Genomic DNA, 144179 nt, shown 5'->3' with positions numbered 1-144179 from the left:
ATTCGTTTCCAGACTCATTCGGATGTGGAACTGCAACGGCAAAAAATATGATTAGCTCATTAAATTCCGACCTACACAGCATTGTACAATGGGGACTAAAAAATCGTGTGGAATTTAATGCTTCGAAAACGCAATGCTGTCTTGCATCGTTAAAGCGAGATAAATCGTCTTTGCCACTATCTATGAGTGGCATTTGCATCAACGAAACGGAAAATCTTGACATCCTCGGAATGTGCATCAGCAACCACCTTTTGTGGAGCGATGTTGCCAAAAATGCCGCAAGATGTCTAGGTTTTTTCAGACGTTGCCAGAAATTTTTCTCTCCGTCTGATCTGGCTACAATCTACAAAACCTATATACGTCCGAAACTTAAATATAACTCTCATCTCTGGGCTGGTGCTCCAGTAACTTATTTAAGCCTCTTGGACAGTATTCAAAAAAGAGCTTTTAAAATGATTGGTGACATTAACATCATCAACTCGTTTACATCACTCGAACATCGACGCAAGGTTTCTTGCCTCACCCTTTTTTACAGTTATTTTAACGGACTATGCTCTAGTGAAATAGCCAGTTGCATTCCTCCCCTTAAACAATTTAACCCCGCGCTTCTAGGAATGCCCATCAGTTAACCCTTGAGCCCAACTTCGGCCGTACTATGAAGTACAGAGATTCTTTTTTTAGCCGTACTACGCGAATGTGGAACGCCTTGCCACGCTCTATCTTTCCCTGTCATTGCAATGTTCAGAAATTTAAAACCAATGTACACCGACACCTCCTATCCAACCCTTCCCTCTTTTCCTAATGCTCACACTGTGTCTTTGGCATATTAAAGGTATAAAAAAAAAACCATCCGCACGCGTTTTCAATAATTTTCAGACCTGGATAATATGTAGGAGAATATGAATATGTATGGCCATGGTAATAGGTTCACATTTTCCCTCTGATTCCAGGCTTTTGTTGTCCTGCGGAAAAGCTCGTTCTAGAATCAACACTATGCTGTGCCGTTTTTCAAGATAGATTTCTTCCTTTCCTTAATCTTGTAAAAGCAGCTACAGTGATGGAAAAAAAAATATTATTATTTTTATTTTTTAACAGGTAATTTAAATAACATGGTAATACTTAGAGTAACGAGCCTAGCTGCGGAGACTATTGGCTCTTACTTTAGTTGTAATTTAAATTAAAATGTTTGCTTTTAAAAGAAAAACTGATATTTTGTCGATATTTGCGCACTAGGGTTTTGGAAAATTTCATAAATACATTTATTTTTAAATAAATTTTTGATTATGGGTTGAAATGCGGGGCAGTGTTCTAGGATGTAATTCAGGTCCAACCTGGTATTGCAATTTGTATAAGGTTAGGTTAGGTTATAGTGGCTGTCCAAGATGGAAACGGACACACTTAGGCCAGTTTAATGGCCCATTGTGATACCACATGAATCTTGAGGCTTCCTCCTAAGCTCAATGGAACCAGCTTGAGTGAGTCTCTTACGAAACGTGATCGTTAAAGAAGAATTCTCTTAGGTAATTCTTGCGTTTTCGAGCTAGAGCAGGGCATATGCAGAGAAGATGAAGAACCGATTCTTCCTCTTCCTCGTCCATGCAGCTTCTGCAAAAGTCATTTGAGAATACGCCTAGTCTCATGGCGTGCTTTCCTTTTAGACAGTGTCCGGTTATGACACCTATTATCGAGCTTATATGCGATCTGCTAAGAGTGAGCAAGCACCTTCAACGTTTTAAATCCAGTGTTGGCCAGATGCTTTTTGTGACTTGACACGTGGTGATGTTGTTCCACCTGGTGCCTGCCCTCCTCACAGCGTCTTGCATTAGCATCAATTTACAAGTAGCGATTGGAAGGCCAGTACTTGCCAAACGTGGTAGAATGGGCTATATTGTACCGTTCCTGGCGAGTTCATCTGCCTTACAGTTACCTGGAATATCTCTATGGCCCGGAACCCAGCAAAGGTGAATATTAAACTGTTGTGCCATCTCCATTAGAGATGATCGATAGTTATGGACTGTTATAGAGTTTGTAGAGACAGAGTCCAGAGATTTGATAGCGGTGTGGCTGTCAGAGAAAATACGGATATCAGATGTTGATATCACGTTTTCTTTGAGCCAAGACAAGACTTCTTTAATCGGGAAGTCGGAATGAGAGACTTAATTTCAGTCGTTCAGAGTACACACCTCCACCAACCCCTTCTTTTGTTTTTGACCCATCTGTGTAAAAATGGATTGACTCATCCTCCAAGAATGTCCTATTCTCCCAAAAAGATCTGGTAGACATAGAAATCTGGAAGTTTCTGACGAATTGTAGTTGGGGGATGGTGTAGTCTGTGTGCTTTGGAATTGATTCTAAGTACCTTAGAATTACGGAGTGGCTAATGTTGTTGTTAGTCCACTGCGACGAAGCATAGAGGCAAATAGCAGAGCTTGCACCTATTTGTTTGCTAAATATGTCAAGAGGTGTAAGGTAGAGCAAGGTGTCCAGTTCCGCAGACGAGGCAAGACGTAGGCAAGCTGAAAGTTGGACTTTATTTAGCTTATCCCTGTGTATACTTTTCTCTAAAGCAGTCCACCATACTACCACACCGTACATTAAAATCGGTCCGATTACCGATGTGTATAGCCAATGCGTGATTCTGGGTTGTAAACCCCATTTATTACCAAATAGCATTTTTGCAAGAAAAGAGAGCTACAGTAGCTTTTTTGACTCTTTCCTGTATGTTGCGTTTCCAATTAGTTTTTTATCTAAGATCAGCCTAAAGTATTAGTCTGTCCAAGGCATTTTGTAAGAGTTCTTTTAGGATGTTAAGATGCTTTCCTGAAACTGTTATAGCAACGTCGTCCACATAGGCTATCACTCTGAAACCCTCCGCATCCAGACTAGTTAGGATTTCATTCACCACTAGGTTCCAGAGGAGAGGGGATTGCAGATGTGTCCACGTTGTTAAAGGCACCTTCGATGTCAAGAAAAGCAACCATAGTGAACTCTTTATTATGGAAGGGATATTTGACAGTGCGTACTAAAGTGTGTAAGGCTGTTTGCACCGATTTACCTTTACAGTAGGCATGTTGAGACGAAGACAGAAGTGGATATCAATCAATCTTTCCAAGGTCTTAAGATGGAATGATGATAGACTTATAGGTCGTAGATCTTCAGGATTGACTTGCGAGCATTTACCTGCTTTGGGTATAAAAACAACTTTAACTTCTCTTCATGCTGAGGGAACATAGACCAGGTAAAGACAACTGGTAAAAATTGCCTCAAGGATTAGTGCAATTATGTCAGAAGTCTTTTGTAACTCGGCTGGTATTATTCCATCTGGTCCTGCAGATTTAAATGGTTTGAAGCAGTTGAGAGCCCATTGTAGCTTGTCCCTTGTGATCAGACCTTGTGGACATGTTGTATTTGAATTTGAACGTATATAATTGTTGCAAGTTTCGGTAAAAGAACTACTAGGAAAGTGAGCGAATTTGTCCAGGAGCCATCTGCATTTTTCAAGCAGCTTGGCATAGCTGCACTTGTTGAAAGAATTTTCCGTAACCTAGAGGCTTCAGAAGTTTATTCTATCGTGCCATAGAAGAATCGCCAAGAAGATCGCTTGGATTTCCTTAGTGCCTTCTTGTAGATTCTTAGGGATTCTTTGTAAGAGTCCCAGTGGCTAGTCTTGCGGCTTTGGCCCGGTTTAAACGTTTCCTGCATTCTTTCCTGAGCGAGTCAAGCTCAGAGGCCCACCATTGTGGTTTCCTCTTTCCTCTTAAGTATAAGTGGACAAGCAATTGACTTTGTTGTCAAGCTCATTAGCGTTAGAGGAAGGACTAGATAGTCCAGGTTCTAGGAAACTCTGTAATGAGTTCCTGTATGAAGCCCAGTCAGTTTTCCGATAGTTTCGAAAAGTCAATGGACTCGGGTTATCATCCACATTTATATTGAACTGGATATATCTATGATCAGAGAACGAGTGTTCTTTGGATACTTTCCAGTCCAAGATCATATGACGTATGCTATCTGAGACAAAAGTTATGTCTAAGTCTTCTTGTCGAGTTTTAGTTATGAAGGTTGGTTCATTTCTAACATTCCTTACTAAGAGGTTAGTGCCAGGAATATAATCAAAAAGAGACTCACCTCTGTCATTGATATTCGTACGCTTCAGCGACGACTTTCTCCAGGGTTTTTCCAGGTAGAGGACCAATGTGGTCATGGCCAAGATACGCCGACACTAGCCAGAAACTTCCTTTGGTTGTTTCCAGCCTAACTACGGTGGCATCTTTGTCACTGAAATGATGGAGTAAAAATACGTTAATGCTACGTTTCACTAGTATGCAAGATCTAGGTTCACCTTTATCTGTCACACACAGTGTGTAGTACCCAGGAGTCCTGAGTCCTCGAACAACGGATCCCACAATCCATGGCTCCTGGATCAGGACAATGTCTTCCCCGTTTCTTGCCAGACGGAGAAGAAGTTAGGCCGAGGCCTTTTTGGAGTGTTGGAGACTAATCTGTACTAACTGCAGCATTTTGACTACAATTAGTGCAGCATTTTGACTACAATTAGGCAGATAAACCTCCACCACGGGTTTGTTCTGATCCTCTGAGTCTGAGGATGAACCCAAGAGTTCGTCCTCGCTCAGAAGGATCATGTTAAGGTCGTCCTCAGTCTCCATTAAGGATGGACGGTCTACGACTTTTGAAGAGGATGGAGTCGCGATTGGAGAGGGCATGGGTGCATCGTCACCCTCTGTTCGGAAGACGACTTCCCAGGCCTAAAAACTACTAATTCACCTTCGCGTTAACCTCATCTTTTTTATAGATTCGAATTTGAATGGATTCGAAGCTATAGTTTATGGAACCCTCGTTTAGGGCTAGAGGAGCCAAGGATTCTTTATTGAGTACCACAATGGCGCTCCTATAAAGACCCTTCACCTCCTCTAGCTTGGCTATTTTCCAGTTATGCGTCGGAAGGGACGGGTTACACACTTTGACCATCTCGAGAATGTCCTCGATACCAGCAGGTTCAATCGGTATCCAGATGCGGGCTCTAGGTCTGCTGGGAATGTCTTCCACAGCGACAACCTCGAAATTCGCACCTAACCAAACTTCACCTAACCGGCTGACAGCGAGCTTGTATTGGTCACAAGACCTCTGGTCGCCACAAACTATGAGTTTGACATGGGCTTGATGCCAACCCCCATCGCTTATGGAAGGAAGTGGTCCTGGAAGCTCCCTCAAAATGCTCAAAAAGCCACCCGAGAGCTTAACCTTGACCAACTGCCAACGATCAGCCGATATTGTGCCATCATCATCGCTCCTGTCACTGACCGCAACCACGACTTTGCCCTTCGCGACTTCACTGAAACTGGATTGTTTCTTGATTGGATTTAGGGGAGTGCTGGTGTTGTGCACCCGAGGCCGTTTTGGTATCCGTACGGCCCCCTCAAGAGACCTTTCGTTTTTGTACGTAGAGTCCTTATTGGTCTTTGTTGTAGCAAGTATCCTTTTAGCCCATTCGACGCTAGCGGTTTGCTGCGGTGTCCTTTCAGTCCCCGATGATGCATCAGAGGCATTTAAGATTTTCGCCGCTTGCTAGGAAAGGGAATAACGGTACTTTATTTTCTACTCTAAAAAAAATAGTAAGGAGTCACTCCTATTGTAAGTTTTCTATAAAACGCATTTTTTTCAGGTGCAGTTATACTTAAGCAAGGCACTTTTTTGTTAGCAAGTTACCTTTTATTGTATTTACCTCTATTGCGAGTGTAGACTTTCATTTATTATGTTATCTTTATAAATATTGAAATTATTTTCGTTTTTATTCACAAAATCCTCAATTATCAAAACTCTTATAAATGTTGAACTATCAATTACGAATTGACACACTCGCACTATACTTTCGGCTAAATTTGCACTCGCTGGAAATTAATCTCTTATAACTAAAATATAAATATTTACTTTTTATTGTTTATGTAATAATCTATTTCGTTTCTTATTTTATTTCAGCGACAAAGATTCGGACAATGAAGATGAGAAGGAAAAATCCACAGTTAAAAGAAAAGCTGAAGGCAAAAATAAGAAAAATAAAAAGAAGAAAAAGGATGTTTGAGTAGAAAATTATTACTTGTGCTTTAGAAATAATTACATATTAAAGTTGATTTTTTTTTCAAAACTATGTTGTTCTTTTTTTAGTTTTTCATTAGAACTCCATGAAGCTTAAAGTTTTTATAGAAAACATAAGTAAAAAAATAAATAAATTCCACAAGCGAAATAATGCTAAGGCCAAGGCAAAGATTAAAGACACCGCCTAAATCAGCTGCAAAGATAAAAAATTTATGGTACAAGTATATTTAAAAGGCTTTAAGAAGGAATGATTTAAGTTTACATAGCAGACTTATCCATGACATCACAGTAACCTTACGAACAGATGGTACAGCTTGTTTAGCCATATAGACCCGCCCGATAAAACTTCCTTCACTTACTTCATCATTACGGCTAAAAACAATAAATTATATTATTTTTATTGTTACAGTTACTTAGAGGATCTCACTAGAGACTGCTAATAGAAAAATTGTGCTGCCTAAGGTCGGTGTTGTAAGAGAGCGTCTTATAAGTGACATCAAAACAATTTGGAAGGCAATGCTCGCATTTGAGGCTCTTAAAATTATCTAGAGTAAATCAAAAATTAAATGAACATTTTTTTAAAAAGTAAACTTCTTAAGCATTACAAATTTTAAAAATTATTTAGAACAAACAAATAAAGATAGGAAGATCAAAATGACCTTGAAACAAGAATTATATTTTAAATTCTATTTCCAACTTTAAAACAATTGACTTTACGAACCAAAATTGGCTGAAAAGCAGGCAGCATCTTTAAGCTTGCATTCATTATTAACTTCATTATTGACAGTTGGTAAATGATATGGATGACATCCGCATGTTCTGAAAATCTCTTCAACCTGACACGCGACTAAACATGCAGCTTGCCGATAGGTTTTAAGCGATACATCAGACGATGTGAGACAATCTCGTTTTGTTTTGGCCAATTCCAATACTTCAAGCGAAGAACTTTGATATGTTGGCATGATTTCAACAAACGACTCAAACTTCGAAGTTATGGTAACTGAAGCTGCAGTTTCTGTAGTATAGTCCATGGGATGATGAACAAGAACAATTAATCCAGTTGAAAGATTTGTTTCGGAGCCTTCTTTTCCGATAAAACTCAATCCACCATCCATACCGAAAATGTTCGCTGCAAAAGGGACATAGGACTCATTTCTTGGATTGTAGTTAAATGAACAACATGGTCCAAGGTAAGAAGTTGACGGGACAAAAGAGAGATAGTCATGTTCTTGTTTGCATGGAAACTCTTTTCCTCCCCAAAAGCAATGTTGAAAGAAATCTTCACATCCGGCACTCACTTCCAAGGCAGCTTCATAAATGGTTATATTGTTGAAAGCAATGACGCTGTCTGTTGCTTCAAAGCTAGCATTGTTAGATACCCAATTTTGATCGGTAAATGCGTTAATAAAATCGAATCCTTCCAATACATCATGGTATTCAAAACCGTCAGGAATTATTCTTAAATGGTACAAATTGAAAATTTTAAGAATTTAATTATGTTTTGGATTTTAAATGTATACAATTTTCTAACGTATTGTTGAACTTTTTCGAAGTTTACAACCTTAGGGCTGCATACAGTTATGCCTGGAAACGCAACATCGGTGATTGAAAGATCTGTTCCAATTGTATTCAAAATAGGATATGAATAGAATTTCAGCCACAATTGAAAAGACAAGTAAGCCCCAAGGAAAAGAAGTCCCAACAGCAAGTTAGTCCACATAAATCTTAATAAAAAGCCATTCAATAATATTAAAAGGTTAGGAACTAGAATTTTACCTACCTCATAAAACCCTTAGTGCGATTTTCTCTTAGCATCCATATACCATTCACTCTGGTCACTTTGGTGTACTCAAAGAAAGTATCATGAAGTGCTCGACGCAATTTTTGTGTCCAGGAGCATTGCTTTACATTTTTTACTTTCTTTAAAGTTGCTCTGTGATTTAGTTTGCGGGAAGTTGTCATATTTTCTTACTAAACGCTGAATGTCTACAATCGATCACATGGAAATCCTTATTTGAATGATTCGAAATAACTACTTGGCCCTTTTATAGGTACCTAAGTACAAGGAGAATGGGGTGTAATTATAATTTGGTTAAGTATTGTTAATGGAAATCATAAAATATACAATTAGTGCAACGTTGAATGTGATTCTCATTAAGACATAATTAAATCGTGCATAATTAATTCATGTACAGGTATGCATGAGCTTTTTTTCAACATGAATATGTGAATAAAAAGGTATATTATATAAAAGATATATGCACTATATAAACAAATTGTTGGTACAGGTGATTCTTCAAAAAAAATAGGTAAGGTATTTAAAGAAAAACAGATTTGCAACCATTCTTTTTTCAATGTTGGTATTGTTTATTATATGAGGATTAAAAACAAAACAAAATAAATTAGTACAAACTTCCTGAAGAAAAAAAATGCAACAAATTAGGCAAAGTAGGAAATCAAAGGTTAAAAAATTTAACGTACAGTGATTAAAAGCTTAATTATGTTTATATATGTAAGTTTTAGTAGCGAGGGTGATAACCTTTCGCTTTTATCATATCCTGAAGGCGATTGTTCATAGAGAGAACTAGTTCTAAAGTGACTTCCGACGAAATTCTTCCAATAAAACGGCTTTTAGCTGGCTTTTATTACTCATTTTTGATTCTCGGACCTTTCTTCCTAAATAATCCCAAAGATGGTCAATGGGATTAGGGTCTAGGGATTGGGGAGGATGAGGCAATTGCGATTTAACATTATAGAGAAGCCACTCCTTTATTATCCTTGATGAATGTTTAAGATCGTTGTCTTAAAATAAATTAGGTAGCGCAACAGTCCATAAAGAACCAGGGCCTAGAGACTTACAACTTTATGGACCTTTAGGTAGCAAGGCAGGGGTTGAACCCAAGACCTCTCGCATGACAGTCTGTACTACTTGCACAAGTAAAAAGTCGTCTTTAAGGCCAATTTTTAAAGCGCTGACTTTCAAATTTTCTTTTAAAATTTGCAAATATTTGTTTTTACCCATTGTTGTTTCTATTAAAACTAAATTTCCACGCCATTGGACCCCAAAGCTCCCCAGACCATAACATTTCCGACTCCATATTTCACCATTGATTGCAAATTCTTCACATCTAATGCTGTGTTTGGTTTCCTCCACGCAAATCTGCGACCGTCCGACCCAAATACATTAAACTTGCTCTCGTCAAGGAATTACACATTCTTCCCAAAATCATGTGGTTTCGAAACGTATGTATTCGGATAGTTCAAGCGTTTTGAAACGTTTGCTTTTCAAATATAAGTTTTTTTTCTACCGTGCGACCATTATATCCCTTTGAATGCAGAAAGTTCCGAACAGTTTGAGTGTTAAGCGATATTCCATCATTTGCTTAAATGGCAACAGCTATGTCAGGAGCACTTAACTTGGGATCAGCCTTTACCATTCTTTCAATTTTTCGTTCCATATGAGCGTCTAGTATTTTTTTTCCTGGATCCACTTCAAAGCTTTTATTTTTCACATATTTTTTTAATTCATATTGAACTGTAGACCGTGGTCTACTAATAGTTGACGATATCTCAGCATAACTTTTTCCGTCGTTTCTTAGTTTAAAGATCAGTTTTCTTACTTCAAGAGGTACTTTTTTATGAGAAGCCTCCATTTCTGGATCTCTCAATATTATTACAGTAAACAATTTACATTTCAAAAAGAACCGTTATTTCCATTGTGTTAGGCGCAGTTATAGCTATCATTGGTTTTCATCATTGAAAACAAACATTGGAATTTTGTTGGCAGGTCAGGTCGTTTATAGCTATCCTTAAAAATGTCTGTCATTGAAAAAAATGTTTTCATTGAAATCCACCGAAAAGTTTTTACTGACAAAAATGTGTCATTGGAATTGTGTGAAATTCAGTAAAACGATTCGTTTCACTTTTGAACATAAAAGTATCAGCTGTTCAGGAAAATGAATTTCCGTCCGGAAAATAGAAAAAAATACAATTCTATAGAAACATATGTAAATGCGCTACACTTTTTTTTCTCTAAAAAATTCTTTTCAAAGGGAAACACGGTCAAATATCGATTCGAAAATTTTTCCGGATTGTAGGCATTTTATTTTAAAAGAACACCCTGTGTTTGTCCTGAGGCAAACTCGTTACTTTTTAGTACTAACAACATGCAAAACAATTGTTAAATACTCTAATCGTATGATCTTCCCGTAAGCTATGTATGTTATACATAAATTATTTGAAGCTATAAATACAACCTTCGCTTAATATTTGTCCTCTTTTTATCGAATAAAACTATACATGAACAAGCTCGAATAAAGTGTTTCAATCGTTTGCCGAAGATTATTCCCTACAAAATTCAGAAGTGAGATCTGATACTCAAAACGTTTATTTAAAAATAATAAAAAGTTTTAACTTATAAAGTGTTTCGCATAAATATGTCGGAAGAATTTGATAATTTTCTAAATAAAGCAAAAGTTGCTATTCTTAAAGACATTTTACGATCAATTAACGAAAAAACCGATGGCACAAAAGCGATGCTTAAAATGAGAGTTCAAGACGCAGTTAGAGGTTATACCAAGGAAGACCTGCAAAAGCTTGCAAAAGATTTCATGCCTGAGCGTAACCGCAACGAGTCAGAATCTTCTGACGATCATGGGTCTGAGCTTGAAGGAGAACCACCTGCAGAACAAAGTGATGACATCGATGAAGAGCTAAATAATCTGCGAGAAGCATGCAAGAAGAAAGAAGAGATTATTCTACTCAGGCGTAAGCTGAAGCAACTGCAGATTGAAGACGCCGCTCATGAAAATCCAAGTCAAAGGCCACATGTTTCTAGTAGTTTCAAAGACATGGAAGACTTAATGTGTCCATACAGTGGGGATGACAACTTTCCAATTGACAGATGGGTCGAACATTTTGAGGAATATTCTGAAACCCTCCATCTGGACGACCGTACCAAGTTCATTTTCGGAAAAAGGCTCCTTATTGGAACTGCAAGAATTTTCATACGATCTTTGAAAACTCGAACGTGGACTGAACTGAGAAATGCTCTAATGGGTGAGTTTAAACGAATCGTAACTAAAGCAGATATTTTCAGTGAGCTTAATGCGAGAAAACGACGTCGTGACGAGACCATACAACAATATGTGCTCTCAATGCAAGAAATTGCTTCACATAATCCGATCGAGGAGGAGGATTTAATCCAATTTATAATCAAGGGCATATCTGATGTGGAGATTAATAAGAGTATTCTCTATAATGCCAATAATATCGAAGAACTCAAAAGCGCACTCAGAAAGTACGAGAAATTTAAGAACAACAGCCGTGAACGTGACAATTTAACATACAAGCCTAGTACGACTCATAATTATCGAAACAAGCACAGAAACATTCCATTAAAAAAGAATGTTGAGAGAGAGGCAGTCGATGCACCTGTTAGCAATTTCTATCAAAAAAAAGAATTCACTTGCTTTAAATGTGGTACACGTGGTCACATTGCTAAAAATTGTTTGAAAGATAAACCAGTTTTGACACTCAAGGCCAACAGCATTGAAGATTACCAACAAATATCCAACCAACAAATTCACCGAGAAGCCAGAGAAATATTTAATCGAGAAAAAAGCAGATTCCAACAACGATGCAGCCTAGAAACCAACAATTTTGAGAAGCAGATTTCTTATCGATTCATTGAGAGCGGCTTTGAATGTTCATCTGTACTCACAACACTCTTGGACTCAGGGAGTCCAATAAGCTTCATCAAGGAAAAATACTTGCCGCCGTCGTTGATATTACCTCTGGATAAAAATAGTCAGTCATATTTTGGAGTCAACAATAGCCCGCTCCAAGTCTTGGGAAGTGTTAATACTTTTATAATTTTTGAAAATTTAAACACAAATTTATCTCTTTTAGTAGTTGAAAACAATTCCATGAGTTATCCAGCTGTTCTTGGACGAAATTTCATCGATAAAATTGGTATGGTGCTTACAAGATGTGAAACTAAAGGTGAAGGTGATATAAACGTAAATTTGTCGGAGTCACCAAACAACGTCGTGGAGTGTAATCGTTCATCAGATGTAACATTGTCGTCGTTAAATCCGTATCCAGAAACGCATGTTTGCATGAATTTGTCGTCCTCAAGTCAATGTCAGTGTCCGCATGTAAGTAAATTAAGTGAAGAGGTTAACTTTATTAAACAAATTTATAACATTAACTTATGTGATGAAGAATCAGAGTTAGATATTAGGGTTAATTCAGATTTGCCATTTAGTGTTCAAGAAAGTGTTAAAAATGTAGTCAGACCAGCTTTTGATACGAGTTTAGATTGTGTTGTGCCTGATGAGAATGAATTTAAAATGAGTATTGTTTTATCAAAAGATATTCCGTTTCATTGTCCTCCTAGAAGGTTACCATACTCTCATAAGATCGAGCTAGAGAAAATTCTTAAGGATCTTTTAAGCAAAGGCATAATTCGCGAGTCAAATTCTCAATACGCGTCTCCAATTGTACTCGTTGAAAAGAAAAATAAAGAGTTTAGGTTATGTATTGATTATAGGGAACTTAATAAAATAACTTTGCGTGATAATTATCCGTTACCCTTAATTGAAGATAACATCGACCGATTGAAAAATAAAAAATACTATACTACACTAGATTTGAAAAATGGGTTTTATCATGTTTCACTTGAAGAGGAATCAAGAAAATACACATCATTTACGACACCTATTGGACAATATGAGTTCACCAAAATGCCGTTTGGGCTTAAGAACGCCCCCTCTGTTTTCGAGCGTTACATGAAGCATTTATTTGGTAAACTCATACAGCAATCAAAAGTGTTGACGTACCTTGATGACATCCTCATCGCGACAGAAACAATTGAGGAACACATTGATATTTTAAAAGAAGTAGTTAATATAGTTGTCACTAAAGGGTTGAAACTCAGATTGGATAAATGTGTCTTCTTAAAAGATGAGATAACCTATTTAGGTTACAAAATTAATGAAAAAGTCCTAATGAAACAAATTTAAAAGCCATAGAAAATTTTCCGCTACCTACTTCGACTAAAGACATTCATAGTTTTCTTGGACTTTGTTCCTACTTTAGGAAGTTCATAAATCAATTTGCCAACAAAGCTAAACCACTTTATGATTTGTTGAGGAAAGATGCAACATTTGTCTTTGGTCCAAAAGAAAAAGCCGTTTTTAACCTTTTAAAAAGTAAACTGATTTCAGCGCCAGTTTTGTCAATTTATAGTCCGAATAGTCCTACGGAACTACACTGCGATGCCAGCACGCATGGATTTGGAGCCGTGTTGTTGCAAAAGCAAAGTGATGGTAAATTCCATCCAGTGTTTTATTTCTCCAAACGTACGACTGAAGCTGAAAGTAGGTTCCATAGCTACGAACTCGAAACCTTGTCCATAGTCTATGCTCTAAGGCGTTTCCGAATTTATTTACTTGGCATTCCATTTAAAATCGTAACGGATTGCCAAGCTCTTGTTTTAACACTAAACAAAAAAACTTTGAATCCTCGCATATCCCGATGGGCTCTTGAGTTGCAAGCATACGACTATTCTGTGGAGCATAGAAAGAGTGATCGAATGTCTCATGTTGATTCTCTCAGTAGATCTTTTAACATTTTGCACATTGATGACGAATCCTTTGAGTTTGTACTTGCCGCTGCCCAAAAACAAGATCCTAAAATAATAGCGATTGCAAGTGAGTTGATTAAGTCTGAAAGTCCTCACTATGATATGGTTGATGGATTGATATATAGGAAATCAAAAGATAATATACTTTTTTACGTTCCATCTCACATGGAAGAGCAAGTAGTCCGGACTCATCACGAAGCCCTTTGTCATCTGGGAGTTGACAAGTGCTTTGAGCACATATCTCGAATTTATTGGTTTCCCCATATGAAGGACAAAATTAGAACCGTTGTCAAAAATTGCCTTAAATGCATCTACTTTTCACCTGAATCTGGGAAAGCAGAAGGTGTTCTCCATCCGATTCCAAAAGGGAACATACCTTTTGATACGCTACATATAGACCACCTTGGTCCATTTTCCAACTCGCGTTCCAATAAAAAACATATTTTCGTGATGATTGATGGCTTTACCAAATTTACTAAGCTTTATCCAAATAAAAGTACCTCAAGTAAAGAAGCTATAGAATGCTTAAAATCATATTTTGCTAATTTTTCGAGGCCGAACAGAATCATATCTGACCGCGGGACATGTTTCACATCCAAAGAATTTTCGGAGTTTTTGAATGACAACAACATACAGCATGTCAAGGTTGCAACGCACACCCCTCAATCTAATGGTCAGGTGGAAAGGCTTAACCGCATAATTACACCAATGCTTGCAAAGGAATGTGAAGCGCATACTACAATTGATTGGGACAAGCATCTTGAAAAGGTTGAGTTCGCCATAAATAACAGCGTAAATAGAAGTACCGGATTTACACCAAGCACTTTACTTTTTGGTAGAGATCAGAAAGGAAAATTTTGCGATAAAGTTAAAGAGTTTTTGGTAAACAATTTAGGTTCTGATAAAATAAATTTAGATGAGATCAGAAAAGAAGCTGAGGAAAAAAATGAAAAAGAGCAATTAAAAAACAAATTATACTACGATAACCGTCATAAAAGTCCAACGGAATATAAGCAAGGAGATTATATCATGATTAAGAACATAGACACTACTCCAGGGACGAACAAAAAACTGTTAGCTAAGTTTCGTGGTCCATATGAAATTAAAAAAGTACTTCCGAATCATAGGTATGCCATAGGTGATATAGAAGGACTACAGTTAACCAGGTTACCGTATAAGGGTATATGTTCTCCTAGTAATATGAAATTATATGTGACTCCGAATATTGACTTGAAAGGTGATGAACTTCATGAATGTGCTTCTAAAAATTAATATTTTTTACATGAGTTATGATATAAATCTAATTACACTTGCTGCACTCATGCTAATTATATCGATGAACTTTTATCCATTAAGCTTTTAAATAATTCTTTTAATTATTCAATTCAATATCTTGAATAATTAATTTAATTAAAAGAAAAATGTATGTTTTAACTATTCAATCAACAAAAAAAAAGAATTTTATGTTTTCGAATATGATATTATATGTAACTCAATATAATTTAATTAATAAGTTTTCTTAACTTTTCATTTTATGAAATATGAACAATTTATTTAAAAAAAAAACATGAAATATTTACTGTACTGTATTGTTTTGTTTTTTTACAAAGGTAGTCGTATACCTCATTTATGAACGAAAATTTTGTATTTATGTATTTATGACTTAATGTAATCGTAATGATGTTTTTATAAAGTTTGTAATCGGGACGATTATACGATCAGAATGGCCGAGCTGTAGGCATTTTATTTTAAAAGAACACCCTGTGTTTGTCCTGATGCAAACTCGTTACTTTTTAGTACTAACAACATGCAAAACAATTGTTAAATACTCTAATCGTATGATCTTCCCGTAAGCTATGTATGTTATACATAAATTATTTGAAGCTATAAATACAACCTTCGCTTAATATTTGTCCTCTTTTTATCGAATAAAACTATACATGAACAAGCTCGAATTAAGTGTTTCAATCGTTTGCCGAAGATTATTCCCTACAGGATCGATTTCAATGATAGCTATAACTTTCGCTTTAGAGAAGATTTGTGGTAGGAAGTTCAAGGTGTAAGGGAAACCCATTTATTTTCAATTGAGGTACGTACAATTTTTTGATGTAGTGTATGTACAGATATGGACATTAAAATAAAAACACCAAACAGAGTTTTAAAAATTCAATTTTTTATTCACTTAAAAAGAATTTTTTTTAAGTTTGGTCTTCATTTTCTTATTTTTTCTCTTTCAAACTAAAATTACCCATTATATACATATGGAAAAATTATAACTTAAAATATTTTAAATTCATAAATGTGAAAAAAGAAACAAATTTCGTGGACATTAAAATAGATTCACAGATTTAAAAAAATTAAATTAAATGCAAAGCTTTTCTGGATTATTTTAATATCTGGTAGCCTGGCCCTTAGCTTTAAATACAGTGTGACATCTGTTGGAAATTGAGTCAAATAATCGGCGCATCTGTCAATTTAAATATTGTAGCACTCCTGTTGAACCATCCTCCACAGTTCGGCTTAATTTTTTGTTAAATGTTTCACAACCGCCCATTTTTAATCTCCCGTAAAATTTTCTATGGGATTCAAGTCAGACAATTGGGATGTCCACTCCAATACACTGATTTTTTGGGCTTTAAAATACTTTTCAGCAGATTTAGATGCGTTGTCCTGCTTTAGACAACTTTGAAAGGCATGTTCTCGTCCGCATAAGGCAGCATTGTACCCTTCATGGTACCTATTCACCTTCATATTTTGATCCATTTTACCCTCAATCAAATGTATTGGTCGAACGCCTTATCAAGAAAATTAACCCCAAAGTATGATACTGCCGCCACCATTCTTGACCGTTTTCTAGAGTATTTGGGATTGTTTAGGAACAATGCTTACCGCGACTTATGTTTTCCTTAGAATTAACTGTAATGTTATTAAAATATTTTAAATTTACTTCCTAAAGTGAACTTATTGTCTTATAAAAGTAAAAAAAAATTATTATGAACTAATGTTTTTGATCCTAGTTAAATATTAATGCCTGTGTTCCAATGTGTTTCTATTTTAATGTCCACCAAAAACACATTCTTACCTAAGGAACGGTTCATCTTCAAACAATCAACAAGCACAAAAAAATCCCATGTTATTTTACTTAAGAGTTTTAATTTGTTTGATAACGGTTAAATTTACTTGTATTGCATGTTGTTGTTGGCGGTGATATGAGCCCTAAAGCTTATACAGTTAAATTGTATAAGTATAGATTTCATATAAAGATTTGTAAGTAATTTAACGATATTCACCAAAAAGAGGTTTTCTGTCAAAAACAACTACAGTCTTTGTGTTCACACAATTTAGAATTTGCAAAAACTTTATCAATGCTTTTAATTATTTTCATAAGATCTTTTATGAGAGAAAGAGTAAACTTTCAGGTTCTTAAGAAGTAACCTTTTATAAGAGATCGCCAATTTGATATTAAGTTTCCTTTAAATTCCAGAAACTCGTCTTCCATTCCACATCCATTTTTTTTCCATTTTATTTTTTTTTACGCACACAAATAGGCTTTTTAAAGTGTTTTTGTCTTTCAAAATTGATTTTCTATTGAATAAAAAAACTATTATTATCTTACTAAATTAAAGAAATCTACTTTTTGAAGTGATTCTGCTTTGGATGCTTTTGAACTCAGTTTAAAACACGAATTTCAAGAATACACTTTTGTTAAACAAACTGATTGAAAACAAATGAATTATTATACAAATAATAACTATTTAATATAAAAGCTTCGAATAATTTAAGAACTGAAGTGGAAAGAGATTTTGCAACGCGTAATTTGTAAGTTTCAGACTAAAGATCCTTCGCAATTTATTTATTTATTGAATATCTGGAAAAAAGGTATATTATATAAAAGTTATAAATGTATATTATTATTTCTAACGACCAATGGCTTCTTTCATAGAAGAGATGTGAATGATAGACCTTGGCATTTGATACAGATATTTAAATTTATTTAATACGAAAAATTAATCGGATGGTATGACCATTTAATAGTGAACCTATTATTGGTGATATGATGATGGAAAGAATTACAAATAGCTACATAATTCGAGCAATTCGATTTTTTTTATTTCACTTTTATTTATAATAGCTACTAAAGCAGCCAATGGGATAACTTGCAATAGCGAATCATGGCCGTCGCGGTCGTAGGTAGAAGTCATAACCCCCTGGGATATAATTTTTTTTTAGTTTTCGTAGGTTTTTGCACTCGTACAAATTTCGAACTTGAAATTTTTATTAAACATGCCGTTACGTATGTCTATTTTTTCCTGGCCACTATAGCCCAAACCATTGCGTCGATTGACTTCATTTTTGAGTTTTAAAATAATATAGCATTTTTTCGAAATTCATCATCTTGAAAATTGGTCACCATTTTGTTACGAAAGTGAAATCTTAAACGTATATTAATAAGTTCTTAGTAAATTTATTTAAAAAAAAAAACGGTCTTATTAAGATTCCCAAAAAAAGAAAATGGCGTTTAAATTTTGAAAACCAACTTTTTTTCAGGTACATTTTTGCATCTTAAAATACAGGAAATATTTTGAACAGACTGGGTGTATCTACATCCAATTCCAGTCGTGCATTTTACTTTTTTGACGGTCATAAACAATGTTAGAGTTTCTCAAAATGTTTTTTTTCTTTCAAAATTAATTTTCTATTAAATACAAACACTTTTAAGATCTTAAAAATTTAAGAAATCTAACTTTTGAAGTAAATTTGCTTTGGATACTCTGAAACTGAGATTTAAACACGAAGTGCAAGAGCATAAAATGTCCCATAAACAGCAAAAGTGACACATATTAAATGTTTCGTATCTATTTATTTCTTATAAAACCTTTGAATCTCTCGAGAACTGAAGTGAAAAGAGTTTCTACAGCGTGTAATTTTTAAGTGCCAAACTAAAGTTTCTTCTTAACTTACTTGCCTACCTTAATTTTTTTAAATTTATTTTTTTTTTAGAAATTTATTTAATTAAATGCTCCTATTTCCTTAAATTCAAAAAACAAACAAATTTCTCTCTAAAATTTCCAAGTTTTGTTGGCTCCTTTTAGATCAAAATATTTTGAAATGTTCACGCAAAACAGTATTTTTTTAGGAATTTGTCTTCTATTTAGTATCAAATCCAATCAACGAATAAGCAGACTGATAACGACATTAAAATATACTCCCGACGATTCAGTTAGAAAAAATACGTTAAAAAAAGCCAGAAAATTATTATTCTTACGAAAAAATACCACATTTTTCTGGCAATCCTTCTCATTTTCTGCGTTTCTGCACTTAAATTTTTGTAGCGTACTTTGCGTTTATAGAATTGGCAACAAGAACAGAGCATATTATTTTTGGAAAAAAAAAATACGTTTCAACACAATTTCTAACATTTCTGAGTGAACTGCACCGTCCCTCGGGATTGGATTCGAAGACCTTCTGGCTGGAGCGTTGATGTCCATCCGCTCTACATGACCTAGCCATCTAAGCCGTTGGACTTTAATTCTGCTAACTAGGTCAGTGTCGCTGTACAGCCCGTACAGTTCGTCGTTATATCTTCCCCTCCATTCTCCATCTATGCGTACGGGACCAAAAATCACCCGAAGAATTTTTCTCTCGAAGCATCCTAAGACGCTCTCATCTTTCTTTGACAGGGTCCAGGCCTCAGCACCATAAATGAGAACCGGGATGATGAGTGTCTTATAGATGGTGATTTTACATGCTCGAGAGAGGACTTTACTTCTCAATTGCCTTCTAAGTCCAAAGAAGCAGCGATTTGCAAGAGTTATTCTTCGTTTGATTTCAGCGCTGGTGTCGTTGTCTGCATTAATAGCGGTGCCTAGGTAGACAAAGTCCTTAACTACCTCAAAGTTATAGCTGTCCATGGTGACGTTTTGTCCAAGACGTCGTCGTTCAGTGTCCTTTTTTGATGACAGCATATACTTGGTCTTGCCCTCATTGACCACTAAACCCATCTTCTTCGCTTCCGTCGCAATGCTCAAAAACGCTCCACTGACATCACGCTTTGATCTTCCAATTATGTCAATATCATCTGCGTATCCGAGTAATTGGATGGATCTTTGGAAGATTGTGCCTCTAGTGTTGACGGTTGAGTTTTGCACAATTCTTTCCAGAACGATGTTGAAGAAGTCGCATGACAGTGCATCGCCTTGTCTAAAACCTTTTTTGACATCAAATGCATCGGTAAGATCTTTTCCGACCTTGATAGAGCAGCGTGCATTCTCCATCGTCATTCTGCACAAACGGATAAGTTTGACAGGGATGCCAAAACTAGACATTGCTCGGTAGAGCTCTTCACTATAGATGATGTCTTACTCGGCTTTGAAATCGATAAAGAGATGGTGGGTATCGATTTGAAGCTCCTGGGTTTTTTCCAAGATCTGCCGTAGTGTGAATATTTGGTAGATAGTGGACTTTCCTGGTCTGAAGCCACACTGATAAGGACCAATCAGGTTGTTGACGAATGGCTTCAGACGTTCACATAATACGGCAGAGAGGATCTTATACGCAATGTTAAGAAGACTGATGCCCCTGTAGTTGGCGCAGTTTAGAGGGTCTCCTTTCTTATGTATCGGGCACACTATGCTGAGATTCCACTCATCGGGCATGCTTTCTTCCGACCATATTTTGCAGATGAGTTGGTGCATGCTCCGTACCAAGTCATCGCCGTTATATAATTTGGAAAAGTGATCTTTCCATATTCTCAGCATCGACTGTGGTTCTACTACGATGTTCCCTTGATCGTCTTTACAGGCTTCGGTTCGTGGCTGGTACCTTTGGGACATCCCTCTATCTCCTCGATCGCGCGCTTCTCATGCTCTCTTTTTTTCCGTCTAAGAAGCCGGTGTTCCTCTCTCCTCTTCTGCTCGTAGAGCTCGCGAGCAGCTCTAGTCCTTTTGTGCAGCGCCGTTTTGTATGTCTCCTGTTTCGCTGCGTGAGCTTGCCGGCATTCGTCGTCAAACCAGGGGTTTCGCTGTGGTGGCCGTGTGAAACCTAGCACTTCAGAGGCGGCATATTTGATGGCTGCAAGGCAATGTTGCCACTGGTTTTCAACGCTTAATGCAGGAAGCATAGGACTCCTTAGGAGGTTATTAGAGACTCGATCGGAAAAGGACATGGCAGTCTCTTGCGATTGTAGCCGTCTAACGTCGAATCTTCTCACAGTACTTCCTTGTTTTGGCTTGGATCGGGATATCCTAAGCCGTACCTTAGCTACAACCCTACAACGAGGTAGTGGTCCGAGTCAATGTTGGCCTCTCGGAATGTTCGGATATCCGGATACTGGAGAAGTGTCGTGCGTCGATCGCAATGTGGTCAATCTGGTTGACGGTTGATTGATCAGGAGATTTCCATGTCCCCTTGTGGATATTGAGATGCGTGAACTGCGTACTAGCTACCAGAACGTCTAGCCCCGCAGCGAAATCGACCAGCCTGAATCCGTTGTCGGAGGTGGTGTCGTGCAGGCTGTATCTCCCGATTATGCCACCAAAGATGTCTTCTCTTCCTAGCTTGGCATTAAAATCTCCTAAGACAATTTTAATGTCATAGCCAGGGCACTGCTCATATGTCTTGTCTAAGAGCTCGAAGAATATGTCTTTGGTGTCTTCATCTTTCTCCTCTGTTGGGGCATGCGCGCATATTAGGCTTATGTTGGCGAATTTAGCCTTGATGCGGATTGTCGTGATGCGCTCGCTCACACTGTTGAAACTCAAAACTTTTTGCCTGAGCCTAGTTCCAACAACAAATTCACACCCAAATAGACGCTGTCTTTGTTCTCGGTAGCAGTCGCCGTAGTAGATATCGCAGTCTTTTAATTTGCGTTTGCCCGGTCCATCCCATCGCACTTCTTGGATGGCTGTAATATCTGCCTTGCAGCAGTTTAGGGCTTCCGCTAATTGTTCGGCTGCACGTGGTCTGTTAAGGGACCTAACATTCCACGTACATATCCGAAGTTCGTTGTCCTTATTTCGTTTGCGTGGGTTGTCAACAGTGAATCCGTCCGTATCCGAGGCTTGTTGTTGCTTCGAAACTATGATGTTTTTACGTGGCCAGGAAGTCACCCCGACGGCACAACCCCCAACCTGGAGGGCCAGATCCTTAGTATAACTCCAAGGAAGGGGAGCCGGATGAACCGCTCCTTATAGGCCTGGGCTCCGAATATGTCGAAGAAGCCCTATAAGGTGTTCACTAAGTAGTTCGACCTTACTGGAACTGTAGACGCCACCGTTGATTCTATCTCAAGAATTCGTCCGCTGCTGCCTGGATAAGGAGAGGTGCCTTAGTGGAAACACCTATCCCCCCTCTCTCGTTTGCTGCCCCCAACAACTTTCCACTGGGGTTGGAACCCAATATCCAGTTGAGGTACTAGGCACCCGATGTTCACCGCGGGGAGGTGAGAGTAGGAGTTGATAGACAGAGGTGGGTTTTGAGAAAAACCTGTGGACGCTTGTGTCCTCTTGAATGCACATGTCTACCATTTGAACATCCTAAAATGAGCCTCGTCACTGAAAATCATTTTTGGGCTAAGGTGCCAGTTGTAGCCATAGACACACCATACATATATGGTGTGTCTATACCATATCCATTTATGGTGTGTCTATGGTTGTATCTATCATTGACTTTCATCATTGTAAAGGAGTATTGGTGTATTTTTTTGACGGGTCGTTTATAGCCATCATTGAAAATTTCTGTCAGCGAATTAAATCAAATGAATTGTATTTGTTTGTTTCTTTCTAGTGTTCGCAATAAATAGATTGCAACAAATATTAGAAAATAAGAAAAGTGTATTTAAAAAATATGAATGTAAAAAAAAGAAGGAAATTATTGTTGCTTTTGGCAATATACAAAAAATATATAGAAAAAGTTACAGTTTCCGAAGACGAATTTACCAATTACATCCTTTATATCGTGCCCGAAAACTTCACGGAGAATATTTTACATTATTTCAGCGTTTAGAAAAATACCCAATGAAATTTTACGAATATTTTCGCATGGCTAAAGAAAAATTTTACTTTATTTTAATTGAAATCCAAGATGATATTGCACCAAAGAATGATCTTTTCCGAAAAACGGTGGACTTTATAAGCTCAATGGAAAAACTTTGCCTCACACTACGGTAAAACAAATTGTACGCATATTTTATTTAAGAGTATTTAATTGCTTAATTTACTAACAGATTCCTCGATACTGGAGCCAGTTTTGCTGATTTGTCAATCCGATTTTTGATGGGAAAATACAACTGTTCGAAATTGCATCATTCCAACAATTTCTGCTATAAAATAATCGTCTCAAGAAAATCTATATGCCTTTGTGTCAGAACCCGAAGAAATGGCAAAATATCGCAGATGGCTTTTTAAAAACCTGGAAGTTTCCAAAATGCTTAGGTGCAGTTGATGGCAAGCATATAAGAATGTTTGCTCCACGAAACTGAGGAAGCTTCAATTTTAACTACAAAAACTGTTTTTCGGCAACCCTCATGGTTTTAGTGGACGCAAATTACAGATTTGTAATGGTTCGCATTGGAGCTCATGGGTCAAATTCGGATTCAACAACATTTTCTTCTTGCTATTTTGGAAATCACTGGATAAATAACCCATCAAACTGAAAGTACCAGCTGATACACCATAACCGGGCACAACTGAACCACAACCATATGTATGTACTTGTTGGTGATGAAGCTTTTGGTTTAAGATATAACATGCTGACACCGTATCCGGGGACTTCTCCGAGCCAAACCAGCTAATTTATAATTATAGGTATTCAGTATTCATCTATTAGAAAAAAAAATTTTACAAATTAATTACGTTGTTGTTTTCAGACATTCCAGGGCTAGAAGAATAGTAGAGAGCACATTTGGAATCCTTGCCCATACTTGGAGAATTCTCTTAAAACCCCTCGAGGTACAACCATCAGTTTCGAAGCCTTTGATATTGTGCTTTTGCATTTTGCACAATTATTTGCAAGCCAAAATTATTTGCACAGCCCACGAGCATTGCGACTTGCCACTTGTTGATCATGAAACAAAGATGCGACAACCATCTTCAAATGCTGTTGACATTAGAAATTAATTTGCCAACTGGATGGTTAATGAGGGAAACGTAAAGTTTCAATACCACAAAATTTTCTAAAAACGAAAATTTCAATCCTTTGGATATACAGTTGTGAGCAGAAATGAGTACATGTTTGTGCTTTTTGTAGTTAGTACTTTATAAGAATAGAAAAAACAAAGCAAATGGAAAAATGTTTGTTGCCATTTATTTTATGTTAAATTCTAAACAAACCGGGTTATAATACAAAACAGACAACAAATTAATTCTAAGCAAAAAACTAATAAAACAAAAACAACTCCAATGTTGTCACTTTTGCACCTGTGAGCTTTTCGGTAATTTGCAGCAAAAACATTAAAATTAACAGTTAGATTTGGTTTGTTTGTGACTTAAAGTTTTTGATGTGTTTAATTGCGTGAGGTAAGAACTCTTTACAAAATATTAAAAATTAAAAAATAAATGAACACAATAATTTTAAAGCTATTTAAAATAATGAGAAAACTATCACGGAAAACTCAGGATAGTATTCTCGTCATGACGGAGAATTGATCTTCAACGAGAAAGATAGCTAAGCAGCTTAATATAAGCCAATCAGCAGTCGTTAGAGTTCAGAAAAGGCGAGCTATTGTTCCAAAAGCACAAGTCAGAGGCCGTAAAAAAATACTAACGGATGCGGACGCACGTCTCATGATTACACAGATGAAAAGAGACAAGTTTTTAACACCCAAAGATGCTTCTATAGCAATTAATAAACCTGTTAGCCGATGGACTGCAAGAAGAGCTCTTAATGACATTGGCTACATCTCAGCGGTAAAAAAACAAAAACCTGCATTGTCTGTAAAAAATGTAAAGGCACGGTTAAAATTTGCCAGACAACATCAACATTGGACAACAGATGACTGGAAGCGTGTTGTGTGGTCAGACGAGTCCAAATTCAACTGGCATCAGTCCGACGGCAAACAATATTGCGTCCTAACGAGACTATCCAAAGGCATCATGTAAAAGAATCAGTAAAGAAGGGTGGGGGAGCGTCATAGTATGGGGTTGCTTCACATGGTCCCACATGGGACCACTACAAAAAATAGATGGAATTATGAAAAAGGAAGATTATTTAAACATTCTGCAGACACATCTTCCCGATTTTGTTAATATCTGTCCTTATACTGAGGAGGAAGTAATATTTCAACAGGACGGAGACCCTAAGCACACGTCCAAAATCGTGAAGGAATGGCTCACCCAACAAAATTTTCAACTAATGCAGTGGCCAGCACAGAGTCCGGACCTCAATCCCATTGAGAATATGTGGTCAATAGTGAAACGACGGTTAGGACAATACAGATCGACTCGAACGAACCTGCACGAGCTTTGGCAGACAGTACATCAAGAATGGCAGAGTATTCCAAAAGAAATATGTGTTAGAAGTGTTCTACGTAATAAAGGCCTATGGACGAAGTACTAAGAAGGACCTTTATTCTTCTTTCCTTTAAAGTGCAAAATTGAGTACATGCGAGTTGTTTGAAGTTTTCGTTTTGTTTTTTAGAACTAATTGTTATCCGTTTTTTATTACAAACCATTTGTTTAAGTATTGAACATGAAATAAAGGACATACAAAAATTTTGAATTTCTTTTGTTATTTCTATTCTTATGCAGCAATAAGGGCACGAAGTTAAACATGTACTTATTTGTGCTCCCCACTGTACATATGGATGAAAATAATATAAAATACCTTTTTAACTTCATTATCATTACTTATTTATTTTATGTTTGTTTTCTTAATATCTTATAGCTAGTGACATAAATAATAGGAACATCATTTTTTTAAGGCCTAACTTACATTTTTTTCATCTTAAAACTAGTAACACAAAATAAGGAACTTCATTTTCTATAAATAATTTACATATACATATACAAATAACACGACTTCTTGAGAAAAACACGAAAATATCATAGGGCTTTCAGCTATTCCTCATCTTCCAGAAGCTCTTTAGCCAACAAGTCCAAAATTTGTCTCTGAAAATTAATTTGTCTTCGTTGGTTGAAATGTTCCACAAAAATATCTTCATCGGCTTCTTCTTTTCGATGTTTTCGATCGCTGTTAGGAACCGCTCAATCGGTTCATCCACGGCAGCATCAAAGTATCGCTTCCTCAGTTTTCTTCTTTTAGAGGCCGAAGCTTCGGAATTCGAAGGACCTGGCATATCCAATGGTGCTTGGGAACATAGGAATTCATCATGGCCGCCAACAAGGTCTATTATTTCTTCGAGTACGTTCACCTCAACCTGACATGTATTCTCGCTGTAGTTCCCACAGTCATTTTAAAACAAACAAAAATTGATATATGAGCCGTTTATTTTGAAAGTGGCATAAGTTACTTTTGTTTTAAGTCGAGATATTTAAGATATTTGTTACACCGTTAATTACCAATACTTCTCTCGAAGAAATCTCAACTTATTGAGTGCAAATTTTTTAAAAATGAAAAGATACCGTTCAATTGTATTTAGTGTTGCCATTAACTCGATTTTTTTGAAATTGACCCATTTCATACTGACCGAGTAGCCTGAACCACTCTGAACATTGCTCTCTAGCTTGAAGTATCTTCGGAACGAATCCCTCAGAGAACTCTATTTTTTTGGCATTCTTCCACTACAAATATATTTTAAATAGGTATAAATATTTATTTATATATTGAGTATTTATATTTAAGTATTAGTCAAATTTACTAACCTGATCTGCCCAGAATACAGGATATGTCCTCCCATGCAGCATGCCTTCGACATTTATTGCATTTGTAGCATAAAGACAATTATGATTCTTCACTTCCATTATAAGTTTTGCCTCGAACTCCTTGTTTTCCTGCTTTCTTATAGTTTTCTCTATTTGGTTAATTTTTCTGATAAATGAGATTTAATATTTTGTTTTTAATAAATTATCTCTAACAGTCAACAAAGAAAAAATAAAATAAACAAGCTCCTGGGTGAGTTGGATCTTGTACGTGTGTAGGCCCAATTCAAAATTAGGCAATTTGAAGTCTGGGAAAGCCCGAGTTCTTGTGCACCGCGAGGAACAGACTGCGGCGATGTTTTAGGCCGATCTTGCGTTCCTTGAACGTGCGGGTGTTCGCTGATGGTTTACTGAACCGGCCGTCTTAAATTTGTCCACCAAACGTTGAAGAATCGAATGTGAAGGGCCACCACGTCTACCGTAAAATTGGTGCAATGCGCGCAACGTTTGCGTTAGCGAACACTTATTTGGATAATAAGGTTTTACCATTTGAACATGCTGTTCAATCGTGTAACTGTCCATGATGATTTGGCATAAACAACAGAATAATTAACAAAAGATTTGACAGATGTCACCAAAACGAAATGGCCACCACGGGGTGCCAAAATCTATCCGCGCTAAAAAACCCTATACTTTAACTTAGAGTGTCCGTATGGGGCCAGTAAGTTGATAGGCTAGTTTTATGAATTTTTGTCTAGCTTTAAGATAGTTTTAAGAATAAATCAATAATAATGAAATCAAAAAAAGCGCGTAGGACTGAAATGAGAGAGGTCTTTAGTTCAATCCCTGCCTGTGCCACCTTAAGTTTTTTTTGTCAAGGGTACTGCAACTTGCGAGGAATTGACGAATTCTCCAAGAATAAATAGCTGCGTTCAATCTCGTGTTGGAGAGGGTAGTGTTGTAAGATAAAACATTTCCCTCTTATGCCCCTCATTGCCTCTAGGCGGGGTAAAGCCTACAAGTGTTTACAGGTAACGGTATGATCTCTTGTTCAAATTGATAAGCTTCACCTATAGTTTTAATATTGTTATATGCATTGCTGTTCGTTGCATAGCTGTAGTGCGTTTCGTTTGGAAGCAAAGTTGGTTTAAAGTGAAAAATACCCTCGCAAGCAGAAAATAAATATTTTTTTGCAAACACGATTTTCAAATATTAAAAAAATAGTAATTTTCGCCAAATAGAATTGGAAAATTAACAGGTAAGTAGATAAGTGTTTTTTATCGATTAGTAAAAAAAGTTTTGTGTTGTGTAGTGTTTTTGAATTAACTTATTGAGTTTTCTTGCACCCGTCTAGAGGTGGGGTCAGGCAGTTCTTGTTAGTTCCTCATTAGTGATTCAATGATTTTGGTAGGTAGTGATGTCAAGAAGATCATTGAGGAACTTGTCAAGGATGACAGATGACGAATTAACTGAATTGATGAATGTAATTTCAAGCCCAGAAGATACAGGAAGAGAAGATGATTTTGACGATGACGACAATGTTGACGATCCAGATTTTATTTGCTCCGAAGATAAACTCTTGATTGATCATTGTTTGATGAATTCAAGTCAAATCTTGATTGATGCAGTAAATGCAAGCCTCGACATCAGCGCTTTAGACGTAAGTCACCAAGAGCCAAGCTTTAGCATCATTTCCATCAACGTCTGTTGCTTTCGAATCAAACGCCAGATCTAATGCCGCAACAAATCCCGCTATCATATCTGAGCCTAATGTTACCCCTTCACGTTATAGAAAACGTAAACGCGACTGGAATGACAACGAATTGCAAGAAGAGGAAGGTGGCCCAGATCATTCCAATACAGGCAAATTCGTTGTTGTCTTGAATGCAATAAAGAATGATAATCAAGAATTCAAACATGCAGCTGCATATAAATGAAGTCTTTTTTCGTGGAGTAAACGAAGTAAAGCTTTGAAAACACCATTTGATTTCTTTCATTTCTTTGTGACAGATGAATTCATGCAATATCTAGTTGATGAAATGAATTTGTATGCATGCCAGCAGAAAAAAAAAACAGATTTGTTACCAATGTACAAGAGGTTCGACAGTTTATTGGAATCATGTTCTTCATGTCTGTATATCGCTATCCAAATGTTCGTTCTTATACTGGGAAAGATATTCGCTGGAAGCAATCCGAACCACAATGTCACGAATAAGATTCGAAAAAATCGCCAGTTCTTGCATTTCAATGACAATTCCACTATGATCCTGAATGGCCAGCCTGGATACGACAAGTTGCATCGAGTTCGACCACTAATAACCCATTTCAACGAACGCTTTGGGTCTGTTCCGATGCTTCATCGTCTATGTGTAGACGAACAGATGTGTGCTACGAAAACGGGTGGCAGCCCCGGCAATATATGCCAGCCAAACCACATAAGTGGGGAACAAGCTGTTTGTTTTATTTGATAATATGGGTTTTTCATATTCTTTTGAAATTCATTCTGGTGCAATGTGGTACCAGAAAATGATCCAGATCTCGGAGCCTCGTCAAATGTCGTTGTTCGTTTGTCTAGCAAAATTCCACACAACGTGAACCATATTATATATTTTGATAATTTTTACACGTCGCGTTGTTGGGTTTGCTGAGGTACCTAAGAAGCCGTGGTATATATAGTTTGGGCACCTTGCGCTCAAATCGAGTGCCAAACATCAAATTGTCGAGCGATGGTGAGATGACGAGGCGAAAAGTAGAGCGAGGGTACTCTGAGGAATATGTCGCTTCAGCCTACGGCATAGATATAATCAGCGTTTTGTGATTGGACAACAAAAGTGTTCGACTACTTTCGACTTATGTTGGTGTAAAACCATTTCTTTCTCGAGAGCTTATTCCACCACCCTCCAAATCTTCGCGATGGTATAGAAAAAATAAGCAACAAATGAAACGAAAAAACCAAGAGGTCTTCCAACATCACCAGTAGCACCACCCCGCAAGCCCAAGAAGTCTTATTTCCCTACCCCAGAGGTTCGTTACGACAACGTGGGTCATTATGTGTATTTCATGACCGCAAGGGCAAAAAGACTTGTAAATTTCCGGAGTGTAAGTCAGAAACGCAGGCATATTGCACCAAATGCAAATTGAATCTCTGTATTTAAACCACAAAGTCGTGTTTTTTTTTTAATTTCATCAACGTTAAGATAATATCCAACTATACACACATTGTTCAGTAACTTTTCTTTTTTTCTTACTTTAATTTTCAGCTTAATTCAGTCAATAAATTATTATTTTCATTACTTCACCTCTGTGTGTTATTTTTTTTAATGAAACAACCTTACAGCGCGTTGAGGCGTTGTTAATATTTTCACCTGTAAAAGGTAGAAACTGTCCTAACACAAACAAAGACTATTATGAAGTGACAATACCTACATAGATATAGTTTGGAAGAACTTCGATCTCATTTTCCGAATGAGCAGAAGTTGCTTTGCGGTAAGATTTTGAGTTGATTTGTTCACAGTACATAAAGTTTAAGCTTAATGGTGGGACTAACGCAAGAACTTTTGTTACATGATATATCCGTTTGGATATACAACGCTTCTTTAGAAACCATTCAAGAGGCCAATAAAGTGTGAACAAACTAGCCTTGTTATCTATAATGAATTGCCTATTAATGATTTCAAATTATTAGCCCTTTACTGCATTCGAAGCCAAATATGGCTTTCTCTGTTTGAATCCTTTTTTCTCTTCTCTGTCACGAAAAAATTAACAAGATACAACACGATCCTCTTCTTTGTATTTCTGAGAACGCATAGAGGTAGTTATTTTGTGTGTGCGACAGCAAAGAAGGGTATATTTCATGATGACAGGTCAGTCGGTCGGTCGTGTGCATTGAAAGTGAAAGTGTAGAATATATTCATATTTTAAGTGTTAATTACAGCGATTGTTTTGTAAGTTAAGTGAAATGAAAAATATATTTTTGATTAAGTGTCTAATTGTGTATGCAATGAACCAATTTTTGTAAAAAAAAATGATTGGCATGGTCTTGTGAGAGCAAAAAGTGCGGAAGCCATATTTGGCTTCGTATGCAGTAAGGGGTTGTAAATCTACACATTTTGTTGATTTTTTTTGTTTGATTCGAAGATTTTGTTTCTTTTTCTATTGTTGTTTTGCTTGGAAGTTTTAGATTGATATGTTGTTTGTTATCTTTTACTTCAGAAATGGAGCCTCTTCGCTTTTATGGACATTCTACACTTGTAAACCCCTTTCCTGGGGATGGATCTAAAACCGACGATGAATTGGCGGCAGATTCTGATATGGAATTGGGCAACTCAAGAAATTCTTCATAACCAAAGCGGTGACCTAACTGTGGATGAAACTGACGAGGAGTCTGAATCAGAGAATGCACCCAATATAGCAACGACATCGTAAGCAAAAATTAAAAAAACGAAGCAAAAAGTTTCTTGGAAAAAGGGTCATCATCCTGCTTACGATGAAGAACAATTTAAATTGACAGGATCTATCGAAATCCCAGAATATGTAAAAAGACTAAAGGCACCATCAGATTTTTTTAGTTTTTTTTTTTACCGATGATTTGATAAATTTAATTGTAGAGGAGTCAAATAAAAAAGCTCTTCAGGACAATATAAACAAGCCGGCGAATATATCAAAAAGCGAGATGGAGCAGTTTATTGGGATGGTGATATACATATCTTGTTGTCAACTACCGGCTGCGAGGCATTATTGGAATAATTCTGTTGGACAATCCTTTATTTTTGAAACCATGACATGCAACAGGTGGGAAACAATCAAAAGATTCCTTCATTTCAATGACAATACCAATTTTAAACAATATGGGACAGAAGGATATGACAAACTCTTCAAAGTAAGACCACTCCTAGAGAAAATAAGGGAGCGAGGAGTTCCTCGCCGTAGATGAGCAAATAATACCCACTAAGTGTCGGCATGAACTAAAACAATATAATTCAGCCAAACCTCACAAATGGGGTTACAAGAACCAAGTGCTAAGTGGAGTGTCTGGTTTCAGTTACGATTTTAACATTTTTGCAGGAGAACAGAGCAACAAAATTCCTGACGGGTCACCTGATTTGGGCGTGAGTGGGAATGTTGTTACAAGACTTACATCGACAGTGGAAAAAAATGTGAACCACAAAATATTTTTTGACAATTGGTACAATAGCCCGAATTTGCAGGTTCATTTGTTCAAAAATGGGCTCTTACCACTGGGTACCGTAAGGCTCAACAGAGTTCCAAATTCAAGAATGCCGACTGAGGAGCTGAAAAAAGGGGGACGTGGAAGCATGGTTGAAAAAGTGGCCACAATTGATAGAGTTGAATTGAGTCTAGTTTCCTGGTTTGATAACAAAGTCATCAGCATGATGTCGCCGTATGTTGGCAGCAACCCAGTAGTAGAAAGACGCCGTTATTTTAGAAAAAATAAGCAGTACCAAAATATTTCTGCTCCTAAATCTGTCGAGGTATATAACAAGTATATGGGCGGCGTCGATTTGCTAGATTCAATGCTTGGATTATACCGCATTTCTTTGCGATCCAAAAAGTGGTACAAAAGAATATTTTTTCATAAGATAGACTTATGTACAGTGAATGCGTGGATTATTTGGCGTCGTGAGAACAACTTCCACTTACCGTTATTTGATTTTAAACTTGCTGTTGCGTTGCACCTCTGCATGGCTTATAAGCTAGCTTTGAAAAGACGCGGCCGACCTAGAAATGTACTTACTCCTGGAACTCCTGAGGCTTCTGGGTCTCCAATATCAATTAGAACTCCAACTACCATCACAGCACCGACAGTCACACCAAGAAGAAGGGCCCCTTCAAGGCATCAAGACTTCCCTCTTCCTTCAGTGCGTTACGATAATCTTGGTCATTTTCCACAAATTAAAAAAAATCGCCAAATGTGCCAAAATAATTGTAATGGCCGTTCATTTACTTTTTGTCCAAAATGTAAAGTTAGTTTATATTATAATGAAAAAAGAAATTGTTTTTCTTGGTTCCACGGCGCATAATGGGCCGTCTTTGAATTAATTCTTAACTCAAAAAAAAAATAATAGTTTTGTTTTTAAATAAAAAATATTTATCTTTTGTTATTTCTTTCTTGTATTCTTTACATAAAGTGAATAAATAAAATGTGTAAGTTTTCTTACACAAAAATTCACGCGAATTTTGAACATTGCCTCAAAAATTCAAACATACATTCTGGATTTTCGAGATTTTTGCATTTCGAGATTTTATTTTCTAGATTTTTGTTTTCGAGATTTTTTCTATTCTAGATTTTTGTTTTCGAGATTTTCATATTCTAGATTTTTACTTTCTAGATAATTAATTTCTAGATATCGTGGTAGACCCGTACAGAACATCCTCAAATACAACTTCGACCAACATTTTGTATCTTTTTGTTTACCAACAAATACAAAAAGCTGAAATCTATTTTCAAGTTTCTTGAAATTCAACAATTTGTTGAATCAGCTGTTGTGTCGGAACTGCATACCTCAGAAATTCTTGGATAACTTTGGACTCATTTTTTGACGTCTCAGCTGTTTTTGATCAGCTGTTATTTTACACGTAATATACTAACAAAAAGGTATCCGGATACCCTTTCTGTCTAAGATTGAACATAGCCATTCTTTACATGAAAACTGCTTTACCAAATTTGAAGTTCGGATTAGGCATAAAACTGTAGGTCCCCTCCATCAGTAATAGTAGTAAGTCACTAGGTCCTGCTTCTCTACAAATTGTGACGTCACCTTGATTTTATAACTGGTGTCTCTAATACTTTAATTACAACTAAGATACCAAACAATTGTATTCCACTGTATTGGTCTCATTAGAGTAATGCATTTTCCCAGAATGTCTGTCTACAACTCGTTCGTTGACTCTTTTGTAAGAAAAATATTGTATTTAGCATAGTTATTTAATAGCAAACAAATATCAAAGATACGAAAAAGTGGATACCTATAATATCTGGTTAAGGCAAACAACACATCAGCCTCTCATTCATTTCCCCCACAAAACATATTAAGCTTTTATATTTCCACAACTTTATTACCTAAATCGGTGTCTCCTGCCTCAATTCAAAACATTAAGCGCCCCAGCAGCAGTTGCTCATAGTACTTCTTTGCGTTCGGAGTCTTATTGGAAACCAAAAAATAAAATAAATTTTCTTCTTCAATAAACACAATGGAGTCTAAACTATTATTCGCGCTTGGATTATTACTTGCATTGGGATTTGTTGCCTGCGTTGAGATTCAAGTGAGTAGGACCATCGATTACTTACGAACTTTAGAAAAAAGCTAGAGTCCTTTATTTATTTATCTGTGTTTTAAATCGTCAAGGAATACGAACTCTTGTCCTTTTTGATTTTAATAAATTTCGTTTGGAACAAGAATTAAATTTAAAAAAAATGTTAAGCGTAAAATTTTGAACTGTTCAAAAATGTGTTTTAAGTCTATACTTGTAAACTTTAAAATTCAATATTTGTTACTGTTGAAACTAGTTTGAAAAAGTAATGATTGCATTTCAAAGGCATACAACAAATGTATAAGGTATATATGCAAGTCCTATAGGTATATCGAATATCCGTTTTTGAGAAACTTAACAATTTTTTTATTAGTACTTGATTTCGAAAAAAATCAACAGTATATGTATTCCAATACATTTTTTTTTTGTTCAATCCGAAAAAAGATAAAATTGGAACTTAAAACCTCTTTACCTGAGATAGACCTATTGAGCATTACACACCTTCAATGATTGTACTGTGCACTTAATTTTAAAATAACTGCTGACATGTCTTATTATTATATCAGATCATGGAACTGATAGATAGACATTCAAACCGAAAATAAAATAAAAAATGTGTAACATAATAATTGCGCCAATCTCTTTTGACCTAAAATTCATACTGCAAAGATTTTAGCCATAGGCTGTAAATCTTTTTTTTACCTTAAGATGCTTGCCACCACCACTGCTAACGCACATAAGTATGTACGTACCTTTAAAAACTGCAAACTCTGGGTGAACTCCTTTTACCATTATGAAGATCTTAAAAGAAACAAAAACCGTTAAATGTACATAATACTCGTAAGTGCAGACACATTTATGGGATTCGGTAGAGTTGTTGCTGGATTGTTATGGTTTTTCTATGATTCACTTTTGTTTTCATTTTCATTTTCATTTGAACCGGTTTATTAAACCTACATTCGTATATTTCTTAGATTATGTAACATTGTTTTATATCAAGTATGGTAAATAATAGAGAGATTATTTTTAATTGAATTATTTTTCATTCATAAGAAAATAGCAAAGGAGAATAGAAAAGTAAACTAAACTTTAGAGGATCAAGTGAACTACAGTGGTGGCCAAAATATTTATTTTATTTATTTATTGAAGTAACTTACAAACTAAATTTATAAATTACTTATTTAAGGCATCAGGGTATCCATACCATACGATGCCGTTTTTAATTTACTAGACATAAGGAAATTATTAACATTTTAAATTATTTACATTTTACATTGTTTATCATTGGAAAGAGAGCAATTATACCAACTAAACTAATTTCATCAAACTTCTGGTGAGCAGATATGGCAGCTTTAATTCGACGGATAGTTTTGACATTTGATGGATCTAAGATTTTTGCCAGAGTGTCAATTACGTCGTCTATTTCAGTATGTGTTTGTCGAGAAACAGGACACTCTACAAAAATATGCCAGATTGTAAGACGTGTTTCATAATTTGAGCATTCTTCTGGAGCTTCACGAATGTAGAAGTGTTTGCTTGTAAACATTGTTTTTCCTATTCTAACTCTTAATACATTCTTCTCTGATAAAGGACTGGTTGTATTGGACACAAGTGTTGCAGGGTTGATGTTTTCATCCCCCAATGTTGAACCAGGGGAATTTAGAATCCTCATCGCATAACGCCGTTGTTTATAGGAGCTCCAAGAAGAAATCTGTAGAGGTTTACTCTTTTGGTAGTGGAAATATCCATATTTACGAACTTTCCACTACCGACCTGAGGAAGCGTTTTCGCCAATGATACATCCTGTACCGCACTAGAAGATGGGTAGTGACTTGGCACAATCCCTTCTCCGATTTTTGGCACAGGTGTAACGACAGCCCGACGTTGCGGCTCACGAGTAGGCGAAGTAAAGGGAGGGTCCATCTGTGCAGAGATTCGCTTACGCTAAGACTAGCTAATCCGGAGGTCGCCTGGTATCCGGATATTCCGTTAACGACTGAGCTATTTTTAGAAATTGGGCTCTCAGCCTGGCTGATCATCGGCACGGTTCATATAACACCTAAGATCCAGCCCAATTGAGAAGTTGGAGGGAGGGATATGTTTTGTAAAAGGAGAGACGAACAGCAATTAAGCCATAAGCGTGCCAGGAAGGAAACAAGGTATTGACAGACAGTGATGCACTATACAGTCAGGAAATAAGGAGCCATCAGCCAGCGTAATAGCACAAAGCTGACGTAGGAGTGGTAAGGAAGGGGAGTGGCGAGCGACCTTTGGTTTCAGGGCTCTTCTGAAGAAATAATTCCGGAGAATCATTGACCTTACTCAGCTTCTACAACTTGACAAGTTCGACGATCAGATAGAAGAAGTTACTTAAATAGAAAGGCAATTTTTCAGCAGCTGACCAATCAGATACTTAAGTATATCGTGTGAACCTGACGGATATAAAACAACTTGTTGAAATTGGAAAAAGTTCAATTGAAAATAAATTGAAAACACAAATTTACCCTATTTTTGGTTTCTATGAGGCAAAATAAATTGAGTTATTTTTGATTTAGGATCAAATCCGCAGATCTAGATTTGTTGACAATTAATACAATTTTTGATAAATGTTTAGTTTAGAATTTGACAGTTCAACTGAACTCGTTAACTCGTACACAAAGTTAAACTGATACAATAACAAAAAGAAAAAACAATTTCGACCGTATTCCATTTACTCACGGAAAACCCTATATTTTTTAAATGTTTGATACACTTTATCAAACTTAGAAAGTTTCGTTTATTAAATTCACTTTTTTGTGTTCCATTGAGCAAAAGAGGTTAATTTGTTTTTTGATTCAAAATCAAGTTTACAGATTGAGAAATCGAAGTGATCATATAAAATAATATACATAATTTCTATATTTTAAGCTCAGGTAAAAAAACAAATCTATTGATTTTTTTCTTTTTGCAGACATTTGGAAGCTTATTCCACCCTGAAAAAGACTATGAAGAACGACGAAAAGAGAAGAAGCAGGACTTGAGCAAGATTCCTGGTGTTCCAGGTGTTGATTATCCACTCTACCATGAAGTACCGCACACAAACTTTGACTGCGGTTCTGTACCAGCTGCTCCTGGAATGTATGCAAATGTTGAAACGGGATGTCAAGTAAGTATAATTACAAAAACGAGGTAAGAAATGTGTGCAAACAGAAACGATCTGCATTGGAGATCTTATTTACTTACCCCTTGAACAGAATGAGATGCAGCTGTATAAGCTGTCAATAAAAACGCTCACTAATGTAGCAAAGGTCGCCCACAATGGTGTAGCACGGTGGGCATGTTCAACGCATATGAAATTTATATTTGAACTGAATTTGTATGGTAGCATACTATACAAAAGTTACAAAACTAGAAAAAATTCTCAAATGCATTGAACGGTCCAAAAAAAAAAAAGTGAAAAGTCAAAGAATGAAATGGGTTTTCCCCATCTGCCATCTCAAATGTAGCTTGAAGTGCCGCCAAAAGTTAAAGTTGAGTCAACTTGCGCTGCAGCTACAGCTTCTCATTGTGTCGATGTATAGTATTTTCGTATCTTTTAACTTTGACACTGCTACAGGCAACAGCTACAGCTACACCATTCTGTTCAGCCAGTTACTTATATTGGGCAGGTTCAGACAAAGTAAGGGACTTAACTTGCAGTCAACTGCATTCTTTGACCGCAAATTTTGAACAAGGCAGCTAGTTACTTTTTCAAGTACCATAAATTTAAAACTAAAAACTTTACTTCACTAACTTCTACATTCAGTTCATCGTACAAAAACTACATAAAATAATATTGTCTACAAAACACTCCTCAGGCAAGCTACATGTCAATCAACATTTGTATTTTATATTGCATAAATATATTACTTATTTCTTTTCCAATCTAACAAGGAAACCTTTTTCACAAAACATTAAATAAAATTGGTCAGGAAATAAAAAAATCATAGAGATATAAAGTTCAACTTTTAGGTGAATAAAAACCGTGGTTTGCTGTCATTTTGACATAAGCTGACTTTAATTGATAGTTAGGCAGATTTTTCTTGAATAACATTCCAGTCAAATTTCCATTAAAGTTGCCTTAATTGGAAGGTAATTTTTTGGCAGCTAGCCAATCAGGCACCAGAAACTTGCCTTACTTTCAAGCCCCTTATGTCGCCTAAACCTGCCCATTAGTGACCTAGATCCTCATCTAGCAAATCGCTCTATTACTTTTATCTCAGTCTCTCTAGATAAAAGTTTATAGTTGCTCACTTTAAGTTGGGTGTTCTCCGGTCACTGTTTTGTCCTGTGCGGATAGATTCAAAGACTTTTCGGGCCGATGTTGTAGCTCAGTATTCCGCACCATAAAGCAGGACAGAGTTGATAATGGTCTTAAATAGCGACTATTTACTGCCAAAAAGAGGGCTTTTCTTCTCCATTGCTTATGATTTCTTACCCTAAAGAAACAGCGGTGAGCCATGAGTAATCCTTACAGTGGCAATCGCTTAAAAAAAAGAAGACCGATGTAAATGATGAAAATCCTACAGTTCAATTCGCAAAAGCCTTTATCAAATTTATTTATTTTTTCAAACAAAAATTTTAAAACAATTTTTCGGATAATTATCACGTTCGAAATATGTAACACTAAAAATATTTATAATATAATATTTACATTAAATTTAATAAAACATAAATTCCCCCAAAAGGCGTATCATGTTTGCCACGATGGAAGAGAAGGTCATCAAGGTGCTTCTTTCCTTTGTACCAACGGAACAATATTCAATCAAAAGGAATTCGCTTGCGATTGGTGGTATAATGTTAACTGTGCTGAAGCAATAAATTATTACCAGTAAGTAGTATTTTATTGTTATAAAAGGTTTATTTTCATATTAATAAATATGACAACTGTATTGTATTTCTTTTTAGTTTGAACGCTGATCCTGCTCATAATCCTTATACTCCAAAGAAGAAGCTCGAGGAACAATTTCTTATCAAAGCCTAACAGGCTCAAATCATTCTCTTCGATCAGTCGATCACCATCCATTTCCATTTCGTCCATTAATTTTTAAATTAAAATGAATACAAAAAATATAACTTATTATTTGTACTTTAGTTTCTGTAATTTTTATTTTAACATAAGACTTCGATATTTAAGTGAATTAAAAAAAAAAAAAAGAGGTTTTGGATGTTGAGGAAAGATGCTCGATCTAGGATATTACTTCCTAGATATTTTCTGTAGTATTCTTTTAAAATGGCACACACCCACGATTTACGGATTGGTAAGCATTTTCTTTGACAACCAGATTACATATGGTGCATAGGACTATAGTATCATTACGAAAAGCTTTATAATGTTTATCATATCTCGAGGATTGTTATTATGAAAATAGTTAGGAACATCCATGTATGAGGTTGCAATATTCATCATGATTCTTTCGAAAAAGAAAGGTCCAATCACACGTCCAGACCAAAGAGCGCACCAAACAGTGACTTTTTATGGATGAAATGGTCTCTCTTCTATTACTTGAAAATTCTCAGAACCCTGATTAGGTTTAGGTTAGGTTATAGTGGCTGTCCAAGATGGAAACGGACACACTTAGGCCAGTTTAATGGCCCACTGTGATACCACATGAATCTTGAGGCTTCCTCCTAAGTTCAATGGAACCAGCTTGAGTCCCTTACGAAACGTGAGAGGCTGATTATACCGATATGATTTAGATCGTTTAGATCGTTAAAGAAGAATTCTCCTAGGTAATTCTTGTGTTTTCGAGGCATGTACAGAGAAGATGAAGAACCGTTTCTTCCTCTTCCTCGTCCATACAGCTTCTGCAAAAGTCGTTTGAGAATACGCCTAGTCTAGTCGCGTGCTTTCCTATTAGATAGTGTCCGGTTATGACACCTATTATCGAGCTTATATGCGATCTGCTTAGAGAGATCAAGCACCTTGAACGTTTTAAATCCAGCGTCGGCCAGATGTTTTTTGTGGCTTGACACGTGGTGATGTTGTTCCACCTGGTGCCTGCCCTCCTCGATTGGTATGCCAGTACTTGCCAAACGTGGTAGGATGGGCTGTACTGTACCGTTCCTGGCGTGTTCATCTGCCTTACAGTTATCTGGAATGTTTCTATGGCCCGGCACCCAGCAAAGGTGCCATCTCCATTAGAGATGATCGACAGTTATGGACTGTTATAGAGTTTGTAGAGACAGAGTCCAGAGATTTGATAGCGGCCTGGCTATCAGAGAAAATACGGATATCAGATGTTGATATCACGTTTTCTTTGAACCAAGACAAGACTTCTTTTATCGCCAAAAGTTCCGCCTGGAACACGCTACAATGATTGGGAAGGCGGAATGAGAGACTTAATTTCAGTCGTTCAGAGTACACACCTCCACCAACCATTTCTTCTGTTTTTGACCCATCTGTGTAAAAATGGATTGACTCATCCTCCAAGAATGTCCTATCCTCCCAAAAAGATCTGGTAGGTATAGAAATCTGAAAGTTTCTGTCGAATTGTAGTTGGGAGATGGTGTACTCTGTGTGCTTTGGAATTGATTCTAAGTACCTTAGAATTACGAAGTGGCCAATGTTGTTGTTAGTCCACTGCGACGAAGCATAGAGGCGAATAGCAGAGCTTGCAGCTATTTGTTTGCTAAATATGTCAAGAGGTGTAAGGTAGAGCAAGGTGTCCAGTGCCGCAGACAGGGTCGTGCGAAGCGATCCGCTTATACATAGGCAGGCTGAACGTTGGACTTTATTTAACTTATCCCTGTTTATACCTTTCTCTAAAGCAGTCCACCATACTGCCACCCCGTACGTTAAAATCGGTCTGATTACCGATATGTATAGCCAATGCGTGATTCTGGGTTGTAAACCCCATTTGTTACCAATAGATTTGAGTTAATTATTCTGCTAGTAAGCATTAAATGAATTAACTTCCGAAGCGAACTCTCTACATTTAGAGATGTCAGTACAGATGTGATTGCAGATGTGTCTACGTTCTCAGAACCCTAAATACGACAATTTTGTTTATTAACGTACCCACCGAGTGAAGAATTTGCTTCGCCGCTGAAGAAATTTTTTTTCCAAAAATCGCCGTCCACCGCCTGTTGTTCAAGCACCAATTCACCGTATCTACGACGATGTAAATGGTCAGCTGACTTTAGTTGTTGTATCAGCTGGACTTTATAAAATGATGTAGGTGTAGATCCAAATACAAAACGTGCTATAATGTACCGTAAGACAGTCCTAATTCCTGAGAACGATGAAGAATCGAACCCGTGTCTTCGGCAACACCTTCACTTACAGCAGCGATATTTTCAGTGGTACGAGCGAAACGGAAACGATGATGCACAGGCCTAACAATGGGTCATATGCTAAAAGATGAGAAAGTTCTCAGAGTCAGAGCTGACGAGCTTGAACAAAAACACTCTATATAAAGATATAAATCCTTCGTTCGTATCACCCTCCAAAACCCATTTGTTTAAATTGTTGTATTTGTAATGTGAAAGAATTCAACGAGAAATATTGACGGTGTTTCACGCATGCATAGAAACACTTACTGAGTTTTTTTAGGGAAATTTAATAAATTAGAGAAGAAATTACACGCACACTATGAAAAAGTTTATGAGACTGATTTCCAAGGATTTATATCGTCAGTGTTTTTGAGCTTGAACTTGCATGTGAGATCGATCGAGCAGACTCAGACCCGGACTTAGGTTCATATACAAAAAAATGAGTTCACTCTCGACAGTTCTGAATCAGTGATATGATAACGATCTCAAAGCTCTTTGTATGCACTTGCACTAGTTAAAACAGTAGTTACTGTGCAACCAGTCGAGTCAGGAAGGAAAAATGTCTCCTTAAAGCGAAGATGAAAGTGTAATTATAAACTGAATAAAGATTTACTGGAAAATCACAGTTACCAATTCTAAAGGCAAGAAAAACAGATGCTATTCTTAAAATCATAGAAGCATTTAAAAACAAATTTGGTGAAATGTCAAATATGTCAAATGTCAAATGGCGTAAGGAAACTCATACGTACTGCTCCATAACCTTTGCGCTTCTTCTATTTCTTCAGAAGTGTGTGGGAATATGATCCAATCAGTTGCACCGCTTGCAATGTTGAGACTTGCTGCACCACCCTAGATATCGTTGATTGATTGACACCAATGTCTTCACCAACACCGCTTTCAAATCCAGGATATCCTACATAACGCAAAGTACCACCGCGTGTTTCCAGGGTTGGGCCCAAAAACTCATCTGTCAATAATTGCACACCTGTTTCACTTGTAGTACCCGTGGCATGATGGTTAGTGCGTTGGACTGTCATGCAAGGGTTCTTGGGTTCAATCCCTGCCTGTGCCACCTTAATAATTTTCGCGGGTACTGCCTCTTGCGAGGAATTGACAAATCCTTCAAGAGTAATTCTTGTCATGAAAAAGTGCTTTCTCAAACTAGCCTTTCGGATTCGGCCTAAAATTGTAGGTCCCTTCTATTCCTGACAACAGTACTCGCACACAGGAATGGTTGAGAGTTGTAAGTCACTAGTCCCTGGTTAACAACGGACTGTTGCGCCACCCCATTTGATTTTTTTGTTTCACTAAATCTATACAATTTTCGAAAAATTTCACCAATTGGACATCTTCTATTTTTATAAACACGATTTGTATCAAAACTATTAAGAAACTCGTCCATTTTCATAGTTGTTTATCAACTGAGTAAGAGAAAACCCATCCTCAACAATTTGTGAGAGCTTTCGTCGAGAGATAGATCTCAACACTTTGGGTTTTTTTGCATACAACTCTAAGAAAGTTCTTTTTGCATATGACCCAATCCTGTCTGTAACCAATCCAGTCTCTCCAAATGTTTGCAAATTGCTTACGTAGTTGGACGATTATGTAAACCATAATCTCCTCTTAAAGCACGATATGTGGCTGTGGCAGAATCACCATTTTTGTAGTAGGTTTTAACAATGCTTATGCGTTGTGCGATAGTTGAGCGATCCATTTTCGTAAACGTCAGACTTTCAACTAAAAGAAAAATGGTTTAAATACTTAGTTTGACAAATGTCCAATTCCTGCGCTATACTTTTGAAACCGCGGAATGTGTAACCCGTTAAAATAGTTGAATTGTTTACATCGCTAGAATACCATCGCAAATTCTTACCCTACATTAACGCTATTTTAACTATTATGTTCCTGTGAAATAGCCGGTTATATTTCCTCTTTAGCAATTCATTTGTAATACTTGAGCCTCCAGGGATACTCACAGTACATATTCCTTTCTAAATGATCGCACTGTGTCCTCGGTATAATAAAAATAAATAAATTCAATAAGTTGACTCAACAGTCCGTTGAGAACTAGGGCCTAGTGACTTAGGGTCTAGTTATAGCTATCATTGAAATCGATCCGGAAAATGTTTATATCGATATTTGACGGTGCTTCCCTTTGATTAGAAATGATATATACTGATCGATCGGAATTTTTTTTTGCATGCAATTGCGCATTTATTTTTCTGTAAAAATGTATTTTTCTATTTTCCTATCGGAAATTCATTTTCCTGAACAGCTGATACTTTTATGATCAAAAGTGAAACGAATCTTTCCACGGATTTGTGTTCCAATTTCACACATTTTCAATGACAGATTTCTGTCACTAAAAACTGTTGGTGGCTTTCAATCAGGAAAAGATTTTTCAATGTCAAACAGTTGTTAAATACGGTGATACTAGTGTTGTCCATATTTAAACTTTTCGCACTTTTTGTGCAACTTTTAATTACTTTTTTTTTCTTTTTTAATATAAAATACTAAATAAATCCCCTGAAGAAGCTGGAAAACAACTGGAGAAACGTAGGGTAAAACCAAGATGGTTTAGTTTTATTTTATTATTAATCGCATCCTACTGACTGATCATCAAAGCTCAAGAAACAAAACAAAATTCCTGACAAACATTTTTAATGATAGGTATAAACGACCTGTAAAAAAAATCCAATGTTTGTTTTCAATGATGAAAACCAATGATAGCTATGATTGCCACCTTACAACTCTCAACCAGCGAGTAATATTGTCAGGGATACCACCCTTCAAGCAGGATCAGTTTTTTGAATATGCTGTTTTCTGTTGATATATGTGGCGCAAACATAAAGCTAGTGACTACGTATTCGAAATTCAACCAGCTTTGTGAATGCAAAACTACACTACAAAGCTAGTGAATCTGGAACTGTCATATTATTGACAAATGCAAATATATAAAATAAGATACATTTTTAATTTTATTTTGATAGTTTTTAAATTCAATGAAATCAAAAATAAGAAATAATTTCAGTGATTTATATTTGTATTTAAATGTTGAACGATTAATTACGTTTTCAATTCTTGTGCTTTTACAGAACAGCTGATTGTAAAACGTCAATATCAGTATTCAGTAATTTTGTAGCCGAAATTTGTACACTACGTCGGAGGGGAAATTTTATCTCGTTTTGTAGTTGGAAGTAGCCAATCAAAATGAATTCACAACGTACTGACTACACTGGTGAATGCGCCACCTGGCAGTCAGTGCCTAAATCATCAATTGGAGAGAGATTTGTATGTGAATGCAAAATTGAACTAAAAAGATGTCATATTTTTCGTATTAAGTATTTGTGTCTTTACCGAACAGCTGATTGTGAAACGTCAAAATAAGTGTAAACTAACTGTAGCCAAAATTTGTATGCTATTACCGCGTTTATGAGGAGAATTGATTCCGAATTGAATCAGGATTTAGACCTGTATCGCATCGAAATAGGATTACTCGATCCAATCCCACTGAAAGAGGTGAATCGAAACGAAATTTGTAAACCTGAATCAAGGAATCAAGTTATTGGTGTGTGAGGTTTTGCTTGTGTGCGTGCGATAAGTTTTTTCCCTCTTGTTTGTGTTGATAGCATTGTAAAAGTGCCTGGATAGACGAACACAAAAAAGAATTACTTTTGTGGATACACTCGAAAACAAAAAATTAAGTGTGCATGCAAGAAAATTTGGCAATAGAGGAACACGCGGAAATTAAAACACAAAAAATTATTATTAATTCAAACGTTTGAACTCGAGTTCAACTAGCCTTTGACTCTAAATAATTGTATTTCTACCGAATTAAAAAAAATTGAAACAGCACGAGCAAAACAAAAGGAAATTTGTTATACACATTCGGCAAATAGAAATGAAAATGTATGACAAAAGGAGAACGTTTTGAGACAGAAACATGATTTTTAACGCAAAACTCATCTGAAAATGAGGAAAAAGACGAAACTTTTCATTTTTTTCCATCCCTTTCTTTCTTTCTAAGAATCATCCGTTTTATTTCGTGAATTAATTCTTTTTTGCGCTTGTGTATCCAGGTTCATAAATTTGAAATTTATTTGAAAGTTATTCACGTAGCATTACGCACACAAATAAAACCCAAATGTCATTTCGATTCCATTTGAATTCGATTCCTCTATTCAGTGCCACCATTGACATACTATACTACACTATTACGAGTATATAGTATGTCAATGAGTGCCACCATATACCTGGATCAAAATTTCAATTCGATTCCTCGATCTTCTCTTATAACCAGGGTATATGTCAAAGAATAAATTCAATTCATTTGTTGGTTGCATGTAACCAATTAAAATAACTCGACTACGTAGTCACTAGCCTAGCAATAACGGTCAATATTATGATTATACATGAAAGAACAATCTTAAAGTGGAATATATACACACCTTGTATATAAACTGAATAGTATTATCATGGAACAGAAAATTTTGGTACGAAAGGCGGACCATGAGGGCGCTGTGTACGGAAATTTGGCGTGGAAACTAAGAGCGACTGGAAAATATAATTTTGAAAGCAAGAGTGGGAATGAAAGGAGTATATTATTTTGTTCTCATAAGTATTAAGATGTGTAAGGGAGTGAGCTGAATTAGCTGTTTATTTCAAAACAAATGAGAAAATGTGAAAACAAAAACACAAAAACAGTTCGTTACCATCAAAAACACTCTATATAAAGATATAAATCCCCGGTAGACATCTTGGTTTGCCAACAAGCTAAACCGGAAATCAGCCTCATAAACTTTTTCATAGTATGCGTGTAATTTCTCCTCTAATTTATTAAATTTCCCCAAAAACCTCAGTAAGTGTGTCTATGTATGCGTGAAAACACGTCAATTTTTCTCGTTGAATTCGTCCACATTACAAATACAACAATGTAAACAAATGGGTTTTGGAGGGTGATACGTACGAAGGATTTATATCTTTACTAGAGTGTTTTTGGTTACCATAGTTACCTTGGATTTTTTTGTGCCTACCTATCAATGTAAAGGAGTTATGCGTATACATATCGTTATAGCTGTGATATATATGCTTTTCGCAGTAGGTATTTTGCTTGAAGCAAATTATATTCATTTGGTTTTAGATTTTCAGTTTTTGAGAAATTTGAAAATTTAAATGCAACGTTTTCAAATTTCATTCTCTGTAGGATTCATTGTTGTCGTCTATTAGAATTTTGGCACATTTATCGCAGTTTAGTTTGCTCTTTAGTTTTTTTGCAGCAAAACCGGCGTAATATGCAGCAGCTCCTTTCTGGAGATTCTTTGCATTTGCATCCTTTCCATCCATGTTTACATCTTCGTCTAGAAGTTCTTCCGGTTTCTCTTCGAATACGAATTCCTCGTTTGTAGATTCATTCATTTGTGTATCTACATCCATGCTGCCAACCATTTGCAACAGCGGTTCTGCTCCAGCATCCTCGTATCCAGAATGCTCAGCTGAAGCCAAATGCTGGAAAATGATTTGCTTCAGATTCCGGATGAATCTCCAAGCCGAAGGATTCCTTTCATATGAGCCTCTGTTGGATCGAAGCATTGAAAACAAATTTTCTGCCACATCTGTGTTTAGATGTGAAAGCAAAAAATAGCTTTGTTCATCGCTCTTGTAATGATTCCACATCTTCTCTATTCCTAATAGAGTTTGCTTTAATCCCTTAAAGCAAGGTGGAATTGGCATTCTGCTGCTGGATTTCCAAGTCGATACCCACTCCCTTGCACTTTTAAGTACATCCAGGGTGTCAGTGGAGTAGGACAGAACCTGCTTGTTAGGGTTCCTTGAGTACAACTGTCCTGTATTTAGGGTATCGAATAAATCGTTCATCCTTTTGATGAACTTCGCCGTTGACTCCGCTACTTTTTTCTCCTGCTCCGTTTTAAAAAAGTTTATGCTAAGTGCGTACATTATCCCAGAGTACACACTAGCGCTAAAAACTTGTGTTGCCAATTTTACGGACATTTTCTAATACAAATTGGGTTTGATGTGCGCTTTTGAAAGTTTGAAGAAAACTTGAAATATCCCTTTCGAGTCGTCTTCAAAGATCCTTTCTAATATGCGCCAATCAACAACTTCATCTCCCATTGAGATAGTGTATTTGAGCAAAATATTTCTTACACTTTTGAACATATGTGGATAGTCATAAAGTAAAAAAACTCTATGGCCCTCGATATCCACATATGGTTCAAGTTCCTTGTTAAAGGGTGCTATTCTGCTATAAGCTGCAACATTAGTTGTACCTTGGTCACAGCTTGTTGCGACAATGGCTAGTCCATAATTTATTACTCCCGTAATAATTGTTACTAACATCTTTGATAGTATGTTTACATCAGGTGATCCAACATAATAGGCAATAGTTTGTTTCCAATTCTTGTTTAAACCTGCACTCAACATAAAATTGTAGCATGCTGGGGACTTAAAGAAAAATTTGATAAACAAATCTTTTTCTTTTGGTGCCCAAGGTGCATTCGCCTTGTGAAAGAGCTGGGAGAGGATGAAAGTTCTCAATTCCTCCGAAAAGTCTTCCATATGGGCAGCGAGTCCTTTCCTCAGCTGGTATTCTGGTCTCACTGCTGTTTTTTTGGGTGTTTCCAAGTAACACTTGCACAAAGGTTGTGAAGTTTCCGGTGATTTCAAGCGCGGTACAAATTTGTAGTTTCCTAAACCGGGGGATGGCAAGTGCTCCGGTATGATTTCCGAACTGAAATCGGTTGGTGGTAAAGAAAATCTGCGTATATAATTTGCAGAACCAGTCGCAGCCGCATTAACGATTGATACGGCTGGACTAGAAGGAACCGATGGAAGTGGGGCTCGAGGTACATTTATAGGCACAGAATCCCGAATCGTAGAGGTAACCGTGGAGGTTGGCTGAATTCGTGTTTTGTTCGCTTCCATTGTGCGAACGCACGATCTGTCGTGGGATTTCTCCGAGCAACCATTTTCAAGGGAATTCAAAAATGTTTTATATTACATAAAACATGTTTCACAATTAAAATTAAAGGAATTGCTAATTTTTTTAAGTGAACAAATACTGAAATGTAATTTTAATCTTCACCTGAATTTTATTCTAAATTAACCTAGTTATGTTAACAACTTCATATAGACATACTCCTAAATGGATTTTAAAAATTAAATAAATTAATACTGTGATTTGTAACTACCTATATGATTGCGTATTTACTATGCTTAAGGAATAGAAAACATTAATCTACATTTTTTCGTTATATTTCTAAAAATATCCAACATTGTGAAAGTGATATAATATCTACCTATATTTAACCTTATAAAAAACAAACAATAAATATCTGACTATTATGAGTATTATATTAATTTTCTTTCTCATTACCATTTTAGTCGAATTTAAAAAAGAAGTACCTACTAAAAGTTTCAAATTGGGAACCGGAAACAGTTTGTACTCATTCAATCCTTTTTTTGCCTTGTTGATATTTTTCAATATTCCTCAATACCTACCAAGCAAAAATAACACATTATACATATTTGTATAGAATATGCATTGAAAAATAATAACAAAAATGCCTTTTCATTTCACTCCCTCCAACTATCGCTAAATTTGTATACATTCTTCTCTATCTTCATTTCTTCAATTATCTGGAAAATTATTGTTTTATATTGGAATTCTTGCTCATTCTTCCCTCACCGCAATACATTCCACACATTAAACATGTGGAACAAATTGTTTAGGAAGTCGTAGGAAGATGTCAGGTCGAGCGTTCCTCCTTCATGGTAGTACTATTCAAATATATATACAAAGATACACAAAAACATGTTTCAACCTGAGTAAATAGTCCTCACAAAGGGTAAATAGCAAAAAACGGTCCGATGATGCCGGCAGACCATAATCCACAAAAAAAAATCTTCTTTCGTGGGTGCATTTTTTTTCCGAAATTCATTCTTGGATAAAATGCGACAAATCTGCTTATTGACGAATCGGTGGAGATGAAAATTTTCCTCATCAATGAAGATGATTTTCTTCAAAAATTGATCTCCACATTTCTTGCCACCATTTTGACCATTGCCGATTCTTAAAATGGTCAAAAGGCTTTAGTTCTTGAGTCAACTACACCTTTAAAGCGTCTAAATGCATTATGTTCATCAAAGATTATCGTGAGAGGTGCAATTGCTTGGCAAGACGAAGAGTTAAGTTGGATGGCTTTTCAGCGTTTTATTATCACAATGATCTAATCCAGATCATGGATTTACATGCATTACATCAACAAATCAAGATCCAGCTTTGTGTTTGGATCTTAATTTGAAATCTAAATTTATTTCTATATTTTGCACAGAGAGGGATGCAATTTGTAATATAACATGTAAATGTTGGTGTCACTACCATTTATTTTAAATATAACCCATATTGCCATAGTTACATTTCCATCCGGCTGAAAAAAAATATATTTTACGTAAATAGAAAGTAAGCAATTTCATTTTTATTTACTTTTTATCTTAAACACACAAAACAAAAACCTTTGACAAAATAAAACATAAATTAGCGAACTTAAAATGAATAAGTGCAAAAAATGTATATTTAGCTCAATTAATGGATATTATTTTTCTCTAAAAAGAGCAACAACGTAGTACCCGTGGCATGATGGTTAGTGCGTTGGGCTGTCATTCAAGGGGTCTTGGGTTCAATCCCTGCCTGTGCCACCTTAATTTTAAAAAAATTAATTTTCGCGGGTACTGCCTCTTGCGAGGAATTGACAAATCCTTCAAGAGTGATTCTTGTCATGAAAAAGTGCTTTCTCAAACTACAGAGAACGGGACCAAATGGACGCTTACAGAAACGCGACAATTGACGCACTGCGAAAGCACAAGAGTGGCTTACTGACAAGACTCAAAAACTTGTACAGACGACTTACAGACCCACACGACTTGGAGGTTAGGACACTGAAGTCGTCAATAAAAAATGTCAATCTGTTGATTAAGGAGAACTACAGGCTATCAATTAACAAGTACTGGGACCGCAAGATCCGGTCAGCGACCCTAGTATGTTCCCTAAAATCAACAAGATATTCAGAAAAAAGAACGACAATGACCTTCCGAGTCTGAAACTCCAAAGAACCGAAGAAAACAGAGACGTACTCATGACAGCGCAAATAGATCCAGAAAAAGCCATCTTTGACGATGACTTTTATATAATTGAAGATCCGAAGGAAAAAGTGGAGGCGGTGGGAGCTGCTTTCCAGCAAGTGTACAAGGTGAATGTTAGCATTCGCCCCAACCACGACCTGGAAAACAGAGCCCTACTTAACCACTTTTACCTTCGAAATGATATGACACAATGGCGATCTGAGAACCGCGGTTTCATGCGGTTCAATGACGATTCCTTGGCAAATGCCATAATCGCCGAGCAAACGGGACCAAGTCCCTTGTTAGTGACGAAGGTTGAGCTTCAGCTCATCTTCAATTCAATAAAAAACAAAAAGTCAGCAGGTGTCGATGGTATATCCAACGTTGTACTAAGACATTTACCGATGGAAGCAATTGACATATACACCACGCTCTTCAATAATGCACTGAATAATGCATATTATCCAGTGCATTGGAAGACCGCTGTGGTTCATCCTCTCCCGAAAAAGGGAAAGGACAACTCCAACCCGTCAAATCTTCGGTCGATAAGTCTTCTTCCGAGCATCAGCAAAGTTTTCGAAAAGATCATTAATAGGGCTCTGACCAAGTGGGCTTCGGACAACAAAATTATTCCGGATAAACAGTTCGGGTTTAAGGCGGGTCATGACACAATTCATGCTGCGTCTAAACTCGTTTCTGATATCCAATGGAATAAATCAAAACAACAATGCACAGGTGCTGTTCTGGTTGATTTGGAAAAGGCCTTTGACACCGTATGGATAGAGGGTCTTTACCTAAAACTAAGCAGGCTTGGCATAAGCAAGCCATTGTTGTATATACTTTATGATATGCTTAACGGTAGAAAGTTTGTTGTCAAAAGTGGCAATGTAACTTCTACCACAACATTCTCAATTAAAAATGGTCTTCAACAGGGAGCGGTGAATTCGCCGATTCTCTTCAGCATTTACACCAGCGATCTGATAGGTAGTCTTACAAAGGCAATTGCGTACGCCGATGATCTAATTGCGTACAGAACGGCCCGAAAGGTTAAGGTTATTAGAATTCTCTTGCAGCGTGATTTCGACAAGATTCAGCGATATTGCGACGACTGGAAACTGAAAATAAATGTCCAGAAGTCAGAGACAATTTTGTTCCGGACTCCGTTGGCTAGGGCCACGAGGGATACGTGTAAAAATTGGCGCAAGATGGTCATCGTTGATCTTCACGGGCAGCCATTAGCGAGCAAAAGTGTAGTGAAGTACCTCGGTATCTGGTTAGATCAGTATTTATATTTCGACAGACATATAAATGCTGCTCTGACCAGGGCCAGAGGAGCCTTCGCTCTGACGAAACGGCTGTTTTTTAGCAGTCGGCTTGACCCCAGAGTGAAGGTAATTTGCTACATGGCCCTCATACGGCCAATGATCGTTTATGGTTGTCCTGTGTGGTTCAACGTTGCCCCTTCCCAGATGGATAAGTTGCGGGTGTTCGAGCGGCAGTGTTTACGACGCTGTACCGGCTTATATCGAACAGCCGAATCTTCTTATGTGCATTACTATTCCAACGAGGTCCTATACAACGGGGCTCGAATCAACAGAATTGACAATTTCGTGATAAAACTCGTTCGAGGTCACATTGCAAGAGCTATGTCTTCGACCAACAATTTAATTTTCGGGGCGTCCTATCCGAACGACGAGTATTTTGAAAGTGCACGCTTGAGCGGGTTCATTCCACCAGAGGCATTCCTCTTTTTAGACAAATGCGGTCTGATACAGGATAGATTGGCAGTCCCGTTAATCTACCACGTCAGACGAAGAACCGTAGATAGGCGACTCCCGTACAATCGGGACGTCTTGGCACAAGGTGGAGCGGAGCTCCTTCGGTTCAGTAGGGCTGTGTCCAAGCGGGACCGAACTGATAGGGTGAAGCAGGAGAACCAGTTTTGGTGGCTTCAATCGGCACTTGATAGTGGGTAGTCGGGATGGGGTTTTTAAGCCTTGGCCGGCTTACATACTTGTTTTATAGTTTTAGGATTTAGTTTTAAGTAGAATAGGCATGGTGGCTCAAAAAAAAATACACAAAAAAATTACACAAACAAAAAAAAAACTAAAGAAATTAAAAAAAAAAACAAGGAATATAAAAAACAAAAATTAAAAAACGTACAAAAAGACAATAAAATATAAAAACAAAAAATGTTAGATTTGCTGCTGTGGTTGTTCTAGTTTTAAGTCGTTTATAGGTAGAATAGGTAGTTTAAGTTAGTTTTAAGTTTTATTTAAGGACCTAACTTTAAGTAGTTTGTAAGTAAAAATAAATAAAAAAGGATATTGATATTAGTTTTTTGTTCAAATTTTCTAATAAATACAAAAATAAATGAAATGAAATTTAAATGAAGTAAAATAGATCTTAGGGCCGAAAGGCATTAGTTTTAAGTGTTATAGTTTAACTTAGAGTGTCCGTATGGGACCATTAAGTTAGTTGTAAGTTATGGATAATTAGGCTAGTTTTATGAATTTTTGTCTAGCTTTAAGATAGGTTTAAGATTGAATAAATAAAAATGAATTTGAAAAAAAAAAAAAAAAAATGAAAAAAAAAAAAAAAAGTGCGTTGGGCTGTCATGCAGGGTTCAATCCCTGCCTGTGCCACCTTAATTTAAAAATTGCTAGGAATTGACAAATCCTTCAAGAGTGATTCTTGTCATGAAAAAGTGCTTTCTCAAACTAGCCGTTCAGATTCGGCCTAAAATTGTAGGTCACTTCCATTCCTGACAACAGTACTCGCACACAGGAATGGTTGAGAGTTGTAAGTCACTAGGCCCTGGTTCACAACGGACTGTTGCGCCACCCCATTTGATTTGATTTGAAAAAGAGCAACAACAAATATTCATGAAAAAAAATGTTCTTTAGGCAACTCTGCTTTAACTTGCTTTATTTTTAAATGTCACTTTTGAAAGAACGAATTTGACACTGCTACCAAACTTTTAGCCGCTTGAACCATCGTTGAACCATCCCAAAGAAGAGAGTAGTTTTGAAATGACGGTGGGTTGTATGTAACACTTTTAAGAATTTTGTATGATTTTCTCTCGAAATTCTTGGAAGTGTTACATACAAACCACTGTCATTTCAAAACTACTCTCTTCATTGAGATGGTTCAGACGGTTCTGAGTTCTAATTTATTTCACCTAAGTGTTTCTTACAACCATTTTCAATTAAAAGAATGATTTCAAAAAATTCCCATGTAAAAGTATTTTCAACATTTTTTTCTGCTGCAACTTTCTCGATTTTATTTATGTTTTTTGACATTTAAAGCAGGGTTGCTAATAGAACATTTTGCTCAATGATTTTTTTTTGTTCCTTTTTTTTGGGGAAAATAATACCCATAAATTATGTCAAATATACATTTTTTGGACTTAATTATTTGAATTTCACCAATTGATTAGTTTTGTTAAAATATCTAATTATTTCATGGATTATATACCAAATAAATAAATATAAAGCTTCTCGCTTTTTATTTAAAAAAAATTGTATTTCAGTCAAATTAAAATGTTTATATGGCAATACAGGTTTTATTAAATTTGTTTGCAATGATACCAACATTTACATGTGAAATCACAATGATAAAGCGCTCCTTGTTGTGAAAAAAAGAATTAAATTTTGGATCTCAAATTGAGATCCAAACACAAAGCAGGATCGTGTGTTGTTGTTGTAATGCATGTAAATCCAAGATCCGGATCAGATCATGGTGATAATAAAACGCGGCTAATGTTTTCATACAAATTGTAGATACAAATTTGATACAACAAAAAAAAATTTGGATCCTTTTGGATATTTTACCAAACGAGGCAAATTTTAGATAAAGTTAAGATGTGGCCAGTTTATATTTCTGGGATATCTGAGAATTTTCTAAAACAGATTAACAGAGCGGGAGAATGAAATACTAACACAATTCACTATTCATTCGCATCTAGCAATCGAGTCGATTTGCATTTCTTTTCTCCCCTTTTAATTTGTCCGATTCTTGAGAAATCGAATCATTCTATAATCAGATTTCTAACAGCAAAAGTGAGAGATTTGTATGAAAAATTGGAAATCTCCAAGATCTCAGAAATATAAACTGGCTCATTATGCACCTACATATTTGGTGTGTTGTACCAATGAAACACAAGATGTAATAGATTACAAATTAAAATATTTATTTTTCGGAATATAACAAAAACTGAACCACTCTGGACATCGAAGTTTTATTGAATGTCTATAATTATAAAATCGGCAGCTGCAGTCTGAGACAAAATCGTTGGTCACAATATTTGAATTTTGCTTTCAACCGATTGCAGAGCCTCCTGTGAGTGAGCGGTGACTTTGAGTTTAGTCATCAGAGTTGTCACATAGATGTCAGGACCGCCACATCACTCCCCCTCTAGTACCGAAGGGACGATAGAATTTATGTGTCAAATACAAATTGAACTTTTTGTTGTTTATCAAATTTTGTTTTGTGTTGAGAAAATTTCTTTAAGATTGGAAGATATTTTGTTGAATTATTAGATGGTGGTTCCATTCGTGTTTGATGACCAATACTTGATGATGATGGTGTTTGTTGTTCTTCTCTGGCGCAGTTTTCGGGAAAAATGTGTGCTGGTTTTAAACGTTCTGTCGAGATATTTAAAATTCTTCCATTTGCGTTGATAGTGAAGAGACGGTCATTGATTCGTTTTAAAACTGGATGAGGGCCAGTGTATGGTTGTTCGAGTGGCTTCTTCACCGCATCGCATCGAAGGAAAACGTGTGAACATTTTTGAAGATCAGGTGGGATGAATAACTTCAAGTTCGTGTGGTGATTTGATGTCGCAGATGCACGAAACTTGCGCATGACTTCACGATGCTTTTGGACGAATACCTGTGGGTCAGAAACAATGTCTTGGTCAACGAAAAACTCACCAGGAATCGTCAGATTCGTTCCGTAAAGCATTTCGGCTGCGGACGCTTTGATGTCTTCTTTGTACGTTGTTCGAAGACCTATTAACACTGTTGGAAGCGCTTGTATCCAGTTGGTTTCCTCATGGCACATGAGCGCGGACTTCAAGGAACGATGCCATCGTTCGACTAGTCCGTTTGAGGCAGGATGGTAAGGTGAAGTTCGTATCCTCGTTGTTCCAATCATCTTCATCAGTGCTGAGAAGAGGGCCGACTCAAATTGGGTGCCTTGGTCGGTTGTGATAGTAGTTGGTGAACCAAATCGAGCAACCCAATGGTTGTAGAACGCTGTTGCGACTGTCTCTGCACTCATGTCCTGTAGGGGTATGGCTTCCGGCCATCTGCTGAATCGGTCGATCATCGTTAGGCAGTATCGGTTTCCTTGGCACAGTGGAAGAACAATCAGGTCGATGTGTACGTGTGTGAAACGTTGGTCTGGAACGTTGATTGACTCAGGTGAAAGCTTAGTGTGTCGGCTCACTTTCGATCGTTGGCATTGGATGCAAGTGCGAGACCATTCCAGTGCATCTTTTTTTATGTTCGGCCAAATGTACTTTTCTCTGAGTTGTCGACTGGTTGATCTTCCGCTGGGATGAGACAAGTTGTGTATGGATTCGAAAGCTTTTCGACGCAGAGTGGATGGTATGTAGGGTCGAATTGCGTTGTCCGAAATGTCACAGTAGATTTTAACACCAGGTTCCAAGGTCAATTTGGTCAGTTTGAGGGAAGTGTTCCCAAACCTTAGAAGTTCGCGTAGTTCGGGGTCGAGCAGTTGTGAAAGATGCAATTCCCGTTGATCGAACTGTGAAGGCATTGATATGGCATTCACTCGTGATAACGCATCAGCTACGGTATTGTCTTGTCCGGGGAGGTAAATTATATCGGTAGTGAACTGTGATATAAAATCCAATTGTCTCAATCGACGTTGAGGGGCTTTGTCTGAGCGTTGTTGAAAAGCGTAGGTTAATGGCTTGTGATCAGTCTGCACTACGAAGCGACGACCATCCAGTATGTGCTTGAAGAATTGTATGGCAAGGTAGACGGCAAGTAACTCCCGATCATAAGTACTATACCGAGTCTGAGCACTTGAAAGCTTCGAGGAAAAGAATCCAATGGGTTTGTTCTGGTCGGAATCTTTTTGCTCTAGCTTGGCACCGATTGCGGTGTCTGAAGCATCCGTTGTGAGTACCAGTGATGCATTTTGGTTGAGGTGTGTAAGCAGAGTTGTCTCTTTGATGCTGTTTTTGCACTCTTGGAAAGCCTTTTCAGCAAGAGGGTTCCAAGGAACAGGCCGTTTGTCGTTCTTCTTTGAATCCTTAATGAGTCCATTCAATGGTGCTTGCATGTGGGCGCAGTTTGGTATGTAGCGACGATAATAATTAATGATTCCCAGGAAACGACGTAGTTCGGCTATGGTGTTTGGCTTTGGATAGTTGGAAATGGCGTCAATTCGATCTTCTGGTGGCTTGCAACCAAATTTGTTGATGGTGTGTCCAAGATATATGACCTCAGACTTCGCAAATTGGCATTTTGATATATTTATTACCAAACCATACTCTTGGAGACGTTGCAAGACTTGACTGACGTGCTGTTTGTGCTCTTCTTCTGAGTTTGAGGCGATCAGAATATCGTCTATGTAACAGAAAACGAAGTCCAAGTTGCGAAGAACCATATCCATAAACCTTTGGAATGTTTGAGTCGCATTCTTCAGTCCAAATGGCATTACCACAAACTCAAACAATCCAAAAGGAGTTGTGATCGCTGTCTTTTCGATATCTTCAGGTGCCATTGGAATCTGGTAGTACGCCTTGTCCATGTCCAAAATTGAGAAAAAAGATTTGTTGTGCAGATTTTCGGTGAAGTCCATGATGTGTGGTATCGGGTATCTATCGGGCTGAGTTTGTGCATTTAAGCGGCGATAATCACCACAACATCTCCATCCGCCGGTTTTCTTCTCTACGAGATGGATGGGACTAGCCCAAGGACTACTGGATACGCGACAATATCCTTTTTTTACGAAGTTCTCAATGTCGGTTTTGGCCTGTTTCAACTTTTCTCCAGAGAGTCGTCTCGGACGTTCGGCGTTTGGCTGACCTGTGGTTGTTATATGGTGTTGCATCGTAGTGGCCTTCGGTTTGGAACTGTTATTGTTGGCAAGGATGAATTGGTTCACCAGACTAATGTAGGTATCAGGTCCATTAATGGAAAGTAGTCTGGTGACGTCGGTCGACTCAATTCTCCCAAGCGCCGTCAGTGTTGTTGTCCTGTCGATGATGCGTTTAGCCTTAAGATCGATCAAGAGGCCATAGTGTGCCAGTAAATCTGCTCCAATGATTGCTGTTTTGACGTCTGCAATTATGAAGGGCCAAGTGATGGCTCTCCGAAGACCGATGTTGAGCGTGAGGGTTTTGTTGCCGTAAGTATGTATTGGCGAGTTGTTAGCCGCGAGAAGTGTTGTTTCTCCTCTCTGGTTTGAGCAATCATTGGAGCGAGGCAAAACGCATATTGTGGAGCCAGAGTCGAGCAAGAACTTTTGATGGGTTTCCTTATCAAAAATGAAAAGGCGGCTTTCCTTGCAAATCTGTGGGCTGTTGTCAACCGCCTTGGGTGACAACAGACTTGCTAGTTTTTTTGGGGGAAACTGCAAGGTTTGTCACACCTCCTCGCTTCTTCGCCGTACTTACTGTGGTAGAAGCATACTCCTTTTGACGAGGCCTTCCTGTCTCTAGAAAACGATCTGGTTCTAGACTTGCCTCTAGATCTATTTCGGTCGGCTTTTAGGCTTTGTACCATCGTAGTCAAGTTAGCCAACGTAGCTTCCACCTCAGTCAGGCGTTGGTCAAGAGTTAAGTTGTTTTGGCACTCATCGACATTCGCAGCGAAAACCTGGTTTGATGTTGTTACTGACATGTTGTCCATTATCTTGTCTGCTATCTCTGATAAGGTGACGAGGTCAATGTTTAGGTTGGCAGACAAAATTCCACGGACATGATTTGGCATCCTCGACATCCAAATTGTGGAGAGCATGTCATCGGGCACATTTTCTCCTGCCAGCCTTCTCATCTCTCTCAAGAGACTTGACGGACGCTTGTCGCCGAGTTCGAGTGACGTCATTAGTTTGTTCAGTTGCCGCTCTTTGGACTCAGTAAACCGCGCAATCAGTTGTCTCTTAAAAGCCAGATATTTGTCGACGGCTGGTGGTGTCTGCACCAGATCTGAAACCTCATTTAAAATCTCAGGGTCCAGGGCAGCGATGATAGCATTGAATTTGCTGTTATCTGAAGAGATCCTATTGTTGTGGAATTGCGCCTCAATTTGCACGAACCACAAGGCTGGGTTTATCTTCCAAAATGGTGGAATCTTGAGGTTCTTCAATGCTGCGATTTCTGCTATCAATGGTGCCCGTGCAGCAGCGTTTGCTGCTTGGCCAGCTGCTTCAGGATCCTGATCCACCATGTCCTCGTAAATTAAAAAGAGAAAAAAGGAAAAGCAAATAAATTGTAGACTTGTGCTTAATTATGACGAGATCACGTCGGGGTCACCACTTTGGTGTGTTGTACCAATGAAACACAAGATGTAATAGATTACAAATTAAAATATTTATTTTTCGGAATATAACAAAAACTGAACCACTCTGGACATCGAAGTTTTATTGAATGTCTATAATTATAAAATCGGCAGCTGCAGTCTGAGACAAAATCGTTGGTCACAATATTTGAATTTTGCTTTCAACCGATTGCAGAGCCTCCTGTGAGTGAGCGGTGACTTTGAGTTTAGTCATCAGAGTTGTCACATAGATGTCAGGACCGCCACACATATCTTCTTAACGTACCTTACGTTAAAATATGTCAAATCATGTAAACACGTTGTCAAATGTCAAAACACAAAATGTAAACACAAACAGATGTTTCCTTTTCTTCTCACCAAACAGAACACAAAAATTTGAAAATAGAATCAGGAAATTGCATAAATAAAGTAAACTATTCAACATGTTACAAAATGATCAAATAAAAATTATAAAACAAATTTGGACGGAATTGCACAATAAACCTGGTGTGTTTAAATATAATTTGAACATCCTTAGCCGAAAGTGTTTACAGGGAAAATACAACATTTATACCGAGGTATCTATCGTCTATTTAATACATAACTCATTGAAAAAAAAATAATATGCAGAACGAATCCTATATTCAGTGCCACACATCAAACCCGTTCATCACTTATCATAAATCTTAATTGAAGGAAGTCATTAGTAGGACAAACAGACGAGACTACTGGAACTTTGAAATTGTATAAAACAAAGGTCAAACGTTTCCTTCAATAAATCAATTGTGGCAAGAGTTGTTTGACATGTTAACAAAAAACGTCAATAATCAAGGTTCTATAGTTGTTATCTTTGACTGTTACGTTTCGACCAAACTCATTTTTAAAGAATTAGTGGCCAATTATTCCACCAACCCATAAAGCACACTAAAAAAGACAGTTTTTATGGATTTAACGGTGTCTCAACATGCACTTAAGGATTATTGGTTATTGGCGTATCCATGAAGTGAGCTTATCTAAGAAGAAGGCACAGTTCAACATTTTATGTTAAAATTTCAAACTGCTTAAAAAATGAATGCCAGTTAAAATATTGTCGCCACTTAAAGTTTCATATCTCTAAAAAACACTGGTAGTATTTTTTAATTCTAAACTTGAATGCCACTATTCGCAAGCCTATGCCAATGACCTTGATTTCTTATCTTATGATTACGCTCATCATAAGTATTCACAATTCAATTAAGACTTCTTCAAATCTATAAAATATAAGATTAAATTGTGTACCTACACAGTTTTGGAGTCTTATACTTGAACGACTAAAACTAAAGTATAAATTACCAAGAACTGATGGTGATGAAATTTGAGTACCGCGGTTGAATTAGTTGTCCGGATCTACTCGAAGTAGGTGTTCGTATTCTTTCAAACAAATAGCGGGGTTCATGAGTTAGTAAAATGTCAGAAAACAGAAGTAGAGTACGAAGCTCCAGAAAACTGTTAAATGTCATGTTGAAAAGCTTAACTGAAAACGCTGAAACATGCTCATATCTTCGTAAACCATAGATATAACGAACTGCGCTGTTGAAAGCTACATTTAATTTACGCTTGCTTTCAAAACTGCACGAACTATATATTTCATACCCATAAATAAGAATTGGCACTATTAATGTTTACACCAGCATAATTCGAGTTTTGATAGGGGTAAAAGATTAAGAGGCTTTAAGGAAAGGTAAAGCACCATACGTTTTTCCTATGACTGAATTTATATGATTATCTCACGTCAAGCAGCGATTAAAAACAATACCCAGATTTCTAGCTATTTCAGAGTATATAATTGGATTATTGTTAAGGAATAGAAAGTAGGATAAGTCTAATGGTTTCCGTGAAATAACGAGACAGTTTGATTTCAAAGGGTTTAATAGGAGGCCATGAGATTAAGACCAACGTGAAATACTCTCCAAATCTTCGTTTATATTTACAAGCTACATGATGTTCAATGAGACCGACTCTGCAACTTAGGTACCACTGCACATCGTCGGCGTACATACAGATTTTACAGTACTTTACAATACTAGAAAGTGCGTTAATGTACAATGAAAACAAGAGTGGACCCAAAATTGACCCTTGTGGAACTCCCCTAGTAGTTGACAAAAACTCAAATAAATTGTTATTTATATCAACTGCTTGTTTTCTTCCACTCAAGTAAGATTTGATTAAATCTACAGCATTGGATGAGAAACTAAACTCATTATGAAGTTTGTTGCACAGAACAGAGAAGTCTACGGAATCGAATGCCTTGGAAAAGTCTTGTAAAACTAGAAACGATATTTTGTCTTCATCCTTCTGTCACAATTATGAGCGAGGTAATACCGCTATGCCTCTTACGGAAACCAGATTGGTTTGGCGTTAATAGATTCGTACGACTTAAATACACATTCATTTGTCTTTGTACCAATTTTTCAAAAACTTTTGAGATGTAAGGCAAAATGGATATGGGCCTAAAATCATCCATTTTTGATTTTTTTTGGGATAGCGATGACTTTTGCAAGTTTCCATTGAGGAGGATATTCACTTGTTGTAAGAATGTAATTAAAAATATGAGTAATGTATGGTAAGAGAATCGGCAAAATAACTTTTAAAAATATAGGATGAATCTCATCAACGCCAGAAGCATTAGATTTTAAAGATAAAAGGCTCTCTACTATAATTATGTCGTTTATGGTGGTGAAACCAAAACTTAATGTTGAGGTTATGGCCATCTCGCCCAGTCTTACATCGTTTGAGTTTTCAACGTTGATGGAAACGGGTATGGATGGTAACGAAACAAATTTACGATTTAATACTTTGCAATCGATATTGTCAACCGCGTCTCCTTTAAGTTTACCAATGCCTATTTCTCTTAAATTCTTCCACAACTGACGCTTGTTCAAAGATTAACCTAAACGTGTAGAAAAAACCATGGCCTTAGCAGCTTTTATCTCTTGTACTACTTTATTCCTTAGGGAGCAGTAAACTTGTCTTAGTTCCAGTAGTATATATCGATTCCACCATTTATAAGCTTCATCACGTTTCTGTATAAGAAATCGTGTTTTGGAAGTGAACCAAGGAGGCCTATAAACGTCAGTTCTTACTGTTTTTAAAGGAACATGAGCATCTTACAAGATTTTAATATTTTCGTTAAGGAATTGTACTTGTTCCGTTGTTGAATGCATATAATACAAAGCTTCCCAATTTACATTTCTAGCTTGGTGTTCCAATGCATTTAAATTAATATTTCTTAAGTCCCTGTACTGGAATGTTCTTAAATATGAAGAAATATGAAAATCGAATGCAAGAAATATCAGGTCATGTCTTGAAAAACCTGGTGCAGGAAGTTGGTCATAAAGTGCAACTTTTTGAATATCACTTACCCAGAACAGATCGAGCAACGTTGAACTGATTTCTGAGAAATGTGTTGGCATGGTAGTATTTACTGATTGCAAACCAAAAATACTCAATCCTTCAGGAAGACTAGTATCAACTAAAATATTACTGTTAAAGTCTGCGGACAATATAACATCAGAGCAGGTAAGAGAAACTTCTTCCAAGAGGCTTATTAAAGGCAAAAAGCTAAAGCTACTGTTTGGTCTGTATACTACTCCGACAAGAAGTTTGTTTTCAGAGCCTATCAAGTCTACGAACACATACTCAATTTTACTATCGGAAGCGGAAACACAGTGCAACTTACATTTAATAATGTTCTTTACAAAAATTGCCACCCTTTCACCTCGAACCAATCTATCTGCTCGAAAAACTTTATGTCCCTTCAGTGAACACATTTGATCATTAACATTGCACGAGAACCATGTTTTATATACTCTACTTAAAGGATAAGAATCAAACATGTAACTAAAAATGATTTTAACTTTTTTGCGTGTAAAACTCATGGTTTTACATTTGTCAACATTTAAAACAAGACGATTATTATTGCACCATTCCCTGAATAATATTAAGTCTTCTTGCAAGAGATGACAGTCAGATGTAGAGGACAGACGAATTTTGTATGATCAAAACCAAGTCATTTATAAATAAAACAAATAGAATAGGACCAAGATGACTACCCTGGGGGACAACAGAATTCACAACAAATGAACTTGAACACTCATTACTAAATTTAACACTACAACGTCTTGCAAATATGAGGAGGTCCAGTTTAAGTAATGTTTTATGACACAATTTATCAAAGGCCTTGCTGAAATCAGTAAAGATACAATCTACTTGTTCACGTTTTTCAAAAATATCTAAACAAAAGGATGTAAAGTTAAACAGATTAGTACCAGTTGAACGCTTTTTAACAAAACCATGCTGGTTATCACAGATAATTGAACTACAGTGAAAAGAAAGGACGGTACATACGATTGACTCAAATAGTTTAGTTATCACAGATAGTTTAGCAATAGATCGGTAGTTCATTATTTCGTTTTTAGGGCCTTTTTTGTGTACTGGTATTATGAAGGAGCTCTTCCAGATAAGAGGAAACAGCGAGTTACTTAAGGACGTGTTGAAAAGAACATATAACGGATGTGCTAAATACGCAGCACATTTCTTTAAAATGGATGATGGTACACCGTGGGGACCAGCACTAAAACATTTGTCAAGTTGTAGGATACTATTAAGGACAGTATCTTCACTAATAACGAAATTGATACATCTTTGAAGTAGTTTGCAAACATGTCCGCAATTATTCTCGGATCATTACTATTTCATGTCGAATCAGGCATTAAGTTAGGGTACCCACATGATTTCTTCTAACGATTAACGAATTTGCAAAAACTATCAGGATTAGTTTTAAGGTTTAATTCAATTTTCCGAATGTAGTCATCATATGGGATGTTAGAGTAGTCAGTGAAAAGTTGTTTTATTATAATGAACGTCCTATAATCATCATCAGTTCTTGTTTGATTGTACTTTATCCAAGCTTTGTTCCTTTTGTTTTTTTAAGTTTTTAACGTGAGAATCAAACCATGGTGGAACACTCAAGTTATCACGAGTCGCCTTTCATCATATCTGGTCACTATCCTATGCAATGGAAGCTAGCAAAAATCTTACCTTTACCAAAAAATTCCAAAGGGAAAGAGTTCAGGCCAATTGATATTTTGTCTAAAGTCTTTGAAAGGCTCATTCAAAAATAATTAAATAATTTTCTTAATGCATAGTTGTATCACTGACCTAATCAATGTTATTGAAGACTTGAGGATGTCAATGGATAAAGATCATGTGTCATTTTTAGTCCTCTTAGATTTTTCGAAAGCTTTCGATTCAGTTAATAATTTAATTTAATAAATTTAATTTTTCCTCTGCGGCAGCAAACTTAATCTTTTCATACCTTACAGGTAGAACACAAGCTGTGGAAATAAATGGGTTGCTATCAAATTTCCTACCGAATTTAAATGGTGTTCCGCAAGGCTCCATTCCTGGTCCATTGTTGTTTTCAATGTACATTAACTCAATTCCAAACTCAATGAAATTGAGCCGCCGATGATGTGCAGCTTTACTTAAATTGTCCCCTTGCTCGGTTTAATGAGGATCTTGAAAGAATTCAGAATTGGTCCACAGCAAATAGGCTTCAACTAAATGTATAGTTATTTCCCGAACATTTCTTGATCTGTCTTACTTTCCTCGTATTGTCATGAAACATATTACGATAGAATTCGTTGAGACGGCTAAAAATTTAGGAATAATACTTAATCGTTTTTTTTAAATGGGACAACCACATTAATACCAAAGTTGGTAAGACTTATGAAGCAGCATTATACTAAAAACGCGTCTTTTACTTGCCAAAACCTTAATAATACCAATTCTTACTTATGGATGCCAATTTTTTATTCTTGTAGTTACCAAAGTAAACGAAAACTTACAGTCGCATTCAACAATACTGCCCGCTATATTTTTGGACTTCGAAGATATGATCACATCTCAGAAATTTCAAATCATATTGTAAACATTTCATTTGAAAACATACTCAATTTCCGGACATTGTCCTTGCTCTCTGATATCCCACTTTCACAGACACCTCGCTATCTCTTCGACAGAATACGACGAACCTCATCTGTCAGACCATTACAACTTTTCAGCCCACGTTACTCTTCTCTTACTTCTGAACGTCAATTTTGTGTTAATAGCATTCGGCTTTGGTATGCCTTGCCAAGATCATTAAGGGAGATATGTACGTGATGCTGTCAAGGCAAAACTCGAAATCAAAAAATACTTGTCGAGATCGTAATTTTATACGTATATCTAATTAGTTGAAATGAAATCACTTATCACTAGCTTATAAGATATCTTATCTTAATGTGTAAAAGTTTTCGAAATTGAAATAAAATAAATAACTAAACATGCGTAAACCCCGAAAATTTGTAAATCCTATAATTACCTATTACCTATAAATGGGACATGAACTCATTCGATTTGTTAAAGAGATTCAAAAGACATGTAGGCAGGAGAGGACACATATTACCTTCAAAAATTCATAATAATTTAAATAAACATAAAACACTTACCCCCTTCCCCACTATAGGGGAGCACATTGACACCATAAAGATCCTATTAAGTTATTTTCGTCTTATGCTGGTTCAACCGCCTTCTTACCAAAATAACAAAAAATGTTATCGCTAAATCCATAAGAGATTCTTACTTCTTACTCTCAATGATCTTCTAAAAAATATCTTGTGCTTTTTATATTTACATTTTCATTTAATTTTTTTTTTTTAAGTTAAACCCGGATCGAGCAAAGCTTCGTCGCATTCCACAAGTTATTCCATCGCTATTCACCAAATTTGATCACAACAAATTCAATTTTAGTCAAATCAAACCCGATGAAAAACTATTGGACATTCCATTCGAAGATGTTGTTGTTTCATTTATTATCAACCAAAGCCCACTGACCGTATATCATTCGTTGATATGTCCTGATTTAGAAAAATGTCAACCTCAGTTGATTACAGAAAATAGTTTGAAGTTCTGCATTGAGTTCCTGCTGTATACAGATGAAACGGGTTTTCGAATTGGTTACAATAGTCCTGGAGCTTTAGCATCTGTGAATCACTTACATCTTCATCTGTTATATTTGGATTGCGATATCTTTATTGACAATGCGGTAAATTGAAAATATTGTTCGCTTAGAAACCATAACCCCAACTAATTGTTCTTGTATAAATTCTCAGGAACTTGAAGTAATCGGAAAAAGTGGTGCGTACAGATTCAGCAAAACAATGCCAACTGAAGCTATTTGCTATTTAATCGATGATAGCAATAAACAATCTATTCTGAAGACAATTTATGAGTTGATTAAATTTATGTGTCATCACAATATACCACATAATATATTTATAACACGTGATAGAACACAGACGAATAAGAGGCTTAAATTATTCATCTACGCTCGAGATCAGCATTACATAGTCAAAGATACAACTGTACTGAATGCAGGATTTTGTGAATTCAGCGGTTATGTTACAGTCGGAGGTAAGCTCAAATTATTATTCCCAGCATTTAACAGTCTGATCAGAATTATGCTCTGCTAATTAAGATTTTAAAACTGGTTGTGTCTGATTATATTTTATGAAAATTTTTAAATACGTATTTTACGTTTAAGTTTTAAATTATGATACGAGTGTGTTCAAAATGTACCCGGAATTTTCGTTTTTTTTTAAAAAAAAATATGTATTTATTCGTTTACATCATATGGTCCCCTTCAAAGTAGCCCCCCCCCCCCCAATATAATATACTTGATATTCACTTTTTGATATGTCTTTGAGCATTCTTAGCGCTCCTTCCTTTATTTCTTCAGTTGAGGAAAAACCATTGGTGTCTTTAACTTTGGAAACAGGAAAAAGTCACACGGAGCCTTACCTGGTGAATATGGAGTTTGGGGCATGACTACGGTATTGGTTTTGGGCAACAAATTACGAACAAGCAACGACGAGTGAGCAGGTGCGTTATCGTGGTAGAAAAGACATGAATTGTTTTTTCATACATCTTTTTTATTATTACTTCACGCAAACGTCACATAACTTCACGGTAATACTCCTTATTAACCGTACGGCCTTGTGGTAAGAACTCTTAATGCACTATGCAATTGTAATCGAAGAATACAGTAAGCAAAACCTTCACATTTGATCGAACTTTTTTCACTCATGGTGACGTTCGTTGGATGCTTCCAGTTGGACGATTGTGCTTTGGTCTCGACCTCATAACCGTACACCCATGTTTCAGTACCACTTATGGCCCTTTCAAGCAAACTTGGATAGTCTTTGACGTCATTTAACATCTCCTGATGCGATGGTTTTTTTTGGCAAAATTCAGCAGTTTTGGAATTAATTTTCAAAATTCGCCGAGCCGATAAAAACACGTCGAGCCTTAGCAAATACCACAGACAAAGTAAACAGTGAATATAGCTGAAAATTGCATCATAGTTAAGGGGCATGATTACCAACACAATACAAAAAATTGACCTTCCGACTCTCCAGACCGGCGAAATTTAAAAATTCGGGGTACTTTTTGAACGCACCTCGTTATTTTTTGGAATCAACCTAACACTCTTATAAAAAGTAAACAATACTGCACAAAAAGCGAAATTCAACACGTCTAGTGTAGGATCTATACCTAATAAAATTAAGGCTTTTTAATAAGTTCATATGTGCTTGGGATATGCATATGATCGATAATAGTTTTTAAGCCCTTTGTATTTGAATATGTTGCTCTGTATTCTATCGTGTGACAATGGTCGGAAAAAGTATTTTGACTAACAAAGTATCGTACATTATTATTCAAATATTTTATTTGATCAGTTGTTTAAGTTAAGGCCATGAGGTTTCAAAATAACTTTATTTAATTAAATTCAATGTTATAGTTCTGCATCTGAAAATTATTTTTCAGAAATATGTGATGGGAAAAGTATTTGGAAAAAATATATTATGAGGAAAAAATTAGTTTGAAAAGAAAATTAAAATTAAGAGAAATACTAATGGGTATTCAAACTGCATGTTTTTCAACAACGAACTCAGCCATGACTCTGAAAAAATTTCAAATATGTTTGCAAATTTTTTCAAAGATGCTTTCGAAGTAGCGAACTTCTGTCAAACGCCTGAGTTATTGGCCCTCTCACAAAATTTCCCTTATTTGATTTCAATTAGTCTTTGGATCTGAAGATGAAATCGTAAAGATGGTGTACCTTCTTATATTTTGAAAAAATACGCATCCTATTTATCCTATTCTCCTCATATTCTTTTAATAAATCGGTTAAATCCTTAATTTTTCCAGAAATTTGGAAGAGTTCGTTCATAACACCGATACATAAAAAGGGTAGTAAAAATGAAATACAAAATTATCGCCGCATTGCAAAACTGTCCGCCATTCCTTAGTTATTTGAGTCTATTATTTGTAAAGTCATATCGTTTAATTGTAAGTCTATAATTTGTGACAGTCCACATGGTTTTGTTCAAAATAAGTCAACAGTTACTAACCTCTTTCATTTCAGTTCTTTTTGTTTAAATTCGTTTGAAAAACGGAAACAATTTGACTGTGTTTTCACAGACTTCAGTAAGGCCTTTGATAAATTAACTTCCAAACTTAAATCCCAAGGGTTTCGATGTTCTTATATAATAGATCATATGGCTTAGTTTTTAGGAATGAGCGGTCATCATATTTTCATACCAACACTGCCGTACCACAAGGTAGCCAATTAGGACCCTTACTGTTTATTTTGTACGTTAACGACTTACCATCTATTATAAAACACTCATCTCTTTTAATTTACGCTGATGACATTAATAATTTGACTCACTTGACGACTGTTTACTCCTACAAGATGAATGATGTTTTAAAAATAAGCTTTTACTAAACGTAGATAAATGTAAATCAATGTTTTTTACACGCAAACAAAAGGTTTTGACTTTTAATTATCAATTAGACTCTTTTTATTGGACTAAACTCTCTACTTTCTCTCACCTAGGTATTATTCTTGAATCAAAATTAACTTTTACAAATCATTATGACTATATTATTAAAAAAGCAAATAAGACACTTGGATTTATAAAACGGTTTTCATATGATTTTCTCGACCCATATATTCTTAAACTTCCTTTAGAAAATTAGTTATCATCTTGGCTTTGTGACAAGGTGCGTTATGTTGCTGCAAAATGAACGACTGTCTAATCAATTTATCACCAGAACTAAAAGAATGGTTATTTAAAATATCCAAATATTGTTGTTTGTTCATCATTCTGTCGCATTTTTCTAGTGATTCTGCATAAAGTTTTCTTTTTTGGTCCATGGTACTCAACACAGCTTTCATTAGTCCAAAATTCTTTGGCAAACTGCAGGCATTTAAGTTTATTTTTTGGGATATTATAAACGATTTATTACAGTTTTTTCTGAAATTTCAATTTCATACTTTTTTAATTTCAATTGCTGCAGATTTTAGGGTGTTCAAAACATTTTCTTTAAACTTTCTGACTATTAAACAGTCCTCTTTCTTGGAAGCCTTCTGAACGTGAAATATTTCACTTGGATTTGTTTTTTATTTCTGCTTATTTATTTGGTAAAAGACGGTTTGACGGGGAACTTTATATCATTTGGTTTACTTTTCCGCTGAAATACCCGCATAATACTTGGTCACCATCTCAATTCTTAAATCTTGGCTATCTTCCGACGTTTTACCCATTATTATCAACTAATTGTTTGCAAATGTCGTCGAAGTTAATAAATTTTATTAAAAAAAGACAATATAAATAGGAAATCTCAACTCTGATAGCACGCGACACGAAGGGAACTGCAAAGAAACTATGTCAAAATACTCTTTCTAGTTAGTTATGTCTCAGTCTATTCATTAAAAGGGTTCTAAAAAGAATGCATGGAAAAAATAAAATATTACTTGATTTTGCCGTGCCTAGGTGCTTTGTTTTTGGTTTTGAGTTACATTTCTCAGTTTACCATGGGCAGGTTCAGACGACATAAGGGACTTGAAAGTAAGGCAAATTTCTAGTATCTGATTGGCCAGCTGCCAAAAAATTGCGTTCCAATTAAGGCAACTTTATTGGAAAGTTGACTGGAAAGTTAGTCAAGAAAAATCTCCCTAACTATCAAGTCAAGTGAACTTATGTCACAACTTATGTGACAATTGATGATATTTTCTGTATTCAACTGAAAGCTGAACTTTATTACCCCATGAATTATTTATTTTCTGCACAATATCATTTAATTTTTTGTTTAAAGGGTTCCTTGTCAAATTGGAAGAGAAACAAGTAATATTTCTCTACAATACAAAATACAAATCCTGATTGATATTTTGTAGCTTGCCTGAGGAGTGTTTTGTAGACAATAATGTTTTTGATAGTTTTCGTACAATGAACTGAAGGTAGAGGTTAGTTAAGTAAAGTTCCAAGTTTGAAGATTATGACAGTTGAAAAACTACGTTTAGAGAATGCAGTTGACTGCAAATGAAGTCCCTAATGTTGTCTGAACCTGCCCCATATCAAGTGGTCTAGCATTACAAATAGTATTATATCAAAATACTTTTCCGACCATTGTATATCTAAATCTTAAATATCTCAACTGATTAATTAGCAAAAATAAATAAATAGGTTAATATTTGTATGAGTAATTATTCAAGTTAACATAAGTGTGGATGTTTTCATAAACGTCTGCATAACTTAACCTGCGTTAGACGCGTTAATAAAGTCAGATTGGTGGTCGAACAAACCAAAATGACTGCAGTTATAGAGTTAAAAGTAAAATATAGTAGGAAAAATTTTACTTTTATTGCAAAGAAGCTGCTGCTTTTAAATTTAGCTTCTAATAATCATGGAATAAGAATTCAGAGGCCCTACTCTGTAATGCGTTTCGAAAGCAAATCCGATTTGAATCTGATATTCGATTCGTTTACGAATACTTTAAAAACTACCTTCGAATTGCAATCCGTTACCTTTCTTGATGTAAAAACAAAATTTCCGTTTTCGAATGCTAATGACATTCGGAAGCGCATTGCCAGGTACGAAAAATCCGAATGCGGATTTGTCATTCAGTAAGTACTAGATTTCTCATCCACAGAGTACAAAATATTCGTTTTCGAAAATATTTGCTTTCGAAACGCATTACAGAGTAGGGTGCCAGGTCTGGGAAAAGTTCATTATGGTGGACGGTGTTCTTTAAAATTAAGAAAGTTCAAACATTGTTTTACTTTGACATCTTGAATATTTGTGTGACGTTTAGAAAAATTCTGTGACTAATCAAAATTGTACTTAAGCAGACCTGCGCACGTTCTGCAGAATAATTGTGTTCATTAATGCAACAAAGCAGAAAGACGATTGTACTAACGCAGATTATCGATGTTTATGAAAACACCCTGATTCTTAACTTTCATCAAATTATTAATGCTACGATAAACTTAAATCGCTTTTTATTCTGATTTTATTTATCTTTCTTTCAGATAGCGAATTGTTCAACAGCCTAACAGAGGAAAAAGTATTCGAAAAACTAAAAAGTGAAAGTGCGAATGTATATACTTTAATATACAAATATTTGAATGAATTGTAATTGAACTATATTATTACATAAATAAAATAATTTAATTATTATCTACAGAAAAACAGAAAGGTTCTTGTCAAAGAAAACTTCAACATTGTGAGAAATTTTCTTTGAGAAAGTGTAAAGAAATTACATATTTTCCAAATAACAAACGAAAATTATTATTTCTTAAATTGGATTTACACATTTAGACTTACGAAAAAGATTGCATTTAACATAGAAAAATTGTTTAAATATTATTGATTTGGTTTGGTAGCCATTTCTTTGAACATCGCCCGTTTTTCGTCGCTTTTATTTATCAGCTTTGGTAACTCTGTAATACTGTAATCAATCTCCTTGTCTGTACCTTGATATCGTAATAAATCTATAAGACTCGATAATGAATCTTCCATGACAGCCATTCTTAGAGCTTTAAAAAATTCCATATAGTGATGAAGGTTATGACTGAAAATTAAATTTATTGGTTATAATGCAATGTTGCATGCCGATTCCTCAACTCACATCATCAATAAAATAGGTCCTAGAAGCTCTTTCGTATTGTACAAGTGATGGATATACGCTCTTGTGTGCTGTTTGCAAGCCTCACACTTGCAGTCTTCCAGTAACGGACTGAAGTCTTCTTTGAATCTGTGAATAAATATTTTCTTTTAGAATTTTATTTATTTTGAGAAACAAATTTATTTATTTACGCTTGGTCTGAAATTTCTAGCATAGGCTTATTTCGGCCAACATTTGTCACATCAAAGTTAAATGTTAGCGCTTTAAAATTTGATGTTGCTACATAAGCATATGAACTATCAAATATATCCACATTCTGTCGAACTAATTCTGCCACTACCAATGGGGTATAAGCACCTATCATCATTTTTGGCTTATTCACATCAAGTTGACCCATACAATGCTCTACGATATCCAACAATGAGGCACAATTCACTGTGGTAGCGCTGAGTCCATTATTGTGAAACCCATCCAATAAGTAACCAGCAATTTCTGATTTCGCGTTCAACTTTTTTATGGAGAGCGTTCTTGAAAATTTATTAAAACCACCAACAATTGGAGCTGATAAAATTATACAAAATATATATGAATTAAGAATTTTTACTACCAAAATAAAATTTTGAAGAATTCACTACTCTTTGAATCGAAATACAATTTTAATAAATATTTACTACATATCGTCAGCTGCTTTCAAGAACTAGGCAAGCTCTCGATAGTTAAAATTTTGGAGAGCTCTTAAGAATAAGATGAACTTTTAATAAATTAATATTTCGAAACATTTAAAGCTAAATAAGGTATGTTTTAGTATACGTTCTAGAAGTTAGTCTTTTTGACCGCTGTAACTTGATTTATGGCCAGTTCGGTTTGTCTTTACTCATAAAATTCAGTTATACAGATTTTTTGAAAACCACATGTCTAAAAAACCTAGATCTTATATACAGCGGGCGATATACAGTTGTAGCGAAATAATTAAGAACGATTTTACCAACTCCTGGTAACACCGTTTGGTTGATCATGAGTGATGAAAACCAACATGAAAAGTACCGCTATTACTTCTTGCATCTCTATTCTAACCTTAACTAACATAGTTATTTAATAAGTAATTTGGTTAAATTGGTTATTTGATAATTTGTTTACTATTTCAATTGGCGATATAATTAAGAACGATTTTTTTCTTGTTATTATTCCAACTTTGCATCAACCTTCCTCAACTCCAAAGTGCTTGCTAACAACATGCACCACCACGTTGATGTCCTCAGTACATCTGCAAAACACATAGATAAACAAATAAGCTTCATCGAAATGGAAACATGCTTAACGCTAAAAGGTAAAACCCCAGGGTATGATCGCATCTCATACCCTATGTTACTGAAAAAAAAAGAATTTTGCTGTTTTACAATTGTATCCTCAAAAAAGGGACCATATCACAGACGTGCTACCACAATCCCAATTTTGAAACCTATACAAAAATCGACTGACCCTGAGGGTACCTACCAATCTCCTTGCTACCCTGTACTGGCAAACTTTTAGAGAAAATTATATCTAAAGGACTTCTCTGGTTTATTGAAAAAAATAATTATCTAAACTTAAACCAACTCGCATTTAAACATGGACGTAGTACTACCGACTCATTGCTACACATTAACGAGTATATAAGCTCTGCTTTATCATGCAAAAATCATGTGTCCGTACTTTGAGAAAGCATTTGATAGGATCGGCATCCATGTCAACCTAAATAAACTCGCTCATTGGAAAGTTGGTCCTAAAATGTTTTCATACATACAATCTTTTCTGTCAAATAGACAATTCAGAGTTAAAGCAAACAACTTCTAATCAAAAATTTACAAACTATTTAACTCCCCTTTCAGTGGCCTTGTTCATAATCGCCTACAATGACATAAGTGAAATCATAAGCAGTTATACAAAAATAGATCATTGTCTGTATGCTGATGCTTTGATTTTGTTATCAAAATGCAACGAAAACAATCGTACAAGAAAAAACTTCAATAGCGTCTTAGTCGATCACAAAATTGATTATAGGTTGGTAGTCTATGGGAAAGGCACCAAATCTACACTCAACATCATCAAACCAATCTACCACACCTCAATCAGGACTAGCTTGAAAGCATTTGCAACCACTCCAATAAAGAACATCCTAACTGAAGCAGGCTTCTCAACCATAGAGCACCGCAGAGATCTTCTAACCACACGTCTCGCACCTAAGATATGTCAATATTACAGATCCCCAATAATAGAGTAAAAAAACACCAAAATGCCCTTCTGCTATCTACATCGCTCTGAACGAATCCAGCACAATTGGTATTACTCCATCAATATGTAACCTCAGTACTGGTAACATACCTCTAGGGAGTTCCCAACTGATACGATAAATACATCTCTAGCGAAATAAATAAAGAATTCCTCGCCTAAGGAAATGTACACACAGATATTTCATGAAATAACTGACATGTACAAAAACGATTCATGGGATTTCATCTATACAGATGGATCAAAATCTGATACTGGAACTGGACTTGAAATCGTTTCGGAAGCAGGAAATATTCCATACAGTGCAAGATTACCTAACTTCTTTGTAATTTTTTCCACTGAGGCGTACGCAATCCCGAAAGCGACCGAAATAGTAAATGCAATACCGAAAAACATTGTTTTTTGCTCTGATAGCCTTTCTACACTGAAGGCAATCAACAGAATCCAAAACTATTCCTTAACCATTACCAATATCCGTAACAATATTCTTAAGAACAAACACAAAATTATGCTACTATGGGTTCAAGGACACTTATGAATTAAAGGAAACGAGTTCGCAGACACTGCTTCCAAAACCGCATCAGAACAATCGCATATACTTTCTATCCCTCCGACAAAAAAAAGACTTCTTCGACGTGATTAACACTCACTGGGATAGTATAAGAATTGAAGAATGGAAAACATACGTTCACCACTATTCGTTCATCAGCCCAAAAGGTGAGCTAGCCAAATATCCTACAGAAACGACAACCATCATAAACAAATGCTTTCTCCGCTTACGCCTCGGACACACACAATTAACTCATTGCTATCTCCTCAAAAAGGAAAATCCTCTAATCTGTCATCTCTGCCAATCCAATCACATCCTATCAATAAAACATCTTACATCCGAATGCTCTAAAGTTAATTATATATGTTCATTACTTTTCAATAAAAAATTAATAGACCCTCTGGCAACAATTACAATCGAAAACATTCAAAACGTTTATAAACTATTACTTATACTCAATCTAGACTCTTTTGTCTGAATTAAACTTTGTAAATCCATATGCACGGGGCTGTCAAAGACTGGTTACCTTCGATTGTACCCCAATCGCTGGTCTTCGAGCCTTTGCCCCATGCATTGTATCTATCCTAAAATATTTATCCTAAATAGATCTCTAATTTCCAGCTAAATTAAAAGTTCTCACTTTGTTTTAAGGCCTTTGAAAGAAATATGGAAAAGAAAAACAGTTGTTGGTTTTCAATGCCATAAAATCATAAAATACGTTGAAAACCACAGAACTCGTGTCACGAGGGAGAAGACCCCGTAAACCCCCTGAAGCCCAGGATAGGTTAATAGTTCGTGCTGTGAAATAAAATCCATTTTTTAGTTCTAGAGCAATATGAACGGAAGTTTTCGGTGAAGACCCAAATGCACTTTCAGCACGCTCTATTAGAGAACGATTTTGTGAGAGCCAGCTATTTAGAAGATCGACCAGAAAGGCTACGTTAGGTTTTGCCAGAGAACATGAGAACTGGACCATCTCATACAAACAATATGTTTGACGAGCAAAAAACGAAGCAATCACATCTAAGTACACATCTGTCACCCTTAAACATGGAGGTGGAAAAATCATTCAGCCCTATCATGAATTCCATCGTAAACGGAAATTTTTACGAATCCCGAAAAATTGTATCATGAAATCCGTTCGTAGTGGAAAATCTCATACAATTTTGCATTACGAACGGATTTCATGATACAGTTTTTCGGGATTCGGAAAAATTTCCGATTACGATGGAATTCATGATAGGGCCGATTGTATGTCATATAAGGGAACCGGTCCGTGATATCGCATAGAAGGTGTAATGAATTCCCAAAGCTACATAAACATCCTTGAAGAAGTTATGCTGCCCTATGCAGATGGAGAGTTGCCCGTGACCTGGACAATGACGCTAAGCATGTCATCGATTGTCCTTCATGTAGCCCGGATCTAAGTCCTATTGAAAACCTCTGGAACGAATTGAAACGAGAAGTAGATAAACATAAAATAAAAACATACATTAATTGTATGAGATCGCTAAAGCAGCTTGGAAAACACAAACCCCAAACAAATGTCAGGGCCTAATAGCCTTCAATGCACAGGCGGTGTAAGGCAGCATGAAGCATGACTTCAAATTTGCACTAAAAATTAATTGTTCCTAATTAGTTCGCCAGCTAATTTTGTTTTTCTTTTTTAAACCTTTTGAATCTAATTTTATGTTTTTTGTAAAAATTTCTTTTATTTGTAGTAATATATTCAAATAAATAGTTGTGTTTTGTTACCCACTAGGATAAAAAAAAAATGTATACTCCCACTAAACTTGGGAGTTTCTATAAAACATAACACGATTTTTTTAGTTTTTTTTTTATTTAAATTCTATTTTATTCGGGACAGCTAATTTATTATTTATATACTAGATTTCCAGATGATAAAACAACGTTTAACCGTATAAGCAACAATCTTAAAAACCAAATTTACAAATTCAAAAATGATTAACTCAGTACATTCCTAAGGAATTTAACGACTGATTCTGCAACCGATTTTTTTGCTATGGAAAGCAGCCAAGCGCCTGAAAAGACTGCAGTTACAAAACTCGCCCTTGAAATCTCAAGATGGAAAATGGATCGGTAACCCGAAAGAAAAAGGTAACTTTTTCGCTGAACATCTTGCGAATGTTTTTAAGCCATACTCATCAAACGCGGCTGAAAATAGCTTACAATTTGTTGACAAGATAGATGAAAGTGAAATACCAATTATTGTAAGACTTAAAGAAATAAAAAGTATGTCACCAGGTTACGATCTAATTACTGCTCAGGTTAAGAAAGAAATGCCATTGAAAGCCTTCATAAAACTTCAATATATATTAATGCATGCCTTAAGCACCGGTATGTCCCGCACCATTAGAAAATTGCTGAAGTAATTGTCATACCAAAGCAAGGTAAACCACCTACAGAAGTGACGGCTTACAGACCAATATCGCTTATACCAATTATGGCAAAAGTTTTTAAAAAACTGCTTCTGAAGAGACTTAGCAAAATTATAGAAGAAAGAAGGTTAATCCCAAATTATCAGTTTGGCTTTAGAAATAAAAATTCCACGATAGACCAAGTTCATAAAATATCGGATGTAATAGAAAAAGCATTAGAAGAAAAACAAGTATGTTCAGCTATTTTCTTAGATGTTGCTCAAGCTTTTGACAAGGTTTGGCATGAGGGACTTGAGTAGAAACTGCAAAGGGATCTTCCCAGGCAGCACTTTGAAATATTAAAATTGTATATCTCAGACCGATTGTTTAGAGTAAGGTACGATCAAGATTACTCGGAATTGAAGAAAATAGAAGCCGGTGTACCACAAGGAAGTGTCATAGGTCCTACCCTGTATTTACTATACACAAGGAAATTCCAGTTGATAATCACACCATAATGGCTACTTTTGCAGATGATACCGCAATTTTGGTACCCGACAAATGTGTCTCTAAGGCAGCAGTAAAACTACAAAATGCCGTCGACACAGTGATAGCTTGGACCGAAAAATGGCGTATCAAACTCAATGAAATAAAATCTTCACATATAAACTTTACAAATAAAATATTCCAATATTCATTAATAATTAAACTGTACCTTACGCCAATACGGCCAAATACCTTGGAATGACTTTGGATGCAAAAGCTAAAGTGGAAAGAGCATATCAAAAAGAAAAGAGAAGAACTAAACTTGAAATATAGAAAAATGTACTGATTACTTGATAAAAACTCTGATTTATCAATCTAAAACAAAATAATGCTGTATAATCAAGTACTAAAGCCTGTTTGGGCCTATGGAATCCAATTATGGGGCTGTACAAAAAAAAAACAAATACCGAAATCATCCACAAATTCCAAAACAAAGTCCTTCGTGAACCTTGGTACATAAGAAATACCGGTTACAGAATTTGTTAAAAAATACGCTGTATCGCACAACCAGAGACTGCAAAGTCATACTAATTCTGAAATGGAGTCCATCTTGAATATAAGAAACCATGTTCGGAGATTAAGAAGAACCAAGCCTCATGACCTTATGGTCTAAAAAAACACGGGAAAGTATTTAAAAAACTAATTTATTATTGTAGTTTTAAAGATGAATTTATTAAAGCTTCTGGTCCCTTACCATGGGTCGGGGGAAAACATAGGCTTTTAAGAAGTGATAAGTAAAAACGACAACTCATCGACTGTTACAGGCTTATTTATAACCGACCAATCATCCCCATTTCAATATTTTGAAAAACGATCAATACATGATCTAGCGGGAATGCTGGTGACACAATCGATAAGATGTGCGGAAGTGATTGTTTATATTGAACTGTGCCGATAGCTCGATGCCTATATCCATCCATCACGTTAAGTGATATTGTAGGTACGGTAGTGGTGTATGTCTGTGACATAAATATATGTTATAAAAAAATTTAAACTTTTTATAGCGAAGAATTTTAATACAAATTTGAAGTACACAAAATTTATATAATCGTTCTTAATTAGTTAGTCACAACTGTACATAAAAATAATTTTGAAAAGGTACCCATTTTTTAATTTTGAGACATTTAGAAAGTGTCATTCATTATAATATTGAGTTGAAGGGAAATTGAGCTCTTTAATTCCACGACATTTTACATTGAAATATTGCCTTGAACATTGGTTAGGCAATTTTTGAAAGTTCCTTTTGAGGATCAAAATCAATCTTTCTTTTTGGTTTAGTTTGTTAATAAATAAAATGAGCATTAACTAAAATAACAAAAATAACTTTCCAAATGCCTCAAAATATCGATAAACTGGTCGACGTCTAGAAGCCGATATTGCATTGTAGTTGATAACTATGTTGGATTGGTATCCCAATTGACCCGACGTGTTTACCAATTAAAAATACAAAACAAATAAGTATAGGTAAACCTACCTATATTTTAAGTGACTGTGCTATTTACCAAAAATTGATTTCTTCGATAAGTTGACTGAAGTTGTATGCTTTTCGTAACAATAGTTAAAGAACATTTCTGTCCGATCAACAGACTTTTGGACTCTCTTTTTTGAACTGTCCTCATTGGTGTCGGCATCGTAAAGCCCAGTGTAAATATCAGGAGATATTGCCTCTATCAGCTCCATGTACCTGTTAAAATTATTTATATTGATAACCAGAATAAATGGAGATGGCATTTCATAAATCATGCTTACTGCTCCGACGATAAAGGCTCTTTCCCTCGTCGCGTAAACAACGGAACCATATCCTTGTCATTGAATCCGGATGGTGTTGTTTCACAAACATCCCTCACGGTCAGGATGTTCAATGAATTCGGGTACCCAACAAAAGTAGAAATTCCTTTTTTATACAATTTAAGTGCATCAGCCATGTAGTTGACATTTGACAGGGAGATAAGTAGAATAGGCGCATCTTGTGTGATATAACTAAATACTTCCTGGCTGAGATGTGGGATACTTCCGCCCTGAAAACAGGTGTAAACAAAAATATAGATGCCATGTGCTTAGTTACTATGTGCTTTGATTACAAACCTTTGTACATTGTAAAAGGACAGGCGTCTGAACTGATGTTTCGGTTTCTAGATGCTCTAGGCGGCCAATTCTCCCGGATGATTTGCTTTGATTTTCAATAACGAAATTCATGGTTAAGTTTTGATAAAATTATGTATGTTTTATTTGGTAAATAATGTTCTGTATTTATAGTTAAAGCTGTGCAAAATCCGGAATAGCGTTGTCCTTTTGGTTTGGTTTGGTTTTGGTATCGTAGCTCACCACAAGCAGCCAGCAAAAATATGTGTCATGTGTGTGTGTCATCGGCTTTCGGCCTTGGCGAGAAGAGTAAATAATAGGTGTGTTCATAGTTGTGAGTTTCTGCTTTCAGAACCGAAACATTTATTTAAAAAGAGGTTCTATTTATTAAAAGTCGAACCATCTCTGTTAAGCCATAGAAATCGATGAGTTATAATTGAAGAACCGCGAAGAATAATAATTTAAAAACTATTTACAATAACAAGAATTTGAAAAGTGAAAATATACACATATGGTAGCGACACCTATCTCTGGAAAATCACATAAAGATTGTGTTTATATTTTGCAAATGGGTTCTTTCCTAACAACAATACAACAACAATTCCTTTTTTTCGTTTTTTTATTTTTTTGACGGATAGATGGCTATTTTTTATTTCAAATGGTAGGGTAGTGTTTAGTTGAAAGAAAAGAGACAGAAAACTAAACAAACATAAGATAAAGAGCGGTAGCTGTATGTCTTTGATCTTCATCGTTTTATTTTCACACCATAACCTATATAGGTAATTGCCAATGACCATATACAAAATAATAGGAGTGCTTCTACAAAATTTTCTCAAGTGTTTTTTTTACCATGTGTATACTGGTAATCAGCCTATTTCTCTACCGGTAAGTATAACGGGACATTAAAGATGATAAAACAATGAACTGGTTTGCAATTCATAACCGTTTACATTTGTAACCAGAGATCAAATGATCTTTACTCTCAATCAGGCTATTCAAAATAATAGGAGTGTGAGTTATATTGTACATACAAAAAAATCAAAAACTTAAAAAAAATAAACAGTGAGTAACTAAATTCAAATAAGAATATTAAATAGTTGGAATATCGAATATCTAAACAAGTTTGGTTATTTAGTGGGCCGAGGAAAGCACTGCACCGACGAAAAACTGGAAATCATAAAAAAGTTGCGAAATGAAGGAAAAACGTATAAGGATACGGAAACGGGGATGGAAACGGGTGAAAATGACGATCGTCCTATTGTTCGATACAGCTGAAAGGGTCCTTTTGCGTTCTCTAAGATGATCCAGGAAGATCTAGGACTGGCAGTAAGTAGCGTAACAATAAGAAGGCGATTGTTGGAACACAATCTTTTCGCTCGCAGTCCACGAAAAGTGCCGATGCTTACAAAAAACATGTAGCCGCTCGTTTGAAATTTGCAAGAAGCCATTCTAATTGGCCTGCAGAGAAATGGCGAACCATTTTGTGGACTAGCGAGACCAAAATTGTTTTATTCGGTGGAACTGGCTCTAGGCAATACGTCCGACGTCCAGAAAATTCCATTAAAACAGTAAAGCATGAAGGTGCTAAAGTGATGGCATGGGGCAGTTTCTCATATGCTGGTGTAGGCCCCATACATCAAATCATTGGCACGATGGACCAGTTTATGTGGATATAATGTCCAGTGTGATGCTGACTTATGCGAGTTGGAATATGCCGGTTAAATGGGTATTTCAACAAGACAACGATCAGAAACACACCAGTAAAGGCCCAACTATAATAGGCATAAGCTAGCATATGCACGCCAGAGATGAGTATTTACTTCATATGTAGCAGATCTACTTCATTAATTTATTTGTATGTATCTGCTACGTAGCAACTTATTTCTGCTTCGTTTTAAAATTTTGTCTAACGCACAAAATTTCATTTAAGATGTGTTGAATTGATTCATTGTGCCTGTCATTCGCTGCATTTATGTGCATCAGCGGCAATAAAGAAAATTGAATTTCAAATTAAGACATACTTACAAGATTTTTATTTTTATTTTGTTCACAGTTCTAAACGACAAACTGAATTTTGTGAATTTCAAGAAGCATTTAACCTTCAAATACATACAATTTTACGTCTACGTAAGACTAGGTGGTGTATTTTGTGTTTTTTTCATTATCTGCTACATATTTTACAAATCTACTTCGTTTTTTTGGGCAAAATGTTTCACTTTTCGTGCTTAGCATTCTCATCCCTGATGCACGCATAAGTAAACGTGCGAATACAGAGAATCTCAATTCGAGTGAACATAATAGAGTCTAGCTCCGTTTCGTTCAATTTTTCTCAGTTTCGTTAACTTAAGCACACTTAAGCAAGAGCGATCCCAGTCGCTCGCCGCATAAGTAAAATCTGACATGAGTATTATACGTGAGCAAAATTGCATTATGGCTATGCAGTAATTTCGCAAACTTCAGTGAATTTTCGTTGGGTTTTTGGCATAAGTTTATGTTTGCTTATGCCTATTATAGTTGGGCCTTAAGTATGCCAAGGAATGGTTTCGGGTCAATGGGGTTGAGGTCATGGATTGGCCAGATCAGTCGCCTGACTTCAATACCATAGAAAATTTATGGGCAGATGTTAAAAAGGGTGTTTCTCGACGAAGACCCTTGAATTCGAGGCAGTTGTGGGACGCAGTTGAGGAAACATGGAACCAAATTCCAGTTGAGCGTTGTCAGGCCCTTGTGAACTGTATGCCACGCAGGTGTGCAGCAATTATAAAAAACAAAGGATTTTCCACAAAATACTGACAAAAAAATCTTAATATTGAATATTATTTTTAGTTTATTTTGTTTACTCCTATTATTTTGAACAATTCGTTTTGGCTTTATTTTGATAAAATTCATGTTTTTACTACCTTATTTGTTTTGAACAAAGTAGTCTTTAAGCATAATAATAAAAGACTGGATTAGCTACTATGTACAAAAAAAAAAATAAATTTAAAAAAATTATACAACTTTTGAGTCACGATTTAATCTAAAAAGAACAGGAACTCCTATTTTTTTGAACACAACTATATATATTTGTTTTTTTTTAAACGCAAATTATTTTAGAAGTGGTTGAAAAACAGAAAGTCTTTGTCGTTGTCGTTGTCGTTCTTTGAAACTCCCTTAGTCTATTTTCCGCAAAGCTGAAATAAATACACCAAGTTCATGCAAATGTCATCTTGACATCCACAAGAGGACATGGAAATCTCCTGATCAATCAACTGTCAACCAGATTGACCACATTGTGATCGACACATGACACTTCCCAGTATACAGGATATCCGAACATTCCAAGGGGCCAACATTGACTCGGACTAGCCCCGATCCAAGCCAAAACCAGGAAGTACTGTGAGAAGTTTCGACGTTAGACGGCTACAATCGCAAGAGACTGCCATGTCCTTTTCCGATCGAGTCTCTAGTAACCTCTCTTAGTCATATGCTGCCTGCATTAAGCATTAAAAGCCATCAGAGATGCCGCCTCTGAAGTGCTAGGTTTCACACGGCCACAACATCAAAATCCCTGGTTTGACGACGAATGCCGGCAAGCGCACGCAGCGGAACTAGAGGCATACAAAATTGCGCTGCACAGAAGGACCAGAGCTGCTCGCGAGCTCTACGAGCAGAAGAGAAGAGAGGAACACCGGCTTCTTAGATGGAAAAAAAGAGAGCACGAGAAGCACGTGATCTAGGAGATAGAGGGACGTCACAACAGGAATGAGGTCCGTAAATTTTACCAAAAGGTAAAAAAAACCTCCCAAGGGTACCAGCCACGAACCGAAACCTGTAAAGACGATCAGGGGAACATCATGGTAGAACCGCTGTCTATATTGAGAATATGGAAAGACCACTTCTCCAAATTATATAACGGCGATGACGAACCAAATTCCGCTGTAAGGGAGATAGAACCACTCAACCTCAGCGACGCAGATCAACAATTCCACCTACCCGACCTAGACGAAGTGAAGATAGCTACGAGTATCTGAAGTCAAACAAAGCTTCTGGAGCTGACGGCATCGCTGCCGATGACTGGGTAGGGAGCATGCACCAACTCATCTGCAAAATATGGTCGGAAGAAGGCATGCCTGATGAGTGGAATCTCAGCATAGTTTGCCCAATATATAAAAAAGTAGACCCTCTAAATTGCGCCAACTACAGAGCCACCAGTCTCTTTAACATTGCATATAAGATCCTTTATGCCGTTTTATGTGAACGTCTGAAGCCGTTTGTCAACAACCTGATAAGTTCTTATCAGTTTGGCTTCAGACCAGGAAAGTCCAATATCGACCAAATATTCACATTATGGCAGATCTTGGAAAAAACTCAGGAGCTTCAATTCGATACCCACCATCTCTTTATCGATTTTAAATCCTCGTATGAAAACATCTATAGGGAAGAGCTCTACCGAGCAATGTCTAGTTTTGGCATGCCTGTCAAACTTATCCGTTTGTGCAGAATGACGATGGAGAATGAACGCTGCTCTATCAAGGTCGGAAAAGATCTTACCGATGCATTTGTTGTCAAAATAGGTTTTAGACAAGGCGATGCACTGTCATGTGACTTCTTCAACATCGATCTGGAAAGAATTGTGCAAAACTCAACCGTCAACACTAGAGGCACAATTTTCCAAAGGTCCATCCAATTACTCGGATACGCAGATGATATTGACATAATCGGAAGATCAAAGCGTGATTTAAGTGGACGTTTTTGAGCATTGCGAGCAATTATATGCTGTCATCAAAAAAGGACATTAAACAACGACGTCTTAGACAAAACGTCAATATGGACAGTTATAACTTCAAGGTAGTTAAGGACTTTTTCTACCTAGGCACCGCTATAAACATAGACAACGATACCAGCGCTGAAATCAAACGAAGAATAACTCTTGCAAATCGCTGCTTCTTTGGACTTAGAAGGCAAGAGAAGTAAAGTCCACTGATCTGAAAGACACTCATCATCACGGTTCTCATTTATGGATATGAGGCCTGGACTTTGTCAAAGAAAGATGAGAACGTCTTAGGATGCTTCGAGATAAAAATTCTTGGGGTGATTTTTGGTCCAGTATACGTATAGATGAAGAATGGAGGAGAAGATATATTGACAAACTGTATTGGCTGTACAGCGATACTGGCCTAGTTAGCAGAATAAAAGTCCACCGGCTTAGATGGCTGGGCCAGTAGAGGAAAACCGTGATTCAGGTGGCTCACTCAGGTGGGTTAAGATCTTAACCAACTTGGCGTGCGAAACTGTAGACACCTAGCTAGGGACCGAGCTGGCTGGAGACGCATGTTGGTTGAGGCCCAGGTCAACCCTGGACTGTGGCGCCACCTTAAGTAAGTATGTAAGTCATGCAAATGACAAATTTATATTTCCTCAAAACGGTGCACCATATTAAAAATATAAAGAATTAAAACTCCCAAAATCTATTAATTTGCATATTGATTTTAAACTTTAAATGCAAATATCTCAAAACACAAAAAATGGACTAAGGGAGTTTTAATAGAACGGTGACGTTGTATCCTCATATTTTGAGAATGACTCAATTTTGTTTGTACACTTTTTGCTTAATTACTTCGCCCACATGTTCCAAGATGTTTATGTCTTCAATAATCGTTAGAATCCATTTTAGGACAATTTATATTTCTATCAGAAATTTCCGCATTTTCAGGAATGTAAACAAAGTTCCTCTGACTCTTGCTGTGAGAAATCTAAGAGACGATTTGAAAACATAGCGTACTAATACTACGTTTAAACCGGGCACTAAACCGAGATTTAGCTAGATTTGTCACACATCTCCTTGAAATCTCGAAGATTTACCATACAAATTTTAATCTCCTCAAATGAAGATTTCAAATAAAATTCATTGAAATCTACTTGGAAAAATTAGTTTATCAAATCAAACAAACTTTTTTTCGGAGAATAATTGCTGAGCCGACCCATTTAAACGCCAATTTCGTTTATTGAGATGGAAATGTCAACAAAAACTATCTGTCCCACTTCCATATGATTCAAATTCAAAACAATAAACAACTTTCAAGAAATTAAAGACGAAATAAAATGTAAGTATACAAAAATAATAAATATGTACAAGAACATAATAAAACTAATTACTTACAGGTGATGAGTGAACAAATAGAAAAAAAAAAAAACAACAAAAAACCTGGGCAGCGGAGGATGAAACGCTTTTGTTGGAGTTGTGGGCCAACAAACAGGCTGACTTGATCGGGCAGAGAAAAAACTCTCACATTTTTAAGGAAATGGCAGAATTTATGGTGGGATATACTCCAGAGGAAATAGAAGTGAAAATTCACAACTTAAAGAAAGTTCTTTTTAGAATTTATTATTAAATTCTTTTCACTAACAGAAAGGAAAAGAAATTGTTGGGCCCTTCTGGAGTTTTTCCGTCTCAATGGGGTCTGTATTTACAATTAAATGCAATACTGAGAGAAAGACCACTGAGTAATGTGGAAAATCTACAAGAGGACAGCATTATGGGTAAAACAATATAACTACTAAAAAAAATAATTTTTTAAAATGTATTATGTATTTCAGAATCAATTTAATCCACTCAAGAGTCATCTCATAGCCGGAGATATTTCCCCCTCCTGCCATGCCGTTGTTCCGTCGGCTGCTTCGTTCGCATCCAATTCGACCGCAACTACATCCACTACTCCACTTTCAAACTAATAAGAGGAAGAGAAACTAATGAAAAATTGATTTTTAATGAGGAGAAAAGAAACGCAAAATTGAAAAGAAGTGCATGGACATCCAATTTAATTTTGATTGGTGTTTTTTTTTAAGTGCTGAAGATGAGAACAAAGATCTTCAAAATTCTGTCGATATATACGGAAATTTAAAGTTCTTGAACGTACCTGTGAAATTAGAAATATAATAAACACAATTGACTGGGTTCTTGTGCATTGCACTTTACTTAACCCAGGCTGCTTATAGGCTGCTTTCTTAAAAATTTATTTTTGGTTTATTTTTTGTTCTGCAGGCGTTTTTTCTATAAAAATGAATTCTCCTGTCCAAAGCACCTATTACCACTTTCAAATTGTTGAGAAGAATCAATGGACGAGATACTAAAAGTTTTAAGTTACCGACATTCATTCTTTTTTAAAAAATAACACTTCATAATTAAAATAATATCAAATTATCAATCAATAAAATTAATACAAATTTCATATCTTTTTTTCTTTTCAAAAGAAGAATTATTTGACATTTGGTTGTTATGACATTAACCAAACGTCAAATTAATCTCCTTTTCTTTTGTGGAAACACCTCATGATTTATTTTTAATCAATTGCCTTAGATCTCGGATTATTTGTTATTGGAAACGTGCTTTAACATCCTGCTTGGGATCACTGAAGGATTTGTGGGTGGGTGCGAGTTTGGGTATATGCAAAATACTTTTTGCATTTGAGAACTAAAATTAAAGAAATCCCCAACAAAAAAAAGTAAGCATTGCAACACTAAACAAAAAACATGGAAGAAATGTCAAAATCAACAATTTTTGCGTGTTTTGTATGTAAAAAAGTGAACTTTAAAATAGAAGTAAAAGTTTCCTCGCTCTAAAATTGCTATAGTTATTATTTTTTAGCACGTATCTATCAAATAAAAAAAATCGCGAGTCGAAATTCATGCTGCGGTAATGGAAAGGTGAGCCGACTTATTGGTTAAAGACGTGTTCATTTTTATTATTATTAAATTTAAATTTAACCCAACCTTTGTTTATTATTATTATTATAAGCTTTTATTTGCCATTATTGATATTTTTTACAATATTTATTTACATTTTTGTTTACATTTTCTGTTTCTTTTGAATTAATTACTATATAAAATTGACATAATTTTTGTTTAATCAACTTTAATATGTTAACAAAGTTTGAATAAATAAATGGATATTAACCAACATTCTATGATCTGGCATTAGCCTCCTCCAATGTTGCCCAAAGATCTCTATCTTTTGCGTCATTGTACCAACTTTGTCTTTCTTTAAGCAAATCGTCTGCCCATCTTTTCTTCGGTCGTCCAATTGGTCTTCTGCTTTCTGTCCATTTTGTAATGATTTTTGTCCATCTTTGGTCCTGTATTCTAGATATATGTCCTGCCCAATTCCATTTAAGGAGTTTTACTCGTTCAACCACGTCCGTTAAACCAGTTCTTCGTCTTATTTCTCTATTTCTCACTCTCTGGCTAATACGTAGGTTAAGTAGTTTTCTTTCCATCTTGGTTTAGCATATTCTTATCTTTTCAAGTAAACTTGAAGTCAAGGATATAGTCTGTAACCCATACGTCATAACATTTAGAATAGTAGAGTCTAGTATATATTTTCGTGTTTCGTCCCTTAGATGTGATTGTAATATTTGTTTTAGACTCCAAAATTGTTTCCAACTATTGGTAATGCGTCTAGAAACTTCTTTTTTCTGAATAACTTATACTGTCCTAGATGAGTAAACTCTTTTACATATTCCATGTGTTCGTTATCCAGCATTATGTCATCTTTAATATGGTTAGTCATTATCTTAGTTTTTTACTTATTGATATGAAGTCCAACTTTCTTGCATTCATTTGTCAATTCTATGAGCATATTTTGTATTTGTCAGTCAATTATACGCCCGATGATGGACGATAAGGTTCCGAAACGCATCGCGTTATAAATATAATATTAACAAAAAGTTGTTAAATATATTGTTTTAAAATAAAACAAAATAATAATAATACAAATTTAATATTCGTTTTATTTTTCATTTTCTAAAGTAGAAGTTCGGAATTTCTTCGTCAGTTGTTGTTTTGGTTGGGGCATAAACCTGAATTATTTTCATTTTTGTGTGTTGTATTTTTAAACATAGGCTACAAATCCTTTGACTAAAATATCGTACATTTATTATTCTGTCCTTTAAACTCTTTTTGATAAGAAATCCAACTCCATGCAAGCCTTTGGTCTCACCAATGTAAGAGAATACATCATTCTGGTTTTCAACTATGTTTTGTCCAAAAATTCTTAGGTCGGATAGTCCCAGTATATCCCAGTTGATAGCCGATAATGCTGGTCTTAGTTCTGATTGTTTTGCTTCTGTAGATAATGTTCTAATATTGTATGTACAAAAGCCTATAGTGTTTTTGGATTGGTCTTGGTTTGATGGGTAGTTTGGAGGGAATTGGCCGTCATTCCCCACTATGGCTAATCGGCTTGGGGTAGAGTCCTTATTATTCAAAATTTGCTTCTTTTGTTGTGTTGGTCACTGTTCATATTATTAATTTCTTTTTGGTTTGATTGTAGAAATCTATGAATGCTGTTGTTTCTTATTTTGTTATGTTTGTCATTTTGGACTTTTTTATTTGTTTTTGGTCTCTTCAATTTGGTCGAACATGTTGGTTCACTTTCATAAGCATTTGTTGTTGTTTCTTCTCAATGTCTTTTCCTGATGTCATTTTTTTTTTAATATTTTGATGTTTGTTTAGTCTTCTTTTATGTATATAATGCCCTCTTTATAATGTCTCAGTTTAGTTTTGTTTTTCATTATAGTATATTTTTTTATTTGTGTTGTCAATCCAAGTAAAATAGGTCTTATTTTGTCTCCTTTATTTCCTAGACGTCTTGCAAAATCGTTTTCAAAATATTCAGTTTTTATTTTGAGAATAATATTTTAAGGGTGTAAAATGGTGTCTACTAATTCTTCGTTGCTTTTTTCGGTTTCTTTTATATTGCAAATAACAAGACTTTTTCCCTTTATATGTATATCTCTCTGAATATTTTCTTTTCTTTTGAATAGATGTTTCTATTTCTCTTCAATTGTGTTTTTTCTGTCTATTATTGAGTTTAATTTTTGTTATAAGGTTTCAGTTTGTTCTTTAATTTCTTTCCTTAAGTTTGTCCCAAGGTTTTCAATAGCAGTCAAAAGTTTGTCCAATTTATTGTCGACTTGACTGTCCTCCATGTTGGTCTTTTTAATTAAGGACGATACTGTTATTTCAGCTGTAAGTGTGGGGTCAGAAGTTTATGTCAAAGTGAAGCGTGTTTGGGTATTTGTGTGGTTTTTATATTTTGTATTTTTGTGTGCTAATTTCTAACATTATTAATAATAGTAGTATAGCAGTTTATATTTTCATTAATTAATTAATTACTGTATAACCATAAAGACATGAGGGAATATTTTGTTTAGCGATTTATTAGTTTTAAGACCCTGTATAAATATACCCTACTTAACTCAAAACAACTTTATCCCAAATTATAGGAATCACCCTGTCTCAAAACTCTATTACATTTCTCTAAACATAGACTTCAAAAATCTCGCACGTTTTTTTTGTCACACCCCTATTTTTCTATTTTCCCCAGCTAAATTTTGGCGTTTCGTTTCCCCTCTGAATTTCTACATTCGATTTCTTTACACACCGACGTGACATTTGATGCGAGTGTATTAAATATAGAAAATTTCATCGGGTGTTTTTGGGTGAGAGTATTAGTGCGCGACGTTTTCTATACTCGACTCGGCTATGGTACGGGTTCGGTTCGGGCGTTCGGGGTTCGGGTAGTTGAAAATAAACTGTTTTTCGCTTTCGTTCTCTCTCGCGTCGGAGATTCCAACAAAATTGTTTCCTAATTAAGTTTTATAATTAAGATTAATTGAAAAATTAGGTGTAAATTGAATTATGATTACACGTTAACCAAACAGTATTATCCTCTTCTCAAACAAACCATAAATTAGTTAGGAAAAATTCAAAAGAAAAATTTGCTCGTCGCCTTAGTCTCATCTGAATCCCGAGAAAAGAAAAAAAAAATTAAAGAGAAAGACAAAATACTTGGAAGGCGAAGGAAGTGGAAGCTGCTGCACCAAGCGAAGAAAAGCCAAAGAAAAGAACACGAGAAGAGGAGGCCACTACCAAAAGAAACAAGAAAAGAGAAAAGAGTTCTTCCACAGAAAGATCCACACCACACACAACAGAACAGACAACACAGCACACACCAGGAGGAATCAACCAACTCGTACTCGACCGTCGTAGAAGCAAGCATAAGCAACTACGACGACGGCGACAACGACGACCAGGCCAACAGCAAGGAGTGACAAAAAAGGAAAAAAAAACCCTAGAGAAACAAATCAAAATTTTGGTTCGGTACGCGACGACGACGACGGAGACGACGACAACAGCGACAGCGAGAGCGTCGTCGACGAGGAGGAGAAGTGTGTCTGTGCTGCAAGACGACGGTGCATTTGTGAGGACTGAGTGGAGAGGACGAGGAGGAGAAGAAACGAAAACCAAAACCAAAAGAAGGGAAGCATATGTGGGGTTAAATTTTAAATAAATTTCTATTCATAAAATTCAGCAAATAATATAATAAAAGTTGCACTGCACTGCTTCTGCTTCTACTTTTGCTGCTGTTTAAAAGGCCACCAAACCAATCGAGAAGAAAGCGAACCAACAACCAATAAAATTGAAAGAAAAAAAAATTGTTGATCAAAAAGGAACAAGAAAAGAAAAATATCGGAAAAACTTGATATTTGTGCTTGCTTTGGTTCGCATTTAAGGAAGAAAAGAAGAAGAGGTCAGCAGCTAAGCAAGCAGCAAGAAAGGCGAATTCGTTTCGTCGACTATACGACAACGACGACGACGACAAGAAGATTTGGATTTCTATTTCTCTACGCTCCAAGGGAAATTTCTTGAACACCAAAAATAACCTGCTACTGCAGGGATCCACCTATCCTAGAATTGCTAGAGGAGAGTGTTAACGTTTTAAGTGTTATTTTTTGTCTGATTAGTCTGTGAACTCGTAGTTGTTATTTTATTTTTTGTGTTTTCTTAATGATTCTCTGAAATTCGGCCCTGATTTGTTAAGTGGGGGGCGCAAAACGACAACAAAATGTCGTGCATTTCGAGCAATTTTAGTTCGTTTTTTCTGGATTCCTTGAATGATCCATCGGAATTCGCCAAGTATCTAAGTAATGGCGAGAACAAGGTGCAGTCCTTTGAGGATTTCCAAGGCTTTGCTGGAAATGGAAGCAGTAATGGTAGCTATAGCAACAGCTCTGCTAGCCTGGGAATGAATGGTGACAGTCCTATGTACATGAACGGTGATAATCCGCAACAACAGCAGAATTTAGGGATTCAACAAATATACTCGGCCGTTAGTAGCCATCACCATGGTTATCATCATCATCCCCACCATCATCCGCAGCAGCAGCAGCATTCTGTACATCCGCAACAGCAAGGAAGCTCACAACAGACATTTAGTCATCAACAGCCAACACCACGCTGGAACAGCTCCCAAACCAATCAGGTCACAGCATCTGGTAATGCTGCTGGTGGTGTTCATGCTTTGGCAGATCACAGCAGCAATCACCATCAGCATCCACATCATCATCATCACCCACACGCGTCACAACAAGCAGCACCTCCACAAGCAACTTCCAGCACCACTCAGCAACAGCAACAGCAACCGCAACCACAACATCAACATCACAATCATCACTTCGACGGTTCGTTTGAATTCCTCAAGTATCTACGCCATTCTGGCGATTATGGAGAAGATTCACAATCTAATTCCACACCCGCCCCGGCAACACCTTGCTCGAATAGTAATTTAATCGATTTAGATAGTAGTACATCAATGACACCACACAGCCATCGCACTGGTACACCTATGGCTGCGGCAGCTGCCACTGCAACACCACTCAACCGTTCCTCGCTGGACATCGACACTTTCGACCACGATTCCAAGCACAATTTATTCGATCTTCAACATCAGACCAGCAATAATTCAAATGAGTCTTCCTGTGACCCTATGGGCGCGTTTGCTGGAGTGCATCTCAATGCCAGTAATTCGAATATCTCATCGGAATCGGCGGGCAGCGATAACTCAAACAATAACAACAATAATCAAAGCAATGCTTCCAAACCGTTGGTTAATTTTAGTATTAAGGATAGCTTTGATGTTCATCCGGCACACAAGGTCGAAGAGGGCATCTTTCAGCATATGAACAAGTTGCCTGTAAAGAAAAAGGACACCCTAAAGCAGCTGGGAGTTAGATTTACAGGACAAATGACTTTGGCTGATAAATCGATAGTGGTGGAGAACTTTATCAAATTTTGCAAAGTATGTGGAAAATGTGAATGCATAATGAAAATTTTATATATTAAATACCTACCTACCTACTCTTTTCATTTTAATCTCACCATCTCACCCCCACCCCAAAAAAAAAAAAAACCAACCCCATCCCATTCCACCTATTCACATATTATTATAAATACATCACCACCCCAGTTCCCAATCCCATTCTTATTCTCATCCCACTCCATCATCCCAACAACAATCCCATCCCATCACATCCAAATGCTACCATTCCACCTCTCTCGTCCTCTCCACACCACGCGTCACACCACCCCACCCTCCTTAAGCCACATTAAGCATTGCTCTACATACATACGTCTTGAGAATTATGTAAACATGAAATGAAATTTGTATGTTTCATATTTCATGTGAGACTCGAGATACATGTTCATATAAAATATCGATTTTCAAAGTATATTCATATGATGGAAAATGCGTTTTGGGCTTAAAACAAAGTGTGATTTTTCTCCATCTCCTCCTTCCACTCCTCACTAATTAATGTATGTAATTTTTCAGATTTTATTATTTTTAATTTTTATATTTTTTTCTTATAGCAATATGATGTGACTGATCATCGACCGTTTTTGGCCCTTAACCAGAGTGGTATGAATAAGCCGGAGCAAATCAAATTTGCAAGATACTTGGGCCAAGGACTGCCATCATTTACACTATTTTGCATTTATAGTAATTTCAAAAATCTATTTTGCACTAAGCGAACTGAGACGTAGGTTTTCTTTTACATACATATATACAAAATATATTTGTTTATAACAAGTTCTTTATTTTGTTTTTTAGGTATGAAAAAGATGGGTATAATTTACAATATATTTTGGATAAGACCAAAAGTTTCCTATCGAAAGCAACTGCTGGTGAGTTTTGATTATGTTGTTTTTAAAATTAAATTAAAATGCATGCATTTGTTTATTGCTTAAATTTGGTTTGCAAATTTTTGTTTTCTGTTTAAAGTTGAGGAAAAAAGCAAACAATACTAAATGCATGGCTTTTTTTGGGGTAGAAAAAGTAGGTTTTAATGTAGCTTTTTTTTTGTATATATATGTGTAGATACATTTCGTATTATAAAGGCGGTTATATGGTTTTTTTAAATTTTCAAAAGCCATCTACTGTCGTTTAAAAATCTAAAAAGTCTTCTCTTAAATTAGAAATCAATTAAAATCTGCAATGATTTCAGATAAACTTTTATATAAGATCGTCGATAAGGCGATCCAATGGTTTTAAAAATTAAATTGCGGAACTGAGCATAGGATTTTAAAAAACGAGTGTATTTGTCGCCCCTTTTTACCTTGTATTTATTCAATGAGCATTACGTTATTATTGAAGACAAAATTTGAAGCAATAGTTTGTTTGACATGTTAACAACGTTAATTAATTGTTAATGTACAGTAACTATTTGCAGGCTTGTGAAAGAATGCAATCTTCTCAGAATGCTATCATTATTAATCATTTATTAAATTCAACTTAAATTTATAAAGATTTAAACCGAAAAGATAGAAAGGCATCATAAAATTAAATCTTAAGTCCAATTTCTAGTCTCTAAAATTCGATATATTGTTGTAAATTTTTCGACCTTTATACCGACCCGACACTCAGTGTGCAATTTTTGTGCGTTCAATTTTTTTTATATTTAAAAAATCGATTATATATGTAATAATATGTTATTTGGAAAATATTTTGCTAACCTGAGCTTAAAAAAAGTGTAACTTTACATTAAGAACGAATAATAAACTTGGTAAAGTTATTGCACTCTATTCGTATTAAGTTTTTAAAAGTCATTATTTAAACAAATAAAGTGATTTTTAAAATTTGAATGCATTCGTTTTGAACCTAGTAATAGGTTAAAGTGGCTGTCCATGATGGACACACTTAGTAATATGAATGTACAGTTTATTCAATGATTCTTCTTTTTTATTTTATGGGCAGCATCTAATGAACAAAAAGAATGACATGTTTGAAAATTTCGTAATATAATAGTTTTTGATTTTATGTAAATACATTTATAAGACTATTCATCTTCTCCACACGAGCTTGATGTTTCCGAATCTTCAGTTTTTAGCAATGCAATACATTCTGGAGCTAGTGGACTTCTTTTTTACTAAACTTTATACTTCGGCTTGATAGGAAAGGAGCAGAGGAAAGTAAAAATCTGTTTATTATATCTCAATTTGAGTTTTGCCGTGAAGATTTTCGGCTAAAATGCTCTCGAAAACGCCTATATTCTCTATTACTTGCTTCTTGGGCTTCTTCAGACAACTGCCCAAGAGGTAAAATGCAAGCCTCAATAATATCTTTTGAGTGCATAAGGATTTTATGTATAGAAGGTGGCATGTAATGCCAGGAATAGTTTTGAAGATAGATATCCTTTGTTTCGTTAGCGTATAATCCAAACTTCTCAGCATCAATTTCACATTCGCACGATATCACGATTGTTTTTCCATTTCTGTTCTTGCAATCCACTTTCTTATTTCTAAATTATAAGATATATGCAAAAGACACTCAAAATCCCGAATCCACGTATGTAATGGTAAAATTCCAAAGTTGAACATTTGCTGATCTGATTGTCTTAATGCACTCTTGTTCATTTCTTTTTGTGTGGCTCCACAAATATAGCATTTTTGAGAAGAACTATACTGGGACAAAGCACTGCAAAATTTGCCATCTACCATTGTCAAAAGAAGGTCATGAGTTTTTGAGCTAACCAATTCTTGGACCTAACGTTTTTGTACTTTTAAAGTGCATTCTTCGAATGATTTTTCAGTTCTTCCTTTTTTCCAATTGAGCTGGTTGAAGAAACATTTTCAACGAATCTTTCTGGTAGTTTTACTTCCTTATTCAACCATACCTCATTTGCATTTGTAAATTTTTCAATATTACGCCCACTTCGATTCCACCTTTGCAGTATTTTACTACTTAATGAGCTTACATACGTTTTAGCACTCTAGGGACATTGTCTGTGTCCGCCAGACCGAATTCTTGCATAATGTACACACAAATTTTTCAATTGCGATCCTCTTTTGTAGAGGCTCTCCATATATCAAATATTCCCGAATTCTTCATTTTGCTACATAGGTCAATGAAAAAAAAAACAGCAAACAGAAGCAAGAAAAGTGAACGATTTCTAACACAGAATATACAAACGGACATTTTAAGCACAATAACTCGAAGGATACATGAGGATACAATTTTAAAACCCTTCCCAAAGTTAAGGAACACAAAAAAAATCACTTTAAAGGCTATTTCTTACACGATTTTTTATTTGTTAGTGTAGTGAACTTGACAACAAAGTCAATGACCTTACCTCAGCGATGAACAGATCGCTAGAAATTGCTTGTCTACTTATACACATAGAGGAAAGAGGAAACCACAATGGTAGGCCTCAGAGCTTGACTCGCTCAGGAAGGAATGCAAGAAACTTTTCAACCGGGCCAAAGCTGCAAGACTAGCCTCTCATTGGGACTCCTACAAAGAATCCTTAAGAATCTACAAGAAGGCACTAAGGAAATCCAAGCGATCTTCTTGGCGATCCTTCTGTGGCATGATAGAAGAAACTTCTGAAGCCTCTAGGTTACGGAAAATTCTTTCAACTAATCCAGCTATGCCAAGCTGCTTGAAAAATAAAGACAGCTCCTGGACAAATTCAAGTAATGAATCGCAGAACTTACTATTAGACACTCACTTTCCTGGTAGTTCTCTTACCGAAACTTGCAACAGTTTTATACGTTCAATTTCAAATACAATACACAAAGGATAAGCTACAATGGGCTCTCAACAGCTTCAAACCATTTAAAGCTGCAGGGTAGATGGTATAATACCAGTCGAATTACAAAAGGCTTCTGATATAATTGCACCGATCCTTGAGGCAATTTTTCCAGCTGTTTTTACCTGGTCCATGTTCCCTCGGCATGGAGAGAAGTTAAAGTTGTTTTTATACCTAAAGCAGGTAAATGCTCCCAAGTCAATCCTAAAGATCTACGACCTATAAGTCTATCATCATCATTCCTTCTTAAGACCCTGGAAAGATTGATTGATATCCATTTAAGGGCACGTATCGATACCAGACTTCTGTCTTCGTCTCAACATGCCTACTGTAAAGGTAAATCGGTGGAAACAGCGTTACACACTTTAGTACGCACCATCGAATATCCCCTTCATCATAAAGAGTTCACTATGGTTGCTTTCCTTGACATCGAAAGTACCTTTAACGACGTGGACACATCTGCAATCACATCTGCACTGACATCTCTAAATGTAGAGAGTTCGCTTCGGGAGTTAATTCATTTAATTCTTACTAGCAGAATAATTAACTCAAAACTGGGCAACTCTTCTAGGAGACGATTCGTTAGTAGAGGGACACCGCAAGGTGGTGTTCTATCCCCTCTCCTCTGGAACCTAGTGGTGAATGAAATCCTAACTAGTCTGGATGCGGAGAGTTTCAGAGTGATAGCCTATGCGGACGACGTTGCTATAGCAGTTTCAGGAAAGCATGCCTTAGACAGACTAATACTTTGGGCTGATCGGTGTGGACTGGGTGTTAACCCACACAAAATCGATCTGGTCTTATTTTCGAGAAGATACAAAATTCCATTTGTCAACCCTCCTTTTTGCAAAAAAAGCTATTGGTAAAAAATGGGGTTTACAACCCAGAATCACGCATTGGTTATACACATCGGTAATCAGACCGATTTTAACGTACGGTGTGGCAGTATGGTGGACTGCTTTAAAGAAAGGTATAAACAGGGATAAGTTAAATAAAGTCCAACGTTCAGCCTGCCTATGTATAAGCGGATCGCTTCGCACGACCCCGTCTGCGGCACTGGACACCTTGCTGTACCTTACACCTCTTGACATATTTAGCAAACAAATAGCTGCAAGCTCTGCTATTCGCCTCAATGCTTCGTCGCAGTGGACTAACAACAACATTGGCCACTCCGTAATTCTAAGGTACTTAGAATCAATTCCAAAGCACACAGACTACACCATCCCCCAACTACAATTCGACAGGAATTTCCAAATTTTTATACCTACCAGATCTTTTTGGGAGGATAGGACATTCTTGGAGGATGAGTCAATCCACTTTTACACAGATGGCTCAAAAACCAAAGAAGGGGTTGGTGGTTGTGTGTACTCTGAACGACTGAAATTAAGTCTCTCATTCCGCCTTCCCAATCATTGTAGCGTGTTCCAGGCGGAACTTTTGGCGATAAAAGAAGTCTTGTTCTGGTTTAAAGAAAACGTGATATTAACATCTGAAATCCGTATTTTCTCAGATAGTCAGGCTGCTATCAAATCCATAACTGTCGATCATCTCTAATGGAGATGGCGCAACAGTTTAATATTCACTTTTGCTGGGTGCCGGGCCATAGAGACATTCCATGTAACTGTAAGGCAAATAAACGGTACAGTGCAGCCCATGCTACCACGTTTGGCAAGTACTGGCATACCAATCGCTACTTGTAAACTGCTGCTAATGCAAGACTCTGTGAGGAGGGCAGGCACCAGGTGGAGAAACATCACCACGTGCCAAGTCACAAAAAACATCTGGCCAACACTGGATTTAAAACGTTCAAGGTGCTTGATCTCTCCAAGCAGATCGCATATAAGCTTTATAATAGGTGTCATAACCGGACACTGTCTAATAGGAAAGCACGCCACGAGACTAGGCGTAGTCTCAAATGACTTTTGCAGGAGCTGTATTGACGAGGAATAGGAGGAAACAGTTCTTCATCTTCTCTGTAAATGCCCGGCTCTGGCTCGAAAACGCAAGAAGGAGAATTCTTCATTAACGATCTAAACGATCTAAATTATATCAGCATAATCAGAATCTCACGTTTCGTAAGGGACTCAAACTGGTTCCATTGAGCTTAGGATATATTTGATATTGCCAAAAATGCTGCCAGGTGCATAGGATTTCTCCGGCGGTGCAAGAAATGTTCTACCCTTTTTGATCTGGCTGTAATTTACAGAACCTTCGTCCAAAGCTTGAATATAATCCGCATATCTGGGCAGGTGCCCGTAAAACAACTTTAAATCTCTTGGACAGAATAAAAAAGGGCTTTAAAAATGACATGCGATAGAACTATAATCGAAACATTTACATCGCTAGAACACCGCCGCAATGTTTCATGCCTTTCGTTGTTTTATCGATATTTTTACAAACAATGTTCTGTCGAATTCACCCCTTAAATGATTCAGCCGTAATAGTCTCACTTCGTGGAATGCTCATCAGTTTACCCTTGATCTTAATTTCGGGCGTACTGTCAAGTATAAAAATTCTTTCTTAAATCGCACATCGAGAATGTGGAATGCTTTAGCCACTTATCCCTGTTTTTCCCTCCCATTTTAATGTTCAGAACTTTAAGACCGATGTGCACCGGTATCTCCTTTTAAATCCTCCTGATTTTCCTGATGCTCGCACAATGTTTAAATATAAAAATACAAAAGGTACTAATATCCCCTTGAGTGCCTGTAAATTATAAAAAAAGACGACAATTAAACTTTCTTAATTTTGTTTAGTTATTAAAGTGTGTTATTAGAAAATATCTCATAAATAGTTAAGAAACTACATTTTTTATCAAAAATGAGAAGGTATCAAAATAAGTTTATAAATAATAAAGCTTACTTATTTATATTATGTTCAAACTAATTTCGCCTTTTATTATCCGTTTCCAATGTGACCTTATGTGGTACTGTTATTATTACCCCTATTATGGTTGGCGAATCAAACGTTGGAAAGTGAAATATTTTCATTAGCGACCTAACACATTCGACATACCCCACGGTTGGCGAACTTTACAATTCGAGTTCGAAATTCAGTGCTACCATATAAAAAATATGTAAATAAACGTCAACTCATGAAATTATTAAATAAAAATATAAAATAAACCAAAATGATAAGCAACATAGATTTGTTTTTTTATTTTGGAGAAAACGAAAATTACCGAAAAAAGTAAGAATTCTTCGACTGCGCAAGAATATTCAAGACTCTAATTTCTTGAAACTCCCTAATCATCTGTAAGTAGAACAAATATTTTGTACCTACTGGAAGTTCTTTTTATTCTAATTAATTCCTTAAGTTTCAGATCATATTTTCGACTGAATAAGGAAGCGTTTGTATTCGTATTAAACAAGTTGGAAGGACAATGTGAAAATGTAAGCACCTCCTTAATCCCTTCTATACTAGCCTATGCCTTTAGATTTTTTGATAGTGTGAGTTATGAGAGTAGCGTAGGAAAAGATTTTGACTTTGGCATGTCACAATCCTCGGTTTCCTTAGTATTAAAAGAAGTTGTGTGCGCAATTGAAGACAAATTATGTCCAGCCTGGATCAGTCTCAACATGTCATCCGATGAGAAACAAAACACACGAAACTATTTTTTTTAAAGACCAGGTTACCAGGAGTAATAGGATGTGTTGACGGAACCCATATAGGAATCGTTGCTCCGATTGAGTTACGTCATCATTATCTTAGCAGTAAGTTTTTTCCCCGAGAGTAGCTTCTGGTTTTTAGTGCAAGTTTTTAAGGCGTGTGACCATAAAATGTGTATTCGTTATGTTGATTCAAGGTTCAACCCATGATTCCTTTGTATGGAACTCCAGTAATCTTAAGTCAGTTCTTGAAACTTGGTACCAATGAGCAGAACGGTCAATGTTCCTCGGTAGTATTTATATTTTTATTTCGTCGCTCCATATTTTTTTTGTTTATAGGCTTCACCAGAGTCTTTATTATTGAACACTATAATGTCTTGTAAGCCAATTAATAAGTACTCTGAAATTTGGCTAGATGCACCAAAGCACGTACCTTCTGGCCTTACAGCTTACTCAAGTCCAAGCAGTTCAACCACAGCTTATTCCAAAGAGTTAAGGAAACTTGAGAGTATTTACCCCCACCAGTTGCCATCGCTTCCGCTTTATTCATCGGAAGTTTTCTTTTGATTTTAAGCTTATAATTCAGCCAAACCTTTTGAATGAATAAATGGCACATTACCTTGTGCCATTCTTTTCCATCGCGAGTAGGTGGCCCAAGTAAGTTGAGGGTTGTAGCAAATTGGTCCCAATATTATTTTTTTTTTTTTGAAGAACCAAACTCTACAACACCTCTCGCTGCATTGTGGTTCGATTTAATCAGTTCAACTAACAGTTTCTCACACAATATGAAAGTTCGACAAATAATAACACGAATTACGTTTAAACCAACGAACACTCGATTACGACAATAGAGTGAGATCAATCTTCGAAAAGTGTATGACATTTAAGTTGAATCAACGTTTCTCAATTCGCCAACGGTAATACAAATTTATCACACTCACTCGTTTATTCATTCGACTCGCCAATGGTAATAGGGGTATACCTTATTTATGTTTATGAAATTCTAAATCATTATTATTAATTTATTATTTAAAGTAATCATCAAAATTCGAATATCTGAGTCAGTTTCATGGATCTCTGTTCAGTGCATGAGCACTATACAATGATTCTTACACCAGGTTTTAGAGATGTTTCATGAAGGATAAACCATTGAATTGACTGTTTTTGGAAGATTCTTAAAAATAATACAAACAATAGTATTTTCGACTTATTAAAGTTGTAGAAATATCCAAGGACATTAAAAACTCCTAAAAACGATAACTAATATTATCATCGCTGTATATTGAATCCCTGAAACCCAGAAAAGTTCATGAAAAATATCTGTTTAGCCTCAGAACGATAGTTCTTAAAGCAGGTCAATGTTATTAGTCCGCAATACTTTTATATTAAGTTTTGTGTTTCCCCTAAACAATTACTTAATTCCTTATTCGATCACTTTTTAAATATAATTACTTTTCTTAACCTAAACTATTTTGGTCTAAAACAAATAAATTGTGATGTTTGTGTGTGTGTATTAGACTAGTTTAAATAATTAAAATGTATTCTATTTTCAATGCTACTAGATTTTCAATTAGAGTGTATTGAAATAGTTAACTATTAGTTAATGTGAGAAAAAAAGTATTTTTTGTTTTCCTCCTTTTTCCAAATATTATAAAAACTGAACTGCGTTATTAAATATTTATAAATTGTAGTTTCTATCTACGGTAATTGTTTAAAATTGCACTCAACATTCTGTTATTAACTCGTATTTTTTTAATCGTAATCATGTTTTCAACATTACATTTCCATCAAACCCTTTTCAATTAGTGATAGCAGTAGGTACTAATAAAATAGAAAAACCCACAATACGATATTCGCATAAAGGTGTCCGTAGATAATTAAAAATTATGTAGTAGATAAACCTAAGTCAGTACGTGGTTATATGGTCTTGTAGCATATTCCAAAATTGTTTTAAAAATAAAAACAATTTCATTGAGTTCCAAGCATCAGTGATATGAAATGCAATTATTTTCTCTCACACACAGGCAACACAATTACCCCAATTCCAAATACATCACAAGCTACAGAACCTTCGAACTTAAATGCCAACCAGAATTGACCAGAAGAAATGAATGGGCACCTAAAATGTTAAAAAATAAAAAACCTTTGTGCTTTATGTGTTTTTAGTGTTTTTTTTTAATGTAATAACTACATAAATTATGTAAATTTAAAAATTTTATAAATCATTTACTTTAAAAGCGTCATCTGAGTCTCGTTTTGTTTTGGCTTGTTACAATTTTGGCTTTAAAAATTTAAGAATATTTCAATATTATAAAATATGTATACAAAATTGTACAATATGTTTAATTTAACTGTTAATTGTTTTTTTGAAGGAAAAATACTTCTTTTCTTCTCTCTCAGTTCTGATGAGACTTTTAGTTTAGTGTCAGAGAAGATCGGTTCCTTCGGATAAATTTGTAACTTTAAATTTATGACATTATTAAAGTTGAAAATAAAGTTAAACGCTGTTTTTAATTATAAAGCAAATTAGATGTTTGCATTTTTTTTTTAAATTTAATTTTGAGAGATTTTATTTGTGACGTTTTAAGACGCATTATGGTCGTTTTGCGTTGAAATGCTCGAAGAAAAAAAGAAAACTGAATCTTTTGTTATTCAATTGAAGTTTGGTCGATTAACACTGTACTTAAATAATTGTAAAAGCTGATGGCTACAAATGTTAACGCTTTCTACTAATTATTTTCTGTAATTTTTATATTACTTTAAATAATAATAATATTAATAAATAATTGTGCACAATTCCCACTGCCTTTGCATTCTGCTATCCATCGGGTAAACTACATTATCCTTAACCAATTTGACATTCACTTAAACAGCTGTTCATGTGTCAAACTTGAGAATGTTGGATAAATTGTTTTGATTTATACAAAAATTAGGTTTAATCAATTCAATTGTTTAATTTGTGTAATTTTTGGAAATTGACAGTATTCGACTTTTTATTCCAATTGTAAACAAAGGAATAGGAGAATCCTCAAACAGAGAGCTTCAGAGAAATGTTAGAAAGTAAAAAAAAACTCAGCCACGTCTTTCATCGGTGGTCCAGGAGGTTCAACCTGACTCTTAGGCTATTGCAAGTTTCTCTGAGGTCTTCGGGTAGTCGTTTTGCATTATATTTTGCAATATCTGTATTTAATTTTATTACAGAAATTATTGTTGAAAATTGTTCTTTGTGTGTCGTTTAATACTAATCTTTTATTTATAAAAAAATATTCTTAATTAAGCAATAAATTAGTTTAGTGAATAGGAAAGGAAGAATAGGGCTGATGATTATCGTTTTGTTTCTGTTCAAGATTGCACCCAACTTACATAATAATATAATAATAATAATAGCTTTATTTATTGAACCTTAAAGAAATTTTAAAAATTCAACATAATGATAAATAAAATTATGGCCTTGGTTTTGAAACCGTCTGCCAGATGCCATCTCTTTTTTTACTGTTAAAAATTACAAAATATATTTTTAATATTAATAATTCAAGTAAGCTTTTTGGTGTGTTAAGCTATTATTTTTACATAGTTCATTTAACAATTAGTAATTTTTTTTATTAATAAAAGAGCACTGATAAAAAGTGAGTTTTCTTATTTTTGCAAATTAAAGAGAGAGCAAAAAGTTGATTGGTCATTAAAATAAGGTTTGTAGTTTAAGTCAAGAAGCTCTCTCCTAATGCGACAAATGATTGAAATTTCAAATAAGCTCATTTTGTCTGTAAAATAATTGAGCTCATTCACATTATAATTGAGCTTTGGATATAGAGATCTACGTAGGGAGCCTTTTGCTTCCTCAATTAGATCTAGTCTTATTTTGTCATCTAGCTTTTCGAGAATACAATTGATCTTTTCTCTCATACTCCCATCTTCCATCTCCCAAGGATGCACCGAAATACCGCTTAATATGGTTATATCCTCCCATTTCCTGAACCAACTTATATTTTTTTGTATACTGTGTTTTGCTAAAAATGTTGGTGCTCGATTATCATCATAAGAAAGTATTTTGGCTACATAATCATAGTGCATTTTCAAGGTGAAAATAAAAATAGGAGGAAGACCTGTTTCAAGCAGCGGCATGTTTATTGGTAATCTTAATAGTTTTTGTAAGAAGAGCCGTTGCAGTTTTTCAACCTCATCATACTGCTGATATCCCCATGCGGCCATACCTGACATCCAAATGTCATTATAGTTCTCAGAGCCGCATCAAACCCTCTAAATTTGACACCATGTGCAACATTTGTGTTCCTAAACAAGTTTTGCCAGGTTGAGTTTATAGCAGATAACGATTTCTTCAGTTTACTTTGAAAGTGTTTCTTAGGGTTAAGTTGGGCTGTGAGAATCATTCCCAAGTAAGTAAATTCATTCACAACTTCAATATTTTCACCATTTAGAAACCACCTTTCATTTCTACTGTGTCGTCCTCGACCTGTTCTAAATATCATAACTTTCGATTTTGATATATTTATTACCAGATTCCACATTTTACAGTACTTATCTAGCCTATTTATCATGAGCTGAAGACTTTCTGGGAAGTCTGCAAACAAAATGACATCATCAGCATATAGAAGGCATTTTATAACAAGTCCTGCAATTTTAATACCGTTTGGCAAAGCGTCAACTATGTCGTTGATAAAAAGAAGAGCAACAACAGGGGGTATAAAAGACAACCTTGACCTACTCCACCTTTGGTTTCAAACCATTCTGATATTTGTTCACGAATGCTCACATACTTAAAGCAAAAGTTTTGTTTGGTACAAAATACCTAATATTTTCTTTTTGGATTGGATAAAGTTAAATCCGTTTATAATGCCAATAATTTTGTTTGCCATGAGAGTCGTTATGACCAAATTCCGGCTGTAATTATTAAAATTGAGAAAGTGTTCGCGCTCTACGCTTTTTCAAATGTTTTTATTTTCTTTATACAAGTGTAATTGTAACTATAGCTTAGTATACACTATTGGAAGATCTTCCAATTTTGGCCGACGAACGGTTCGTTGATTTTATCCAAATATTAGACAATTTTTAGGTGGAAAATCGGTGCTGACAGTCTTGTTATTTCAAATTAATAATTGTCTGTTTACACGGTTGAAAGGCTTTAGAAAACAATAGAATTGATAGACTCATCCAAATTCAGTTTTTTAGACATATCATAGGGAATGGGCAGGTTCAGATAACATAAGGGACTTCATTTGTATCAACTTCATTCTTTGAACTTAAATTTTGACTAAGGCAGCTTGTTACTTGTTGATGTGTCATATATTTCAAACTTGAAACTTTACTTCACTAACCTCTACCTTCAGTTCATAGTACAAACACTTAAAAAAATATTATTGTCTTCAAAACACTCCTCAGGTTAGCTACAAGTTCATCACGATTTGCAATTTGTATTACCCGTGTTTTGTTTACACGAATAACAAAAACTATATCCGTAGTAGGAATACTACCAATAAAAGCTAAAGTAGAATCTTACTACGGATGGGTTTTTGACATTTATACGAGTCTCGAATGGATCTTATGTGATTTAGTTCTCAAATGTTGGTACGATTGATATTGCATTTGTATCTCGATTGCTGTGTTCGTTGATTAGTTGTGCATTTGACATCATGTGTTTTTCATTGGGGACAAAAATCAATCTTTTATTGTTGATATTAGTTAGTTTTGTTAGTGAAAATGGAATAACGGCGCTTATTTTGCCAGAGAAAAAATAGAAAAGATAATTAAGTTTTTCTATGTGTCCTCCAAAGGTTTATCTCAGTCAAGACTAAAAACTGATTTAGTTTGACAGCACTTTCTAAAATGCAAATGGTGTTTTGATGTTTCTTATGAAGTGCAAGTGAGATAGTTTGATTCGTATTTAACAATGAAGAATTGAATAGTTCAGCACCATATAATAATATGCTATCTACTCCATGTGAATTTTTTTTTGTAATTTGATTAAAACAAAACTATATTTTTTGTACACAAACTTGGAAATAAACAGACCATAATGCATTATCTGTAAAACCAACTCCTCCACTCAGGTTTTTCTTCACAAATTTTGGCTCGACTCCCCGATTGGAATGGAGTCGAATAAAGCTCATTTCAACTAGATACAGGTATATAAAGAATTGAGGCGAGCTTTAAGCTCGCTTCAACACTAATGTTAATGTAATAGTCTACGAACAAATTGTTAAATGAACTTTTTTTTATAGAATCTCAGTTTTCAGGTGTTTTCTTAACATTTCTTCATGAAAATTGTCCATTTTATTAGTTTTAGTTAGTTTTTTTTTTGTTGCTGAAGTTAATTTTAACTTTGATTTTTACAAAACCACAAAACTTCTATTCTATATTCTGACATTGTACCTATTTTTCAGTTGTACCAACTTTAAAATACAAAAATCTACTGCCGATGCGTTTTCTTGGAATTTCTACTATACTATTTAAAGAATGCCAAAAACACTGGTTTTGTGAAGAAATATTACTTATTTCTGTTTCAATATGACAAAAAACCCTTTAACACAAAACCATTAAATGGAATTGTGCAGAAAATAAATAAATCATAGATTAATAAAGTTTAGCTTTCAGTTGAATGTAAAAATAACATTTAATACTCACAGCCACTGCTGTCGTTCTTTCTACTATAGTAGTATTTTACTCCTTTCAGAGTCAACTGCTACTCTACTTCCCACGGACGAAAACTACTCCCCAAAATAAAACTGAAAAGAAATTTGTATTTGGTTTACAATAAGAACCAAAATAAAAATTCGTTGGTTCTCTAATCAGTTTGCCCCAATAGTAGTGCAACAGCAGAAAGAAAATTTTCATATGTTAGCCTTATAAAAGATAAACACTTAAGGTAGAAACGGTGAACGCCTTGCTAAGGAACTTCTTAAAAACAATTTCACCGTAAAATAGGAGACATCGAAAACTTTAATCAAGAATTACAAAACATTCTATAAGGCGCCAGTTATATCCATAATTGGTTATCCTTATCATCATTGAAAACAACCATTTTAATTTTTTCTACAGGTCGTTTATAGCTATCCTTAAACATTTCTGTCATTGAACAAATTTCCCGATTGAAATCCACCGACAAAATTTTACTGACATAAATCTATCATTGGAATTGTGTAAAATTGGAACACAAATCAATGGAACAATTTGTTTCTCTTTTGAACATAAAGTATCAGCTGTTCAGGAAAATGAATTTCCGTCCGCAAAATAGAAACATAAATTTGTAGAGAAAAATAAATGCGCAATTAACCTTTTTTTCTCAAACAAAAAATTCTTTGTGTGATTTCCGATCGATGAGTATGAATGAGAATGAGATTTTCATTTCCAATCAAAGGAAAACACCGTCAAATATTGATTCAAATTTTTTTCGGATCGATTTCAATGATAACTATGATTGGCCCCTTAATGTTTGTAACTGAAAATATGAAACATCGAATTTACAATAATGAATTTAATTTATTCTTGAATGTTTGAATACATTTGATGTAAAATATAATTTCAATTGTCAATTTCTTATTTAATAAGCAAAAAGTGATGGACTTAAATTATTTATTCTAACTACATTATTTAAAATGTTGGCCTTTAAGCAGTGAAAGCAAACATTTGGTACGACATTACATCCTTCTATTTGTCTGTTTTCGGATTTTAACCTTCGCAGTAGGCCAATTAACTTCGAATTTGGACATTATTATTTTCAGTTTTTAATTTTGTTCATGGGCCAAGCATGTGTGTTGTTTTTTTGTTTTACTCCTCAATTTAAGAAAATACTCCCCAAAATGATAGACAAATACTACTCTTGAATTTTTTGAACCGACAGCACTGCTCACAGCGCATAGCCTGCTTCTGCTTAATTTTACACGATCTGTAAACATTTTTCAATAACATACAAAAAAAACATGGCATCGTTTGTCTTCAACAAATTATACTAGATGTCAATACTTTCTAGTCAGAAAAAGCTTATCTCAACTAAATACAAACAGATGTCGCTAAATATTTTATAACTTTTTTTGCCACTGTGCCTGGAAGGGCTAGTGTAGTTAATTTGAAGTGGAACCATCCAAATTTTGTATGGAAAATTCACACCATTAGCAGTCCATGTATATTATGCCAATGAAGGCAACTAGTTAGTTTTTGAAATGTTATAAATTTCAAATTTAGAACTTTACTTCACAAACCTCTACTTCAAGTTGATAGTACAAAAACTACCAAAATCATTATTATCGACAGAACACTCCTCAGGCAAGCTACAAGTCCATCACGATTTGTATGTTGCATTGTAAAGAAATATTACTTATTTCTTTTCCAACTTTACAATGACGCTTTTTACAGAGAGCATTATATGAAGTTGTGCAAAAAATAAATAAATCATAGAGTAATAAAGTTCAGCTTTCAGTTGAATGAAAAAACATGATCAAATGTCATTTTGACATATGTAAGTTGACGTGACTTGATAATTAGGGAAATTTTTCTTGGCTAACTTTCCAGTCAATTTTCCCTAATTCCTTAATTGGAAGGCCTTACTTTCAAGTCCCTTATGTAGTCTAAACCTGTAAAATATTAACCTTTATTTTGGAAGTGAAAACAACAGGGAGTACAGAAACATTTTAATACAATAACGACTGTGTTGTTAAATTTGTCTTGCATCCAATCCTTTCTAAACTTTTGTTGTTGTTTTGTCCAACGATAACTTTTTATTTCTTTCGAATTTAGTAGTTTTTAAATTCTTTCAAAATCCTGTTGTTGCTTCCTGCTGTTAAAAATTGGATTATGTTGTTTTGAAAATCCAAATAATTGTGTGTTCAGACGAGCTCAATAATGTCGTCCAATTTATTGATAGAAAATTAAGCGACAATTGACTGCAAATTTTGTTTGTGTCACTCTTGAAAGATAAAATTGGGTATTTACATGGTTGATAGAAATAAACGTTTTGCGAAAAATCTGCAAATATTGGAAGACCTTTCATTTGTTTATACTTCGCTTAAGAAAGTTTTTTTTCTATTTTGAAATTTCTGATTTTGTTCGAAATGGTTGGGAGTTCAATAGGACGTCATTAAAGAACTTTTTCTTGAATACCAAGAATCAATTACATAAGGCCCATTTTAAAAAAAAAACTTAAACTCATTTAATTTACTCGAGATTATTTTTGCAAGAATAAAAGATAATCAAACCAGATGAAAATGATTTCTAATTAAAAATTTGGTTTCAATGTAACGTGTTGTCAATAAAGATGAATAGTGTGTCATTATTAAAATAGATTTATTAAACCATAATTAATTGTTAATTATATATCACATATATTTACATACATACATATAAATATACCCATGTGTAATATTGCACTTCTTGTAGATGGTTAAAGAGGAAAACGTAGCAGAAGTTCGCTGCTTTTTGTCTCTATACAAAAGTGATACAAAATGAATCATCTCTAGCTAAATATAGAAACGCTTCAAAATATTGCTTTATGAATAAATAATGTTTTTTTTTAAATTTTTTGTTGTATTAAAGCAATACGCAATGAATATTCTATTTATGAAACGGTGGCACAACGAATTTCTTAATATTTATCTTACATTAATTTGAAATTCGAACTTTATTATTAGATATAAAACAAAACAACAAAAAAAAATGTTGTGTTTGATTAAAATTGTATCTGTTTTTTTTTGTTATTACTTTGATCCTCGACACAATTGCGTGGGTGGGTTTCTTGCTAATTGTTTAAAAAATATAATTAATTATTTAATTTTATTTATTCCCCATAAGCCTAAACAATCGGATCTTTATAAAATGATCATTTTATCTTAAAAGTTTGCGTTGTATTATATTTTTTCCTCAAAAAAAGCATAATCAGATAGGAATGTACATAATGACTTACCTAGCTGGTTTTGTCATCGTTTAATGAATCCATTTTTAGATTTCAAGATATGGGCTTTGAAGTCGAAAATATACTTTAAAAATCTTAAAATTGTAGGAATTTCAAAATATTGGGCACAACATTTGTAATTATTTAATAACAAAAACGAACTAAGAGTTCGATTTTAGCTTTCATTGGATTTAATCATTGAAACCAAGCATTGGATCTTTTTTAAAGGTAAATTTTGGAATTTATTCAAAATGTATGTCGTTTTAAAAAAAAAAGTGTCTGCTTAAAATCAAGCACATTAGCTTAGAGTGGATTGTTGAATCAAAACTGATAGGTGTAAATATAAACAAAGATATTCACCCTTATTGCGATAGTCGTTTTACTAAAACGCCAATTGTCGTTTTTGTAATCGTGTCGTTTTTAAATCGGCGTAGCTTAAGGGGGTATTCTTGTCTAGAGACATGAATTTTATGTAATTTTTGAAGTGCTGTAGAAAAAAGCAAGCTACAATTTTACCATCAATTTTTTTATACATTATTTATTCACATTAGAAGCATACAAAAAAAAATAAAAAAGTAAAAAAAAAATAAAAATTCCGTTAGTTATCAGCTGATAGAGTAGTGCGTCTCAAAAATTTGGTGCGTGACCATACCCACGATTTTAACTCTCCTAGAAATCTGAAATCAAAAACTAAAAAAGATTATTAATCTACAATAATGTCGCAATGTCTGGAACTACGGAAAAGTTACAAACATTTTTTTTTACAAAATGGCGGCTGTCTAAAGAAAAATACAAAAAATTTACCATTTTTTTGAACATTCTTCGATTTGTTAAAAATAGTAAAAATAAAAATTTGGGGATGGCCGTAGTTCCGGACGTAGACAAGTCCCTAAAGAAGACTTTCTTAAAATTTCAAGTAAATCGGTTCGGCAGAACCTGAGAAATCGTGGGTATCAGATTCAAAAAGACAGTTTTGAGAAAAACGCGTTTAAAGTACCCCATTATGTCTTTTGTTCTATTAGTTGCAGCCCAACCGATTTGGATGGCTGCTCAGCAAAATACTTATTTCTCCGAAAATAATTTGAATTTGGGAAAATCCTCTAGTAGACATATTCTTAAATAGTTAAACTATGAAAATATGAAAAGAAAAAAAAATCGATTTTTTTTAATTTCTAGACCAGAATACCCCCTTAAATGCCAAACTCCTCGTCGCTATTAAGTTCCAAATGCGATCCACTAATTAATTTAATTTTGTTTTTATTATTTTGTGAAATTTTTGGTTACAAATACAAATTCTTAAAAGAATGTATAGTGTGGCCAGCTTTTTTTCATGGAGCAGCAGTGAGGACGACGAGCAGCAAGAGGAAAAAAGAAGAAAGAAAGATTAAGTTTTGTAGAAACGATTGATTCGATCCACAGCTAACCCAATGGATTTGCCTGATTCAAAGTACTCTTAGTTGTGCTCACAAATTTTTTTACTGGAACTTCAATATTTAAAATATTTTCCAGGTTTAAAATGTATTTCCGACTCAATAAAGAAGCTTTTCTTGAGGAATATCTGTGTCCATTATAGATAAAGATGGAACTCTCCGAGGAAGACAAAATTTAAGCTAAATTACCCTTTTTCCAGCAGGCTGGAATTCCTGGTATTATTGGCGCAGTCGATGGGACCGATATCAAAATTTTGGAACCAAAAAAAGCAGATCGACATATGCACTACAACAGAAAAGGATATTTTAGTCTTAACGTTATGCTAGTAAGCTTCCTCAACGTCATTCAAACATTTTTGTTTGAAACCGCCTCCACCTGTGGCTCGATTTCTTTTTTGTTGAATATCAGCTTTTGTTTGACCTTGAATTTGGCGTCAAACCAAACCTAAAAAAGCATTTTAATTCTTTAATCAAAAGTTTAATAATTTCTTACTGTCTGCCATTCCTTTCCATTTCATGGTGGTGGTCCAATGCAATTAAGCTCCTTTGCCAAGTACTCCCACCCCAACTTTCTTTCTTGATTTGCGATTGCACCTCTTTTTTTATTTGCCTTCATCAGCTCAACAAGGCGTTTCATTTGTTTTTGACTCGTAACTTTTACCCTAAAAAAACTTTGTATAACAATTATAAAAAACAAAAGAAGAAAACCTACATTTTGAGATTAATTTAAACTTCGTGTCGTTTGGAATTTTGTGGACTTCGAAATTTGGCTTTGAGACGTTGTTGTTTTCAAAACGACTTGCATAATACGAAAAATAACTGCATTAAGACAAATGCCACTAAATGAATGCATTCCACATAAACAAAAATGCCAATTGACATTAACCGCCATTCGTAATTTTAAATTCTTTTGTCTTTTGATATGTCGTAAAACGACTACCGCAATAAGGGTGATTATTTCGAATGAAATAAAAAAAAGTTAAAAGCTATTTCTTTAATTTAAAAAAAAATTGAATTGAACCAAGACAAAAGCTCTTGGTTTTAAATAAAGTATTTAAAAATAATTTATTACTATTTAGTTCAATTTTGATTTCAAAGATAACAAATTTAACTTTCTTATGCCCTTGCCCATGTTCTGCATTTTCGCGTATTGTGAATACATTTTGCGAATGTGAATTTGGGCGTTTCACAACTCTTTATCTTGAATTGGATTTTGGAAAATGCAAATGGATGTTCTGTATTTCGGTATGTTCCATTTTCTTTAACGCATTTAAATCACATTTTTTATTTTTGTGAATTGATCTTTGATAGCTTCCTTCTGCTAGGAATCGGAGGGTTGCACCAAGTTTTTGAATTGAAGGAATCAAGTAAGGTATTATAAAAGGTTTCATTTCCCTTAGAACATATAAAAAAGCGTCTTTGCTTAATCTAAAATTACTTTATTTATCAGAAAAATTCTACGTAATTTTCACCCACTTACATTGTGTCAGGCAAATCCAATATATTTGATTTGTCTCTCAAAATTCCTATTTTTTCTCTTGAATTTAAAGAGAGAACCTCACACCTTGCTTTAAATATCAATGATATTTCACTATCACTATAGTTTAGTGAGTCATGAAAGTAGTTTCTTTGAAATTAAGTTGGCTGTATAGTATCCTAATTTCAGACTCACGAGCCATTCTGATGAACGTATCACGAGTGATGTCTTCATGTTTTTCAATAATGCGGTATAGTTTCTTTCAGATTACCTATGTTGCATAAATCAATTTGAAAGGTTTCTCCACAAGTGTTACCAAGAGTTTGCCACCTTGCATACCACCAGTCATTATTTTTCATCTCATTCAAAAAGAGTTTCTTTGAAAGTCTCGATTGACTATATTGACTGCATACCTTAATTATGAACTCGGCCTGTGATTTAAGTGTATATGTTAAGATTATTGGCAGTCCGGTTTCTAGGTAAATAGCGTAATTAGGTGTACTTTGGGGCACTTTAAAAAGCTTTTTTATGAAGTTCCTATTAAATTTTTCAATTTCTTCACACTCATACGCTCCCCAAATTTGTGAAGCGTAACAAAGAGATGATTTAACCACTGAATCAAAAATTTTATATTTCGCAGATAAAATTATTTTTTTTGCTTGAAAACACATTTTTCCATGGAAAGTTGAGCTAACTTTGAGAGCTTTTGGCTTTTTCAGTTAGATATTGTTTAAAATTTCCAAGTATTTAACATCTTTAACTGACTCCAGAGGATGCCCATCATACTTCCATTGTCTTTCAGTGTGAACTTTTCCGGATCGTGCAAAACCATTATCTTTGACTTTTCTGTATTCATTATCAGTCCCCATCTTTTGCAGTAACATGATAAGCGATTAATCATTAGTTCCATGTGTTCCGGCGATTCAGAGAGTATGACTTGCTCATCTGCATACAGCAACACATTTATTGTGACATTCGCAATCCTTACACCTCCAGGCAGTTAATCTACTATGTCGTTTATAAAAAAGAAAAACAGCAGTGCACTGAGAAGACATCCTTGCTTCACACATGTATTTGTGCCAAACCATTTAGATTAAGAGGTGCCATTCCAAACTGCTGCAGTTGTATCCGTGTACATATTTTTAACCACATTAACAAATTTTGAGGATATGCCAATTTGAGAGAGCTTGTAGAAAAGCGCATTTCTATTAACAAGGTAAAAAGCTGCTTTGAAGTCGACAAAAAATGAATATATTTTTTTGTTCCTTGCATAAAACGCTTTGACAATGGATGAAAGTGTAAAAATCTGATCAGTCGTTGAATAATTCTTTCTAAAGCCAGCTTGTAGCTCTGTTAGAATACTTTTCATTTCTACCCACTTTTCCAGCCTTTTTACCAAAACACCGCAAAATATTTTTGATATCACATTCATGAAAGAAATCCCTCTATAATTTTCCACAACGTCAAAAGAGCCCTTTTTGTGTATTGGAAATATTACAGATTTTTTGAATGAGGAAGGTATTTGGGCTGTAGAGAAGATTTTGTTAAAGAGAATTTGAAGGTTATTCCAAAAATGCATTTTTGAAGAAATCGTATGGGATACCGTATTCCCCTGGAGCCTTTCCATTTTTGGCATTAAACATCACGGATTGTACTTCATCAATTGATAATTCAACGTCTAAAATTTCATCAAGAGTTAATGGTTCAGCATAGAAGAACGTCAAATTATCATCGTTGGCGAGAAGAAGTCTAAAATGTGCTGCAAGATCTTCAGCAGATACCACCTACATTCAAAATTTTACTTCAGAACCAAAATAAAAATGGATGATCCTTCAGTTCTGACAATTCGAAGCAATTTCGAAGTTTTCGAAATCGTAAATTTTAGCCAAATAGCACGCACTCTGCGACGTTGACCATCTTCGTGAAATCGGTTGCGAATGGTTTGATCACTGACTTGAGTGCCAGTTGACTGCCGTAGTTGAGCTTGTAAAGTCCGGGCGGTTAAAGTACGCTCACAACCGTCAAGTTATTCGTACCGGTCTTTTTGGTGAGTTGTGGCTCGATTTCTTCCTGATCCTAGTCTCTTTGCTACACTCCCGCTTTCCGCGTTCCCACACGTTTTGGAAAGCTTGCCGCGACACACCGTTTCGATTTGCAACAGCCCTATGAGACACTCGTTGCTTCAGCATATTTACCGCTAGTACCCGTGGCAGTATGGTTAGTGCGTTGGACCGTCATGCCAGAGGTATTGGGTTCGATCCCTGCATATGCCATCTAAATTTGTTCACGGTGTAATTCTTTTCATAAAATCGAAATCGGCTTAAAACCGTAGGCCCTCTCCATCCCTGACAACAGTACTCACACACAGGAATGGTTGAGAGTTGTAAGTCACTAGGCCCTAGTTCTCAACGGAATTTATTATTTATTTATTTTTTTAATTGCGTTTGATTTATTTTTCGAGCGATCGGTTTTTTTTTTTGCCTATTCACTTGGAGAATTAAATTGTTGTTGAAAGCATTGATATGGTATCAAACACATTCCAACCTTAGAATAAAATGCTGGGTTGTTATGATATTCACCAATTAAGTATTTTTTAGGCAAAAATACAAAATGAATCTTAGAGGTGGGCCCTATTTTGTTTTGAGTAACATTTTGTTTTATTTTTTACGCGCACTCAGCGGATCACAAATATCCTTATAATGATTAAACATAGTGCGAGTAAATGGGAAAGGGTTTTAGGATAAGAAATCAGATAACGATGCACATTGGTTTTGAATGTCTGAACATTGCATTGAGTGTGAAATATTTGTATTCAGGTTAAGCATTCCACATTCGTGTAGTCCGACTAAAGAAATGATCTCTGTACTATACAGTACGTCCTAAATCGGACTCAAGGTTGAACTGATGAGCATTCCTAGAAGAGTGGGTATTACGGTTTCATTTTATTTAAAATAGTGATAAAATTATGATAAGCTCTCTTGCGGCGTTGCTCAAGAGATACAAATATTTCAATTCCACAACGGTCACCAACTAACTAACAACTAACTGAAACATATCACATAAGCAATGTCACAAGACGTCTGGGGTTCCTGAGTTGAAGCAAGAAATTTGTCTCCCCCTCTGAATAGCCTATCATTTATTAATCTTATATGCTTCCAAACTTGAGTTTAGCTCCCAAAATCTGGTTTGGTGTTTTAGTAATCAATTCAAAGTCGCGCCGGCATAAACAATTTTTAAACAAAAGAAAAATGAGCATGTATTTGCTTAACTCCTTGAAATGTATTTTTTTGTAATCTTGTCATTTTTGTAATATATTTTTATAGTACAGATAATCTGTTTCACACTTAAGACTTTCTTTTTTTGTTTTTTTGCACCTAAATATTTATTTCGCATGTTCTCCAATAAATTTTGTTCTTGTAATATAATTGTAATTTTATTTATAAAAAAACTTGATCTTGTGTCTTAACACCTACTGAATACTATCTTAGTTCAAGGCAACTTTTACAAAACAGAAAAATAAGTGGAAACCCCATTCCTTTCATTCATATTCATTGCAGATCTTAAGAGTCTTACAACAACAAGTGCATCTAACGATGGTGTAGAGTTCCCCACTAACAACGGCAACAACAGCAACAACAGCAGTTCAGTTGTTGTGAAGTCAGAAATGCCTAAAGTTTTAGAACGATTAGTGTTTCATGAAAACTTTGATGTTCACGAAACTCATAGGATCGAAGATGGTGTCTGTACGCACATAGCCCGATTGCCACCAAAAAAACAGGAACTCCTTAAACAGTTCGGTATTCAGAGCAATCAAAGTGTAACCTATTACGAAAAATACATAGTCATCGAAAATTTCATCAAATTTTGCAATGTGAGCAACACAATCAAAAATTATGTATTAAAAATAATAAGAACAAAAAACATAAAAATATTAATATTTAGTGGTTACATTATACGAAAATTAAATTGACTTCAATTTTATATTATGAGCTTTTTCCATTTATGGAAATTTAAAACAAAAATATTGTTCTTATATTTATCCACAGGAATATAAGATCACAGATCATAGACCCTTTTTGGATTTCCATGAGAGCGGACTACCCAAATCGGAACAGCTTAAATTTGTTAGATATTTGGGGCAGGGTCTACCGAATCTCACATTGAATAAGATATATTTAGCTTTCAAGGATGTGCTTGGTCTTAATCGAATTGAAAAGTGAGTACAATCAAATAACGAATTTTAGCTCGCAAAGAACTAAAATTATTAAAAATTATAAAAGTTAATTTTCTTTTTATTTCTGACTAAAGTTAAATACTCCAGATAAGTTGTATTATTTTGTGTATTTTGAAATACATGTGTTAAGAGCTTACAAGGCATAGTATAGTGACGAATTGTCAAAAATGATATGATTCATTAATCGTTCTAAAGAAGACTAGCGCTACTGCCCTTTTTTCATTGAGATGATATGTTGCAAGATGGTCTTTGTTCTCTGAGCTTCTTCTTCTTAAGGTCAAGTTAAAATAAATGTTTAGAATCTGGAAAGAAACAGTAACGATGAAATAAAATCAAGTTAAAATAACCACCATCGGGAAGAACGGGAATTAAGTATGATGGTCTTCGTAGTCGTAGCATTGAATAACCAATAATACTACTTCTTGGCTTTAGGTCACTTAAGTGTGCGTGTCCATTTGAGAGTACTTCTGCTAGTGAACTCTCGAGAGCAACTCTCGGGAGACTTTTATTTGAGAGCCACATTTAAGAAATTTTGCTATCGTGAGCTCTCTGCTAGAATATTGAGAGATTTCTTGCTGAGGTGAGGGTACTCTCATAATCGTGTCCACTTGATAGATTCTTCTGCTAGCATATTATCAGTTGGCCATGTATTCTTACAAGCTTTAATTATCCACACTGATAACTTCCCATCCCGTCTGTCGACATGCCTTGCTTAAAAGATCTGTAGGTTTTCGTGTTTTCTTAAAAAAGTTTTTTTTTATAAAAAAAAAACTACAGAATATCAATGTTTTCTGTAAAATAAAAGATGTTGAAGACAATATTTTTAATTTTTGAAAAGCTATTTGAGTCGAAAGTACATTTTTACCAAGTTTTAGTATTATGTTTTGGTTAGGTTTTTATTTTTTGTAAAAAAAAACTCAATTAGATTTTTCTCAAAATTTTACTGAATTTTAAAACAATCAACCCAATTCTAAATATTCCTGGGGAAAAAAACTCCTCGGGAAACTAGTTCGCCTGAGAATAAAATTTTAATGTTTCTAATTCCCTAGGAAGACATTTTTCCCTTCGAAATCGGGAATGGTGAATTTTGATTTTCGAATCAGCTGTTCCGTTATTATTTAAAAGGAAAAATGTTTATCATTCCAATTAAAAAAGATGTTTTTTTTTTAATCGCGGCAAGGATTTTACGTGAAGAATATGAAGAAAGTGAACATGTGAAACCAAGCACTATTAGAACATCTTTAAGAAGCATTGCGAATCACTTGGAGTTGCCTCAGTGGCTATAAGCATTTATTACTTTATTCAAATGTTGTCTATCATAAATTTTAACAAATCATTTTTTTCTTTGGATTCAAAAGTATTATAGACTTAAAGATGTTTCCTTTAAATACTTGTTGGATGTCCACAGCATGTCCAGTGAACCAACAAGCAACCGTTTTGGAATCCTACCAATCATTAAATTGGGCGCATGTTTACGTTTTTCTGGGGTCGGAAATGAAGATAGTGCTGGTATGGCTCAACCAACCACATCACAAGAAAGATCTGAGTATACCACACCGGCGGTATTTCTTGAACTCTTAATTGCTCCATGCATGTGCCGTTTAACTTCCTTAAGTTTTCCTTTTTTTTTGTGGCGAAATAATCTTCATTACTTTTTTTTAATTCATAAATTTTGTCAAGAGCTCGGTAAACTTTTGTGGTGTTTCTTCTAATTTCTTTAGTTTCTTCAACTATACCCTTGAAGGCCTTACATAACTCCTTTTGAGTCTTAAGTTCATCATCAAAAGCTTCTGAGACAGTCCTTTTTTTTGTACTACTTGTACTCGGCCGAGGGTAACCCCTATACGTTGTATTATTTAGTGGTGTTGATTCTAGTTTGTCATACAGGGCTTCAATTACAAATTTCTGGAGGTATCCTTCAACTACATGTTCGTTTTCCGGAGGTTAAACATTTTCTTTGATTGCCTTTTCTCTTTTTTCCAGGCCAAAATTTTTTGCTGTTACACCTTCTATCGACTCTTTCATTCCAATTAAGTCGTAGACAGCCTGTTTTTTTGTTCTCTGTTTGGCCCATTGCCAGTCTTAGCCCTAACACTCCACACCTAAAATAATAACACACACTTCTTAATAATAATAATTGAACTTTTGTTTAAAAAATTTACCTTTTTCCATTCTGATATGTTTTTGCTTGGTGTACCAGATGAATTTAAAGTATTTTTAGCCGTATGCCAAAACAATAACAACTCCTCCTTGCTTCCTTCCTGGAAGCCACAAGCAATATCGCGGTGAACTTCCATCAAACTCAAGAGAATTTAAAGCTGGCACTTGTTTTAACATTAACATTTATATTATGTTTTATTAGGCTCTTTTGGTCTTTTTGTTTTTGGAATGCGAATAAATAAAAAACTTTATTCCATTCTTTTACCCAACGTTTCGTAAGAATTCTTTACTTCCCCCGAAGAAGTAAGGAATTTGCTTAAGTATCTTACATGCCTCCCTTATTGCCAGCAGTTCAGCCTAAAAAACGCTAGCAAAGTCAGGAAGCCTAAAGGATTTAGCTACATTTAGGGAAAGATCCCAGAACCAACTCCGCACTCCATCTTTGAGCCGTCAGTAAAGATGGTTGTGTCGAAACCTATCGACACGATGTCATCCTCCCAATCTTCTCTGGATGGGAAAATAACCTTAAAACCCTTACTAAAGCTCAAAGTAGGACTGCAGTAGTCAGTGTCTACCGAGATAATATCTGAGGAAATCAATTTCGTTGTGTTGCTGTGACTATAAGATTTTTACAACCAACTGTTTGATTCCTTCAGCCTAATAGCGCTGCAGGAAACTATGTATTTAATAAAAAGGTCGATTGGTAGAAGATCCAAAATAACATTTAAGGCGTCCGTTGGGCAAGTACGCATGGCCCCTGTGGTGCTCACGGAAGCTGTTCTCTGAAACTTCTTTAGCTTATCAATATTATAGGATTTGCTAAGAGCAGGCCACCACACAATCGACCCATATGTTAAGAAGGAAGTCCCCACTTTTTGCCGAAAGTTTGGCTGCAGGCGTAGAAAGCAACACAGGCCTTCTTAACCCGTACTTCCATATTTAGTTTCCAGTTTAGTTTAGGGTCGAAACGGAAAAAAGAAAAGGAACAAAATTCCGGGGAATTTTTCGTTTAGAATATGAGAGAAGAGAAAAGGAAAATGTTTCCCCGGGAATTGTCATTTAGAATTGGGCTGAATATTTCTTATAAGTAAAATTAGTTAGAAGCCATAATCTTAAATTTTTAAAAAGATATTTGTGTCGGAAATTAATTTTTACTTTTAAGTTTTTGTTTTTTTTTAAAACTGTCAATTTGATTTTTCTCAAAATTTTACCAGATGTTAAAAAAGTTGTTCTTCGTTGCACAAAATTCTTTTGGAGTTAAAATCATTTTTTATACGACAGCTACTCGCAAAATACGAACTGTGTTGGTATTCCGCTAGCTTATCTGGGATAATGGTAAACACATGTGCCCACTTGCGAGTCGAGAGTAATTATTCAACTCTCCGCGAGCTACTCTCCAGACTATGTCCACTTACGAGATCGCTCTCGAGAGCAGCTTGAGAGCGACTCGCAGCACGTTTACTCTCAAATGGACACCCCACCCACCCATAGTTGCTTAATATATTATTTTTGTATACGTTTATAAAAACCCTGGTTTGTGTCGACGTGGTTTATTTGTCCTATAGGTTCAAAAAATCACAAACTAGTCGAATATTTACTCTTGTCATTGAAAAGTACATGCCAAATAAACTAAAGGTCCCCTTCGCTCGCATACAAGAATGGTTGAGAGTTTTAAGTCACTAGGCCCTAGTTTTTAAAGGACTGTTGCGCCACCTAATTTATTTATTTATTTAAGTAGGAAGCATTAACAAAAACATTAATTTCATAAATTAGAACATTTTCTTCTCTTGAAAATTTTACCTTATGTCTTCTAGTGGCTCCGTCTTGTTTCCCATTGCCATTTTATTGTTGTGTTTCAATCCTTTTCTGAATGGCTAATATTCTGTATTTCAAAAGATTGTATATTTAAAATACTGTGTCTCAAAATGTGTATTATTATTATTATTTTAATACTGAAAGTTTCAACAGATCTGTTAGTTTGGTGCAATTGTTTATGCAATTGTTGATTGTGTTAGAAACAATTCATGTACAAATATGAGAGAGATATAAATAACTAAGAAGAAAAAATGAGAAATAAAAAGAGGATACCATTTATATTATTTTTTTTTTATTATTTTAGAGACTTATAAATTAAAATAGGTACATAAATGTTATTGTTGAAGGCAGTATATTAGAACATTATGCTAATGAGAAATTATAATGATGTTTTCTTAAAAAAAAAATATTTTGTTTTCAATTCACCGACTAGCTCTCAAACCGATAACATCGTTCCACAAGCTGTCGTGATTTAGTCGTACCGCCAAGTGCGTAAACCGGTTTCTCTTTTCAAACCGTACATCACTATTAAACTTCTCTTTCTACCACTTCTCTCTTCGCATACACACCTCACACCAACACATAGATCTTACTTCACTAAGCCCATGGCCGGCAGGCCTAAAAACATCGGAGGTCGCTTCGGGACCCTTGATCCTGATTGTGACCTCGACATCCAACCAAAAAAAAGATACAAAGTCAACAACACATCCCTAAATGCATTCCCCGAACTCCCATCCATCTCCAGTGCCAAAAACCCCCGATTCGTTGTTATAACTTCAACAAACAGTGAAAAACCCATTACCTCATTGAGCCCTTTTCTTTTAAAAAAAGCAATCGATGGTATAAGCAAAGACTACGATAGTGTAAGCCAACTTCGTGACGGCAGTTTATTAATATTTGTAAAATCGCAAAAAATAGCCGACAACTTCCTTCGTACTAAAAATCTTGCCGGTTTCTGCCCCATTACGGTTAAATTACATGAACAACTCAATCAATCAAAAGGTATCTGCTATGCTCCCTGTCTCATCAATGTCGACGAATCAGAAATTGTAAGCGAAATGAAATCCCAAGGTGTCAAAGACGTTTATAAATTTTTAAAGAAAGGGGAAGACGGGAAGCAAAAGCCAACAGGTCTTATGCTCTTTACGTTTGACCTTTATCAAATTCCTAGTGAAGTCGCTATTGGTTTCTACACTGCCAAATTGACAGAATATATCCCAAACCCTATGCGATGTCGCAATTGCCAACTGCTTGGACACACTCTGAAACGCTGCAACGGTAGTACGAAATGCGACTCTTGCTCCCTTCCCCCCCACACGCCTGACCCATGCACCCGCACAATGTGCGCTAATTGCTCGCTATCCCACTCTTCATCATCAAAAACCTGTCCAGCCTACAAACAAGCAAAAGAAATTCTCACCATAAAAACGTTGAATAAATGCACGATGAAGGAAGCTAAACGTATGCATAACCAACAAAATGTAAATCAAACGCCCCCCCTCCACGATACCTTCGCTGAAACAGCAAAAAAAACATCACACTTACCTACTACTTCTAACGATTCACATACCCCCCCAGCCTCACTACCAGGCTTATCACAGGCCATCACACCACCATCAACCCACTCTAATTCTACATCATCAAATTCAAAAACAACAACAAACCACACTAACGCTTCAAATCACAACACATCCAAGACATTAAGTACTAACACACGGACGCAACCAAAATCTCCCACTCCTACTCGATCACAAATAATTAAACCCCAACATGAAAATACCACTCCATCAAACACTTCTTATACCTACTCCACACCAAACTCATCATCCAATTCTAACACTTCCTCACAACCAGCTCAAAGTATTTTAAATAACTCACAAATCCCCTCAAATTCAACTGCCAACATCAACACACAATCCTCTCATAACACACATACCTACAACCACTCAAATTCATCTCTCACTCAATCACCTTTATCAACAGTTACTCAAAAACTTATTCATAGTAATGATTATTTTGTAAACAATATTGATAGCGATGATGCTGAAATGCAATAATAAAAATTCCAACGCAACCACTGACTCTGCGGCTCGGGAACTGAATCGGACAGGCTCCAATCAGAGCCTGCATGATTCAGCATCCGGTCCGCGGAGTCAGAACCCCGAACAACATAATTTTACCAACCCTCATAATTTCCAACAAAAAACTTCCAACACAAACAAAAAACCTTTTCGTAACATAAACCAGTCTTCTTTTACCAAAGGTAAAACAAGTTCTTGGAACTTACAAAACTTTAACAAAGCTCTCACCATTCTTCAATGGAACATGAATGGATTTACAAATAATTTCGATGAGCTTAAGGTTATAATAAAGAAACACAACCCGTCCATAATCGCCCTTCAAGAAACTCATTGCCCCTTCGCTAAAAATCTGACCCCTCCTAAAGCGTATAACGCTTACTTCCACAACTTACCCATTAATAATAGTGCCAAACAAGGCATCGCCCTACTTATTAAAAAAAATATTTCACACAAAACCTTATCTCTAAATTCAAATTTGCAAGCACTAGCCGTCGAAATACAACACAAAATTAAATTCACATACATAAACTTATACCTAGCTCCTAAAGAATCATTCACCAGTAACGAGCTGCTCAACATTATTAGTCAAATAAAAACGCCATTTATCCTCGGCGGTGACTTTAACGCCTGGAATACTCTTTGGGGATCCCCAAAAACAAACAAAAAGGGCGAACTAATCGAAAATGTTTTCACTGGCAGTAATTGTTGTATATTAAACGATGGATCCCCCACTCATCTTTCAACCCACAACACATTTACGCACGTTGATGTAACTTGTTGCTCAGCAGAACTTCTTCCAAAAACAAATTGGGAAACCTTAGACGACTTACATAACAGCGACCATTTCCCTATCCTTACGACTGTTAATATAGGACGAACGACAATACCAACCGCAAAAAACATACAGTTTAAAACCGACCAAGCCAACTGGCCACTTTTCAAGAAAAAAACCTCTGAACTATTATCCAACATAAATATGTCCTACAACAACAACAAGGAAGCTGCTATATTGCTGAAAGGTATTAGAACTGCCGCCAACCTCTCCATCCCTCAGACTATTCCAAATACGAAGCGTAAAGAGGTAGTAGCATGGTGGAACCCCGAATTGTCAACATTGCGCAAAGAAAAAATGATAGCATTAAAAAATTTTCAAAAAAACCTATCAACTCAAAACTTGATAGTCTACAAAAAGTCAAATGCAAAATTTAGACGGCTACTAAAAATAAGCAAAGCCAACAGTTTTATAGAAATGACATCCAAAATCAACCCGAACACCCCCACTGCAAAAATATGGCAAAATATCCGTCTCCTCACCGGTGACTTTACCCCACTTTCTATAAATAATATAGACAGCAACAACAATACTATCATAGATCCAGTAAGCATTGCAAACCTTTTTGCCCAAAATTGGTCAAACGCCTCAGAAAATATAAACTTTTCTGACCAATTCTTAGTAGAAAAAACAAACGCCTTACATTTCTCTCAAACACTACAACCAGCTAACACAACTGCCCAGAAAATTGAAGACCCTATAACTTTCATTGAATTTGAAAGCTGCCTCAATAAAGTAAAGGGAAAGACTCCAAGCAGAGACAGGATCTCCTACCCAATGCTAAAAAACCTACCCATCGAAATCAAACACAGAATCATAGCCCTCTACAACAGAATCCTCAGCAACCATGAAATCCCTCAATCCTGGAAATCTGCAACAGTCATTCCTATTCCAAAACCCAAAAAAGATAAAAATAAAATTGAAGGTTACCGCCCTATCTCGCTTATCCCATGTCTGTCCAAAATAATGGAAAAGATAATTTCAAAACGTTTGTTGTGGTTCGCTGAAACGAACAATCTTATTAGCCTCAATCAAGTTGCGTTTAAGGCTCAAAGAGGTTGCATTGACGCCTTGCTTCACATCGACCATGCCATTTCAAATGCTCTTTCAACCAAAAAACATATTTCCATACTCTCTCTTGACTTCGAAAAAGCTTTCGATCGTATAGGTCCTCATATTATATTAAATAAGCTCATAAAGTGGGGTGTTGGAAGCAGAATATACGGATACATAAAATCATTTTTAACAAATAGAAAATTTGTGGTAAAAACCAATAACGTCTACTCTTCCAGCTACCCACTTCATAACGGTATTCCCCAGGGATCACCTCTCTCGGTAATACTGTTTATTATTGCATTCGATGATATTAACGCAATACTAATTAAGTACCAACTTTTGGATCATTGCAGCTATGCAGATGATATTTATATTTTATGCAAAATTAATGACCTAAATAAATGTAAATCTTTATTTCAAATCGCATTAGAAGATATAATTGAATGGTCAACAAAATCAGGTGCAAAACTTTCAATTGAAAAATGTAAACTGCTTCATGTATGTCGCAAACAAAATTGTCAACAACCCAACCTTAACATAAACAGCACTATGATAAATAATGTTAGTAACTTAAGTATTTTAGGTTTAATATTTAACTGTAAATATTCTTGGAAAGAACATTGTTTAGAGCTTAAGAAATCCCTAGCTGCACGAACTAACATAATAAGATATTTAGCAACATATAAAAGCAATGTACATATTAACACCCTCTCATACATTACCAAAACTTTAGTTCTAAGTAAAATTGATTATGGGCTGGTTATATATGGTCACTGCCCAAAGTATGTTTTAAACATCATCAAACCCATCTACCACACAGCAGCGAGAAGAAGCATAAACGCCTTTCCAACAACTCCAATAAAAAATATCCTAACTGAAGCAGGCCTCCCCAGCATCGAAGTACGAAGAGATACACTAACTTTAAGAATGCTCGCAAAACTAGTATTCTCCAAGAACTCCATCATCGACAGCGACATCAAAAAAACATTGAATCAAAAACTAACTAAACGTATTCCATCCGCCATCGGTACAATTCTTAAAGAATCAAGGCGTAACAACCTGCCAACCAAAAGAGAACGACTCACATCCCCACGCTACCCGCCATGGTTCATCAATCCTGAATCGCTGATATTGGATCTAACCAAATATAAAAAACTAAAAACAGCAAACAGCACTTATCGCCAACTTTTTTCATGTATCGCCTCTGACTTTAGATCTGACGGATGGAGATTTATCTTCACCGATGGCTCTAAAACTCCGGACACCACATCTTATGCGGTGACTGATGAAAACGGATCAACCATAAGCATTGGTATTCTCCCAGATTTTGCCTCCGTCTTTACAGCTGAAGCATTTGCGATACTTCAAGCTACTAAAGCTGCAGCCAATCTCTCTGAAAAATGCATTATATGCTCCGACAGCATTTCAGTAATCAATGCAATTCACAACGCAAACAACAACACCGAAATCATATCAGTAATCAGATATCAACTCATAAAATTGAAAAACATTAAACTAATGTGGACTCCAGGCCATGTTGGAATACTTGGAAACGAATATGCCGACAGTGCAGCGAACTCAGCCAAAAACGCACCTGTACTCACCTTCAACATTTTCACCAAATCCGATCTCCTCAAGCATACCGGAAAGATATCTTCTGCAAAAAGTAGTCACGACTGGAGCCTATATCATCATCACTACAAGGATATAAACCCCTTAAAATCTACGCCGATTTACCCTACAAACTGTTCGAAACAAAAAATAACCAACTTCACTAGACTTCGACTTGGACACACTACTGCTTCCCACCAACACCTCCTCAACAAAAACGACCCTCCAACCTGCTCCACTTGCAACACCCACCTTGATCTAAAACATATTTTGGTGCATTGTCTGTTGACGCAGCCCATAATTAAAAAAATTTTCAAAAATATTCCCGTATATGAAATCCTCAAAAATCCCAGCTTAACAAATATAAATAATATTACTGAGTTTCTCAAAAAAGCAAAAATTGTAACTTGAACTTTCAAGCAAATAAGCCAATAGTCTCTGCAGCTAGGCTTGTTAAATTTTATATTAGCTTGTAATTTTAATTGCTTGTTAATAAATATTAATAATAATAATAAATTATTATTTATTAAAATATGAAATAAATTTACATTATAATGTAAGCATTTACAGCACTAGCTACCAGAGACTTAAGGCACATTTTTACATTGTCAAAACAATTTTTATTTTTTAGCCTTCTTTACAGCATTTTGAAATACAGAATTTTGAGATAAAGCATTTTGATCATGCAGTATTTTATACATACAGTATTTTGAGATACGTATTTTAAATACAGTATTTCGACCCCAACCCTTTTAATAGTTGTGAAAAATTTTAAAATTACACTTTGATCTGGAGCGATTGTTATGGATACTTATATACTTCTTCACTTTATATTTATTCTGTTTTTTTGCACTCTAATTCCTACCGCAATACAAATTTTTATAATTTATTTATTCATTCAAATCTACATATGATAATTTATTTACAACAATCTGAAGCTTTAATGAAAGACAATAACAATATTGTTATATAACTTTAGTAAATTAAACAATTTTACAATACAAATTATAAATTAATTTTATAACAATTTTAAAAATAATTAAGTGAGTCAGCTAGTAATGTCTTTTAAAATTCGATATTTCAGGAATTGAAATTGATGAGTATGTGCTCACAGACAAATTAATTAACAATAGTTGCCTAACACTCCCTCAACGCGAATTAGAAACACGTTTAAACAATATTATTAAATTCGTTTACCGTTTACCATATTTAAAAAATTACCGCCGTAAAGTGTGTGCTGTGGCTCCATCTTGTTGGAACCAGACTTCTTTGTGGTTCCTAGTAAACTGATTTAAGTTTGGTTGGAGGAAGGTCTCAATCATGTGACAGTAGCGATCCGCATTAAATGTATCTTTTTGCCAACTTTGTTTGAAAAAATACGGATATATACCTCTACGACAAATGCGCGATGCTCACCGTGACACACCATTATGATTACTAAAAATGGCACGTAGACCTCTATCTATCTATACCCGGTATACCATTTTATCTATAAATAGCTTTATATATAAACGTCTAAAAATACGGGAGGTTTTTTTGCCGGACTCTGTTGTTTAAATTAATAGCACCATTACTGTGCACCTTCCTTATATGATAATATTTTATGTCAATGTACTTGCTTCGTGGGTGGTGAACGGGGTTTTTTACCAGCTGTTGAGCACTAAGGTTGTCGCCATTCAAAGTTATATGAGATTTTGCAAAGTCGTTGCCTCCAAGCTCATAAACCAATCTTTTCAGATAAACAGCTTCTTTTGCTGATCCGGATAGGGCCATGTGGCTTAATGCCGCAGTTGGTTGTTTCTTGGGCTCCCAGCACTACCAAACCGGAACACAACACCAGTGTACGAATTTCGGTCTAAAATGTCTCCAGCCCAGTCGGCATCAACAAACCCTTCAAGTTGTTTCCCTGTAGGAAAATAATACAATTTGTAATTAGTTCAGTTGAAGTACCTCAATAAATATTTGGCTGCTGTGAAGTGTTCTTCAAGTGGGTCCAAATTAAAACGAGCCAATTTACCGACTGAATGAATTATGACTGCCTAGTTGAAATTGACATTAAGTCATTACCCGATGATGGACTGATACTGCTCTGTGTTCGATCGGTTACAATATTAATCTTGACATTCAAAGTGCTGTTCAGGTTCTAACAGAGTTTGGTTTTGTCTACATTCCACTATTCCAGTTTTTTGAAGAAGATTCAAAATAAATTGATTTTAACAAACAGTGATCAGGCCAGTGAAATCACGGCAAATTCTAAATCTTTGGAAATGATGTAAGGCATTATTATCGACGACCTTAAACTCTTTTTAAAGCTAAAGGCCCAACTATAATAGGCATAAGCAAACATAAAACCCAACGATAATTCACTTAAGTTTGCGAAATTACTGCATAGCCATAATGCAATTTTGCTCACGTATCTAAATGTCAGATTTAGATTTACTTATGCGCGCATATGCTAGCTTATGCCTATTATAGTTGGGCCTTAAGACTTCATATGCTGAATGAATTCCTCGCTTTTAGCAGCCAAAACGAAATCATCGACATAGACCGCAATTATTCTCAAATCACCATCATTGGTCGCGTTCACAAAGCTAGTGGCTAAATAGTCAAGGGATTCTGATTGGCTAAATCCAACTACAAAAGTAGTTGAAATCTCCCCTCCGACGTAGTGTAAAAAATTCGGCTACAAAGTTAGTGGAGAATGATTTTGACGTTTCGCTCGGTAAAGTAACACGAATTCAAATTGAAATAAATCGTTCAATATTTAAATACAAATATTAATCATTCAAATTTTGTCTAAAATTTGATTTGATTGAATTTAAAAACACATAAGATAAGTTAAAGTTATCAAATGAAAAATGTTTCTTATTTTATATATTGAATTTGTCAATAATATGGCAGTTCCAGATTGACAGAAGACAAAGCTGGTGGAATTTTGACTACGTAGCCACTAGCTTTGTGAATGCGACCATTATCTGTCACATAAACGCAACATTTGAAACATAGAAACGTTTATTCACAATAGTTTTCCGAAAATATTTATATTGCATATTTGAGTAGATGGGATTTCAAAGTTGCCTAAATTGGTTTCTCATTCTTTCTAAAAAACTTAACTGGGACAAATTTACCTACCACTATAGTTTTGTTATTAAGTTCCTGATCCATGTAATTGTATTGTATTGAACTCTAGTCTAAGCAACAAATATGATTTAGGAATACAAATTAAGCTCTTACGGTCTACTTTGAATTTAATGTTTCTCCCCTTGTCATCTTCGCTATTCCCCGTTCATCCTACAGGGAAAAACTTTTGCCTACCAATCGAAATCAAGATCTATTATTACATAGTGGCATTATATTACCTAATATAATAAATAATACGTAATTTCTTATTTGTTTTGGTACAATTAAAATATAACTTTTTATTGTTTAAATTCTATTTACAGAATTACAGCAGATGGATACAATTTAGATGTTATTCTAAAGAAAAAGAAGAAAAACCTATATAATCGTATGCATGCTGCAGGTAAACCTCACAACACTCCCATCTGATCAACTTGTAAGCTTTAAATAAAAGTGAAAATATGAATTGAAACTATTTACAGTGCACAGAGAAAGTACCGAAGCATCAAAACAGGCGCACCGAGAAAGTATAGCATCTTAACAATTGACTTCAATAACACAGTTGATTTGATTGATTGCAGTGTGCTAAATAAGTATGGGTGGCCCATTTTTGTTGCACGATTATAAAAAAAAAAATAAGTATTTCCTGGGACTGGACCAGAAACTGTTGTGTCTTTGAAATTAATGCTAATAGTAAGTTATATGAAATAAAATTGTAAGAAATCAAACGAGCAAAATGACAAAAAAAAAACACAAATATTTATTTTACATTACGTAAGTTATATAAACAATAATAATAATAATAACAAAACACACTCGCTATCATTATCAAATCCAACATTACACATTTAACATTGACACCATCGTTAAAGAGGCCTATAAGGCGCGCGCAAAGTATTTTTATTTTTAATATAATGAAATTGTTGATTAACCGCTAACGCAATCACTATTCTAAATTTATATACATTAAAACATTTAATGGCATTTTTATAACTCGTATATTTATATACAAAATCGTTTTAATTGTTTAGGCATAGGTATTTTGTTTAAACTTTTGTTTCTTACATTGTAAGAAATACATGTACTTTCAAGACTATCAACTCATTTAAGGAATTTCGTTTACAAAAGAAAAGAAAATGTCTTATTATATTTAATTGAAAAGATTGAACACTGAGTATTATTTGTGATGTTATTTAGTTTTTACAAGCATAAAGTTTTATTATTATGTCAAATTTGCATGCATCTATATCTGAGATTTTTAAGAAAAGTATATTGTGTGAATGAGTGCCTTCAAGAACGTAAACTCACTGTGTCTCTGGCATATAAGGGTTCAAAAAACCTTTGACAGGATTCTATCTATATTTTGCACAAGGATGGGTTTCGTTTTTTGAAACCCCTAATATGCCGAAAAAGGTTGGAAAATGATTGTTTTCACAAAATTAAATCCACAAAAAACCTCGTAAAACAATTTATTTATTGGATTGGATTCATCAACATTGCTTGTAATACTAAATCTGAATTTGCTATTCATTTAACCAAATCTAAAAAAAATATTCTCTATTTTCTTTAAATTAAATAAATACAAAAACAACTAGATTTGTTTGGTTGAGTTAGAAGCAAAATCTATATGAATCTATATGGAAGTGCGTAAAATACAACACAAAAAACAGTTAATAGTTGAATTAAATAAAATGAAAATTTCGTTGAAAATCTTGAGTCAATATATAGTTTATATTTAACAGCAGCGATCCATTCAATTTGTTCTTTAGTTCATTAAATTTAATAAAGATTATTCTACTCATGTTTTCTTTTGTTTTGCAAACCAATTTTCTAAAACAAGTCAACATTCTTGAAGTACAACAAATAAATACCTATCCTTAAACAAGTTATAATTGTTTAATTTTTTTTTATTATATTTGTCTTGTATTAAATATTTTTAAAAGTTTGCATGTTATATTTTATTAATTGAGAATGATTGTATTTGCATTATGTTAAAAATAGGATAATTTCATTTTTGTTAGTACCTAATAATTAACTTCAAACTGTATTTGCCATCGCCCTCTGAACCTTAGATAATTATTTAAATTTGACTTATATAATTCATCACATTTATTCAGCAATGCAAAAACAGAGGTAAACATTAATTATTTTATTTAAATATATTTAGATATCAATGGAGATTATAATATTTCGTTTTTAAAACGAATATAAAATAAATTGTATAGTTATTTAAACAAAACAAAAAAAAGAAATGCAATCCATTTACTGCTGCACTAGAAGAACCGTATTATTACTTGCACTTTATTTGCTTGTGTTGTATTGTTTTAAATATATAAAAAAGAAAAGAAATTGTTTGTTAAGTAGGATACAATTTTTATATTGAGTATTTAAATTTTACATAAACACATTTTTATTTTACAATCATTTAAAGGAGCGTTCAAATAACTTAGCATCAATAATATCAAAACGCTGTTATACAAATTGACAAAAGTTTATTTTTTATTAATTAATTTCATGCTTTATGTTTAAGTTGTCTCTTGCGTGTGGACTTTTTATGCACGGTTATTTTTGTTTTGTTAGTTTTTTTTTGCAATATTGTTAAAAGATTTATAATATGAAATTGTATTATTCTATATTTATATATATTGTAAAATAATGTAATTTCAATTAACAAGCCTCTGAGATTTAAGGGACGTTCTGGTAGTACCCCTGGCTTGATGGTTAGTTGGTCGGTTAATTCTCTTCCTGTGCCACCTAAAGTTTTTGTTCACGAGTACTGCCTCTTGCGAGGAATCGAAAAATCCTCCAGGATTAATTAATGTCATGAAATGTGCTTTCTTAAATTAGCCTTTTGGATTAGACATATAAATTGTAGGTCCCTTCATCCCTATTTGAGAGTTGTAAAGAAACACTACGCCCTGGGTCTCTACGAGATGTTGAGCCATCTAATTAACTTAGGATAAACAATGCAAATTTTATTAAAATATTGTGAGCTTCAAAGGAAAGTGTACAACTATTAACTGCATTTTCGCAACCCGGTTAAAGCAAGTGGGTTCTTTACTTTTAGTAAAATACTGTTGTTATTTTCTAAGATAAATTATTTTCCATGAATTGCCATATAAAACTTAACAGAAATTAATAACGTAAACAAATAAAAAAACAAATATTTCAGTTTTAAAGGGCCTTGCACATGAGAGCGGACAACGAATGAACGAATGGACGAACAAACGTGATTTTAAACATTTAAAAAAGCCAATTTCAAACAAAAACACATTTAAATTATAGGAAACCAATTGACACTAATTTTAGGATAATAAAATTTTCATTTTGTTCTCTAAAACAAGAAAATTTTGTAAAAACAGTTTGGTAGTAACGAATTGCAGTGTGGTTGCTACGAACTGTCAAGCTCTATTCGCGTTCCACACTCAACCTCAAAATGATACCACTCTTGTTTTGATTGTTGACAAGGGTAATTATAATTTGACAATTCGTCGCCGTCTGCGAATAGAAACAAAGCCCATGTGAAAGAAAAGTCAAACTATGCGAACATCCACAGTTCGCAGTTCGTAGCTCATGTGCTAGATGTTTAAAGCATCAAAAAAGTTTACATTATTCACATAAAGTAAAAAACTTAAAACTAGTACTTTGTCTGCTTCCCTTTTGCCTTTAAAACAGGATCAATGCGTCTGGGCATTGACTCTACCAGCTTCCTTGTCAATTTGGTTGGGATTTTTTCCCACTCTTCAACTAGAATTGACTTAAAGTCTCTGTTTGAAATGTCCCTCTTTCGGATCTTCTTATCCAGATACTCCCCCAAATGCTCGAAGGGTTTAAGTCTGAGGATTGCGTAATTTGATCCAGTTGCTTGGGTGTACCATTCCTTGACTATTTTCGATGTGTGCTTAAACTCAATTTCGCAACACTACTTGGCAAATTGTATCCAATTTTCCAATCTTCGAATAACTCTCGATATTCACTTTTTAATATGTCCTTGAGTATTCTCACCGATTCGGCCTTTATTTCTCCGATCGAGGAAAAACACCTTCATTTCATGGGTCTCTTCAACTTTGGAAAAAGGAAAAAAGTCGCACGGAGCCATATCTAGTGAATATGGAGGTTAGGGCTTGACAACGGTATTGTTTTTGGCGAAGAAATTACGAACAAGCAACGACGAGTGAGCAAGTGCGTTATCGTGGTACAAAAGCCATGAATTGTTTTTCTATAAATCTCAGCATTTTTCACGCAAACGTCCATAACTTCAAGGTAATACTACTTATTAACCGTGGTAAGATGTCTTGATGCATTACGCCTTTATAATCGAAGAAAACAATAAGCAAAACCTTCACATTTGATCGAACTTAACGTGCTTTTTTCGCTCTTGGTGACGTTGGATGCTTCCAGGTGGACGATTGTGCTTTGGTTTAGACATCTTAACGTTCAAGCAAACTTGGATCGTCGTTGACGTCATTTAACAGCTCCTGCGCGATGTTCATGCGATTGTTTTTTTGGTCAAACATTGTTTAAACAAGCAAAAATGTCCGAGCTCATAAAAACACGTCGGACCTTAGCAACTACCTCGTATTGTCAATAAAGACGAGGTTCCCAACTCCAGATGACGCCATACATCCCCAGACCATTACTGAACCGCCTCCGTGCTTAATTGTTGAATTAATTTTTTTTTGTGCATATTCTTTTTTTTCGTTCGTTTTCTTGAACCAAAAATCTCAAATTTGCTCTTGTCACTAAAGAAAACATTTCCCCAGAATGAAGAACTTTCTTTTTGATATTTCTTGTTATTTTTTTCTGAAATGTATGGCTTTTGCGAGGATCTCTTCCATGTAGCCCGCTACTAAGGAGGGTCCGTCGAATAGTGCTTTTGATTACGTTGACTCCAGAAGATTGGGTAATGCTTTCGGCAATTTAAACTGCACTAGACGCGGGATTTTTTCGCACCTCCCTGACAATAACACGTTCATCACTTACGGATAGCCTTTTTGGCCGTCCGGAATGGGGTCGATCTTTTATTTTGAAGTAATTAAAAAAAAAAGAATCTAAGCAACAAGCTACTTTGGATGGAAATGCACTCAATAACACTTTTGATCAATTAGTTATGAGCTGTTAAGAAAACAATATAGATTTAACGGTTGTTTTCCTGATAAACGAAAAATTTTACAGTATGAGTGGCAAGTTGTACACTTTTTTGACGCTTTAAAACTGATTGCAACTTTATTATTTTCTATTAAGTTTTATATGGCAATTCATTTAAAATAAACTACTTTCAAAAATAACATAAATATTTTTCTAAAAGATCGAATCCCCTTGATGTTGTAAAAATGCAGTCCAATGCTGTACACTTTCCTTTGACGCTCACAGTTTGTTTATGTTTTTTGAATTATGTTTTTAAATCATAATTCAAAATTTAATACCTAAGCCTAGTACGCAGCTGAAGTGAAACGAATTTTATCTGCGGTCTCCAAGTGCAGAGCAAAATGAAAACGAAAACCACAGCGGAAAAATACATATTTGTGGATAGTTCTGTCAGCTGTCATAAACAATTAAATTCCCAGCCTATCACCTGGGATTCTTCCTGTAATGTCTCACCTTAATCTGAAACGCCAAGATCGGCCTCACTACCCGACTTTCTCTTGTTCCTGTCTGTGACCGTGGTAGCGCATGCTATCACGTAAGGAACGCCACATTGCCCGCAATCTTCAACTGGAATACAAAAAAAAGCTCACATACGGAATTCTATTTATTAACATTTTATTGAGCAGTTAGTACCTGGTTTTTTCATTTCTGCAGTTATTTTACTCCAGAGGCTCGCAACGGCTGAATTGTTTTTGTGAAGTCTATGCTCCAGCTTCCGAATAGCTTCACTGGATTCGACCAACGAGGACAGTTTATTTTTTTCCTCCGAAGAGAAATCAATTTTTGTTTCTTCGGCTTATTTTTTGGAAGTTGAAGTTCACTGCTTCTCTTCATCACTTCTTGCACATCACCAATAACATCCTGAGTTTCCAATTCAGAAATGTAATGTTGAAAAAATCCATAATCCATTAAAATGACACATAACGTCGAAAAGCACAGTGAAATTTTTCGTTTATAATTTCGTCATGTCATTTTTGTAAGGGAAATTTCATTCCGCATCAGCAGCGTACGAGGCTTTAACATAAAAATTCTTAGTAGTTTCTTCATTTTTATAGTTATCCGTTTTAATGGGTCAGAAAATCCTTTCTCAATTGATATCACATCTTGAAAGTGTAACTTCTACACTATAAGCAGTTTCATCATTTCACCAGTTAACCAATTGTGATTTGTGCTCTATTGCCCACCTGTTGGAGCTTTTTGTTCTTGATAACCATTTGCACAATTGGCTAGTTTAAGAATAGAGTAATTAAAAGTTTCAAAAAGTCATTAAAACTTTCATAAAGTATTTTTTTCTATTTAAATAAATTAAATTCCTCTTAAAATTTGAAAAGTAAAATTTTGGCAGTGTTAGCTATGCGAAACACATAATCTAATAATAATAATCTCAGAATTTGATAACACATCCACGAATCAATCAGATGGCAGAAAAGGGTTTTTTGAGAAATTCTGCTCATTAAGTTTTTTTCTTCATAACTTTTGGTCAATGAGAGTGTTGAACTCTAAAAATAGCAACCATGAAAACCATACATAACCTGGGCATACTTTTGTTGGCCCATTTTATTGTGATGGTTTTTGCTAGGAATGTGCCTTGAAGTTGGTTTCATTTTTCATTTTCAATTGTTTTATGCAAATTCTTTCTGTATTATAAAATATTCATCCAATTCACAATCTAAAAAGAACGCTTTTCTCCTCGATAATACAAAATTGTATGAAACTTTTGAATAGATAACTATAAAGAATTCGTTCGTAACTTACAGCCCTATTCTGCTATTCACGTGGATCGCATATTCGATTCACCCGTTCGATTCCCTTTCACACTGCCTTTGCATTCTGTTATCCATCGGGTGAACTACATTATCTCAAACCGATTTGACATTCAAATAAACAAATGTTCATGTAAAAATCTTGGGAATGTTGGATAAATTGTATTGATTCATACAAAAATTACGTTTAATCAATCCACCTAAACAGAATAATTTGTGTTAATTTAAATATGAACAGTATTGGACTTTTTATTCCAATTGTAAGCTGAGGAAAAAGAGAATCCTCAAACTGAGAGCTTCGGAGAAATGTTGAAAAGTGTCTTCCTTCTTCTAAAAATGTTAATATTCTTTTATTTATAAAAGAAATATTCTAAATTTAGCAACAAATTAGTTTTCACTACATTTTGCTTACAAAAATTAACAAACTATACATTAAATGAAAAATCCACTGTATTTTATCTGAATCTGAATTGCATAGAATGAATGCTTTCACGTGAATAAAAGAATACCGCGCAGTATTACCGACGTTACCGACATACACAGATTCACTTCGAGTGAATAGCAGAATAATGTTCGCATTCACAAAGCTAGTGGCTATGTAGTCAAGGTATTCTGATTGGCTAAATCCAACTACTAAAGTAATTGCAATTTCTCCTCCGACGTGGTGTAAAAAATTCGGCTACAAAGTTAGTGGAAAATGATTTTGACGTTTCACAATCATCTGCTCGGTAAACTACATGAATTCAAAATGAAATAAATCGTTCAGTATTTAAATAAAATTGGGTCTTAAATTTGATTTTATTGAATTTAAAAACACAAAAGATAAGTTTAAAGTTATCAAATTAAAAATGTTTCTTATTTTACATATATGTACATATTTGCCAATAATATGACAGTTTCAGATTGACTAGCTTTCTAGTGTAGTTTTGCATTCACAAAGCTAGTTCAATTTTGACACGTAGGCACTAGCTTTGTGAACTGAACAGCAGATTAGGCCTGTTAATAAAAAAAAGAAAAATTAAGATGAAGACTAATCGCCACTGTTTTCTATAAGCCCAACATTTTTGACTGATTTCATCAGTGGACTTCATTGTCAATTTGATTCATTATTTTTGCATTGTTATTATTTTAATTTGTTGATAGTCAAAATCGGATTTATGATACGAATTTCATTTATTTTAAAATTAAAAAAATCATTGATCAAACCAAAATATTATCAGAATTAATGAATAATTCTCATTTTTGTTAATACTCCACAACATCTATGTTGGTTTTATAAGATATAATTTAAAATCTCTATTATACTCAGCTTGAAATTATTATTGAAGCATAAATAGTTATACACACATTTAAACTAAGAATACAATAAAGTTCAAATTTAATAGTTGCCTTATTATATTTTATTTTTGTTGCTTAAGCTTTTGTCAATTTAAATAAAATTAATATTTGCTAAATAGTTAATCATTTCAAGATTATTTAATATAAATATAAGCTTTTATAATTATTGTTTTATTCTAGAGTAGCTATATATAATATTATATATATATTTTAAATTTGTTTATTAGCTACATATGTATACATAACTGTTTATCTTTTAAATTTGTTTGTTTCTTAGACTGATTAGCTCCCCAAAGTATGCATACATAAATACAATCTCTTCCAACTTATTCATATTCACATCACAGATAAATGTAACATTTTAAAATTAACAATAAAGTATTAATAAATCCAATTGGTTTTATATTATTTATGTTTTGCTTTAATTTAATTTATCGGAAATCAGCTTTAAAACTAATGGCAGTCGCAAAGGGATCACATTAAATCTCATTTTGTGTAAAACTGTGGGAATTTTTCTAGTACGGGATTTAGTTCAGATGAATCTTATTACGGAAACAGTCTGTTTCAAAATAGGATCTTCGAAATGTTTTCATCTATGAGAATAAGGTGTGCAAGGTTTTGAAGTAGCTACTTTTAACTATTTGGATAGAATAACTATTCGTCTTTAAACAAAAATAATAAACGCTTATTACTTATTTTAACTTCCGCTTTCATACACAATCTAAGTCTAATCTTTTTCAAAACAAAAGCACCCACCTATTTTAAAGTAAACTGTTCTGAGCTACATATTGAAAATCTTGCACTCGTGGCAAATTTTGTAAAGCCATCAAAATATAGATCACAGAATTCTTTTTGTTTTTAATTTTGTAAGTAAAAAACTAGACTGATCGGAAGATGAAGTCGTTTTCAGCTTCTCTACTTTCGCGCAATAAAATTATTTCATTTTTCAGTAATTCACTTTCATAAATCTTCCATTTGCTATGATTTAAAAACATGCTGTTGTTTTTCTGTTTAACATCTAAAGAAATGATTATTGTTTTAAGTATTTAATTTGTTTGCATTGATAAGCTTTTGCGTATTTAAGTTTTTGGTTGGCTTTTTATTTATTATAGCCCTCATTGTATTTGAGCGCTCCGTATTGTTTTAGTTTCTCGGTTGTAACATTATAAATGAGCAGTAGTATTATGTAAAAGAAATGTTTTAAGTTTTTCTTTTTGTTTAATGTATAAAGAGCAACAAGTGAAGAAAAAAAATCAAGTACTTGTAAACCTATATATTATATACATCATTATGTTTAATTATTATTATAGATGATATTATTATAGACAATTCACAAGAACAAAATAACAAAAATTGAAATACAAAAATCATGAAACTGAAAATGTTTGTCTTTGCATAAAATAGCAATAACAACACTTACAATAAAATAACAGCAACAAATAAAAGATTAACATGTAATTCCTACTTTACAATACGATTATTATAATATAACAATGTAAATTATATATATATATATATTATATAGCAACAAAAATGAATAAACGCAAAATAAACAAGTGTCAAAAAAAATTATAAAATATATTTATTCATGTCAATAGAAATAATAAATCAATAAATCAAGTGGTGTTTTTATGAACCCTAAACAAGTTGATTTTATTAGTATGATTTGTTTTTTCATTCTCGAGGAATAAACTAATGAATTGAATATTGAAAAATTCTTGAGTGGACAGGGTGTTTTAAGAGACTTCTGCGTCCTTTATGTTTGTTCTTTAGGAAATGTCCAGTAGGGTGTCCCGTCGATATATGAGAACATTTTTTTTTGAGCTACACTATCAAAAGGGGTATCAAAATTTTGCGTAATTTTAAAAAATATGCAAGAGCACCTACATAATTTGGAAGCCGTTTTTAAACGTTTATCAGATAATGGTTTGCGAGTTAACCTACAAAAATGTGATTTTATGAAAACTGAAGTGGAGAACTTGGGTCACATTGTCAGCGACAAAGGTGTGCGTCCAGCTGAAAGCAAGGTAGAAGCCAGTAAAAAAATTTCCTCGTCCAAAAAATCTTAAAGAGCTGCAGTCATTCATGGGTAAGATAAACTATTATAACAGTTTTATTAAAAATTTCACCCAAATAGCAGCTGCCCCACTGAATGAACTTAGACAACTTGCGTAATTTTACACAGATAAAGAAAAGAAAACATCAAAAAAACTGAAAGAACATGTTATCTTAAGGGTATTACCGGGCTTTGAAGATTTTTAAATTTCGTGTTTTTGCATACTTTAACCGTTTGAATAAAACTAAAGGGTGTCCCAAAATTAACGCAAGATTTGAATTTGCCGCCATTTGTGCAGAGAAGTGTTGACAACCCTGAAAAAAAAGCAATTTGACAGCTAACAGTATAGGATTATTAACTGTGAAGAGATTAATTGAAAAATTCATGGAAACTGGATCCGTTGGAGACGCCAAACACACTGGTCGTCCAAAAACAAGCCGTTCAAATGTGAATGTCGAAGCAGTGCGTGAGAGTGTTGCTGACAATCCAGGAACCTCAATTCGACGTCGTGGACAAGAATTGCAAATTTCAAGAACCTATCTACAGCGTTTACTCACCAAAGATCTGTGTCTTCATGCTTACAAAATTCAATTAACACAACAATTGAAGCCTAATGACCATGGACAGAGAAGAGAGTTCGTTGAATGGATTATTGAACATCAACAAATGGACCCTGATTTTTCGAGCAAAATCATCCTAAGCGATGAAGCACATTTTCATCTTGATGGCTTTGTCAATCGCCAAAATTGCCACATGTGATTGTCGAAAAACAAATGCATCCACAACGCGTGACTGTATGGTGCGGATTTTGGGCTGGAGGAATAATTGGGCCATATTTTTTTGAAAATGATGCTGGTCAAGCAGTGACTGTTACTGGTGTTCGATATCGCGACATGATTACACAGTTCTTTCTGCCAAAATTGGATGATATTGATGTGTCCAATATGTGGTTTCAACAAGACGGTGCCACATGTCATACAGCCCGTGAAACAATTCAATTACTGCATGAGACATTTTTAGGTCGTGTACTCTCTCGTTTCGGTGATCAAAATTGGTCTCCTAGATCGCGTGATTTAACACCATTAGACTTCTTTTTATAGGGTTATTTGAAATCACAAGTCTATGTCAACAAGCCCACAACCAAACGTGCATTAAAGGAGGAGATTCAACGCTGCATCAACGAAATTCAGCCACATTTATGCAGAATGGTCATGGAAAATTTCAACAAAAGAGTGCACATGTGCATGCAAAGCCATGGAGGCCATTTGTCCGATGTGTTATTCCATACATGACCCTATCCTATGTACTTTATGAGACAAAAAAAATAAAACTATCAAAAGACTAAAAACGGCGTTTTATATTTAATTCAAATCTTGCGTTAATTTTGGGACACCCTTTATAAAAAAACATAAGTTTTAAACGTATTTTATTATTACTTACTTACTTAAGGTGGCGCTACAGTCCTGTGTGAACTAGGGCCTCACCCAACAAACTTCTCCATCTAGCTCGGTCCCTATCTAGATGTCTCCAGTTTCGCGCTCCAAGTTTGGTGAGGTCACCTTCCACTTGTGCGCGCCACCTGATCCGCGGTCTTCCTCTACTGCGCTGTCCTGTGGGTGCGGATTCGAAAGGCTTTCCCGGCCGGAGCATTGGTTTCCATGTGCTCTACGTGACCCAGCCATCTTAGTCGTTGGACTTTTACCCTTCTGGCTAAATCTACGTCATTGTACAGCCCGTACAGGTCGTCGTTCCATCTTCTTCTCCACTCCCCTTTGATGCATACGGAACCGTAGATCACACGAAGAACTTTTCTCTCGAAGCGACTCAAGGTGCTTTCATCCGCTTTTGTCATGGTCCATGCTTCTGCACCGTATAGCCGGACGGGGATGATAAGGGTCTTATATAGCAACACTTTGGTCCCTCGAGAGAGGACTTTACCACTCAATTAGTTTCTTAGTCCAAAGAAACAGCGGTTAGCAAGAGTTATTCTGCGTTTGATCTCAGCGGCGGTGTTGTTTTCTGCATTTACAGCGGAGCCTAGGTAGACGAAGTCCTTGACTACCTCAAAGTTACGTCTGTCGATTGTGGCGTTTTGACCAAGACGTCGGTGTTGTATGTCCTTTCTTGACGACAGCGTGTACTTTGTTTTGCCCTCATTAACCGTTAAACCCATTTTTGCCGCCTCTGCCCCAATACTCACAAAAGCCCAATTGAAATCACGCTGAGTTCTTCCGATTATGTCAATGTCATCAGCATATGCCAGTAATTGGACAGACTTTTGAAAGATAGTGCCTCTAGAGTTGACGTGTGAGCTCTGCACTATTCTTTCAAGCACGATGTTAAAAAAATCACATGACAACGCATCACCTTGTCTAAAACCTTTTTTGACATCGAAAAGTTCTGTTAAGTTGTTTCCAACCTTTATGGAGCAGCGTGAATTCTCCATGGTCATCCTGCACAAACGGACGAGTTTGACAGGGATGCCAAAACTAGACATGGCTCTATACAGCTCGTCCCTGTAGATGCTGTCATATGCGGCCTTGAAATCGATGAAAAGATGGTGGGTGTCGATTTGGTGCTCTTGAGTTTTTTCCAGGATCTGCATTAATGTGAATATTTGATCAACTGTGGACTTTCCTGGTCTAAAACCACACTGATATATTATCAGGTTGTTGACGATGGGCTTTAGACGTTCACATATTATGGCAGAGAAGATTTTATGGGCGATGTTAAGTAGACTTATTCCTCTACAGTTGTTGCAGTTTAGAGGGTCTCCTTTTTTCAGGATCGGGCAAACAATACTGAGGTTCCATTCATCGGGCATGTTTTCTTCCGACCATATCTTACAGATAAGTTGGTGCATGCTCCTAACCAACTTATCTCCAGCTGCTTTAAAGAGCTCGGCATTCAAGCCATCTGCTCCAGCGGCTTTATTAGACTTCAACTTAGATATGGCAATCTTTACTTCGTCTAAGTCGGCAGGACGGGATTGTTGGCTTTCGTCGTCTATATTGAATGGATCATCCTGCCTGACATCGGAATTCAGTTCTTCGTGGCCGTTATACAGTCTGCAGAAGTGGTCCTTCCATATCCTCAGCATTGACTGCGGTTCCACTATGATGTTTCCACTTTCGTCTTTGCAGCCTTCGGTTCTAGGTTTATGTACCTGTGAATGTCGTTTCACCTGTTCATAAAACTTTCGAACCTCATTCCTGCTTTTATACCTCTCAACATCTTCGACCGCACGCTTCTAATGCCCTCTCTTTTTCCTTCCGATATTTTATTATTAATATTGTTCAAACAAATCACATAAAAACAAAATAATCAAGAAATAATTTTTAATTAATGACATAACCTTAGAATTTAAACTTATTTTTGTGTCCAAAATGTGGTATTTCTGCACGAGATTTCAACTTGTTCTTAATAAAGCCATCTCTAGAAGTAGGGTCAGTTACACTCTGTGATACCTCTGTTACCAGTTTAACACATCTTAAACCGTATCGATCACATATGCCTTGGCAACTGTTGGCAACATCTATTGCGATAAGCTCTTGAAGTCGATGGTGCCTCTGTCAAAGGGTTTTTTTTGGGTATACCTCTGTTACCGAATGTGTTTCTTGGGAAGATTCACGCACTAACTCTTCATTGCAGTTTCCTGAGACAGTATCCGTTTCCTGCGTAGACCATTTTTTTGCTTCCCTCTTTGACTCTTCAATTTGCCTCCGCTGTCGTTTCTTCAAGATATTTGTTTCTTTCTTGTCAACCCCACTTATAACCATTTTCCTTTCATTTCTTTGATCCAACAAAAAACTTCTCTCATGGATAAGAACTTTCTTTGGTTTTAAATACGAACAAGTTTTAAATTAAGTGCATTTACAAGCGCAACGTCGAAAAGCTTCTCAGATGACTTTAAAAAAAACTTCAGCTTGTTTTCGAAACTAGCATTTTGTTTGCTTTTGGGGTATCGCTTCACAA

General features: G+C 35.2%; 7 protein-coding genes across 8 annotated transcripts in view; 5 read left to right on the top strand and 2 right to left on the bottom strand.

The window, feature by feature from the left end:
- Positions 1–6163, top strand: part of LOC129947551 (WD repeat-containing protein 74) — a 10224-nt gene extending 4061 nt beyond the window's left edge. Inside the window, exon 3 of the mRNA XM_056058154.1 lies at positions 5995–6163. Coding sequence (XP_055914129.1) covers positions 5995–6097 — 103 coding nt within the window. The 3' untranslated portion in view covers positions 6098–6163. The remainder of the gene's footprint in view (positions 1–5994) is intronic.
- Positions 6089–8148, bottom strand: LOC129947550 (sodium channel protein Nach). The gene is made up of 6 exons (XM_056058152.1): positions 7892–8148; positions 7632–7835; positions 6833–7569; positions 6539–6656; positions 6374–6483; positions 6089–6304 (listed from the first exon to the last, which is right to left on the bottom strand). Exons 1-6 carry the CDS (start codon positions 8071–8073, stop codon positions 6177–6179), a joined length of 1479 nt encoding a protein of 492 aa, XP_055914127.1. The 5' UTR covers positions 8074–8148; the 3' UTR covers positions 6089–6176.
- Positions 8149–10547: 2399 nt separating this feature from the next.
- LOC129945117 (uncharacterized) lies at positions 10548–15031 on the top strand. The gene is made up of 2 exons (XM_056054777.1): positions 10548–13039; positions 13213–15031. The coding sequence occupies exons 1-2, from the start codon at positions 10548–10550 to the stop codon at positions 15029–15031; spliced, it is 4311 nt and encodes a 1436-aa protein (XP_055910752.1).
- An 18653-nt stretch (positions 15032–33684) lies between these two features.
- Positions 33685–38964, top strand: LOC129946687 (uncharacterized). The gene is made up of 4 exons (XM_056056959.1): positions 33685–33858; positions 36797–36991; positions 38553–38695; positions 38773–38964. Exons 1-4 carry the CDS (start codon positions 33787–33789, stop codon positions 38846–38848), a joined length of 486 nt encoding a protein of 161 aa, XP_055912934.1. The 5' UTR covers positions 33685–33786; the 3' UTR covers positions 38849–38964.
- A 20194-nt stretch (positions 38965–59158) lies between these two features.
- LOC129946863 (GDP-D-glucose phosphorylase 1) lies at positions 59159–71416 on the top strand. The gene is made up of 4 exons (XM_056057224.1): positions 59159–59371; positions 65536–65919; positions 65987–66287; positions 71251–71416. The coding sequence occupies exons 1-4, from the start codon at positions 59237–59239 to the stop codon at positions 71355–71357; spliced, it is 927 nt and encodes a 308-aa protein (XP_055913199.1). The 5' UTR covers positions 59159–59236; the 3' UTR covers positions 71358–71416.
- Positions 71417–71482: 66 nt separating this feature from the next.
- Positions 71483–79942, bottom strand: LOC129946861 (queuine tRNA-ribosyltransferase accessory subunit 2). Its single transcript, XM_056057223.1, has 6 exons — positions 79674–79942; positions 79338–79606; positions 79091–79272; positions 72038–72407; positions 71850–71975; positions 71483–71792 (listed from the first exon to the last, which is right to left on the bottom strand). The coding sequence occupies exons 1-6, from the start codon at positions 79782–79784 to the stop codon at positions 71585–71587; spliced, it is 1266 nt and encodes a 421-aa protein (XP_055913198.1). The 5' UTR covers positions 79785–79942; the 3' UTR covers positions 71483–71584.
- A 10228-nt stretch (positions 79943–90170) lies between these two features.
- On the top strand, positions 90171–139783 carry LOC129948578 (nuclear transcription factor Y subunit gamma). 2 transcript variants are annotated; one of them, XM_056059684.1, is made up of 7 exons: positions 90171–92790; positions 93360–93529; positions 93601–93674; positions 116548–116861; positions 117037–117206; positions 130223–130302; positions 130382–139783. In XM_056059684.1, the coding sequence occupies exons 1-7, from the start codon at positions 91558–91560 to the stop codon at positions 130438–130440; spliced, it is 2100 nt and encodes a 699-aa protein (XP_055915659.1). In that variant the 5' UTR covers positions 90171–91557; the 3' UTR covers positions 130441–139783. The 2 variants fall into 2 exon arrangements, with proteins under 2 accessions (XP_055915659.1, XP_055915660.1); XM_056059685.1 differs by having other exon boundaries at positions 130354–139783.
- The last annotated feature ends 4396 nt before the right edge of the window (positions 139784–144179 follow it).

The sequence above is a fragment of the Eupeodes corollae genome, chromosome 2 (assembly GCF_945859685.1).
Source record: "Eupeodes corollae chromosome 2, idEupCoro1.1, whole genome shotgun sequence".
NCBI classification, from domain to species: Eukaryota; Metazoa; Arthropoda; class Insecta; order Diptera; family Syrphidae; genus Eupeodes; species Eupeodes corollae.
The sequence above is the reverse complement of the archived record's forward strand: the minus strand, read 5'-3'. Positions and strand labels throughout refer to the sequence as shown.

Bases quoted from the DNA above. Each gene is read 5' to 3' on its own strand.
- LOC129947550 (XM_056058152.1), bottom strand. From the start codon at position 8,073: ATGACAACTTCCCGCAAACTAAATCACAGAGCAACTTTAAAGAAAGTA. The intron at 6,657-6,832 runs GTTCGTAAAGTC...GATTTACTCTAG, and splicing joins CTGCTTTTCAGCCAATTTTG to ATAATTTTAAGAGCCTCAAA. The intron at 6,305-6,373 runs GTAAACTTAAAT...TTATCTTTGCAG, and splicing joins GTCATGGATAAGTCTGCTAT to CTGATTTAGGCGGTGTCTTT.
- LOC129945117 (XM_056054777.1), top strand. From the start codon at position 10,548: ATGTCGGAAGAATTTGATAATTTTCTAAATAAAGCAAAAGTTGCTATT. The intron at 13,040-13,212 runs GTTGAAACTCAG...TTCCTACTTTAG, and splicing joins AATATAGTTGTCACTAAAGG to GAAGTTCATAAATCAATTTG.
- LOC129946687 (XM_056056959.1), top strand. From the start codon at position 33,787: ATGGAGTCTAAACTATTATTCGCGCTTGGATTATTACTTGCATTGGGA. The intron at 36,992-38,552 runs GTAAGTATAATT...TTCCCCCAAAAG, and splicing joins ATGTTGAAACGGGATGTCAA to GCGTATCATGTTTGCCACGA. The intron at 38,696-38,772 runs GTAAGTAGTATT...ATTTCTTTTTAG, and splicing joins GAAGCAATAAATTATTACCA to TTTGAACGCTGATCCTGCTC.
- LOC129946863 (XM_056057224.1), top strand. From the start codon at position 59,237: ATGTTACAAAATGATCAAATAAAAATTATAAAACAAATTTGGACGGAA. The intron at 59,372-65,535 runs GTATCTATCGTC...TTTTTTTTTAAG, and splicing joins AATACAACATTTATACCGAG to TTAAACCCGGATCGAGCAAA. The intron at 66,288-71,250 runs GTAAGCTCAAAT...TCTTTCTTTCAG, and splicing joins CGGTTATGTTACAGTCGGAG to ATAGCGAATTGTTCAACAGC.
- LOC129946861 (XM_056057223.1), bottom strand. From the start codon at position 79,784: ATGAATTTCGTTATTGAAAATCAAAGCAAATCATCCGGGAGAATTGGC. The intron at 79,607-79,673 runs GTTTGTAATCAA...ACCTGTTTTCAG, and splicing joins TCCTTTTACAATGTACAAAG to GGCGGAAGTATCCCACATCT. The intron at 79,273-79,337 runs GTAAGCATGATT...TAATTTTAACAG, and splicing joins GAGCCTTTATCGTCGGAGCA to GTACATGGAGCTGATAGAGG.
- LOC129948578 (XM_056059684.1), top strand. From the start codon at position 91,558: ATGTCGTGCATTTCGAGCAATTTTAGTTCGTTTTTTCTGGATTCCTTG. The intron at 93,530-93,600 runs GTAGGTTTTCTT...TTTGTTTTTTAG, and splicing joins TGCACTAAGCGAACTGAGAC to GTATGAAAAAGATGGGTATA. The intron at 130,303-130,381 runs GTAAACCTCACA...AACTATTTACAG, and splicing joins TAATCGTATGCATGCTGCAG to TGCACAGAGAAAGTACCGAA.